At 45.8% G+C, this 144,179-nt stretch overlaps 1 protein-coding gene and 2 long non-coding RNA genes across 3 annotated transcripts; all 3 read right to left on the reverse strand.

The window, feature by feature from the left end:
- Positions 1 to 11,647: 11,647 nt before the first annotated feature.
- On the reverse strand, positions 11,648 to 111,035 carry LOC142785142 (uncharacterized). The gene is made up of 2 exons (XR_012888861.1): positions 110,753 to 111,035; positions 11,648 to 12,984 (listed from the first exon to the last, which is right to left on the reverse strand). It is a non-coding gene; the product is annotated as an uncharacterized LOC142785142 (long non-coding RNA).
- LOC142785110 (uncharacterized) lies at positions 38,316 to 41,573 on the reverse strand. Its single transcript, XM_075883544.1, has one exon. It carries the CDS (start codon positions 41,389 to 41,391, stop codon positions 38,629 to 38,631), a length of 2,763 nt encoding a protein of 920 aa, XP_075739659.1. The 5' UTR covers positions 41,392 to 41,573; the 3' UTR covers positions 38,316 to 38,628.
- LOC142785111 (uncharacterized) lies at positions 38,316 to 42,850 on the reverse strand. Its single transcript, XR_012888853.1, has 2 exons — positions 42,359 to 42,850; positions 38,316 to 38,489 (listed from the first exon to the last, which is right to left on the reverse strand). It is a non-coding gene; the product is annotated as an uncharacterized LOC142785111 (long non-coding RNA).
- Positions 111,036 to 144,179: the final 33,144 nt, after the last annotated feature.

Raw genomic sequence — 144,179 nt, forward strand, 5'->3', positions numbered from 1 at the left:
AGAACGCACTTGTCGCCCAGAGCGAGAGAAGAAGAAGAGGATCAGGGGGATCGTTACCCAGTCGGCCGCTTCTGAGCTGCCCCTCGCGACCTAATAAACGGTCCCTTTCAACGTCTACCAGTCTCTTTCAAACGTAACAGAGTGGTGGAGGTGCTGGGTAAGCGCTTCAACTACGGAACAATCACTGCCACAGCTTCGACGAAGCCGTCGACTTGCCGGTCTCCCACCATCTGCCGTGAGTGACTTCGACATGCCCGAAGAAGCAGGCGTTTCCAGGACGGCACCATCTGGCCCGCTTCCATACTACCGAGTTCCACCGCCCTTCGCAGGAAAAGCCGAAGAAGATGTGGACGCCTGGCTCACCAAGTACAAACGTGTGGGCAAGTCCAACGGTTGGGATGCAGCCGCTATGCTAGCCAACGTAGTGTTCTCCCTGACCGACACCGCACTGCTATGGTACGAGAACCACGAGGACGCACTCATGACGTGGGATCTTTTTGTTGAAGAGCTCAGGGCGTGTTTCGGCGACTCGGTTGCTAGAAAGAAGCGGGCTGAGCAAACACTGTCGCAACGGGCACAGCTACCAGGTGAGACATGCACCACTTACATAGAAGAAGTATTAAGGCTGTGCAAGGTGGTCTGTGCTACCATGTCGGAAGAGGACAAAGTTGGGCATCTGCTGAAGGGGATTGCTGAGGACGTGTATAATTTTCTAATTGGAAAAGAAAGCCTCACTTCTGTGTCCAACGTCATTCAGCATTGCCGAACGTTTGAAACGCTCAAGATGCGTCGAATTGCGCCCAAGTTTGGTCGGCTGGCTAACGTTACAACTGTTGCCAGTGTGGACACGAATCCTGGCCTCGACCTTTTCTCTACCATTCGACAGATTGTTCGTGAGGAACTGTCGCACCGAGAAATGTCGTGTTCGACAGCTGACCATCGCGAGTTGTGTCTGCCACGTGAGGCTATGGATGTGCCTCCTTTGACCCAATGGCAACCGACGATGAGCGCGGCAACTGTGGAGTACAGCCCAGCCCCACAGTCAAGAATGACAACCAGATTTCCCGCGTCGCGGTATGACCGACGCTCTCAGCGCATGCCTCCTCGACGCCCGACGTCTCGGTACGACGCACCCAACCAGTATATCCGTCACACAAGAGCAAATGATGACGCTCTATTCATCGACGAGCGACCGACGTTTCGACCTCGGCCGGTGTGCTATTCCTGCGGTGTGCCAGGCCACATATCGCGATTTTGCAGCCGTCGGGTGACTCCTCGGTATCACCAACCATGTGATTTTTCACGACCCTTCGAACAGCCTCATGGTGTCCGGCGGCCGGCCCACATACCACCTGATGACAACTATTGGCCCAGCAACTTCCGCAACTACTCCCCGGCATCTGACAGGAGTTTAACGCCCCCACCGCGACCTCGTGCTCATCGTTCTCCTTCACCGCTGCGTCGCAAAGCGCCCTCTTCGCCACCGGAAAACTAGCCAGCACGGCCAATGGGGGTGAGGTCGCTGGAAACGTGCTACTAAGAGAAATACCTCCTGTGTGTATGTTTAAAAACAAAGTGCGTGTTTTGGTGGATCATGTGCCTGTGATGGCGTTGGTGGACACAGGTGCAACGATTTCCGTGATGAGTGGTTCTTTTAAAGACGTGTTAGGGCGGAAAGTTGTTTTTACCTGGGATGAAACTTCGACGTTCTGTGGAGTGAGTGGAGAGCCATTGCGCCCTATTGGTGTGTGTAGTGCTGAGGTATTTTTGGGAGGCCTTATGATAACGACAGTGTTTGCGATTATTCCTCGGTCGACACATGATGTCATTCTCGGCATGGACTTCTTGCGAGAATGTGGTGCCACTGTAGACTGTCGCACGGGGAAAGTCTTTGTGAGTGGCCAGATGCCTTCAGAACTTCTGGAAACTCCAGCGAATGACCAAACTACGCTGTGTGTCTGTGGCGATACGTTCATACCTGCGTTGTCTACCGTACGTGTTCCTGTTGTTTGTCGCGGCGCTGATTCTGACAGCTTCGATGTGAGCGTAGAACCAATGCACATGAACTGCGTGAAGAAGAATGTGTTGGTTCCCCATTGTGTGGTGTCGATTGATGGCGGAAGAACTGGCCTATGGACTGTAAACTGTTCCTCTGAGCCCGTGACCCTACCCAATGGTTTGAAATTAGCTTCGGTCAGCAAAGAACACGCGACCTTATCAGTGGTCGAGCTCACAGACGTGCCGGAAGAACGTGACGGAACTGGTTGTCACAATTTAGACGGGACGCTTATGGCAACGATAAATAAGTCGCTTAGCTCAAGCGAGCGCCGAACTTTAATGAATGTGCTGTTGAAGCACGTTTCGGTATTTGACTTTGCGCAGAAGGGCAAAGTAATCCCTATCCCCCTGTCTCGAACGCGCCATGCCATCAACACTGGCGCGGCAAGTCCGATTCGCCAAAAACCGTATCGTGTTTCCCCGTCAGAAAGACAAATTATCAACGACCAAGTGCAGGAAATGATGCAAAAGGGAGTAGTACAAGAGTCAGCCAGTCCGTGGGCAGCACCGGTAATCCTTGTTAAGAAGAAGGATGGATCTTGGAGATTTTGCGTCGACTATCGCCGACTGAATGCCGTGACTAAAAAGGACGTATACCCGCTGCCCCGTATAGAGGACGCAATAGACTGCTTACATTCGGCCTCTTATTTTTCCTCCGTAGACTTACGATCCGGTTATTGGCAAATTCCGATGCACCCAGAGGACAAGGAAAAGACTGCCTTTGTAACCCCTGATGGGCTCTATGAATTCAACGTAATGCCATTTGGACTATGCAATGCACCGGCAACCTTCGAGAGGTTTATGGACACCATTCTGCGTGGCTTGAAGTGGAACATTTGCATGTGCTACCTCGACGACATCGTCATCTTTGGCCGCACGTCCAGTGAACACAACTCTCGTCTGGATACTGTTTTGAACTGCATCCGAAACGCTGGCCTAATTTTAAATTCGAAGAAATGCCACTTCGGAGACCGCCAGACGCTTGTGCTCGGGCATCTCGTTGACAAGGATGGCATCCGCCCTGACCCCCAGAATACAGCAGCAGTTGAGGCGTTCAATGCGCCGCGTTCCGTAAAGGAGCTTAGTAGTTTCCTGGGGCTTTGTTCGTACTTCCGCCGCTTTATTCCGAAGTTTGCCGACGTGGCGTATCCTCTCACATGCCTCTTACGAAAGGACAATTCCTTTGAGTGGACTCCGGAGTGCGATTCTTCATTCCGTCAATTGAAGTTTTTGCTGACGTCACGACCCGTCCTTCAGCACTTCAGTCCTTCTGCTCCGACAGAGCTTCATACGGATGCTAGCGGCATAGGTATTGGCGCCGTCCTAGTACAACGTTACGGCGACCGCGAACACGTCATCGCATACGCAAGTCGCTCCCTAAGCAGGCCGGAACAAAACTACACTGTTACGGAACAAGAATGCCTGGCGGTATTATTTGCAATTCAGCGGTTTAGATCTTACCTGTACGGACGCCCATTCACAGTCGTAACCGACCACCACTCGTTGTGTTGGCTTGTGAACCTTCGTGACCCTTGTGGTCGCCTTGCGCGCTGGGCACTCCGGCTACAAGAATACAGTTTTACCGTCGCTTACAAGAGTGGTCGTCGACATGCTGACGCGGACTGTCTTTCACGTATGCCACTTAGTACAACAGACTGTGAATCCGATGAACTTGACCAGCTTGTAGTGTCTGTGTCGCCTACGTTCCCGGACTATCCCAGTTTCAGAGCAGAACAGCGGAGGGATGCTAAACTGGCACCACTATTCGCCGCTGCATCCGCTTCTACTAGTGCCCGCCGTTTCTGTATGCGTGATGGACTGTTGTTCAAAAGGAACCTCTCCAGTAGTGGCGCGCGATTCCTTCTAGTGGTCCCGGAGAGCCTGCGAACAGTTATTATGAGTGTCATGCACGACGACCCTACATCTGGACATTTAGGTTTGGCGCGGACGCTTCACCGGACTAAAGAGCGCTTTTATTGGCCTGGTATGCAGAAGTCTGTTGAGAGCTATGTGGCAAGCTGCATGCAATGTCAGCGTCACAAACGTCTATCAACTGGTCCAGCTGGTCTTCTACAGCCGATGCCTACTCCAGGTGCACCTTTTGAACAAGTGGGCATTGACTTTCTGGGCCCCTTCCCAAAATCGGCTAAGGGCAACCGATGGATAATTGTTTGCGTCGACTACCACACACGCTACTGTGAGACGGCGGCCGTCCCCTCCGCAACTGCCAGTGAAGTCTCGTCGTTTTTGTTACAGTACGTCATCCTCCGACATGGCCCACCTCGCCTGATTATCAGTGATCGTGGACGACAATTCACAGCGGATGTCGTGGAGGAGCTACTCCGTTTATGTGAATCCCGCCTGCGTCACTCGACACCATACCACCCCCAAACTAATGGGCTGACGGAGCGTACCAACCGCACCATTATCAACATGTTGTCTATGTATGTTTCCTGCGACCACAAGAACTGGGATGACGTACTCCCTTTCATTACTTACGCGTTCAACACCGCGAAGCATGAGATTACAGGCTATAGCCCTTTATTTTTGCTTTATGCCCGTTCGCCCCGGTGCACAATCGACACGATATTGCCTTTCTGTGACCACGACAACGTCACTGTCGCCGAGACTCTCTGCCTCGCCGAAGAGGCGCGTCGCATAGCTCTACTGCGCACATTGGCATCGCAAGACAAGGCGAAGGCACGCTATGACATTCACCATCGACCAGTGATTTATCGCCGTGGTGATCTGGTGTGGTTGTGGACTCCGATGTGCAAGCGCGGGTTATGCCAAAAGTTTTTGGCCACTTACGATGGGCCTTTTGTGATTGTCGACAGACTTACAGAGGTCAACTATGTAATAGCTCGTCTCACGGCGAGTGGTCGACGAGCTGCCAAAACTCAAGTGGTTCATGTTGCCCGCCTGAAACTGTACACGCCACGACAACTCGACTGACTCGTCCGGCGGCCTTCGTCTGCGCGGAGAGGAATGTTGCGTATATGCACGAAGAAAAAGAAGCGTATACGGTGAACGCACTTGTCGCCCAGGGCGAGAGAAGAAGAAGAGGATCAGGAGGATCGTTACCCAGTCGGCCGCTTCTGAGCTGCCCCTCGCGACCTAATAAACGGCCCCTTTCAACGTCTACCAGTCTCTTTCAAACGTAACAATATATATATATATATATATATACATATATATATATATATATATATATATATATATATATATAGATATAGATATAGATATATATATATATATATGTATATATATTGTGGGCATTTGCTACTTACATCGTCCTCATTCCTATCCGCTTGTCTCTTTGTCCTCATTGCCACTCTGAGTCATCGTCATCGTCACCGTCTGTGTACTGGCTCTGCCCGTTCGTTTTGAAAAGTCTTTCCTCAAATAAACGCTGTCGCAACCAAGACTACCAAGACTTCATACGTGGTGGAGGGGGATTTTCGGTCCTCTTACCTCCCGCAGCCCGCTCTACCCGCTGGAGCTTCGTTCAGGCCGCCGATTGCGCCCACTCTCAGGCAGCATGTCCCAGACCGAGCCTATCGGAGCTGATGTCATCAACCACGCGTGCACCGACGCAAGCTGCCCCTCCTATTTACATACACGGACATCAGCGGGAACCCCCGCTCTTCGCTGGTATTCGTGGAGAAGACGTAGAAGACTGGCTCGACGACTACGACCGCGTTAGTGTCGCTAATCGGTGGGACCAGGCCGCCAAACTGCGTTACGTTCCTTTTTATCTGACCGGAGTAGCAAAGACGTGGTATTTTAACCACGTCATTGACCTACCCGACTGGGCTACCTTCCAGCAGCAGCTGCGACACGTTTTTGGGATCCCGGACATTCGATCCACCGTCGCGAAGAGGACACTTGATACACGCCGACAACATCCTGGTGAATCGTACACTTCATACATCGAGGATGCCCTCGCACTGTGCCGGCGTGTCAATCAATCCATGCCGAAATCGGACAAAGTGGACCACATATTGAAAGGCATTGGGCCTGTTGCCTTTAATGCACTTGCTCTCCAAAACCCAGCTACCATCGCTGATGTCGTGACGACATGCCAGCGCCTTGATACGCTGGACTCTCTTCGCCTCCAACCAGACATTGACGGCCACCACTCTACGTCTTATGGCCACCTGCCTGACCTCATCCGGGACATTATATGCGAAGAATTGCGGTCTATAGGCTTCACACCTCCTACACCGCGTCCTCTACATTTTTCTGGAGTGCCCTTGCGTGACAGCGTCAGGGAGGAACTTACATCGCTGACCGGTGTTGCGCCCATACAGCCACCTGCTTCACGCCCCATACCCACGTACCCTGAAATTGCTGCCGTGCCTCCCAGCGACGCCCACGATACATTGCTGCGTCCATCCTACGCATTAGTTGCTGCCGCTCCCCCGGTAAACTACCATTCCGTGCTCCCTGACTCTCCGGCCCACCTGACCACACTATCTTCAGGTGCCCCGAATGCCTTCTATTCTCCACAGTGGCGCTCGTCTCACCCTGTATGCTAGTGCTGTGGCTATCGCGGCCACATATCTCGTTTCTGCGGAAAGCGCCAGCAAGATGAGCGTCGGAACGACGTGCGCGAACGGGATTCGTACACTGGGGCGTCTTATCAAGGTCGGCGTAATTCGTCTCCCCCACACCGGTCTCCATCTCCTCCGGCATCGGCTGCACCACGAAACAGCCGAAACACGAGACGCCGCTCGCCTTCGCCTTTCCGCCGTTCAACTTCTCCACTTCGGCCCGCCTCATTCTCATCTGATATTCATTCGGGAAACTAAGTGATGCAGTTTGTGGAGGAAAAACTGCATTCGGACTTAGAACTGAAATTCCTCCATCAGGCCCGTGTAACACGCTTTCTGTGGAAGTGGAAGGAGTGCAAGTCGATGCTTTGGTGGACACAGGTGCGACATTGTATGTGATGTGTGCTGATTTGTGTGAACATTTAAGGAAAGTAATGACGCCTTACGATGGCCCCACGTTAGTTGCTGCCCAGGGGAATGTCATTCGCCCTTCCGCGTTTTGTACTGTGCGTGTGTTCATCGACGGCATCCGCCATGATGTCCAGTTTGCTGTCCTGTCCCGCTGCTTTCAGCAACTAATTTTAGGGTGGATTTTCTATCATCCGCTTCCGCAGCGATTTGTTGTGGACAACGTGTCGTTCACCTCGCTGACACCGACTACATGCTTGACGACGACAATCACAAGCCACTTCGTCTGGTCGCTGCGAAAGACATCGAACTGCCTCCACTACAAGAGCAAATTGTCAGCATTACGTTCAATGACATCTATCATGGTGATGTATTGGTCTCACCGTCACCACTTTGCGTTCGTAAAGGTATAGTTCTTCCGTCCGGCGCCGTTTGTTTTTGCAATGGCGCTGCACTTGTCACACGTGTCAACTCTACACCGGAGAAGATCTTACTGCCACAGGGCACTACTATGGCCCGTGTTGCCGACCTCGAGCCTGTATTTGTCACGCCACTTCAGGCCATCGCATCCAAAGAACCTTCCCTCGGTGAGCATGTTTCTTCCTCCGCCTTTACTACCGCTATCAGCAGCTAATTCACATATTCACAGAGGCAGCAGCTGCTCGCATTGTTACAGAAACATGCAAATTCTTTCGATTTTTGCTCGTCTAAGCTGGGCCGCACTAATACTACAGCACATCGAATTCAAACTGTTGGGACATCTATTGTACACCGCCGACCCTACCGCGTGTCCCTAGGTGAAAGAAAAATTATAGAAGAAAACGTTGCGGACATGCTTAAACGGGAAGTCATCCGTCCTTCATCTAGCCCTTGGTTGTCTCATATTGTTTTGGTCCGCAAAAAGGATGGCTTTGTGCGTTTTTGCGTGGACTACCGGGCGCTCAATAAGATCACACGCAAGGACGCGTACCCTATGCCACGCATTGACGACGCCCTTGATTCCCTACAAGGCGCGGAATTTTTTTCAAGCATCGACTTGCGTTCTGGGTACTTGCAGATCCCCATGCATGAAGACGATAAGGAGAAAACGGCGTTTGCAAACCCCGACGGGCTATCTGAATTCAACGTGATGCCTTTCAGGCTCTGCAACGCACCCGCGACTTTTGAGCGCATGATAGATATCGTGCTGCGCGGCCTGAAATGGAAAAGTTGCCTTTGCTACCTGGACGACATTATTATCTTTTCGTCAACGTTTCCTGAGCACCTAGAACGACTAGATCAAGTTATGACATGCCTTGCCGGCGCTGGGCTTCAAATAAACACTAAGAAATACTCTTTCGCTAGCAAATCTATCACGGTCTTAGGACATGTCGTTAGCAAAGATGGCATCCAGCCCGACCCTGACAAGATTTCTGCAGTCTTTGACTTCCGTGTCCCGAAAAACCAAAAGAGCTTCGCAGTTTCCTTGGCCTCGCCTCCTATTTTCGCCGGTTTATCCAGAACTTCGCTTCTATTGCTGCTCCGTTACACCAACTACTCGCTTCTAACGTCCCCTTTCTGTGGTCTCAAGAATGTCAAACGGCATTCGAGCTGTTGAAGCAGGCACTCACGTCTGAACCTCTGCTCTGCCACTTTGACGAAGCCGCACCGACTATACTTCATACTGACGCTAGCTGCCTTGGTATAGGAGCCGTTCTTCTACAACGCGACAAGTCTTCTTTAGAGAAAGTTGTTGCATATGCCAGTCGCGTACTCACCCCTGCTGAAAAGAACTACACTATAACTGAGCAAGAGTGTTTGGCTGTGGTTTGGTTGGTCCACAAGTTCCGTCCCTATGTCCACAGCCGTCACTTCACAATCGTTACGGACCACCATGCCTTATGCTGGCTCTCTACACTGAAGAACTTGTCCGGACGCTTGGGTCGGTGGATACTACGCTTGCAGGAATACGACTTCAACATAACTTACAAGTCAGGCAGAAAACATCAAGACGCCGATGCTTCATCTCGTTGCCCGCTTCCAACTACCCATATGAGCGTTGGTGAGAACTCAACCGCCACATCTACCAAAGTTCATACGCTCGCATCAATAATGCAACCCTTTTCCGACGACGAGCCAACATTTATCTCCCGCCAGCGGTCCGATTCATACTGCAGACGCATGATGGACCTCCTTTCAGGAGTTTCCCACCCACCCAACGTGCGACTCCGTCGTCAACTCCTGCACTTTAACCTGGAAAAGGGGGTTCTCTACCGCCACGTATACCACCCTGACGGTCAGCGCTTGGTTCCTGCACTGCCACGCTCTCTTCGACTTCAGGTGCTCGAAGCCTTCCACGACGACTTGAGGGCTGGTAATTTTGCTTTTAAAAAACCTTTTGACCGCATTCGATGTCGTTATTACTGGCCTGGCCTTTCTTCTAGTGTAGCTCGGTACGTCGGTTCCTGCTACCCATGCCAGCGTCGTAAACTCCCCACGTCTGCACCTGCTGGACCTCTACAGCCACTTCCGTGCCCTTCAATGCCTTTCGAGGTTGTAGGTGTTGACCTTTGCGGGCCTTTCCCCGTCACATCTGCTGGCAAACGATCGATAGCGACCGTCGTTGACCACCTGACACGCTACGCTGAGACTTCCTCTGTTATTACAGGCTCAGCTGTGGAAGTTGCAGACTTTATTCTTCACGCCATAATCCTGCGTCATGGGGCTCCTCGTGTACTGCTTAGTGATCGCGGCAAAGGGGTCTTGTCACAAATGCTAAATGAAGTACTGCGCGCTTCTGGAACTACTCACAAGACAGCTTCAAGCTACCACCCTCAGACAAATGGTATCACAGAAAGATTTCACCGAACCCTTGCAGACATGATAGCCGTTTACGTCCAACCCGACCACAAAAACTGGGATACTCTTTTACCATTCCTGACATTCGCTTACAACACCGCCGTTCAGCGAACAACTTGCTAATCACCGTTTTACCTCGTGTCCGGACACACCCCGACTACCTTTCTCGACGTCTCCTTCTTCAGCAGCCATGGGAATTCATGTCAGCCTTCTAGCGAAGAATACATTTCCCGCCTGGCCCAGTCTCGCCATTTGGCTCGCATCAATACTGAAGCGAAACAGCATGAGGGGAAGATCATCTATGAGGAATCCCACTGCGTTGTGTCTTTCCAACCTGGTGACGAGGTGCTGCTTTTGACACCTATTCGCACTCCTGGTCTCTGTGACAAATTCCAACAACGCTTCATTGGGTCATACATTGTTTTAGAACAGATTTCGCCGGTTAATTATTGTGTGACACCACTCGTCGCCCCAACAGACCGCCGCTACCGCAGCACAGAGATTGTCCACGCTTGTTGCACGAAACCGTTCACGTGACGTTCCCCGTCACTTTGACTTACGGCGGCCAGGGTGTCCGCTTCCAAGTGGGGGGAATTAGTGTGGGCATTTGTTACTTACATCGTCCTCATTCCTGCATGATCACAATCCCCATCATCCGCTTGTCCCTTTGTCCTCATTTCCACTCTGGGTCATCAGCATCGTCATTGTCTGTGTACTGGCTCTGCCCGTTCGTTTTGCGAGGTCTTTCCTCAATTAAACGCTGTCGCAACCAAGACTACCAAGACTTCATATTATATATATATATATATATATATATATATATATAAATATATATATATATATATATACATATACATATAAATATATATATATATATATATATATATATATATATATATATATATATATATACCGCATTGTTGTCATACTATTCAAGCATCCGTTAAAGCGGCACACTGTTTTTTGTTTTCGTCAAATGACAGACCCAGCACCCGAGAAGATAGGAAATGTACCGGTAAGCGTGAGTGCACCGTGAAGAAGTAGTTACAATATGCTTTTAGAAGCTAGTTTCAGTTCCTACTGTACTCTGAGGTCCTGATATGGTATGTGCAGCACCACCAGGTGGTACTTTGTGCACTTGCAAGTTTTCGTGACGTATCCTCGTGCGCGCATCGCTTCTTCGATCGTCTGCTTCGTCTGCTGCGCACCGTACGTGTAGCAACTGTTGCGGCACGGGGAAGCAACATTGAGATGGCATCACTTTCAAGGTGCAGTTTTTTCGTCGACAATCAGAAATTGGTTAGCCTCTGCATGTGTCGCTTGCAGTACGCTTCCGGGGTGAAGTGCATAGAACAGAGTATTCTTGGCTTGGCTTGCATCCAGTCTCCGCCTGGGCCGCGGCGCACGAAATCGACCCACGTTTGTCTAAGCGCCGGATTGGGCGGATATCGGTAAAACTTGCACCTATTGTCCTCCGCTTCACCGATGCAAGACTTCATAGGGCAAAATATTGGCAATATGACGACAAATTTAAATCAAACGATTCCTTTGCCATATAATAGCCGTATATCTTGAAATATCGTGCACGTATACCGTTGCCGGCTTTGATATCCCACTTGAGAGGTGCCCTGGATGAAAGTGACCACACGACCGTCAATCGGATGGCGCGAGCAAGCGATCTAGAAGGCGACGAGCTTGCTGAAATGTGTGTGTGTATGTTTTAGTGCTTGACGTCATCACACCTAGCCAGACTGCGGTGTGAAGTCCGTTGTGCCAATGTCGGTAGATGCGCCACGACAAAATTGCCTTTATTATCAAAATCAAAAATTTTACCAGAATTTGCTGAGCGCCAGACTTGGTCAGTGTTGTCACTCTATACAGGAGATTTATATGCGACCGTAAACTCGCCTTCAAAAAAAGGTGTGAATATCCCTTTAAATGGAACTGAGAAAAGCTTAGTTTGTTTGTAATGACAATTCAGCTGAGGCAATGCAAAGATTTTTTTATCCATGCGCTGCGCTCACGTCATAATACCTCGATGGTATATCGCAGTTAACATGTTCATAGCTCACTATCGCTTGTATTTACGCGTAAACTTTGGGTTTGGCTCTATAATGGTTTGTGACACAGTGTTCGCTCATTTTCATGGTACATTTTATTTTTCACTGAAATATATGGAAAAATTTAGTCTAAATTGAAGCACGTGAAATTTGTCGTATTACTATGGGGCGAAATAAACAAGGTTAATGCCCTTCTGTTAGCAGTGATCTCTCCATGGCAACCTTTCCTACCACCGCATGCGGTAACACCACCTCATGAGCGGAGGCACGCCGCGTTTCAGGTATACTGGTATGTTCGGACACCATGCCGCCACGTTTTATATAAGGAGCTCTAGATGCGTGTACCGCTAACCACACCTTGGACGAGTATTGTAACTCGAGACCGGAGCGTAGAGACGGTGTGCGAAAGTCACACAGCCGGGGGGCACCGTGGACCCAAGTTGGCCGACCCGCTCGCAGACAAGAGGCCATGGATGATAGACAGAACGAGTGATATAGGGTTTTTGAGTACAAGAGGCGGCATGCCCTTGGCCGATAACGCAGACATATGCTGTGTAGGGGCTATGACTGCAGGGTTACAACAAGGGTGTAACGTTGGCGTATATGTTGAAACCGGCACTTTGTTGCTGCATTGCTCCAACACCTTCCTCACCTCCGCAGTGCGCACGCCACTCTAATAAGCACTCGCTACAACGAGTGGCTGGTGGTGAGGGAGTGGTATCATACATTATTGATTCTGAACTGTCCTCGACACGAGACTTCTTTAAAGGCGCATATTTCTTTTTACAAAGCAGCTGTGTAGTTTTTGTGCTTTTTGCGTGAAGTAATAGAAACGCGCCCTACCCGAAACTTCCACTCTTGATAAACATAGACTGAAGGTATTCGCATAAACGAATGAATATTGTTCAAAGCGAGTACGGCACTTTCTTTCGTGTGAGTCAAAATAAAGAGGGGTGAGCCTTTGTTCCGTCCCAGCCTCCGTCGATGACGATGGCGGCCCCACAGATAGCAGCTCGTAGTTTTCGGACCCAGGTAGCATCTTCGGCTTCCCACATGGCCCAAAGCTGTTGGACAAAAAATATTTGAAGTCACGCCTATTCACCATATTATTATGATCATGCATACCACATGCAAAGTGATCAAAGGGCAGCCAGAGCTGTATTGCTGTTGCTCTATTTGCATCAGGTAACGCTACATTTCGCAACTTTAGATTTGACCGAAGTAACATTTAAAGCCGCACAATGTAGTCTCATTTTACATGCGATTTCGTCGTGACCGCAGGTGCTGTTGGAGCTAAATGCCACACAAAATTTGATCTACTGAGCACACGTAAACATGGCACACAACCTATTGCAAAGAACATAAAAATGCTCTTGGCAAACTTCAGTATCGCATGAATGAAGGACAATGCGGCGGCAAGTAGCGGCAGACGCTTCCCTTGACAGCATGTCAAGGCACACACCGATGCAGTGATATTGCGCGGCACTTCCATTGACATGCCTGCTCTGCGTCTTCTTCTTTTTATGTCCACCGTTCTCTTTTCCAACGCTCCGCATGCGCAGAGGACGATCCCGCGGCCAAAGTATGAGCATAATAATAGTACCGTTTAAACTATTATATCAAGAAAACTATAGGTACTGTTATGTGAGAGAAAATTGCAAATGAGTAATAATATGATAACTGTAAACCGTTTCAGTGTCCTTTTAAAGGAGCACTAGCAAAAATTTTTGAAGGCGACATAACTTCTGCAACAGATTTATGTAGACACAGATAACCTTCAACATATCAATGAATAATATAGACTAGCAAGTATATAAAATAATTTTCAAGCGCATGTTTCGGCATTAAAGGCCTTTGGTTTCCGGAGCAACGAGCTGCCACGTGAGTCAAGAGTGGGCGTTGGTAACTTGTCTTCCGCGGTCCTTTTCAACGGAAAAAGGGGGCAGGCTTTTAGGGGCGAAGCTCCTTATAGCGGCACCCGTTCGTACCTTGTAGCCGTTGTAGTATGTAACAAGTATAACATTTTGACCTCCAAGGTGGCGCCGGTGAGAGATTTCTTCTGTGCATTGTTGAACAATAAAAAATAGTGCTCAATGTACATACCAATGGCTGCTAATGGGGAATGAAAGACAGATCATTCGGCTTTTAGTTAACGCGCATGCTGCGATCCCCATTAGCAGCCATTGGCATGTACATTGAACACTATCTGACAAGAAAGGGTTTCTACGTTATACTCGCTGGGTGTAACCTCCTTCGTTTTAGAAAGGTATAGCAAGCGTAGGGCAACAGTGCCATGAATACAGTGAACTAGTATATACCATTAACTTGAGGTGGTTAAAGGTGGGAGAGAGAGAGAGAGAAAACCTTATCTGCGCATAACGCGGAGCATTCCAATTGGTCGGGCTCCAATTCCAGGGCTCCGCTGGCCCTAGCCATCATCTCAACCCTTTGGACCAGCCAGCGCTGATCAACAATGGCCGAGCTGGACAGCAGCGCCTCCCATTGTTCCTCTGTGTTGTTCATGTTGTGGTGTTCTTCAATGTGATGCGTACACTCCCACGTGATGTGAAACAGAGTTCGTGTGGCCCCACACCACGGACATATATCTTTGTATGCTGTAGTACACGTTAGAGAACACCACAGTAAGTATATGGGCTTTTAGCGTTTTTACAAGTGGTGTTATTTGAAGCGGAAACAAGTCTGCAATGCGTGCAAAGATGTATTTTTTTTACTATTGCACTTTCTTGCTGTAGCATAGAAAAGGAAAGTTCTCAGGTTTCTAAGCAGCTCGAATTCAACGACGACATGAACACAAAATCGGTGTTCACGCCCTTCACGGAGGGGAGATCATCATTGAATACTCAGGCCACGTTGGAACGCCACGTGCGACAAATCAGAAATTACTGTTTATGCAAAAGGCGAATATGTTAGTTTTATGTGTGTTTCGTCGGCATTGGCGCACGTTTCTTCCCTTCCAGATCATTACAATACAAACTTCGACTATGAAGCCGGAGCTTGCATACTTGAAAAGCCTTTACGAGATGTAGACGTCTGGGGTGGCCCACTATTTTGAGCCCTTTCTCTGCTTCCCACGCTCTACCACAGCAAAGGCTTTCTCCTGCCAGCCCATCGCACATGCTTCGTGGTTTGTTTTCCACTGACGCGCAAATCGTCGAACCAGCTCTTTCTGCGCCAAACGCAGTTGAACCATTTCCACAGCTCAGGGGCTGCGTGCACGCGTAAGCCATTGTGAACGTACCAGCTGGTCGTACATATACCTTTCAAGCAGCCGATTTGTAAAAAACAAAAAAGGTACGTTAGTCGTGAAGAGATATTACCATAATTATGAACAACTTCTTTATAACATAGACCGTGCAACACATTAACTCTTTATCCCCTATTCAGTATTTGGCATCGCTCCCATTACACGCGTGATGATTCGTACAGGGGTACTTTCAGTACGTTAATGGGAGTGCTTGCAGAAAATCTTTTGATGGTAACCATCTACAACTTGAAATAGATAAAGAAATTACAAAGAAAAAGAAAGTTTCAAATCAAAAGAAACGGCGGTAAGAAAAAGAAAGAAAACTTAGCATTGCCAAGCACAGTATAGTATAGAAAGTGGGAGAAGGTATAGGCTAAAGAGGGTGCGGGTGAATAAACAGAAAAAAAACGGAGGGGAAGGTTTCGGGATTGACAGTTTTCACAATTTTAGTACAACTATAGTCCTTTATTACCACAATATCTTTACCGTCTGGTGAAGAGCAGATAGTGAGCTTTGCATTTGCGTCATACGTGTAGAAATTGAGGCGTGAAAGACAGTTGTGTTGCCATACTTCTTATAGTTGTGCGGCTTGTCTGCCTCGGCAGATCAGCGGCTAGGGTGCTCGGATGCTCACCCAAAGGTCGTAGGTTCGACTACGGCCACAGCAGTTGCATTTAAATAGATGCAAAATGGTAGAAGCCTGCCTACTGTGCGATATCACTACAAGCTAAAGAACACCAGGCAGACGAAATTTCCTGAGCCCTCCACGACAGCGTCTCTCATAATCATATCGTGAATTCGGGACGAAAAACCCGACGTATTATTAACGTAGGTCAACTCTTATGAGCCCTTTTGAAGTCTCCAAGTTCTGCTCCGTAGGTAAGTGCCGGTGAGCAAGGTGCAGAGTATAAATCAGTTGATATATACGCTCCAGCAAAGTTTAAGAATTCATCTCAAGGCCTTCAATTTTCCGTTGTTGCATTCAGAATTATACTGACGATGTCAAGGCAGCCTGAAGTTTTGTGTCAGCAACATAAAATGCGCAAGCTAACTACCTCGAGTGACTATGCAGCAATGCACTGGTTATATTTAAGGCAAGAATCGCAGCAATCATAAGCGTGTTAAAAGGCATAGCAGCAGTACACGTCAGCGAAACAACCGCAAAGATGACTGCCGTATTGCCTACTGCGTTTCTTTCCAGAAATACTTTCATTTTTCTACTGGTTATCCTTCTTTCCTTTAGCTCCTTCTTGTTTCATTAAGCTTGCAAAAAGTAACAGACAAAACAATGCCATGACATCTTGCAGCTTCACGCCTATAGCAGCCAACCCTACTAAGTGGAGACGCAACTTCTGACTGTGGTACAGCCCATGTTCCTAGCAAAGTACGTGACTAGCCCACCGGTAAGCGCCAAGAAGCAGGCGCTCCACGTGTTCCAGTTGCTTTTGCCGCTGCCCAATTCTATGCGTGTGCCACCGAAGTTTTCCCCCACCCTTCGCAGCAAATGGACATTGTGTGCGGTGTTGTACACAAACTGCACATTTCATAAAGCTCGTGCTTTCTATCCTTGAATCTTACTCTCGAATTTAGAAGTGCTCTGTAACTTGAAGCCACGTCTAGACTTGATTGGCTGACGTCACCGCAACGCCTTACACCAGTGCGTCCAAAGAAATACCACCTTCGGTAGGTTCACATGAGGTGGTACTTGAGTTAGATTTTACGAAAAGGTAAAGCTTCTGCATTTACTTACGATGCGTTGGTATACGTGAGCATTCTCCAGAAAATACACAGAATGGTCGTGCACGCTGAATCGAGCAAAATTATCTCCGTAATGTGAGGTCTTCTAAGTGAAAGGTAGTAGATAATTTCACAATTTGTGAAATTGGATTATTGCAACATGTCAAATATTGTTTGACAAAAACGTTTGGAAAGGAAGAAGTAGACCTGCGTGGAAAACACAGGAGACAGAATGACTATTCAACGCTCTGTGGTATCAAAAAGTGAAAACAGGGGAATAGGTATGGATGCGATTCCTAACTTTTATTTAAAATATAATAAAACACACGAATAGCGCAGAAATATATGCATTTCTAGATTAAAAACCACGTTAGCCGCAGCGTGTCCAATGACTCGAACTCATCATTTAACAAGTGTGGCTCATTTTTTGAGCACGTAGGACAATAAGCTCTTGAAATTCGACATATATATATATATATATATATATATATATATATATATATATATATATATATATATATATATGTGTGTGTGTGTGTGTGTGTGTGTGTGTGTGTGTGTGTGTGTGTGTGTGTGTGTGCGCGCGCGACAGAAGGTCACAGCGAAAAAGCAAACAATATTTATTCTGAGTTTTTGGCCGGGGACCAGCCTTCATGAAAAATGACATACGTACAATGAGTTCGAGGTTAAATTCAGATTCCCGTGATGCATACGCATGTACACCTATCAGCGTGATTCGTTAGAACGGGACGAGGGGAGGGCCCACAAGTACAACAGCGAAACAGTCAAGGCGGTGAGGGAGACGTATGCGTTGATATTTGTTGAAATTTAACAAGAGGCGGGGCCAGTACAAGCAAACAAACAATCAATACGTTACAAGTAACGGAAAGGGCGAAGTAGACATGGCTACATGTGCACTTGGAGAGGGAAAAATAGAGAAAGAGAAAGAAAAAAAGCGCAACGACAAAAATTAACAGGTGCGAATGGTTAAGCTGCTAAAAGGGATATATCCTTTCGCTTCGGGATGAAAGGAGAAGTGGTCATGGACACTGCGTGTACTCAGGTTGCACTCAGTCAAAACTAAATAAATATAATTCTATGCAACAATGCCAATCTACGATTCACACAAGCTAAGCGAAAGTTATTTAGAGCCTGTGAGCAAAGAATAGATTGTTGCAGTTTTTTAACTTTAGGATAGCTCAGCCCGTGTAAACACATGCGCTAGTGAAAAAAGAAATGGCAGATCCCACGTACAGTGGGAATCGATGATACGCGAAGCACGAATGAGGAAGGTAGATATGTCACTCTAAAATCAGCAATATGTTACGAGGTGGAGGTAAATAAGGCCGTACATGACTTTCTTGTGATAATTATCAAGTTTGGATGTGTCGTTTACTATACAGTTACCTGTTCACGTCACGTGACACTAAATTTAGTATATGTGAAGCTAGCGAAACGGCCGCAAACACGCATCAGCATGCTATGTTGTCATGTTCTTACATGACACGCGTGTCAGCGTTATCATGTTTGCGCCAGTCGTATACTTTCATCATCCATTGAGGTCGCGTAACGCCAAGTTTGCTATATGTGGACTTATCAAAATGGTCGCGAGCACATCATGAAGGCCCCAATATACTCTCATGTAGCATTGGCGCGCGCGAACTCTGGACACAGCGACGCTACGTTAGCAAAACGCAAGCACTCTATAGTTTGAGCCCAGGCGCGACCAGCGTGACCACTGTGCGTCAGCGTGGCCTGAAGGCAACCAATGCGAACCACCCATACAGCCCTGCGTTTCCCTCTTTTCGTGATGGAGGGACGCCGGACGCGCTGAAACATGCATGCGTCAAAGCAACGCAGCACAGCGCTCGCCTGCAAGTATATGGCAAGAGCGGCGCCTGGCGTGGCAACGCCGGCGTGACGCGATGAAATTAAGGCCGGCGAGCACGCTCACCGCGTCACGTCGAAATGTATTGGCGCCTTGACTGTGGTATGTCGTCATGTTCTCACATGACACGCATCTCAAGATTATCATGTTCGCGCCATTCACATACCTTCGTCATCCATTGACGTCACGTAATACAAAATTTGGCATATGTGAAGCTAGCAAAACGGCCGCGAGCACATCATGAGTGTGGCATGTACTAATGTTGCTACATGACACGCATGTCATGACTATCATGTTTGGATCTGTCATTTACCAATGTCATCCGTGTTCGCGTCGCGCAATACCAAGTTTGGTACATGTGAAGCTAGCGAAACGGCCGCGACTGCATCATGAGAGTAGCATGTAGTCACGCTGTTACATGACACGCATCTCATGTTAATTACGTTTGCACCAGTATCATACCTTTGTCATCCATTCACGTTCCGTACTACCAAATTCTGTAAAGTGAAGCTAGCGAGACGGCTGCCAGCGGATCATGAACGTGGCATGTAGTCATGTTGTTACATGACCCGCACTTCATGATTATCATGTTCGAACCACTCACGTACCTTCGTCATCCATTCACTTATTGTAATGCCAAATTTGGTGTATGTGACACTAGCCAAACAGCCGCGAGCGCATAATGAGCGCGGCATGTGGTCATGTTGTTACATGCCATGCATGTCATACTTTTCATGTTGGGGTCAGTCGCTTGTGCTCGGCATGCTATCATGTCATACCATACAGGTTTTTTTTACCATGCCATGTGAACAAAACCACCGCAAGAGCTACGGGGCCATAAATTCTAAATTATGACATTCATAACATACATGTCACGATTGTCATGGTATGACCAGTCAAATATGTTCTTCATACAGTCATGGTATGTCATACCAAGTTTGGTATAGATACCATTGTCGAAACGGCCAGGAGAGCTAAAAGTCTTTGGCGGCTAGATAGATAGATAGATAGATAGATAGATAGATAGATAGATAGATAGATAGATAGATAGATAGATAGATAGATAGATAGATAGATAGATAGATAGATAGATAGATAGATAGATAGATAGATAGATAGATAGATAGATAGATAGATAGATAGATAGATAGATAGATAGATAGATAGATTCAAAGTCACCGAAGTTCGCTAAGAAACGCTTCGCATTAAAAAAACGGTACAATTATATATAATATGCACATAAACTTTCGGTTCGCGCATCGGAAGTTACCTTGAAAATGCTCAGCATGTGTACTAAAAGGCTTTTTTCTCCTTCCTTTCAGAGTGTATGTGCGCACTGTTGGAGCAGGTTTGAACAAGTCCACATTTGCGGAGCGTAGGATACACTTTTTTGCTTCTTGAAGCTTGACTAGCTTTACAAATAACTCAATATCAAGCTTCCACTTTCTATGAAAGCACTGTATTAATGCGATGGCGAAAGGCACACTATAGTGAACGAAAAACACGCAAACAGATCCGAGCCTACAAAACAATGACGGACTGGTTAAACTGTTGTGCGAACACAAACATTGACACCAACATACGCGAAGGTTTCTCTTCGACGGGAAGTCTGTAAATATGCCCGCTAGCTTTTCAGCACTTTGTACAGCTTATCACTGCATCAAAGAAACAATATCAAAAAAGCTAACACGCGTCAGTGCTGCATATTCGGGCGTGCGCAAACATAGATTAACGTGATAAAGGAGCCTTTACGAGTGTTCTTTTAACAAAAACTTTTTTTACCAATATCATCGTATCATGATGCAATGTCACGGTGAATGACATCAATGCATTAGAAAACTTTGTAACATTGTCTTTCGACCTAACTTCACAATGCTCATGTGCTAATTAGCGTGGAATTCGGTTATATAAAGTGCTAACAATCATCACCTGATTTATTAGTTAAACTTGAAAGCCGCTCTTGCCACTAGAAAGTTCCTGCATTCGGTCAGTGTAAAGAAAGCAGAAAAGCTGTAAGCAAAAATACAACAAACACAAAGGTTGGAATTCAACCGGCACAAATATTCACAGTGGCAAAAGGCAGCGTTACTGCCCCAAAAAGTCCGTGCCAGTTTAGAGGTATAAATATGAGAAAAATTCCTTATCATTTCATCAGGACATTTAGTACTCGCAAGGTCTGGTGCCAACAGAGCTTTGGCTTAAGGTTCTTTTTCATGTTACATCTCCTAACATGATCGCATTGTGATGTCAGGCTACATTACCAAATAAATAATATACACGAATTATATAATAAATGTACCCATGTACATATGACTTCGTCTATCTCGATGAAGACAAACATATAGTGTATGCAAAGAAGAGCACAGACGCTGTGAAAGAGTCTACATATCTTTGTGACAGTGTCTTCGGTCGTTTGTTGCGTGCGCTACAGTGTCGTGGTCACTAGCTGCAGGCTCGTCAAACGTTTAGTGATTGTACGTAAAACACTGCATCTTCCTAAATATTTCAATCAAAGAACATGCCAAGTACCGAAGTCGCAACAGAAACGCAAGTACGTTTGGCCAATAACCAAAAAGAAAGAACGTATCAGTGAAACAATTGAAAAGCCTGTGGGCATTACCAATATAATTTGTGTTTAGAGAAATCTATTCTCACAAACAGCGAACATTATTTACAATGCATCAGAACATCGCGACGGAACACAACATCGACCGACACAGCAAAAATTGTTACAAAAAGATATGTTTACATATGTACACGGATCGCAAGATACACAGATACATAGGAATTGTTACAACAAGATATGTTTACATATGTACAATAAATGGTAAACAAAGAACACCCAAAAGAAATGAAAAGATCTATATGTTAGGTGTTTACACAGTATTTACAAGGTATTTGTGCGAGTAATAAACAAAGATTAACCTACCAAAACCAAGCAGGCCTGATAACAAGCTTTACACGTCTCTCACAGACGAACACAAAAGGACATGACCAGTGTCGAAGGAATTTCTCCTCACAAAGAAAGCAGAGTTCCTCCGACCAGACATGGTATTTATTTGTACAGTCTGTGGTGAGTAAGGGCGTTTACTCAATTGGCCCAGGTCATTGGACGCACTCAAAACAACCTAATAACATGAAGACGTTCTTTGTATCGGACTAGGACAAGAACACACACAAAAAAATCTCACAAAGAACATCAGGATGATACGAGGTTAAAGAAAGTCTACTGGCAAGTTCCTTTTGCGCGAGGAGAAAGTCTACGTTGTTACGGTCAGTTCGCTCCCGCGGCACCAAGTCTAGAAACACCCCACTCACGCGCACCGTCGTTGCGGTGACCGTAGCACCGGGCAACGTGGCGTTGAGTCCGTCGCGGCAGCGTCCACGGTGGGAACACTTCTTCTCGTGTAGCTCGTTGGCTCGAGATTACGTCGATCTGCCGCACCCTGACATATTGCTGGCGTCCAGGTCACGCTCGACGGAAGCGAGTGCCCAGGATACGGGGTCGAAAGCCCCGACAACCATCGAAGAAGGCTGCGTACGTTCGCTCCGAGACTAGAACAGCGGGTGGCCGTGAAGAACGTTGCTTCGGACCAACCCGGGGGTGAGGTGGGACGATGCCCAGTCCAGGACGCACCCGAGGACTTCAACGACGAGACGAGGCCCGGACACCGAGGGTCAGAACGAGCAGTCGGGCCGTGGCCCGAACTTGTCCTTGCGCTCGGCTTTCTGGGGTTAGCCAAGCTGTCCCCGTGGCTCGGGAGCTTTTCACGAGGTACACGCACGAGCACGCGCATAGGCGATCTTCATCGTTTCACCGCTATCACCATCATGGTAATTTCCGCGCACCTGAAGTGCTAAATTGGCCCCGCACACCGATCACAATAAATCGGGCCCTACGGCTCGCTCGTCGCACTCGTCACACAGTCGCTCCAAAATCGGGAAGAGATCGCGACGGCGACGACCTGCTGCAACAGCCCCACATCGATTGCGCCAAAGACATAGGCACCAGGAACAGTTTCTGTGTTTAGAAAAAAAATTGCCCGCAGCTTCCCTCGGGGGAACACTGAGGAGGATGCGGAGCGTAACTCACGCTAGCCGAGGGAACTCGACCGGCAATCAACGACTGCTTGCACGTAGCACACACGACGTAGTCGGCATAGTCGGTGCCCTTTCCAAACGTATCGCAAAGAACCGACAACGCTTTGGAGTTGTTCTGAATGTTGCCGATCCGAGTTAAGTTGTTATCGAACCAAAGACGATCACACACCTTGCAGGTGTGGCCGAAGCTTCGGTCGAGGAAGTCGCGCTTGAAGCTAGCGTTGGGCGTGGCATACTGCTTGGCGCGCCACGCCGCTACCTCGGCGCGCTTGCGCTCGCGGGCAGCATCGGGATCGGCCTCTCGTCACCGACGCTTGCACTCGGCTTCCCGTTTTCGAAAGTCCCGGTCCTCTTGTCGACGCTTACGTTTCAAAGCGGCCGAATCCGGTGCTGCTGCTCGACGCTGACGTCTCTCAGCGGCTTCACGTTCTCTAAGTTGAGCATCTTCCGCTCGACGCCGACGTTTACGTTCGGCGTCGCGAGCTCTTCTCCGCGCTGCCTTGTCTTCGGACGACGACTTGGTTGCGGTTCCGCCAACACTTTGGCCGGCGCTGGTCGAAGGGACGTCGATCATTGCGACCTCGGGCGTCGACGCGCCGTACAAACCAACCGACGAGCGGCAACTGAGCGAGCGAGCACCGACCTTGAGTATATATACAGCGCGACGGCGCATGCACTGTCAGCTGTCGAATATTCGAGAAGGGGGAGAAGCGCAACGGCGCATGCGCGCGCGTCAGCTGCCGATGTTCTCGAAGCGCGACGGCGCATGCGCGCGCGTCAGCTGCCGGCACGCGGTGTGTAGAGGAGGAAGGGTGCACAGATGGTGGAGGAGTGAAGCGCGCGCGGTGTGTAGAGGAGGAAGGGATGCACAGATGGTGGAAGAAGGAGGAGGAAGCTTGCGGACGGCGCCGCACTACAAGCCTCGAGTATTAGATGCTCCGCATCTAAAATGTTTGTTGATTTCGAGTACTCGATACTCAACCATGGGAGAGCAGTCAGCCGTCCCTAAAGAATAACAAGACTACAGCCTTCTCCGCCCTCAACGGTACCCTAAAATGGCACCAAAGTAACGATGTACCTCGCCGATCTCTAACAAAAACTGTAGGTGCACTGGCTGAAAGGCGCTGCTTGCCTTTTTCGCAGCAACCTCATTTCGGACGCTTAGAAAGCAGTTGAAAAGGACTCACGCACTTCTCAAAGAAAATATTCATGCATGCGGAAACTTACTTCGAGTTATTACAATTCAACTAAATCGCATTCCCTTTATATATACGCGCAAAGTTTGGAAAATATTATTCTGTCATTGCACTAGTGTTGCCAAGATGGAAGGCTTGTTCCTTTGTTCTGGCTATTACCCAATAGGGTGATAGGCCAAGAAGCCGGTGGTTAATGCAAATCTTCCTCACTTCTATTCTCTTTAAGGGGGGAAGTTCCTTAATTAAGGCGTGGGCCGTGCGTCTGCTGTATGCAGTAGCCACCTCTCGTTTTATTTCTTGGAATGTCCGCTGGAAGGTGGTGCTATATATGATGAATATATGATAAAAAGATCCGAGGTGGTGGTACTTGGAGTGTTCACTAGATGGACGGACGGATGGATGCACAGATATACAGAGAGATAGACATGTGGACAGACGGGAGGACAGATGGACAGACCGACGACAGACAGACAGACAGACAGACAGACAGACAGACAGACAGACAGACAGACAGACAGACAGACAGACAGACAGAGAGACGGATGGACGGACAGACATACAGACAGGCAGAAAAACAGCCAGATGCACGGACGGAACGACGCATGGATGGATGATCGGAAGGACACAAATACAGACGGACGGACGTATGGACGCACGCAGCCAGCGAGTGGTTCACGGTTCCCCTATAAAACCCTTCGAAGCTTCGCCCCGCTCATCCTTCACTCTGTGGATATGCTGTGATTTTCTTTCTCTTTCTTTCTGTTTTGTATAATCAGTCGTTATTAATTTACTAATTCTGTCTGACTATCAATTTTTTTTACTTCTTGCTCTTTCAACATTGTTTTTTCTTTCTTTTCTGCTCAGTGTATTTTTCTTTTAGTTTCTGGATTTCCATTTCTTTCTAGCTCCTTTTTCCTGCGCATCTTTCTCACTGTTTCTTTCTGATTCTGCCTGGCTCTGTCTTTTTTATATATTTTGTACGTGTATCTTTGTACATCATTCTCTCTGTGGCTATTTCTTTGTTTGCCTCTCTGCCTGTCATTATTTCCTTTCTTTGTCTACGTTTCTATTTTTCTAGGTGTATCTTTTTTTGTGTCTTTCACCAGCTACTTACTGCGTGCCATGCTGGACGAATCAGGGCACGTTGTCTGGCGGTGATTTAGACGATGAGTACTAGAACTAAGTGAAAGAAGAAAATAAAGAGAGCGCGTACTGGTTCATAGAGTTAGTTTCTGTGCTATCTGCACGAACGGACGGTCGGCCTAAGAAAGCTCGGCTGTTAAAATATTCATAAAGAGCTTATCGAACGGAAAATGCAATAAAAAGCTGCTTGAATTAGCCCAAGAATATATTTACAAGGTAACATAAATAACGCATAAAATCACCTTCAAATGGTTTTTTTTATTCGCACTGCCTTTGTGAAGGTGTATGTGCCCCACAAGTTGTTCTACTTCGTGCCGAATAACATTATGGAGAGAAAGAGAGACTATGTAATCCTAATAAAATTGCAAACACAGTATAGTCACTCTTGACTCTTTCCAACTTTTGCTCAATGCAGTTTTTGCTCTGAAAGCTGAGATGTACATCTAGTTTTTTAGGCTTCATGCAAGAAAGGAGGCTGCTCATTGCTGGACCTTCACGGAGAATAGAATGGTCATTCAATAGATACGGTGATTCGAAATTTTGCCACCTTCAGTGGCCTAGATAATACCGTAGACCACCCTATCGATCCAGTATCGTACTTACTACTGCGCAATTCAGCTGGCTTCCTAGAAGACAAATGCCTCTGTTATAGATATACTTATCCCCCTCAATGAACAACAAGCGGCTGTTACTGATGTCCTGCCATGAACGTAAAGAGCTCCCGTTCGCAGAATGCGGCTGTTGGCGCTCACCGCGGAAAATAATTGTGGTGACGTGCGAGACAGCCACCAGTTTCCATTATACAGACTATTGTGCCACGCGAATGTTTTCATCTGTGGGTAATGAGCCACAAGAGAGAAAAATGAGAGTGGTGGAGTGCACGCTCGTCTTCTAAATAGATTCGCCAGCTAATGTTGCATATTTTTTCTTTTGCCGATCAGCACAAATAACCCTCCAGTCCGCTATGACCCTGTAGGGATTATGGAGAAGCATTCCACTAAAGCATATCTCCACAAATAGGCGTTTTAGGTGAGCTAGCCTTCATCCGAACCACCGTAGCCTATACGTAACTAAAATGAAAACAAGTACATGACAAACATCAACCACTAACTCCCAAACGTACACAAGTGGGGAAATGCGTTCGCATTGTTTTTTAGAGCGCCATTTGATTGCGCTTGTTTTTCTCTCAATACGCCTAGCTGAGCTCCTATTCGCTTGTAAATTTAAGGTTCGTGCTGGCATTACTAGCCCTCAAATAAACCTTATCCTCGAAATGCAAAGCACGCGGTGCAATGACACAATTGAACTTCTGGTGCTGAAAGTGATATCACGAAACGCACAAAAAATATTGCCCTTTTGCACTATAGTGGTGCGAAGGTCAAAATAAAGATGAATCTGGGTTACTTCCTTGTTTTTTTTTCTATTTTCTCCTTTTTTTTTACTTGCCTTTGTTTTTGTTTCGTCTATGTGCCTTTTCTACCTGACGCTTCCTATTTCTTTCTTTCTCGATCTTTTTATCGTTATTTTTGTCTCTTTTCATTCCCTCTTTCTTTCTCTCATTCTTTCTCTCTCTTGTTTCGTTTTCTTTTATTTCTCTCTGTCTTTTTGAGTCCAGCTCTCTATTTTTTCCGTATTCTATTTTTTGTGTTTCTTTTTTTTCATCCGAGGTGTCATCAATGTTATGACTCTATTCCCGTTATTTTGCGTTCTCATTGTTTCTATTCATTTATCTCTCTCTACCTCTCTTTATTTTTCATTCTTCTTCTCATTCTACATCTTTCTTTTTCTTTGTGTATGACGTGCTTACCGTGCTGGATTTCACCGGGTGGAATACTCGTTTAACGCTCGCATCTGCTGTATTCAGTAGCGCGGTTTGCCGAATTCTTGTGGCATATGCATACAAGGCTTGGCAGCCACCCTAAATGTTTCTACTGATAAACACAGCTTAGTGATGCCACCTCATTTGTAGAACCCTTTGTTCTCATGATCTTAGAACAAATGCCTTGAAAAATTGCCCTTGTCGCACAGTATTTGGTCGTTTTGGAGGTGGGGCATGCGCCTGTAGTGCGGCTGTCAGACCATATTGCCCTGGTAAAGAAATTCCCTCACATCTAATCCCAGCCGTGGCCCACTTTTTCGTCATTTTATGATTCCTAATGTACAGTGAAATCTCCAGTGCGATGTCATTCACGCTCATGGGCACACAGCCACTCGTGTGTTTGTATGTGTTTGTAAGAAGGGGGCTGAGGGGGTGCCGCCGCTTGAGATTGGTCCAGTTGACTTGGACGTATAGCTAAATACAATCATCCGCGCATTCATTCTTTCAGTCGGCTATGCTTCAAATTTACGCGGAAGAAGCAGAACAGCTCCGGGCTGTCCACCAACACCGCGAAGCGCTGTGGAGCTCGGCATCTCAGTCCCCACGTGGGAGCTGCCCGCAACACAGTGATCTGTGTTTTGGAGGACCAAATAAAAGTTTATCCAATCCAATCCAACCAAATCGTTGGGCATATTCAAGCACAATTTTCAATAACATCTCATTTTACAATGTCTTTGGGTTCAAAGACAGTAACCTACTACAATAGACATACACGGTACTGGGCCGCTTTTTTAAGGCCACGTAGTGGTTCATAGCAAATTCAAAAAAGGCTTCATGCACTAAAATACACACCAAAAATACATTATCGCTGTCGCGTTTAACTCCTAAAAATGGACCTTTATAGGGTCTCATACTTTTTTCATAGCTACATATGATTGTAGCTGTTGTACTAGGTACTTAGGCGCTCATGGGTACTTCTGGGATGAAATAATGCCTTGTTTTTTCTGAACACTTGTCTATTTTCAATGCTTTCTTGAAGCATCACTTGAATTTTGGTATCATTTGGCCTTAAATAACCCTAGAGACCTCGTGCATTATACAGGGTGCCCCAGCTATCTTTAGCCAGAGTTTAAAAATATGCCGACACAAGCTATTTCGACGCGACCAAATGCATGTTGCTGACCGTTGCCAGGAGTTAGTCAGACTTTAGTCAGTCAGTATTTTTGTGTTCTATAATATTGTTTATTATATCAGTTTTTATACCTAACTTTTGAAAGAACGAAGATGGATAAAAATCACAGCATATCCACGGAGTGAACGATGAACCGTGAATCATCCGCTGGCCGCGTCTGTCTCTCGTCTGTCTGTCTATCTGTTAGACGCACAGACGCATGGACAAACGCACGGACAGATACGCGGACAGACGGAAGGATGGACAGATGGACGCAAGGACGGATGCACGAGAGAACGGACAGACGCGTGGACGGACGCGTGCACGGATGCACGCATGGGTGGACGGACGGATCAGTGAATGAACACAGAGACGGACGGACGGACGAAAGGGTGAACGAAGGGATGGACGCACAGATGGATGCACAAGAGGACGGACGGACGGAAGTGTGAACGACGAATGCATGGACGGACACAAGGACGGACGCATGGACGGATGAATAGACGCACAGGTGGATGCACTGAGGGACGCATGCGCGGACGGACAGGCGCATGGACGGATGCACGAATGGATGGACGCACGGATGGACGGAAGCGCGGACAAACTGATGGATGCTTCGCCCCACTCATCATTCGCTCCAAAGGTTCACTGTGATTTTTATTATTCATCCTACTACAAGTAATGTCCTCTCTTCCCATTGCTCGCTGCGTCGTCCTCAATTTAAGCTGAACCCTCTTTGTAAGTCTCCAGGTTTCTGCTCCGTAGCTGAGTACCGGCAAGATACAGCTGTTATATACCTTTCTCTTGAGGTATAGTGGCGATCTACCTGTCCTAATTTGAGAGTGCTTGCCAAATGTGCTCCACCCCATTCTTATTCTTCTGGTAGGTGTAACCTTAAGAGACAAGAAGAGGGCAGAGTGGATTAGGGAACCAACGGAGGTTAAAAATAGCATAGTTGAAATCAAGGAGAGGAAATAAACATGGGCCGGGCATGTAGCGCGTAGACAGGATAATCGCTGGTCATGAAGGGTAACTAACTGGATTCCCAGAAAAGCAAGTGCGTTAGGGGGAGAAAGAAGGTTAGAAGGGCAGATGAGATTAAGAAGTTTGCGGGTATAAATTGGCAGCACCAAGCACAGAACCGAGTTAGCTGGCTGAACATGGGAGAAGCCTTTGTCCTGCGGTGGACATAGTCAGGTTGATGATGATGAAGTAATGTCCTTAAGTATCGTACCACTCGCATTATTAGTGTATATGCATTTCGATAGCATTATTAGCAAGATTTCGCAATGAGCGCGCATCGCCACATCGCGTGGTGGTGCCTGCTCTAAACTCCTACGCGTACTTTGCCCGGCTCAGAGAAAGGGAGCGACGCTCCCTCACAGGCCCTTATCTCGTGGCGGAGAGGAGGATCATATGTCTTCACTGGCCCCGAGTTTTACGTGGAACGATTTCACTGTAGTTACCGGGCACACAAAGGTCACTGCAATCATCACAAACTCCATTTGCGAAAAGCGCGCGCTTTTCAGACACAGCGAAGTAACAAACGAGACGCTTATTGGCGCGCATCCGTACCTGTGAGTACGTTTCGTGCGTCATTTGTGCGTGAGAAACGCGCGCCACGTCTCGATCTGCTTTTCGTTCTGCGCGTGTCCTTTCAATTTGTTGCTATCGCGTTCATTGCTTCGCGTTTGCGGCAAAGTTGTGACTGTTTTGTATTTAGCGGGCATTTTTTGTAGTGGAAAAACACTAATATTTAGCAGATATAAATTTCGAAAGTGTTTAATCGGTCGTTTTGCCAACGGATGTACAACCTTCTCATTGAAATTGTTTCTCCATCTTCGTTACTTGACAAGTTAGTTAATTAAACATATCTTAATAAACAATATTTTAGAACACAAGTATGGTTCAACTCCAGGCAATGGTCAGCAACATGCATTTGGTCGCATCGTAATTGCGTGTGGCGGCATATTTTTAAACTCTGGCTAAAGATAGCTGGGGTACCCTGTATATCTATCTGTGCCCATGTGGTAGCGGGTGTTGAAGGCGGCTTTTTCACTGTAATGGTAGCTATGCGGAGAAGTTACCTTCTCGAATGCATTATCACTGAGCAGTTTCTGTCGCTGTGCTGGTGTCGTCGTACTGTGGACTCTGTGGCTCAGAGAAAGAAGTTGGCGTCCTAACAGTGACATGGTCAGACGCGAAGCGTCTTCGTGATCTGCTCGCTCGGGGTCTCGGCGGGTCGATTGCCGGCGCATTGTTTTTCCTCTGTGCTGATTTGGTTGGTTGATTACCAGGTCGAATTCCTGTTTCCTAGTATCTGTATCGCAATATTTCACTTGAAGCTGAACCAGGTTCTTTTTCTTGTCTGGCTTAATTTGATGGCGCACTGATGTCCAGGAATTATTCTGGTCGGGAACGTTCTCCGTTGATGGCTTGTCTGTATCATGATAATCTTTTTGAGATGATTCCCCACAGTGGTGTGAGCAGTTGCCCATTGCACTGGTATCTTTGAGGGGTCAATTCATAAAATTGAATAACCCCGTAGGCCAATCAAGAGCACCTTCATGCAGTGTCCCCAAACTACCCGAGCAGAATGAACACGCGGCAGTTTGGTGATGGTGTGATAGCATGCAGACCACCAGACCAGGACTCTGTAAGAGACCTCTATCTTTGCATTAGTATCGGTGAGTGCGTTTATTCCATTTCACCTGGCTTGCACTAAAGGCATTGTACGACGTGTACATACGCAAATGAACCCCGCTGAAACTGCAAAGAAGTTGTTTGTGGCAGTCGTGGTGGCTATTTATTGATGCCTTCGAGTTCTGGACAACAACCGCGTCCAGACAGAGTCAGTTATTGTGGCTTTAGGTGGCACTTCCCTTCTGAGATAAAAGTGTGGCCTATAGTTTTAGTGCAGATCATTCAGCGTATCGTCCATTGCAATGCCTGAACTGCTGGAGATCTGCTCATACATCCGGTCATTGCAAATCAGACAGGTGATAAAGCAGAGGTAGGGAATATCACGCAAATCAAGAACGTACGGCGCAAGATGACATTCATTGTTTTTTGTTTTGGTGGGAAACATGTCCCTGGCTACTCAGAATGTCCAATTCAACAAAAAAAATGTAAGCTATTGAAGTCAATGACTAAAACATGCTCTAGGAGGGAGGTTATGGCAACTGTCAAGGAAAAAAGCGCGTGGTTATTCTGGCGTCACAGCACATGCAACGTTCACTGAGACGTCTATTGCACAAGCAGTCAAGTTATCTGTAGAAAAAGCTGTGGCTAGAATGATGGATCAACGACAGCTTTTCTGATTGTATAGCTCAAGTTTTAGGTAATCAAATGGCTAAGCTTATATCTCCAAAACAAATCAGTTCTCTGGAGTTGGATGAACTGGCAATGGTTAAGGAGGTCAATATAATAGGCGAGAATGTGCATGCCAGTAATAACTGCCAGGGCTTCTATGATTGCTCATCCGCTAATAGTCAGGAAAACGTGCTTGACGTGAATGTTTTTACGGATGTGAAAATTGATGTGCCTGTACTCAGAAACTTAGATGGTCCCCGTTAAATTATGGTAATCCTGAATCCCCGCTGGCTAAATCAAGTGTCCACCCAGTAAATTTTCGAAGAAGAGTATTTCGAGAAAAATTGCTTTTGCAAATAATATTTCACCAAAATAGCTACTCTGAGAGTGTTACTGTTGATTTGTCGTTCGATATTCGCTGCAATTACCAGTTTACTCTCTCTCAGTTCTCAGCTAAATCCCATTTAAGTTTTGTTACAAGATACTCCGCTTGATCCAGATAACAATTTTTGCGTCAAGAAGAACATTAGTTTAGGCCAACCTTTGATATGTGGTGTATTACATATTTCTCTCAGTTTTTTTTTTACACTCTGGCGCTCTAATTACCTGTGCTTGTTCTTGTTGTTCTGAGTAGTCTAACTGTAAATCACCTGTGGCACATACCCACCGACGCTATGTGCTACACGTTTGGTTGAAAGAGTTTTACGGTGTACGCAACGAGATTGTGACATTATTCATCCCATTACCAGCGAGTCGAATTCGTCACTCTCTTACCCTCCCATACTAACTTTTGTTTACCAGAAGCTAAGGGGGTATCTACAATAGCTCCCAGACGCAGCCGAACAGATGGAGACAGACAGACAGACAGACAGACAGACAGACAGACAGACAGACAGACAGACAGACAGACAGACAGACAGACAGACAGACAGACAGACAGACAGACAGACAGACAGACAGACAGACAGACAGACAGACAGACAGACAGACAGACAGACAGACAGACAGACAGACAGACAGACAGACAGACAGACAGACAGACAGACAGACAGACAGACAGACAGACAGACAGACAGACAGACAGACAGACAGACAGACAGACAGACAGATAGATAGATAGATAGATAGATAGATAGATAGATAGATAGATAGATAGATAGATAGATAGATAGATAGATAGATAGATAGATAGATAGATAGATAGATAGATAGATAGATAGATAGATAGATAGATAGATAGATAGATAGATAGATAGATAGATAGATAGATAGATAGATAGATAGATAGATAGATAGATAGATAGATAGATAGATAGATAGATAGATAGATAGATAGATAGATAGATAGATAGATAGATAGATAGATAGATAGATAGATAGATAGATAGATAGATAGATAGATAGATAGATAGATAGATAGATAGATAGATAGATAGATAGATAGATAGATAGATAGATAGATAGATAGATAGATAGATAGATAGATAGATAGATAGATAGATAGATAGATAGATAGATAGATAGATAGACAGACAGACAGACAGACAGACAGACAGACAGACAGACAGACAGACAGATAGATAGATAGATAGATAGATAGATAGATAGATAGATAGATAGATAGATAGATAGATAGATAGATAGATAGATAGATAGATCTAGGAAACAGATGTATTTATCTAGAAAAATGTGCGCAGTGCACAAAAAAGTAATTGGCATTTAAAAATTAGTCTTTGTCAATTACTGAGGCGCAGTGACCGCATTCGATGACGAAACCAAGACCGAAGTACCAATGAGAACAAGCAGACCACCAGAGTGACGTCAGTGTTCAAGACAACAACTACAGAAGTGTGTAGTTCTTCCACATTGGTTAACGTTTGTGCGCCTCGCGGTCTAAAGTTACAAGCGTGACTCACACGCAGAAACAACAAAGTCGGTTGGTGGATAATGTGGTGATGCCCATTGCTTCTCGGTACCTTAGAAATCCATGCATATTGCGCTTTTCGTGTTTTGGTATCGACTTCATCGCTGTATTTGGCTGCATGTCATTACTTTGTAGTTAATATTATAGGCTGCGTGTTCAACATTTCAACACTGCAACGATATTTCCCCATGAAGGACTTCATTTCTCTTTTTATTTACATAACATAACCTCACTAAATACAAAGATAATTATTGTAAAGAGAGATATGCAATGACGAAAGGCTGGGAGGTTAACCGGAAAGCATATAGTTTGCTACACTGCACTGGGGAAAAAGGAATGAAAGAGAGAAAAGTAACAAAAACGAAATGCCACAGAGAGAGATGCCTGCGGCTACAGCAGAAATAATCTTGAAGGCATTGAAGAGATATAGATTACCTTGAATACTAAAAATTACGAACACATTTTTCAAAATACCCGGTATGGTGCTGTGATTGTATGTTATCACAGAGTAAAATGAGCTCAAGCTGGTGAGAAAAGTACTAAACAATGCGATTGAATAACACATTTATATGGTCCGAAAAATTTGCTCATTTTAAATGATTTGGGGAATTTCATGAGAGCTTACAGACAAGAGAGAGATATGGTATGAAGAAAGTTGGGGAATTTAACCGGAAAGCAAGTATCTGGTTTGCTACTCTGCACCGGGGAAGGGGGATTGGGAGACAGAAAAGTAAGGAAAAGAGAACGAGAGAAAAGAGCGGGACGGAAGCGAAAACACACACACACACACACACACACACCCACACACACACACACACACACATACACACACACACACACTAGAATGTATAAGAAATGTTAGTAGCAGTAACTGTAATGTGAATATGAAACAAAGGAAAGTGGTCGAATCGATTACTTTGCACTGACAAGAACCAAACTTGAGGAACCAGAGACCAGACACGTTCAATGCTCTAGCAACTGGTCGTTTTAGGGAAACGAAAGCTCACTTTATATATCATTTGACGCCTCCTCTCCCAAAGCTTTCTGCGATTCATGTGGTAGCCATTGCCTCCTGGATCGGCACGCCCTAGACTGAGTGACAATGCCATCTGATGAAGTCCTCGTGTGAGGTCATGTTATGGCGATGTTCTGTGACGTCAGTGTGACGTTACCAGTATCGGCTATTCACTACTACGCTCTCGTCATCTCAAGTGACGTTTTAGGCTGTTCGCAGTGACAACGACAACGCCGACGATCATTTCTCAAGTTTATAAATTAATGTGTTTATTTTGTTCAATTTACCTCTTTTGTTTATTGATTGATTGCTTGATTGATTGATCCAATCATTCATTCATTTCAAAAGACACTACAGTCCCACTTGGGGGCTATAACATGGTGGGTATAACTATCGTTAGTAATGCAAGAAAAACTTAAATATATTCAGAAACATTCATATGAAAGCACTACAGAAGTAAACATCCTTAACGAAAAAGTTGGTAGTGGTTGCTACAATATGCTGAGAATGAGGACAGTTAATTATAAAAATACAGAAACAAAATTAATAAACGAAAAAAAGAAAAGTTTCGATGAGCTTTTGAAAGTAGTCGTCTAAATTATGAAAGTATCGAGTATACAGTGGGCAAATGTTTCGCTATGTTGTAAAGTGCCGTAGTTTATGCGCAAATAGTCGTGTATTTTCTTTGACATGGGTCATAAAATTTTTCCCGCAATTGATTCCTTCCTCGCATCCTAATTTTCGCACCACCCTTTCCTGGCTTCTGCTCCCATCATTCTGCTCCACAGCAACTCTGACTCGTTATCTCTCTGCTTTAGCACAGGACAGAAAAGCGTTTCTGACATTCCTCGTACCCACCTACAACGACGAGTCATCATCATCATCATCAGACTGACTACGTCCACGACGACTCATATTGGCACTAATTTGCTAACCAGAATTTTCCATAGCAAATTGTAAATGTAAATGCTAAGCTTACAGATACCCATCACTGCTAAGCTTCATGAGCCTCGTACCAGAACATGATTCATTGATCCCAACCGTAACGAGCCATTTGCCCTTTCTAACACAGTCACCACGCAGTGGTGCTAGTAATGCGTGACTTCGACTAAACTTGTCAGAAACAAAAAAAGAAAATCTTGAAGTTACTTGTCACCTCCCATATCGTAGATTGCCGTGGCACGCGTGGCTCGTCGCGAGCGCATCTCGTGAAAATGGCAGCGAGTTAGCGTAAGCCCTCGTAACCGTGTGAACCCATTTTTCCCAAGCTATATATACGCGGCATAGCTCGTGTCTCCACCACCGCGCCCGAGAGCGAACGCGTCTGCTCCCTGCAGAGGCAATCGAGCGAGCATGCAGTCGGGCTGCCTTAATTTCCCTAATGCTGCCGCGGAAGATGTGCCCCCTTCTTCGCAAGGTGTTTATTGCACGGCACCCAAAACTACTAGGGATCTAGCCCTGCTTCTTACGTGCGGTATACATCGATCGCCATTTGTTTTTGTTTTGCTACTCTGTTTTTTCATTCTCCTGCTAGGTGCCCAAGTACAACCCATGCTTTCGTATTTTCGTTTATTTTGTTGGAAATACAATTCTATTTCCGTCAGCAGATGGCGCAGAGGAAATGGAGTTCTTGGGTAAACGAATCAGCCGAGGCCGGCAAGACCTGAGCGTATCGAAAAGCAAGCGTGAAGCCCTTGTTTTGTGTCTACCGTCACGACGACTCACTTGCACTGCGCACTTCAGCCATGTTCTGTGCATCCGCACAGTGACATACAATGCAGCTCGGCTCTATACAAGGTAACCTTGGTTAAGACGTACTCGTGGGATAGTTCGTTAGGAATTATAAGTTACGTTAATGCAAATCACAAACAATGTGGGCGCCGAACATAAAAACTATCATATGCGTTTAAAGTGTGTATAATAAAGGGAGTGCAAAATATTGAGATGCATGCGGTGAAGATAGTAGCCATACCATTTCGCACATTCACGAAAGTATATGGGAGCTATAGATCACTTCATAGTGTTTACAGTGCGTATCCAGAATACATCAACAGAATGGCTACCGGGAAAAAAAGAGCAATATGAGAATTAACACTCAAGCAGTTGCAGTCTAGATTTTCTTTATCTGTACACCTCCTTTCGTTTGTTCAGTCTCTATCTTAATTTTGTGCCATGCTTACGATCATAATTTACCAAAACGAAGTTACTCAAGCTTGTACACTTGTACGTTCACCACGTTTGTGCAAGCCAGCGAGTTCGAAAATTTGGGGTCTTGTTTGGAACATGTTGACGTGTACTAACTGACGGAAGTCCGAAAGGACGCGGTTTCAGTCCACTGCGGCGTTCCACCGAAAGATGGATGCTTCCTTAAATTTTCAGAAATGATAGCAATCGTTAATCATATTTTTACTCGAGCGATTCAAGTAGTGGGCTTAAGGGGCCCAGTCCTCTGAGTACTGGACACAGTACTTCAAGCAGACCATTCCCCATGTCCAACAAGATCTCTTGGACGGCATCAATGAGAGAATGAAGCATATGACTTTGCCATCTTTCTTATGTGTGTCATCAGCGGTTGGTGAACACCCCTGAGTGGGCGTGATCTTCTGACGTTCTATGGTTAGCGAACGACTTGTAAGAATAAGCCATTCCTCTATAGAGATATTCCTCGCCGCAGTCTTCTTTGAATTTGTCGGTCCTGTTGCGGCTTGACTTAATGGTGCAGCAGTATATGTGGCGCTGTCGTTTAGAGCTTGCGCAGTCTTTGAGGTCGAACAATCGCCCTGACGCCGGACTGCTTCAGCAGCACCCCTGCGGGTCAAATTGTCTCTGACCATCTGCTTAAGCCCCATGCGCTGCTTCTTAATTTGAGGGCAGTCTTTCGATGAGGCAGTGTGTGAGTCATTACAGTTATCGTATTTAAGAAATGTGGATTGACAAGCATAATGCGAATGGGGTTCTGCACACCAAGGGCACCGTAGCGAGATCGGGCACCCGCCCTTGACGTGACCTAGTTTAAAGCACTGATGACATTAAAGTGGCTTTTGCACAAAAGGCCGAACCAGATGTCGAAAGTGTCTGATTTTGACATGAAATAGGGTGCGATCACTTTTGAAGACCTGTTCCACTCAGCGTGACTTCCCAAGGCGGTGTACCTGAGTGGCTACAGTACCCTCATTTGGCGTTTTTTGTGAGCCAAGAGCTTCTGCTTGCTCTTCTCTCTCTCTATTTTTGTATATCTTTCAAACTCCCTCATCCCTATCCCCGGTGTAGGGTAGCATACGGAACGTTCCAGATTAGTTAACATACCTGCCTTTCCTTTCCCTCCTGTTCCTCCCTCAGGGGCCTTGCACTACGATTACGGAAAGTCGTCACCCTCGAAAGATTGTGCATGCAGATCCACAGTTCATATAGAAAATTCAAAAAATGCTTCATGAGTCACAGTAATTCACTGTGCAAATATCTAAAACTGCATTTGGTATAATTTGATTACTGGTGTATTTTATTACATAATAATTGCAAAGTCTAAATGAAATTTTGATTGGAAGGAGAATCTCTATCTCGATAAAAATCCTCAAACTTGGTTGCATCCCTGGCTCCTGCGATACCTTCCGTTCCGTGGAAAAAATTTTCATCTTTTAAAGATTCCATATTTCTCTGAACTCCTACGTTAGTATGTAATCGCAAAATCCACTGAAATCAGTAGCTCCACAAGCCGTTTTGGGTGCGTACTCATCATTCTTTAAGTAGGACGTTTTCTTGAAGTACACGGCCATACCTACATATAATGACATGTATATTCACTCAATGTATCAAATCAAATCAAATCAAATCAAAATCTTTATTTCAGTTTGCACATACAAACATACAAACTAGGGATGGCGAGAAAAAAGCAGCGAATTTTACGCCGCTTGACGAGCCTGGCCATCCCCACATGTCAGCAGTAGGGCACTAAGCAGAAACAACCACTGTTCCAGGTCTTGTAAGTAAAACAACCAGGTCTTGTAGGTAGCGGAAAAAAAAAAAAAAAAAAAAAAAAAAAAAAAAAAGACCCATGTATCATAATTGACAACAGTAATTTCACTATAAAGCAATAACATAGAATTGGTACAACATATGAAGACATGAGTACATTTGATATTACAATGATACATATTGCCGAATAATGCTCTTGCGAATGGCAGAAAGAGACATAGTATTCAGGCAGTCATAAAATGATGTGTTCAAGAAATTTGGCACAATATAACTCAACATAGAAAAACCATAATTTGTTCTACACTTTGGTAATACATAACTACTTTGGGCTCTAGTATCATATGATGAGTGGCGAAACGTAAGTGGAGCAATTTTAGATAAAAAGGGGTCATTTTTCCTTATTATTCTTTTATAAAAACATGCAAATCTGTAGTCGAATAATTTGTTGACTGGTACAATATTATATTGTAGGAAGATATGTTTAGTGGGCGAATCGTAGGAGCCATTCACAATTGCGCGGAGCATTTTCTTTTGTAGGGCTTGTAGTTTTATTATATTTGACACCGTTGTATTGCCCCAGACTAGTAGGCAATAGCTTATATGGGAATAGAAAAATGCATAGTACAAAGTAAGTTTTGTTTTGGTTGGAAAAATATATCTGTTACGAGAAGTGATTCCAATTATTCTAGAGAGTGTTGTGGAAAGATTATTAACATGTGCGTCCCATGACATTGTATTGCTGAATGTTATTCCTAATGATTTAAAGGTGTCCACGCACTCGATCACAGTATCACCTAGGTATAAGCAGGGAGGTAGAAACACTTGTTTTCTTTTAGGTAGGAAAAGTACTGCTTTCGTTTTCTGTTTGTTTATTTTCAAAGAGTTAACTGAAGACCACATAGCAAGTGATGAGAGCGCATCGTTTGCAATTTTTTCTAAGTGTCCTATGTCATTAGAGGAAAAAAATAGGCTGGTGTCATCTGCATATATAATGTATTTCGCATGAGTGCTGATATTAGGAATATCATTTATATATACATTAAATAGCAGCGGCCCCAAAATGCTACCCTGAGGGACGCCATTTGAAATACTTAGAGTCTGTGAAGCGCAATTGTTAATGACTACGTATTGAGACCGTGAGCCCAGGTATGACTTCAATAGGTTAAGGGCGTGTCCACGTACACCGTAGTGCTCTAATTTTGCAAAAAGAATATCATGATTTAAGCAGTCGAAGGCTTTGCTGAAATCAACAAAAATACCAAGAGTTAAGAGCTGTGTCTCAAAATTTTTTAATATATATTCTTTTTGAACAAGTAGCGCATGTTCCGTAGATCTGTTTTGCGTAAAGCCATATTGACAGTCAGTTATTACGGAATGTTTAAGAAGAAAGCCGTTGAGTCGAACGCGGATTAGTTGTTCTAACCCCTTAGAGAAATACGGAAGAATAGACACTGGCCTGTAGTTTCCCAAAACGTTGGCGTCTCCTTTCTTATAAATCACGGTCACCCTGGCTAGTTGCATATCAGCAGGAAAATGAGCTGTTGTAAGCGCGGTGTTATAAATGTGTGTTAGACAAGGCGTAATTATATCAAGAACATACTTCACTGGCCGACTTTGAATATTGTGCGTATCAAGACTAGAGGTATCTTTTAACTTTCTGCATATAGAAAAAACTTCCGTTTCATCTGTTGGTGCAAAAAATAAGGATGGTCCTAGTTTGTCGCCTAGAAAACTAGAGATTCCAGCATTGAAATCACTGTGACCTACCTCAGAGAAAAATTTATTAAAAGTGTTAGCGAGATGCGAGCCGGACGTTTCGTTGCCTTCAATTACTAAACTTGTTATATTTCTGCCGATCGTGTTTCTATTTAAAAGCATGTTTAAGCATCTCCATTTTTCTTTTGGCTTTTTAGAAAGATTTTTGTCGAATAAGTTATTGTAATAAGCAGTTCTTGCTACTCTAATTTCTCTATTCAAGCGGTTGCGCAGTGATTTGTACTGTGCTAGTACGTCGGTGTCTCTCGTTTTAATGAACACCGCAAACATCTTGTGTTTCTTTTTAACTTGTCGTGTAAGCTGACTGGTCATCCAGGGTTTACGGGCATTCTTAGGTGCATTTATAGTAACAATGGGAAAACACGCGTTGTATAACAAAAGAAACATTTCTAGGAATTTGCTGTAAGCACCGTCAGCTGTATTTTCTTTGTATACTGGAGCCCAATCCACTAAAGCAATGCGGCTCCTGAATTGTTCGAGCCTCTCTTGAGACAAAAGTTGCCGCTGAGTTTTTGTATTTGCTTTTGAATCGATTTGCTTTTGCAGAAACAAGAAAATAGGCAAGTGGTCACTTATATCGACTGCTATGCGGCCGGAAAGGAACGCACTATTGCTATTAGTAATTATAAGGTCCAGCAGTGAAGAGCAAGTAGCAGTGATTCGTGTAGGACTACTAATTACACTGTGAAAACCGGCAGCTTGGATGATTGATGACAACTGTTGCTGCGCGGGGCTGGGAGTGCTCATATCTATGTTGAAGTCTCCAGCTATACAAGAAGAGAATTTTTCTGAATTGAAAAAGAATATCTCGCGTTCAAAGTAATAAAAAAATGTGGATAAATTTCCCTGAGGGCGGCGATAAAGGACTGAGAATGTTTGACAGGCCGACTTCACAGTTAGCATTTCTATGTCCTCGTTACAAAAGCAGTGTTCAGATAGCAGTTCACAGACATAGGTGTTTTTCACTAGTAGCGCAACACCTCCCCCACGCTTCGCTGTACGGTTAACATAAAAAGAATTATAGCCGGGCATGCGCAAAACATCCGTTTCATGACGGTACCACGTTTCAGTTAAACAGATGACGTCAAACGAGTTTGTTAAGCCTGCCAAAAAATGGGTCAGTTGATCAGCTTTGTTCACAGCAGATTGCATGTTGAAATGTATTATTTTCAACTTGTTTTTGTCTGTGGCAGCATGTGTATAAAGCTGTGAAGGCGTGAAAAGAGGTGTGGTACCCGGGCAATTTTCCAGAGGCGAGAAAAGAGCAAACAGGTCATGTATGAGTAGTTATGGCATCGAACTAAGTCATTCTCGACAAATCAGCTTGGCAGTTAATCCGAATGACATCGGAGGTCTCCGTTTTGCGTGCTAGTATGCTGCCGTTCTTTGTCCACACGTATTTCCAAGACATTTCCCTTTTCTTCCCGATAGCTGCGCCAAGAAGGCGTTTGTTGTGTGGTGTCAAATGTTCATTGACGTAGATCCGCTGTTTGGGCCCCGTGAAGTCAATATCAGAAGTTGACAGGTTTGCTTTCTTTGCTGCCTCAAGAAAATGGTTTCGTTTGGTTCGGGTCGTGAATCTGATAATAAGATTAGCATCGTTACTATTTTTGGTCTTGACGCTATGGGCAATGTCAATGTCTGCTAGGTCGAGAGGAATCTTGATAGTTTGCGCAATCCTCAAGGCCATCTCCGCGGCTCTGTCTTTAACCGTGAGTGGCAAGCCCTTTATTTCTACATTATTGAGCCTGCTGTATTGCTCTAGTTCTAGGATTTTGCTTTCAGCTTTATCTAGCCTTTCGGTTAGGTCCTTGTTTTCTTGCCTTAAAATGGCACAATCCTCTCTTGTCCTCTTGACCTCAGCAGTCAGAGTTTTCAGTTCCGCTAGAGCACTTTTGAAATCATCAGCTGTGCTAGAACAAAATGTTATGCTCTGATTCATCGTTCGGATTTCAGCGCGCATTTCGCGCTTGAAGTCTTCAATAGCCTTTACAACATCAATCGCGGGAGGCATGGTGAAACTAAATTGCAATACAAACACTCAGTCGGCAGTGGCAAAAAAAAAAAAAAAAAAAAAAAAAAAAAATGGTGGTGTACACCTATGTACTGGTGCACTCACCTATGCAGCACAAATCAATAGCATGGAACAGTTAGTCGCTTGCTCAGCGTGCCACCGCCGACTGGACGGCCGATCCGATGAAGGGGTCTTTTTGTAGCTTCGGTAGCAGGTGACGTCACGATGCTGCTGGTGCTGACCTCTCTCGTAGGCGTAGATGACACAGTGTGCTTGCGCACGCGTCCACGGCCACAGCTTCCTGGTGTGATGTCAGCAGCCCTATGCAGCACAAATCAATAGCATGGAACAGTTAGTCGCTTGCTCAGCGTGCCACCGCCGACTGGACGGCCGATCCGATGAAGGGGTCTTTTTGTAGCTTCGGTAGCAGGTGACGTCACGATGCTGCTGGTGCTGACCTCTCTCGTAGGCGTAGATGACACAGTGTGCTTGCGCACGCGTCCACGGCCACAGCTTCCTGGTGTGATGTCAGCAGCCCTATGCAGCACAAATCAATAGCATGGAACAGTTAGTCGCTTGCTCAGCGTGCCACCGCCGATGTATATGTATATTTAACGATGCGACATGTATATTCAGAGTTGACATGTATATTCACCCGATAAGACAAAACAAAGAAAGACAAATAATGATTCAAAAAGAAAAGATTTTCAAATGACATGTCGCAGTGCTTTTGAGTCCAGGAACTGGACGGCCTGGCGTGCATGCGGGATCCGGCTTATGAAAGACAACTGTCTCACTGAGTCTGAGAGCTATACCTCCTATTGCTCCTATGTTGAAATTTATTTGTGGTGAAGGTGTTAAGGACATCTTCATGTTGCGTGAACTAGCACCATTGTTCATATCGTCCAAAAGACATCCCTGTTGTCAGGGATAGGGCGTTTAGTTCACTCTGCTGGCTTTTGTTTTGTACTGCATTTTCAAACATGTAAATAAAGTTACAGCTGTGATTATTTACGAGATATTTTTTTCACAAGTATTTAACATATCTCTTGCTCTATTGCTGACATAGCTAAACCTTTTTGTATACTTCACCTTCTCAGACCAATTCCTTTCTTTATAGTAGTGTATGCCAGGAGCTATTCCAATTCACCTATTAACCTAATTTTTTTCTGGTGCATAATGAAGCGTGCTAATTATTATTGTTATTGTTGGCAGGGACACAGCTTTGTGATAATTCTATTTAGATAACCGGAGGGGCTCTCCCTGCGGAATTTTATCCTGAACTATTGGGCTTTGTTGCATGCATTTTTCACCATGTAACAGCAGAGCCTGTTTTGCAATCAGCACACCTAGATGTGCGAATTCCTGTCAACATAAATTCACTTCGCAGTTATATGGTGTCCATGATTCTATATTTTGTAGCGTGAGCAACACTGGCCGAGGTTAATCAATTGCACGTGTCTTACGGTGAACAGTGTTGCACATGCGCGAGGACCACTGAATGAGCGCACCTAGCTGGCCTGCTCATTCCAGAGGAGGGATGTCATAGACGCGCCGACGCATTATGATCGTACGCCATGGCTTGTGCACCTGGAGCCACGAGGCACGAGCCGCGTCTGCCAAGCCTCGAACCGGCTCTGCCGTGGTTCTACATACTTCTACCGGGGCGTTTAATCAGTGCGGTAGAGCCATAGAGAAACAGAGCGAAATGACTGCTCAGCGACGATAAAGGGTGGAGAAGCTTAACTCGTCGGATTTCGAAGTAGTTGCCTGGCAATTAAGGGTTGAGTGTAGGAAAACGAAAATAAAAAGGCTAAGCGCGCTACGGAAATACCATATTGGTGATTGATTGATATGTGGAGTATAACATCCGAAAACCACCTTAAAATTATGAGAGATGCCGTAGCGAAGGGCTTCAGAAATTTTGACCCCTTGGGGTTCTTTAGTGTGCACCCAAATCTAGCACACGAAACCACAGAATTTTCGCCTCCATCTAAAATTCAGCCGTCACCGCGGAGATTCGATCCCACAACCTGCGGGTCAGCAGCCGCGTACCTTAGCCACTAAACCACCACGGCGAGGCATGGAGACAACGGAGCAAAAGAAGAAATGTCTATCAAAGATAGGCTTGGTAAACAATTCGTTTGAATATGTGTGTGGCTTGTGTGAAAAGCTTGCAGGTTATTAGTATCATGTGAGAAATGTTGAGTGTGACGGTGCCACCTTAGCACACGCTGAGTATATCCTGGCATAGCCGAGCTGATCCACTGCTAATTTTTTTAAAGACAATGATCTTTCTTCGGATACTTCAACGCAGAAATTTCGGTCTGTCTGTCTCCTTGTCTGTTTATCTGTCTCTCAACCGATTCAGCCAGCCGAGTGAAAGTTTAACTCTTTTCTCAGCTTCCACTAATCCTTATTTTGTGGTTACATTCATACTAGGGAACTTTGCTAATCAGAAAGCAAATATTTTGCATATTTATGTGAAATAACACGTGAGGACTAGGTAGTGTGAGTCTTTATTAAGACAGCAGTGCTTATTACGCTGCGCTGATCATGCAACACTATGAATGAAAAAGCAGGTGTTTCCGACTTTTCGCTAAAACGACATGGTGTTTATACCTACCTGTACCTCTGTGGTATTAAAAAAATGGCCGCATATCCACGGAGTGAATGATGGAGAGTGGGGCGAAGCATTCATCCGTCCATTCGTTCTTGCTTCCATTCGTTCATGCATCTGTCTGTGTGACCATCTGTGCGTTTCCGCCCGTCCGTGCGTGCGTCCGTCCCTCCGTTCGTCCATGCATCCGCCCCTGCGTCCGTCCATGCGTTCATTTGTCTGTGCAGCCATCCGTGCGTCCGTCCATGCATCCGTCTGTGTGTCCGTTCGTTCATCTAATCGACACTCCAAATACCACCAGCTCGCATCTTTTCATCTTATATTCCGCATATAGAAGCTCCGCCATCCAGCGGACATTCCAAGGACTAAACTAGAGGTGGCACACGCACACTTTTTTACGGGTTGCGCTCTGTGTCTACTTCCCACCTTTAACCACCTCGAATTCATGGTATATACTAGTTCACTGTATGCATGGCACTGCGGCCCAACGCTCGCTAAACTTTTCTAAAACCAAGAATGTTACGCCCAGTGAGTATACCGTAGCAACCTTTTCCTGTCAGATAGTGCTCAATGTACATGCTAATGGCTACTAATTGGGAATGAGAGACAGGAGATATCGGTTTTTAGTAAACGCGCACGCTGCGAATTTTTTATTGTTCAGCAACGCACAGGATAAATCTCCCACAGGCACCACCTTGCAGGTCAAAGCGTAAGACTGGTTACGCACTACGACTACAACAAGGGACTAACAAGTGCCGGTTTAAGGAGCTTCGCCCCTAAAACTTTGATTTCGCTACATTACTTACATATGGCGTCTATATGTATTTATTGTCTTAAGTGGAGAATACTGGAGGAACACAGCATCTTGTCCATTCATACAAATCATGAGGCGTGACCACGCCCACCGTTAAGTGCTCACTACGAGTAATAACATAGGCTAGTAGTGCACTCAAATCCTGATTATAGCGAACAAACATGGTTTATTATCATGTATTTATCACAAAAATTGACAAATCCCAAGTTCAAAGGAAATCTATGATAAGCGAAGCACGAATGAGGAAGGTTTATATGTCACTTTAAAATTAGAACAACGTTACGAGGTGGAGGTAAATTATGCCGTACATGACATCTGTGTCATGATTATCATGTTTGAATCTGTCATTTACTGTCGTCATCTATTCACATCACGTGATACCAAATTTGGTATATGTGGAGCTAGCGAAACGACCGTGAGCACATTATGAGCGTGGTATATTGTCATGTTCTTACATGGCACGCCTGTCAGGATTATAATGCTTGCACCAGTCATATACTTTCGTCATCCATTCCCGTCACGTAACCCCAAGTTTGGAATATAAGGAGCTAGAAAAAATTGCCCGCAGCTTCCCTCGGGGGAACACTGAGGAGGATGCGGACCATATAATTGGTTAACGGGGTGTTAAAGTGCGACTTACTTGGGTCAATGGCTAAATTGGTTAACGTGGTTGTGAAATGGGGTGTTAAATTGCGACTTACTTGGGTCGATGGCTAAATTGGTTAACGTGGTTGTAGGAGGGGGTGTTAAATGAGTGAACACGTACACACGTATGCGAAAGGGCGGCGCTGGTCGAAGGGACGTCGATCATTGTGTTTGTGGATTCGTTGGAATTCATTTCACCGCGACCTTGGACGTCGACGCGCCGTACAAACCAACCGACGAGCGGCAACTGAGCGAGCGAGCGCCGACCTTGAGTATATATACAGCACGACGGTGCATGCACTGTCAGCTGTTGAATGTTCTCGAAGCGCGACGCCACATGCGCGTCCACTGGAGAATCAGGAGAATTGTAGATGTCGAACGCGGTGTGTAGAGGAGGAAGGGTGCACAGATGGTGGAGGAGTGAAGCGCGCGCGGTGTGTAGAGGAGGAATGGATGCACAGATGGTGGAAGAGTGGGCGACGGCGCGACGGCGCATGCGCGCGCGTCAGCTGTCGAATGTTCGAGAAGCGGTGCGGACGGCGCGGACGGCGCACTACAAGGCGCGAGTATAAGATGCTCCGCATCTAAAACGGCCGCGAGCGCATCATGAAAGGCCCAATATACTCCCATGTATCGTTGACGCGCGCGCACGCTGGGCATATCGACGCTACGTTAGCAAAACACGAGTACTGTACAGTTAGATGACGTGCGCGACCAGCGCGCCCAGCGTCTGTCGGCGCGGCCCGACGGTAACCAGCCCGAAATGCGACATGCTGCATTTCGCACCGATGCGTTACCCAGACAACACTACATCTCCCTCTTTTCGTGACGGAGGCATACCGGACGCGCTACAATGCGAATGCGTCAAAGCAACGCAGCGCGGCGCGCGTCTGCGAGTATGCATGGCAGGACCGGTGCCTGGCGGGGCAACGCCAGCGTGACGCGACGAAATGAACACCGGCGAGCACGGGCAGCGCGTAACGTCGAAATGTATTGGCGCCTTCACTGTGGCATGTTGTCATGTTCTTACATGACACGCATCTCATGATTCTCATGTTTGCACCAGTCACAGGCCTTCGTCATGCATTCGCGTCTCGTAATACCAAATTCGGTATAAATGAAGCTAGCGAAACGGCTGCCAGCGCATCATGAGCGTGGCATGTAATCTGGTTGGGACATGACATGCATCTCATGATTATTGTGTTTACATCAGTCACATACCTTGGTGATCCATTCACGTACCGTAATAGAAAATTTAGTATATGTGACGCTAGCAAAACGTCCACGAGCACATCATGAGCTTGACATGTATTCATGTTGTTACATGACACGCATGTCATGATTTTCATGTTAGGATCCGTCGCTTGTGTTCGCCATGCAATCATGTCATATCATACCAGTTTTGCAACATGCCATATGAACTAAACCACCGCAAGAGCTGCAGGACCATGAAATGTAAATCATGACATTCATGACACCCCTGTCACGATTTTCATGTTATGACTGGCCAGTTATGTTTATCATACAGTCATGTTATGTTCTACCAAGTTTGGTATCGCTAACATTATCCAAACGGCCAGGAGAGCTAAAAGTCGTAAGCGGCTAGATAGTTAGGAACGCTCAGCGTCACCGAAGTTCGCCGAGAATCGCTTCGCATTTGTTACTGGTGACAGAAGGGCGCACTTTGAGCACTATTTTACCAGAAAAGGTTGCCACGTTAACCCCGATGGGCGTAGCCTCCTGCTTTTAGGAAGGTGTAGCGAAGGTTAGGCCGCAGTGTCATGAACTAGCGGCGGTTAAAGGGGGGAGGGGGAACCAGGTGCGAAGCGCTGGCCGTTAGAGAGTGCGCGCTTGCCGCTACTCTTGTCTGGCCGTGTGACCTCTCGTTTAATCCTTGAAATATCCGCTGGATGGCGGTACTCATATATGATGATTATATGATGAAAAGATGCCAGAGGGCAGTACTGGGAGTGTTTACTAGATGGACGGATGGATGGACGGACGCAAGAATAGACGAATGAACAGATGCACGGATGGATGGATGGATGAATGGATGCATCAGAATCGAAAGTTGGGCTACTTGGGCGCTTGTCCTCTCTTCCTTTCTGTTTAATCGTGCGCTTGAACGACAGTTATACCATGAATGGACGCATGAATAGACGGACGCATGGACGAGCACAGGGACGGATGCACGGGTGGACGCATGGACGGACACAAGCACAAGCTGACGGACGCACAGATGGACAGACGGAAGGGCGCATGAATGGACGTATGCATGGATGGACGGATGGATGGCCAGACAGACGTACACAGACTGATGGATGCTTCTACCACTCATCATCATGCACTCTGTGGATATACTGTAATTTTTTTATTGACTTGCGCCTGGAGTGCGTCACACACGTCAAAATGTTGTACGGCAAAAAAGGGGTTTTTTCCTGATCGTGATACTGTCGCTTCCTCAACGCGTGTAGTGGAATCTCATCGGCCCCTCGTCCTAACTTATAGTTTTGAAGCCCCAATGATACGGCCTAAACAAATTCGTGTTGTAGCGGATATGACTTTTCGCGCTGCTATACATCAATAAGGAGCTTTCTCTCGAACCAGAACCAGATGCTTGTGTTTTCGAAATGACATGCATGTGTTGTCTGTCTTGCTGCATTGTTCGTAGTTCAATAAGGTTCAATGCGTTCTTCATCAGAGAGGCATCGTTTTCTGTTTTTGGTTTTTCATGTTCCTCACAATCTGATGGACTCTCCATAACTCCCGACGCAAATGAAGTGAACAGGATGCGCTTCGACGCTGAGCCTCCTGAAATCCACCATTGGCTGCGTGAATCGCGGACACTGTGAAGTGACTCTGTCTGATCGCGTTTGCCCTTGAATTAGGTTTAGTTTAGCTTCCGGTTCCAAGCAGACATGTAAGTCGGTACGCATTCTCTGCATCTTTCAGGAGCACGTGAGACACGCTCGTATGCGTCCATGTTCACGGACTGACTTCTGAAGTTAGGCCTAGCGCACGATGTAACATACAATTTTTATATCTAACACTGTGGCCTAGAGTCATAAACACTCTCCCTCTGTGTGTGTCCTTTTTTTCGCAGTACCTTTTCGTTTATACTTTGTTTAAGTGTTCTGTGGCTGGTCAAACGAGACAGTATTCGGTTAAACTCGAAGGTCAATATAGACACGAGTGCAATGACGTCATGGTTTGCAACTTTCTGGAGTAAATAATGCGCGCTCCCGAAACGAACATGTCTGCTACGTGAATAGCTATACCGTAAAAATTTGTCATAATGAACAAAAATATCCCGGCAGCTCTATTTAGAAGCTTATGACCATCAAAGTGACTGCAAGATGTCAATTAGAGATGACAAAGATTACTGTCAAATAACGCCTTTTTATCAAAAAAAGGAATAATAAAACCATCGATGTAGCGTTTCCTTTGCATGGTGACAGTAGGCTCTCAAAATAGCTAGGGCAGGTTAAAATTAATTTTTTTTTATTTGTTGGCATCGGATGTTGGCAATAAATGTTTTCATACAACATGTGCTCGTCGTCAACATATTCACCGTACACTTCCCTAACATCACATCATTTACGGCTTCTTTTTTTTAAAGGGCTCATTTCGCAGAAATTCCGGTGACGGTGTCAGCGTCGGTGTCGGTGTCATCGGTTGTGAGCGGAAAATCATCTTATGCGTTGCCGAGAACTCTAGAACAATGTAATAAAACAAAGAAATGATAAAAAACCCTGAGGCAGAGTAGGCACCGAACTAGGGTTGTTTGGAACCGAGTGAAGATCAAGCCCGGGTTGTTTGCGTTGCAAGTGGATGCTCTGCCACACGGCCACACCTCTGCTTGTGAAAACAGTGAAAATAACATCCTCTGCTTATAAATGCAGTGAAAGAAGCTTTCATGCTTGACACACACGCGTCCTGTATATATGCTCACAAGGCAACATGCAATATTGTTGTAAAGATGCGTGGTGAAACGTTCATTGCCAATGGGCGTGAGAGTATATATTTATTATATTGGCTGCTTGGATGAAAGCCAGTACCTCACTACAAAAAGCACGCACGCTATGGCGCTTATTCTCTTAAGGGCACGCAGTGGGTACATAGCTTATTCGAAAAGGTTTCTTGCACTAATTGTTTGAATTACGCACTAGGCTCAGGATATCGCTATTGCGTTCAACTCCTTGAGGCGAAGCTTTAGGGTCGCCTAATATTTTATGTTAAGGTCCACCTCAACCCCACAGATGTTTTGCCATCACGAATATCACGTTATAAAACATGTACTAAGAAATCGCAAAAAAAACTAAAAGAAAAAAATGGTAGCATATCCACGGAGTGAAGGATGGATAGTGGGGCGAAGCATCCGTCCGTTCATTCGTTCTTGCTTCCATCCATTCATGCGTGCGTCTGTGTGGCCGCCCGTGCGTCCATCCGCCCGTCCATGCGTGCGTCTGTTCGTGCGTCCGCACGTTCATCTGTGCATCCGTCCCTGCTTTTGTCCATGCATCCGCTCCTGCGTCCGTCCATGCGTCCATCTGTCCATGCAGCCATCCGTGGGTCCGTCCATGCATCTGTCTGTGTGTCCGTTCGTCCACCTATTCAACACTCCAAGTACCACCATCTCGCATCTTTTCATCGTATATTCCTCATATAGAAGCACCACCATCCAGCGGAAATTCCAAGGACTGAACGAGAGGAGGCACACGCACACTTTCGTACGGCTTGCGCTTCGTGTCTACTTCCCACCTTTAACCACCTCGAGTTCATGGTATATACTAGTTGACTGTATTCATGGCACTGCGGCCCTACGCTCGCTAAGCCTTTCTAAAACCTAGGAGGTTACGTTGAGCGAGTATAACGTAGCAACCATTTTTTTGTCTCCTGTGCGTTGTTGAACAACGAAAAATTTGCAGCATATGCGTCAACTAAAAGCCGAATTCTCCTGTCTCTTCTACCCCCTTAGCAGCCATTGGCATGTACATTGAGCACTATCTTTTACTGTTTAACTACGCACAGAAGAAATCTCTCGCCGGCACCACCTTGGCGGTCAAACTTTTATACTTGCTACACACTGCTACAACGGCTATGAGGGACAAACGGGTGCCGCAATAAGGAGCTTCACGTCGGGCTGACTCTGGTTTGCAAGTGCTAAGGACGTCCCTGATTGTTCTACGTCAGGGGCGTCCATCAGTACGAGTCATGGTGCCCGTCACGTCATGGACGCCTTCGAAGTCGCTTGTCTCCGACGTTGTTGTCCCTACGGGGACTAGCGCCGAGACCGTCGTTGATGCGACGGCCTCAATACTCGGCCTCTAAGAGGTATACTGCGTGCAGCATCAGGGAGCTTGAAACTTCCAAGTCACTGTGAAGAACATGGCCTCCATGTCTCTAATCATCAATGCTGGCTGCCTGGTGATTGGCGGCGAGCGTGTGCAAGTCGTTTCCGTTGACCCACAAGTGACCAACGTCGCCTGCCTGTTCCTGCCATCGTTCGTCTCACACGAAGCTCTCGTCCAAGCGTTATCCCCATGTGGCAAGGTGCTCACTGTCACCAGTGGTTTAGCGGGCGACGCGGCGTACTCACTGGAACGCGGTATGTTCGAATGGAGATGAACGCCACTAATCCTTTGCTGAACTACCTTTGCATCTCCGGTCACTGCGCTACGTTTGACTACCGTGGTTTCCAGCGTGTATGTCGAAGATGCGGCTCAGGGGACCATCTACTAGCCCAGTGCACAACACCGTATTGTGGTCGCTGCGGTGTGCACGTCACGTTAGCGAAGGATGTGACCGCCCATGTCGATGCTGCGGGGACGGTCACCCAACTGTGGTTTGCCCTGTCCGCCGCTCTTACTCAGACGCTGCCGCTGGTGCCTTTCCACCACTGACACCGGCAACTTAACCAACTACCGACTCGGGGGACGCAGAGGAGGTCACCGACGCTGTGCTGGCCTCACCCCTACAAGTTCCTTCAAACGAAGCGCACAACGAAAGCGCGATTGTCGATGCGACGCTTGGCGCGTCGGCCTCCCCTCTGGTGCAGGAACCGTGCGCTTAGAAAGACGCAACACACTGCCCTGAAAACGGCTTCGGCGTCTCTTCTCTGACGCCACTTGATGTTCAGTGCGCGAATGACCCCAGTTCTCAGGCTGCTGTTGTTGCAGTTGACCCTACGAACCCTGTTATTTCGTAAAACAGTGGCGAAAATACCACACACTCTTCTGTTGCGGCTGCTCCGACCATTTCGACATCGCGTCGTACACGTAAAAAAACGCCCATATATAGGGTGCCTACACCGGCCTGCCGAGACGTGGACAGTGCTGCCAGCATCAAGGTTGTGGATCCAAGCTTACCGGCGGCTCAGTCCCTACCTCCTCAGGACACGTCTTCGGAAGACGGCTTCAGCCTGGGACTGGACAGTAGCATCGGACTGTCTAGCCTTGCCGATTTTGACGTCCAAATGGGAGCTCCACGTGAAACAAAGCGAGGGCGCACTTCCAGCTCTTGCTCCGATGAACGCAGTGATGGCCGTGGTAAATCCCAACGGTCCAACGGTCCAAAAAACCTCGGCCCTCTTCTGGAGGATCGAACAGTGCGTTGTAATTTGGTTGAGCAAGTGCCCCTGGACATTTTCCAGGACACCGTCTAGAACTATGCGTCCAGGTTAGTCTTTCATTTTTATTATGGCTACTACACTGCATAGTATTTTATTGAACGTTCAGGGTTTTCGCAGTCCGGCAAGGCAGGCTGAAGTGATTAGCGTCGCCCGCGCTGCCAATTGTAATGTTTTGTGCCTCCAGGAAAAAATTTCTTCTCGCTATCTGACGTGCTTGCTATTAAACGAAAGTTCAACCTAGATTGTTATTTCTCTTTCGCTAGATCTCGTTTTACGGGAGTAGGTATTATTTTTAATCGAGCTCTATTACGGGATCATCATGCTTTTTACGATGGCATGGGCAGAGTTTTGGCTTTAGACTGTAGCTACTTTTCTTTCAGATTAAGGATATTGTGTGTGTATAGACCAGCGCAAGCTGGACAGTCTAATGACTTTTAGAGACCTGGATGTGTTTTTTCTTGATGGTCGTGATGTCATATTGATTGGCGACTTCAACTGCATTCTAAATACGCGAACCGATGTACAAGGTTCTGGCTGGGGCCGATCTGCTTGGAATTCACGCGAGCTGCGTCGCTTTGTCCACCACTTTTCATTGCTAGATGCGCACAATGTAGTGCACGGACATACCTTTGTTTGGACATGGCGACGTAGATGATCCTCCAGCAGGCTCGACCGGGCTTATATCCCACGAGCGTTAGAGGCGTTTGTCTCCGATTTATGCGTTCCGTCCTTCCCACCTCCTGTGTACGTATCTGATCATCGGCCTATTGTCTTGAAGCTCGAAGTTCCAATTTCTTCTTCGGAAAAGCCATGGCGCCTTGATGTTCGCGTCCTGCAGGACGCGCGCTCAACATCAGATTCGTCACGCGCATTGCGTGTGTCGCTCACGGCGTCTGGTCCTGAAGATTGGGATGCGCTTAAAACACAGTGGCGCCTGCGCTGCGCAGAAGGGCATTCGCTTCATCGACGCATTTCTGAAGAGCTTGCTGATACTGCGATGAAGTTACGCATTGCTTTGCGCGCCGAGACGTCTTCTCCTCTGATGCGAGCGTGGCCGCGTGAGCTGCGTGAACGCTTTCAACGCTTGACTGCTGCTTCGTCCCTGGCGGCAGCAGCATGGGGCTGTCGACACAACCCATGTGCACATCCCGGGGTGCTGCGCTACGCGAGACATTCGTTTTTTGGGCAATAGAGAGTTTTAGTACTGCGGAATGGTGCTACGTACGCATCACGCAAGCGCCTTGCGTTACCTGGCGTTGTTTGCCACTAATCGGCTTTTAGTACGCCGTAGAACCCGCGTACGTAAAGAGTGTGAAGCGTGTTGCGTCATCTGGTAGATCAAAATAGAAGTACGTGTTGTTGACAGCCAATGTGAGCCAATCCAAATGTTATAGCCAGAGTATGACCATATTTTAAGCCAAAGAGCCGGTCTGTGCTTGCCTTCGATGCCGCCATTTTGCAAAACTAAGTCTCGCGCTGTCGCGAACTTGTTCGAGAGCGGCGCGATCACCTCATACGTACGCACGCACGCATCTCATGCGTGCGTACGTAGCGGCTGCGTACGTAACGCGATACGTGCGCGTTGCGGTCTGCGCATGCGCACTACGCAGAACGTGGTGTTCTTACGTACGCAACGCCGCCACGTACGCAGCGTACGCAGTACTAAAACTCTCTAATAAGAGCCATCTGTCTCTATGACAGCACAAATGCCACCTGTGCAGCGGCTTCCTACGCGTGATCGATCTGTTTTCTTGGCACATTTTGAAGCAATGTCGTGTTCGGCCATGCGTACTAACTGTGATGAAACACCGCCAATGCTTAGAAGTTTGCCCCGTATTCCTCAAGAAGCTGCGGATTGCCTGCACATCCCTCCGTCGGATGAAGAGGTAAAGGCGGCACTGAAATCTATGAAACGTGGAATGGCCCCAGGGCCAGACGGTTTTCCTGTTGAGTTTTACTTGACATTTTGGGATGAGATTGGTGCTACCTTTACCGGGGTAATCCGGCGATGCTACACGGATGGTGTCTTTCCATCAAGTTTTCGAGATGGACGCATTGTGCTTATTTCAAAGGGTGATGCTTCCTTTGTTAATCCTGAAGATTGGAGACCTATCGCGCTCCTCAACGTTGACTATAAGATATTCGCGGTGGTAGCCGTTCAGCGTTTGAGGGGTCTGTTGAACAGCCTGGTAGGTCATCCCCAGACTTCATCAGTGCTTGGACGAGAAATACACAGTTTGTTCTTTACCACCCGGGATACCATAGCCTATACTCTGTCGCGATCTGCGCGTGGTACCCTTGTGTCTTTGGACCAGGAAAAAGCGTTTGACCGACTAGAGCACGCGTATATCCTTAATGTCTTCACAGCCTTTGGCTTTTCTCATTCGTTTGTGGAAATTAATAAAAATACGTACACTGGTCTGAAAAGCATACTAGTTCTGGATGGCTGGGAAAGTGCCGCCTTTTCCATAACACGTGGCGTCCGTCAGGGATGTCCATTGTTTCCTGTGCTATTTGTCCTCCGAGTTGATTCATACTTGCGTGCTCTTGACGCGGATTCACGTGTCCGGGGTCTTGCGCTTCCTGGTAGTGGTGTCGTGAAAGTGAGAGCTTTCGCTGATGATATAACCTTGTACTTTTCAGATGAAGATAGCCTTTCGCGCAGCCTGCGTGTATTTTCCCAGTATGGCGACATTTCAGGTGCAGCGTTGAACCTCTCCAAATCCCGGTATTTCTTCATTGGCTCTCCAAACTCCAGGCTTAGCTCCGGTTTTCCCATTTAGCCGGCCACGTCCCTTCATATTTTAGGTATTTCATACAACCACTACGGCATTTGCGAATCTGTTTGGTTAAACGCTCTCGAAGAAGTAAGACTGAAAATTCAGGATGCACGGGATTTTGACTTCCCGCTTCTTGAGCGGAGGTACCTAGCGCAGACTGTATTTTGCGGTCGCATTTGGTACCTTTCTCACGTCGTGCAACCATCTTTACGTATCATGCGATCACTGCAGTCTGCTTTGTGTTCCTTTTTTTGGTCAGACGGCACTGAGTTGGCCTCTCGCGCGGCACTGACAGCAGCGTTCTCAGGGAGGATTTGCTTTCCCTTCAGTGTCCTTACGCTGTCGGCTGCTAGCACTGCGCTTCCTTTTGCGCCTAGTGCAAGGGGAGGAATCTCCCGCACGAACGCTTGCATATTACTTTCTGGGTACTCACCTTCAGCATTTGAGGCCTAACGTGCCACTTAACAGGAGGCCGCAGTCAATAACACTTCCTGCGTTTTATGCAACAACTGTTGCATTTTTTGGCCATGTCAAGTCGAGCTGTCCAGGCATAGATGTTTTGAACAACCACATAGTTGAGACAACTGCTGCTTTGTTGCTTCCGTTGGTCCCGCCAGCACGCCGTGTTCGCTCTAGACGGGTGTCTTGGAGCACGTTAACAGCTTCTTTTCTGCCTGGACACCTCCGGGACTTCATGTGGTGCCTGGGATGGGGTGTGCTTCCCACTCTCGACCGCCTCGAAAGGTGGAAAATAGTCCAGTCAGCAACATTTCCGAACTGCTCCCTCCGGGAAACAAATCAGCATTTTCTGAGGCATTGTGTCATTGCTTGCGTTTTTGGAGAGTCATATATGCCGGATTTCACTGCCCCAGAGTAAATCGTTTTGTTTTTTCTAGGCGTTGTACGCGAGGCCGCTTCGCTTGTCTTCTCATTGTTGCCGGCTCTTTCTGCCTCTGGCGCAACCGCTGCAAGGCGGTTGCAGCGGGCCGCCGCCGCCGCGCGCTTTACCCGATCCTAAAACGATTGTACTCGGAGCTGCTGTCTGTTTTGTCGGAGGAGCTCTTCTTCCTCGGTGAAGAGGAATTTCTTCGGCACTGGTCTTGCCCTTTTGTGTCAGTATATGACGGACGAGTGAAACTTGTCTTTCGGCCGGCCTGGTATTGGTAGGCTGATCTGTCGATGCGCCGGCAGAAATGGCATGCCAACATGTAAATATGCAAAATGTACATATTTATGTTTTATTTGTGTCTCTTGTTTACCTTGTTTACCTTGAAGTATTTTTTGTGGTTGTGTTTGTGTGAACCATCGAATGTACATGTTCTTTCAACGTCATCTCATATCCATGTTCATGTAAATGACGTCTGTTTTGTCATCATCGTTAGAATATGTCTAAGAAGAAAATGTTCTGTTGAGTGTTATTGACGTTTGTGGCAATAAATTTTTTTCTAAACAAAAGTTTGGCAGATCTCACGTACCTGGTAATCGACGCTATGCGTTGCATGCGGAGGGAACACGGCCGTCAAGCTGGACGGACGCACTGATGGTTGCACGGACGGATGGACGCATGGACGGACGCAGGAGCGGATGCATGGACGAACGCAGGGACGGACTCACAAATTAACGTGAGGGAGCACGAACAGACGCACGCACGGACGGGCGGATGGACGCATGGGCGGCCACACAGACGCATGCATGGATGCAAGAACGCACGGAAGCAAGAACGAATGGACGGACAGATGCTTCGCCCCACTATTCATCATTCACTCCGTTGATATGCTACCATTTATTTTGCTATAGCATTCAGTAGTTCGACCTCGTGGTAAAACAATGTACAATAAACACTGAACTACTTTTCTGACGACATGTTTCACTTTTGTGCTATTGCGATTCCTTTGACTGAGAGGCCAGTCATTTTTTTTTTACTTTTCCCTCAATGTTCATAGCGGCAAGCTTTCAAGGGTAGCCACGCTTCATTTTTATGGTTAAAAATTCAAGGTAATTAACGGTGAATGGCTTTTTTTTATTTCAAATGGTCACACCGTTTCTTCGCAAGCCCGCTCAGCAGACGCTGCATTCAATGTCGTATCATATTACCCTCTAATTTAGGTAGACAAAACTCCTTAAAAGCCACCATTCACCTTCAATGGTCTTCTTTATAGAGTAGTTGCGGTAGCATTTCCGCACTCGGAGCAACTTTCATAAAGCTGTCGTCATACGCTAATAGTGACGAAAAAACAACGTTTTGTAAAATGTGTAAACAACAGCGTACGCGTCTTTATAGACCCCTATAGGCGTTCATATCAACCGAAACTGAGCAACGATATCACTCACCTTATAATATTTTACTACGCAAGGAAAGAGCGACCTTCCAGTTAGCTATAACAAAGAAAAGCATATACTTTCTACTCTCGTCACCTTTCAATCACCGATCGTTTCAGGAAGTTACACTACGTGCATGCAATATGATATTATGCCACCTGAACGCACCCTCTCCGAAACGAGTCAGCCCGCTTATCCCAAACACATCGCACACATCAGTTCTCCTCAACAGAACGTGGCAGCAAATGACCGCCTCGTTGATTGGAACAATCATTGACTGTGTTGATAGAGAAGTCAGAGGAATCTGCATATATATACATATATATACACCCGTCGTTTATATTGCGCCACTCGAATGATCACAGAACAATGACATGCGGTACCTTGTAAGGGTTCCACTGGGGCGTGTGTGCTTTCTATAGATGTCGTTCCGTAAACACGTGGATATGTGTACAAGTGCGCGTATAGTACATTTTACATAATAATTGAAACAGGAAAGAAAAGCAGACCGGGACAATTAGAGCAAATCAGGGAAAAGGCACAACACAGAATAATCAACTAGGATCTATCGTGTATTCTCTAGGCACTCGACTGACAAGTAAAAACAATTTGTTTCTGCATTTCCTCAAGCAACCAATTTTCCTGTGTACTTTTTTACCGTTTCTATAAAGTGCCTTAGAATATGCAACGACTCCATTCTTCGCTAATTCACCACAGTGATTGAGAACAACAGTTAATAGACCAACACCATCAAGAACAACAGAATACTGGCGTCGTGAATGTCTGAGTGCAACATAAATAGTGTCGCGAATGTGAGTCCCTTTACCAATGTTTGCATTGTTATCTTTAACGTGAAAAATAAGTCGGTATCAGCGCCGCTGACCGCACTTTCTGCGAGAGAAGAAGGGATGTTTAGACCAGTGAATGATGATGTTTAGTTTCCCTAAAAACCAACCCGAGGTCGAGGAATAGGCATGCTTTTAAATTGCCATAGTTTGGCTGGTTTAGCATTCCAAAGTAATTCTTTCCATGAGATACCCCGTAGTGGAGGGCTCCGAAACTATTGGTTCTGGATTCACTAAAACACCATGCACTATGCTTGGTTCTAATTATCGAAAAGTCCTAACTTAACACTACACAGAAACATCGCCATGAAGTTGTGAGATCCACTTTGGCAGTGATCACGCAAGAAGGAGCCTTTTTTTAATGATTTCATGAAATGAACTTTTACACTCAATCACAATATACCTCAATACACGAACAGCTATTGAACGTAACCAAGTGTTCATCGCTCGGCATTTCAGAGAGTGAAATCGTCAGTGTGTGAGAAAGTATCCAGCGTTCTTGAAATTACCGGGTCAGCTTATACTTGAAAGTCAACTGCTGTTAAGTTTTCTGCAGACGTGCCAAAACTGCTTTCCCACAAGAACGCTACCCATAGCTTCATTCTCTTAAATGTGCATGCAGTCTGAATTATTGTATAAAAACAAACGATGCACTTCGCAATATACATGTGCATTCTGTACAAATACCTAAAAACACACGACCCGAAACCCGAGAATCGCACAGAATATCTTCATACGAGAGAGCTAAAGTGTCCCAAGCAGTGTCAAGCACTGCAAACAGTGGTCGTTAACCTTCATCTAAGAGATAATTGGCTGGGAGAAAAAGTAACATAGAGTGTAATTATGAGTCTACTTTTCATCATTAAAAAGGGCAGGGAAGTGCAGTGGGCCTAAGTGCTTAAGCTCCAGGGAACATCTAAGTTATCATTCGGTTCTCTGCCTTTCCGAGTAAAACAGTCTTTGAAAGCAGTGCGAAAGAAATTACAACGACGAGTGCTGGGAGAGCTAACATCAAAAAAATGTTCAATTAGAAAATGTATTGAAGTACTAGAGAACCTGACACTTCTTTCAATCAAACATCGCTCAAGGAGCTTTCCAAGTTTAATAAGTGACTGTCGTTGACCTAGCGCTTCACCAATGTACCTTTTTTTCACAAGTCCCTTGCCCAAAGCTAACTCGATTCCCTGGCCCTCACGTTAGGCTGAGTGAAAATGACAAACGGAAAAGACTATCTATTGAAAGTTTTTCCATAGCTATCGAGGTGTGTGTCTGAAGTCTACACAAAAACAAATCAAAGCCAACTACAAAAAAATACAAGTTTTGTAAGCTTATTTCTTACAACACTTTGTGAGACTGAAACTGCAAGAAGGTTCCATAAATACTTGGAGGAATACTATGGCTTCTAGTGTTCATACACCGAGTTGCAAATTTAGAAAATGTAGCTGCGCTTGGCTACGCAAAAGCCAACCCATCGGACACACTACAGATAGACATCCAGTTTGCCAACAAGCTTCGATTGCTTGTTACCTAAATTGAACGAAGCAATGAAATGAACCTATATACGTACATGAGTGGTGAGCGCCCTATATATTGTTCAACGTCATGTTTTATCCTGTTGTTCTTGCTTCATTCTTTGTCTACGCTAAATAATTTTATATCGTGTTAGGCTAGTCCGAGCAATGAGGTCAAAAAAAATTCCACTACTGACGTATTGATAGGACATCGAAGGACAGTTGCCTAAACAGGCTTCCGTAATAATGAAAAAAGGAAACGCTTCAGGCCATCCGACTTTATACCTCGTGAACGTAACTTTCAAGAAAATAAAATATGGAGCCAACAAAGTAGTGTACGACTCGGGCCGCTAGCAAAAGGAGCGTGGGCTGCGTGTTTGAGATTCCTGTTATATGTCAACAAGGGCGTGTTCACCAAAAATGACAATCTATGAGATTTATTGCAATTCTTTTCTGTTTTTTTGTGTTGTTCCGCCAACCGTCCAAAGACAGCTTATTGCGATCCCATAGTGAAGGGCGTTTAGTTCTCTGAAGCGTTCGAAATTTGTTATGAACACACATTTTGGGATTGCTGGCAATAAAATTAAAATTTTTCAGAGGACGTACCGTAGTGCCAACAGACCGATCCCACAGGCCAGTTTCGCGACGCCACCGCTGCCGCGGCAGCCGCGGTGCATGCCGGTACTTGTAGTCGTCCGGGCGCACCAGCCAGCCGAAGTGCCTGAGCGTTCCCTTTTCGATAGATTTTTCGGTCGTGTGGAGCCGTCTAACGATGGGAGGATTTACGTGCTGTGTTCCTGGATGCTACAACAACAGCACAAGGGATAAAGGCTTGGGTTTCTACGTCTTTCTTAAAGAGCAAAAGCTTCGGGAGACGTGGATTCAGCGTATCAACAGGGCTGGACGGGGCGGCAGGTAAGACATCTTATTAAATGTATAGTGCCGCTTTGAAACTAAATAAGCGTATTGCGGTGGTTTTTTTTTATGTGAATAATGTTTAATCATGAAGCTTAGCATACCAAAGAATATGATCTTTGCTCACTCTGCCTGCGTATACTCTTACCGGATAGCTCAGCCGCGGTTCGCGGTTGTGCATGCCGGTCATTTTTTAGCGCATCTTCCTTATTCTAGCGTTTTTTGTTACCGCTGCGTACTAATATTATTATTATTACGAGTTGTAGTGCTGAGGTCTTTTAGTTTTCCATGTTGCGCAAGTGCAGCGCCGCGTACGCGGCTTGCGTTTTTTTTTTTTTTACAACGCAAGTGGCAAGCATGCAGGCATAAGGGGAAGGCAAGCTCATTGACGAGGCTCTCCTAATAGCTCTACCGTACATCGAGACCTTACTTTTTAGAAACGACGTAACGTACTTCACGGCACGCTTGCAACAACTTACCCAGAACTCGTTGTGCCAAACGGCGATTAGCTTTCGCGGATCACCCTCGATGCAAACGGTGCCTCTGTAATCTCGTTCTTTCCGTAAAATAGTTATCTGGTGCATGCACGCGGCCGATTTCGCTGCACCTATGCAAAATCAGAACGCCAACCAAATTAAGAATTTCAAATATTATTACTACCAAATGCTGTATGCTGAACGCGACACTCGTGCACCTAAGTGCCGTAAGACACGAAAGGTTCGGCGCCGCATATAAAGCCTGTCCCCAACACCACGTCACTGTGCAAACAAACGTTGCAATCCCCGAGATGCACATGCGAAAAAAACAGTCGCGCAGAACAACCGCTTACATACATCACTCAAATGAAAACGGTACTCAACAGGCAATGAACGGGTGGCTGTCCTAAGTCCCGCCGAAACGAAGGAGTAGCAGGCACTTATGACCGAAATTCGCGCCGCCTGCTCCCATTAACAGACAATGTAGGTATTGAAAATACTCACATGACGACTTTTTCTTGCTGGTGAAATCGGAGAGACGTCCGCGAAGCTCCGGCGCAGTACTGAAAAAGCGGCGGCCACTGCGTAGTCGCTGTAGTCTGGTTGACCGATTGACTACAACTAAGATGGCGGCGGACCAACTCCGGAAAACCGGCGCATGCGCTGATCGGCTGGTGGGATCGGTCTACTGAATCGCGAATATTTCACTCAACTGAAAGAGCTTCAATACAGATAGCAATGTTAGATTTTTCAAGCACCTCTATTTGTTGGAGTAACTGCATAGCACATATACACTACAATAACTGAATATGAGCCGTTGCACCACCAAGCAAAACATCGGAAAATATATGCTAGATATGATAATGCTCTGAAGCTGGCCCTAACTGTACAATGTATGGACAGATATACGTCTTTGTGGTAAAAAACGCTGCCCTGGAAAGTGTGCGTCATGCTTTGACGTAGAAAATCGGTGTGCGGGGCCGATTTGGTATTTCAAGATGCGCGGGAATCATTATGATGGTGATAGTGGTAAAACTATGAGCGCGCCTATGCGCGTGCTCGTGCGCGCACCACGTGAAAAGCTCCCGAGCCACGGGGACAGCTCGACTAACCCCAGAGCGCAAGGACAAGTTCGGGCCACGCCCCGGCTGCTCGTTCTGACCCTCCGTGTCCGGGCCTCGTCCCGGCGTTGAAGTCCTCGGGTGCCTCCTGGACTGGGCATCGCCCCACCTCACCCCAGAGAGCAGAGAGCAAGGACAAGTTCGGGCCACGCCCCGGCTGCTCGTTCTGACCCTCCGTGCCCGGGCCTCGTCTCGGCGTTGAAGTCTTCAGGTGCGTCCTGGACTGGGCATCGCCCCACCTCACCCCCACGTTGGTCTGAAGCGGCGTTCGTCACGACGAGCTGCTGTTCTGGTCTCGGAGCGAGACGCTGTCCCAGGTCTGTTCGCGGCAGTCGGCGACACGCTGTTCTCGGTCGTGTACAGGCAAGCCCAGGCGTTGACCACCATACTGGGATGCCCCTGGCAGTTATCTTCTAGACTGGGCCCCGCCTCGGTACGAACTCCGCAAGCACAAGGCACACCGCCTCCTGACGACCAGAGAGCTCAAGGTCAAGCGCAACGTTCACGCCCGAAGAGTAGAACGTGAGTGGACGAACAAGAACATTAACTCCCTTCCGCGTAGGACTGTGAACGCGTGTATATATGTGTGAGTTTATGTTGTGTGTATCCCTTTGTCCATCTTCGTGTATATAAAAGTCTCTCGTTGTCATCGAACGTCCTCTGTCCTCATCTGGCTAACCTGCGCCCACAGTTGCCCACAAATTTTGGCGAGCCTGCCAGGATCAGAAGATGCCAGGATCAGAAGATGCCAGGATAGATCGGCCTTACCTTCTTGCCGAGAGCCAGACGGGCGGGACGAACCGATGGATTTAGAGAAACTGCACGCGATCAGAACGGACATGGGCCTTGCCAGGATCGGCACTCAACATCTTTCAGGCGAGAATTGGTCGCACACAGGATGCCTGTAAACGTGCAAAGACTGCTTTGTATTGGAGAGGAGGTCGGGTGGTCTTGCGCCGACTTAGAGCGAATGTTGCAAGAAGACCTTGATGAGGAACAAAAGAGAATTGATTTCGAACTGCGGTACATGTGCAAAAATGACAATGAGCGTGTGCGTTTGCGACAGGAAGGAGAGAAGCTGTTGTCTGAGATCAGCACAGCTCTTTTGGAAATCCGAGAGATGGCAAATAGGGTAGCGCTTAAGGAGGTTAATGAAGAGGACCAAGTCGATACTCTCAAGGATGAGATAGTTATCCATGATGTGGACACAAATCTGTCAGGTACACCCAAAAAAGTGTGTGTTGGAGAACGTGGTGATGTAGCTCTGGGTACACGGTCTGCTAATGAATGTGTTAAGCAGACATGTGATGTCATTGAAGGTGACGGAAGTATAGAGCAGCATGGCCTCTGCAGTGGTCAGCTGAAACCTCTCGGCCATACAAAGAGCACGTCAGGCGCATCTGAGACTCTTGCTTCGGAGGCCAACGAAAAGCGAGTGGCATTGAAAAATCCTAAAACAGAGCCAGAAGATGACCATAATTCGAGCAAGAGGGGCCGGAACTCCAAACGTAGTAGTGGAGGTAGGAACGCTGTTAGCCCAAAACATGGTACTCTGTACCGTGCGGAGGCACACCAACTTCAAGACAACCGAAAGATGTGGCGTCCTTTGGACTGCGTAGCTTGGCGCTCGCACCCAAATGTTTGGATTGAATACTGCTCCATCTATATGAACATCGAGAAGCCACCGCGGTACACAGAATCACATAGGAAGAAAGAGCTCTGGTTCTGCGCTAGTACATGGAAGAAAAGAAGAAAGAATACAAACCTGGTTGACCGATTCTGAACTGAACAGCGACACGACAATGGACTTCGAACTGCATGCGGAACCAATTCCCCGCGCTGACATAATGTTTGCCCGACTTACTGGGCGCCGATGCTTCCAAGCTTGACTCGACGAATTCATCGTGCTGCCCGGTGCCTGTGTTCGCCGCAACGGAATGAGTGAGTGGTCGTTAGCCTAGGCATCGGGCCACGAGCGTGCGGTGCCATGCATTCCGTGTGTGGACGTCCTTGGTACATCGTCACAGAAAAACATTATCATCGTTGAATGTGTTCAGTTTGTGCGTATTGTGTCAGTTGTCTATGTCTTTCAGTTGTGCTCCGTCTTACTTGATAATGTATTTTCTGTGTTCACGGTCACGGCTCTGCGCGTCCGAGTTCTTGGGTCCACGAACAACCACAGTCACCGAGAATAATCGTCAACTAAGTGAAACCAGCTGTACGCTTTTAATATGGCAACCTAAGAGCTGAAATGTTATTTCAAGGCACATGAAGTCGAGTTACACTTGAAATGTGTACAGATTCTTTTAGGTGTGGCACAATCTTGTCACATATATTTGCCTTTTTTATTATTATTTTTTTTCACTGTCATCCGTCGATGTGGATGGGCGATGATAAAGAATACCGCTGCCAAAGTGCGCTTTTATGCCGGTAAATCTTTGAGTGTATATTACAGTGCTGTATGGTGCCGGCGAGACACTTGGACATTCCAGTCTACTCTATGAACATGCCTACCCTTTTGACCCCACCGTTTCGCGGTTCTTGAACTGGGGGAAAGATGTGGTAAAAAAACGCTGCCCTGGAAAGTGTGCGTCATGCTTTGACGTAGAAAATCGGTGTGCGGGGCCGATTTAGTATTTCAAGATGCGCGGGAATCATTATGATGGGGATGGTGGTAAAACTATGAGCGCGCCTATGCGCGTGCTCGTGCGCGCACCACGTGAAAAGCTCCCGAGCCACGGGGACAGCTCGGCTAACCCCAGAGCGCAAGGACAAGTTCGGGCCACGCCCCGGCTGCTCGTTCTGACCCTCCGTGTCCGGGCCTCGTCCCGGCGTTGAAGTCCTCGGGTGCCTCCTGGACTGGGCATCGCCCCACCTCACCCCCACGTTGGTCTGAAGCGGCGTTCGTCACGACGAGCTGCTGTTCTGGTCTCGGAGCGAGACGCTGTCCCAGGTCTGTTCGCAGCAGTCGGCGACACGCTGTTCTCGGTCGTGTACAGGCAAGCCCAGGCGTCGACCACCATACTGGGATGCCCCTGGCGGTTATCTTCTAGACCGGGCCCCGCCTCGGTACGAACTCCGCAAGCACAAGGCACACCGCCTCCTGACGACCAGAGAGCTCAAGGTCAAGCGCAACGTTCACGCCCCAAGAGTAGAACGTGAGTGGACGAACAAGAACGTTAACTTCCTTCCGCGTAGGACTGTGAACGCGTGTATATATGTGTGAGTTTATGTTGTGTGTATCCCTTTGTCCATCTTCGTGTATATAAAAGTCTCTCGTTGTCATCGAACGTCCTCTGTCCTCATCTGGCTAACCTGCACCCACAGTTGCCCACAGTCTTCCTATTTCAAGAAGATGTTGTTGATCGCGAGCTGCTCTTTTTCATTGTATACAGCACGGTGAATGAATACGCACGCATTTTATTGTGCACGCATTAGCGTGGAAATATCTGATCAATTGTGGCTAGACATCATTGAAACACACTAAAAACACAGCGTCCTAAGTTTCACCGGTGAACACTTTTGTTGACTGAAGTTCATTAAACAAAACGTAGAATGAAAGAAGCAACAAGTGTTAAATCAAAACCACAGAATCATATGGACAGCACAGAATTGATGCTAGAATGAATTGATTGATTTGTGGGGTTCAGCATCACAAAACCAACATATGAGAGACGCCGTAGTGGAGGGCTCCGGAAATTTTGGCCACCTGGGGTTCTTTAACGTGCCCCCAAATCTGAGCACATGCACATGGGCCTACAACATTTCCGCCTCCATCGGAAATGCAGCCGCCACTGCCGGGATTCAATCCCGTGACCTGCAGGTCAGGAGCCAAGTACCTTAGCCACTAGACCACCGCGGTGGGGCTCGATGTTCGCAAGAACATCGCCAGAGCGAATAGCGAATGTTCGTTCAACCTACAAACTGTGCGAAGTGGTCTCAAAAAGCAACGTGTAGGAGGGCCACGAAAGAGCATTGAAGCAATGGACCAATAGCAGCAGATGGAAAGTTAAGAGACCAGATACAATGAAAAAAAGAAATGGCATCCAACGACCCTTCGAGATGGCCGTCTGTACCCACTTATGGAGATAGCTTCCAATCTCCTCTACAAGTCAGAGCATTCAAAAGTTGGTTACGCCTACATTAATAGTTGACATCTTAGCGAATCTGCTGCTTCGCTTCCAAGTCGTCAGATTGACGTCTAGAAGCACATTGACGTACCGGCGGTTTGTGCAGAGCGCTGCTACGTGAAAGTGGAAATTGACACAATTTGGGTAATACCGCAGTTTCTTTTAAAGAAAGAACAACAAATGAATGTACTGTACCTATGCAGGGTACGCCACACGTGTGTAACTCTGTTCAGATGTGGCTTGTGCAAGCAAGGTTAATAAATGCTATACCTTAATTGGTAGTGCGTGCCCATTGTGTTTGGAATACTAGAGAAATATTTTATACTGGTAAAATAAACGTTACTACGCCATTTCTTAATCTGCGGCTATTGAAACATTACAGCGTCTCAGTATAAACAGTTCGCACCATTAGCCAATATTGGAGCCCTGACACATTTTCTGTGACACAGCTGTCACTGATGGCGCAAAAACGACACTTGAAAAACTGTACCAATTAGGTATAAAAAAAGATTTATAATGGTGAAGCAAGGCAAACAGCACCACAACTGTATCTATAAGTGTAACGCTTGACACTCTTAATTGAAGAAAACGGGGACGGCAAATGTTCTAGTTGAAAATGTAATCATTCATGAATGACTCTTAACGCAGTGTCATTAGTATTTTCTACGTCGCGCTGTTGGGCTCCTTGTTCAGCTTTCTTGCGCCGCAACTAGCTATGCCACAACACTTCCTTCCACTTGCTAAAATGGAACGTCAATCGATTTAGGTATTTTTTCCCACAATACTATGCTATGGCAGAGAAAACTCTTTGCCCGCTTGTTTGTAGCAGAAAGCTATAAGAAGGGCACGCCTGCGGCTTTTTTATAAGGAAAGCTTCCCACAGCTAAAGAATGCTTCCTCTTCAGGAAAATTGGTTCGAGTCCGGGTTTATACGCATGTACCTCCACACGGGCGTAAACAAATGTCGTCGGGGTGAACGTCAACAGTACTCATGAAAGAAACAGGAAGACACGCGAGTCGAACGTGTGGGCAACAGGCTGGTTGTGTCACCGCTTCCACTCCTCCGAGGCTCACGCCGAAAGCGTCGAAACGGTGAATGGAAGCTCCCTCCGTCTGTCCCATTGACGTATTTTTATTCGCTTAACGCGGTCACAAGGCGTTTAGTAGCACGGGCTGTCGCCACAAGCCAACGCGGCTCGGCAGCGATTCGACGCGTCACCCTCTCGTTTCACTCTTTGCATGACAGCCACAAAACCCACGGCTCACGAAAGAAGGAACGTGGTGTTGTTTTTGCGAGTAGATAGGAAGGCGGGTGAGAGAGCGAGTCAAAACAGGAAGAATAGTACTCTTCAGCAGCCTGCCTTAACGTAGCCTGTGAGAGGGGGTCACACTCATTCCTGATTATATGCCAAGAGTGGCAGCTGGGGCTTTCTGGTGGACTGAATATGTGGTATATTTACGTCTCTCATAACAATCTGAACAAACAAATTAATATCAGAAGTCAGTAAACTAACGCTATAGCTACGCAACAGCACACACAGGCTGGGATGACTGGCACATATCGAAAACTGGGCCCCATTTTCGTTTGGCAACATTGGAGGAAACACAGCGCAGTCAAAGAAGGGAACAAGCTAAGGGGACGTAGACACAGCGATGGCCTACAAAACCTTGGGCGTCACTCCACCCTATTCTCATTCTCGACTGCGCTGCGTTCATCCCAATGTTTCCCACAAGCGTTCAGTGTTGTACATTAAGTCACTGTACATGTTTCCATGGCCCTGTTGATTATTTTTCACGTTCCAAGCTGGGACAAGGAAACGAGAAAGAAGAAAAGCGCTAGCGAGAGACGCGGGGATGCTCAAGTGACAGCAAAGCGCTTCCGAGCGCAGTTAAATAAACAAATATTTTTTGCCTTAGACCTTAAAGACGGAGTTGAGTCTGATCGCAGTGTCTGGAACGCCGTCGTCTAATATTTGGTGCCGAAGAACCTGGATTGAAAACCAGGACCCTACGAATGGCCACCAGTCAACTGCAGTGGCATGGACCGACTGAAGTCGAAGCGAACGCCGCGGCGAGCCCAGAACACGAGGATTATAAACGAGGCAAGTGCTTTCCTTGCTAATGACTCTGCCTCCTATGACCAGCTCTAATCCATTTATGAGAGGCTGAAGGCTAATAACGAAGAGCTTAAAAACTTGAACAACGAGATTGAGTAGCATGTACATGACGAGTAGTTCGAAGACGAGTATAACAATACGAGGACAGTGCTACGCGCATTCTCGCAGAGATTCTCAGCAAAAAAGATCGCATGCTAAGGACATCGACCGCAATCCAAGAAACAGTTGCCCAGACAGTTGCAGCACCATCAGACGGAACTGGAGTGAAATTGTCTAAACTGACAATAGCTCCTTTCTCTGGGAACCTATGCAAATGGACTGAATTTTGGGAACAATTTGACCAAATTGTTCATAGTAACAATTGCATCACTGCCACAGAAAAGTTTCAATACCTGCGACTGTATCCGAACGGAGACGGTGCATCAGTAATTGCGGGCCTTCCGACGACAGAAAGTTGCTACAGTGACGCCATAAACATGCTACAGAAGCGAATTTCGGACAAGACGCGCCTGGAGCAAGAATATTTTGCCAAGCTACGGATGTTAAGCCCTGTCCGTTCATCGACTGACACCAAAGCGCTACGCAGCTTGTACGTCCAAGTTCTCGTTACTATCTGAGGCTTAGAGACTTTGGGTGTGCACAAGTCGTCATTTTTGTCAATGCTCTGCGACATCCTACTGCGTGCTCTTCCACGGGATGTAGTCGTGCAGCATAATCGATCGTGTGCCGTCCAGTTGGCACATGACACGAGAGCTGAAGCTACACCTTTGGGACTGGACCGTGTGCTCAACTTCCTGTGTATCGAGCTGGAAAGCCTGGAGAAGAGGGACTTTAAGGATGCCAGAGGACGAGAACATGGAACACTCCTGTGGCCAGCCAGTCGACGTACTCTCGGCGTGAAAAACCGACGTCATCTGTGCTTCACAGCGACTCGGTATGAGTAAAAAGGACCACTGCGTATTCTGCTCGTCCGGTCATCATGGATCGGAAGCCTGCACAGCTGACTTGTCACTGACGTAAAAGAAGGAACTCCTTTCCAATGACAAAAGGTGTTTGCGCTGCACCACCAAAGGACATCGGGCCCGGGACTGCAAAAAGAAGATTTCCTGCTCCAGATGCCAAACTCGACACGCTACAAGCTTGTGCGATCCCGATAGGTGTTTGCGGAACTCAGACTATGCTAACAAGAACAACGAAAAAAGTACGACAGTCTGCGCATCACTTGGAAGAAGATCCGTCAAGGAAGGCTCTACCACTTGCGTTTTCCTTCAGACTTTCAGAGCATGGGTTATGAATGATGACACCTGCCGCTACATACGAGGTGTTTTTGATGGTGGCCGTCAGAGGAATTTTATAACTGAAGATCTGTCCAAGCACCTCCAGCTGAAAAGCGCGGGAACAGCTCGAATAGCCTTCAATACTTTCGCAAGTACATCGGACCAACAGGCTAAGAGTCGTCGCATTGTATAACTACGATTGCGGAGCCAGTTTTCCGACGCGGAAATAGTCTTAACTGAAATAGAGATTTCAAGCATCTGCCAAGACATCGCAGAGACTGCAATGGACGTAGCCTTCGTCACGTCTTTCAAGAAGCTGGGAAAAGATGTCGCCGATGAGCTCAAACATCCATCTATCATCACTAAGAGTGGCATCAGCGTACTTATTGGGTCTGATCAGATTTGGAAAGTGTTGACCAGCGAAGGTTCATAGTGCGAAGGCAACGAATCACTGAATTTCAAGCTTGGATGGACCTTCCAGGGAAGCACATCGCACGTGGTGTCCCGACCAACTACTTCACAAATGATGGTGTGCGTGCTAAAAGCCCAAGCTACCGATTCCGACGAGATTTGGCACTCCTTTCGGAAACTTGAAAACATGGGAATTACGGACACGATAAACAAGCCACCTGAAATGAGCAACACCATGAGGCATTTTGAACAAACGATTAGCTTTATAAAAGGGACATATAAAGTGGCCCTCCCTTGGAAGGATAATTTCGAGCTTGCAAGCAACAAGCAAGTGACCGTTACTCGACTGGACAAGCTTGTCAACTGTCTCGACTCCAGGAAAGGACAGCTCGAAACGTGTGACCGTACCATTAGAGAGTACTTGAGGGCAGGACATGCCGAAGTAGTCAGTGATGTACCTGCAGAGGTGACGAAATTATATTACATGCCACACAAAGAAGCCATGCTTGAACAATCACTGACGACGAAAATGAGAGTGGTGTTTGACGCTTCATCAAATGCCACAGGATGCAAGTCCCTTAATGACTGCCTTGAAAAAGGTGACAGCTTATACCCAGACCTCGTGCAAATTCTGCTACGCTTCAGAACGCACCCGGTGGCAGTTATCGCGGACATAGACAAGGCATTCCTTCATATTGCGGTTCGGGAGGATGACCGAGACGCTTTCTGCTTTCTCTGGTTTGCAGAAGGAGATTTATCCAAGGGCAAGCTGCAAGAGTGGAGAATGGCACGAGTGCCTTTTGGAGCTACACGTACCCCATTTTTGCTCACAGCTACTATACTCTACCTCGTGAAAAGAGCACCGGCTGCCATGGCGCAAACAGCGCAAACTCTTGCCGAGTCGTTTTACGTGGATGACTTAGTCACTGGTGCTGACACAGAAAAGGAAGCTGCTAAACTTCGCCGAGAAGCGCCCAAAATAATGAAATCGGCCGGCATGACATTGCGGAAACGGACAACAAATTCTGGAAATTTGATGCGGACGCTTGAAGATAATGTAGAATCTACTAGTAATGAGATGGTCGTTCTTCACAAAACCACAGTTAAGGTCCTGTGTTTGGTTTGGAATCCGGCAAAGGATGAATTCAACTTTTCGGTTGAAAATCTACTCTGGTTTTGGACAGCACAGATGGACACAAAACGATTTCTCTTGCAGTCAGCATCAAGAATATTTGACCCGTTGGGATTTGTAGGATTATATACTATTGTCATACGAATATTATTTCAGAAGCTGTGGATACGAGGGATCGGCTGGGATAAAGTACTACCCAATGACCCGCAAGAAAAATGGAATGATTGGGTCATCCAGCTGCCTCAACTACAAGGCGTCGTCGTTCCTCGCTGTCTGGGCGGCGGAGCAAGGAAGCCCAATGTGCTTCCTTGCTAGTACAAAGTACAGGTTTTCTGCAATTCCAGTCCATCGGCTTGCGGAACAGCGATATACGTCGTGTCAAGTCCTGAGGAGCCGAAACTGTTGATTGCGAAGTCCCATGTAGCACCCATTAAGAAGACAACGCTGCCGCTATTAGAGCTGCTAGCTGCCTTAATCGGCTCAATAATGTTGGCATACGTGAAAAGCGCTTTGAGGAATGTTCAAGTTGACTACACGGTGTGTACAGATTCCGCCTATGTGTTGTCATGGATAAAAAATGACGTCGAAAAGTGGAAACAGTTCGTAGCCAACAGAGTCAATCAACTTAGGTGCACTACAGATCCATCAAAGTGCAGATACTGTCCTAGAACGGACAACCCGGCTAGCCTACTCACGCGTGGCGCGACGCTTGAAAGACTGCTGTGCAGCTCAAAATGGTGGCATGGTCCCGAGTGGCTCACTAAACCGATGTCTGAATGGCCCCTACAGTTCAGTGAACTAGACAAAGCGGAAGCCACCCAAGGTGAAGATACAACAGTCCACGTCGCACTAATGACACGCTTCTCAGTTCTGATAATCAATATACAATGGTACAGCAGGCTTCAGCACCTACTCAGAGTCACTGCGTGGGTTTTCAGATTTACTGACAGATGCAGAAAAAGAATGGATCATGCAGGACATCTCGTAGCAACAGAAATCCTGAACGCAGAACAGTAGTAGATAAGATGTACACAAGAGCAAGACTTTTTTTGAAGAACTCAGAGCTTTGAGCAACGGCCAACCAGTCGAGTCTACATCTCGAATCGCTGAACTACGCCCTTACATAGACAAAGACTGAATTATTCGGGTTGGAGGCCATTTATACCTCATGTATTCCACTCAAGATGTCAAGCACCCAATCATAATACCGTCAAGTCACCACTTTTTGGCACTTTTGCCAAACGGAGCGCATCTGCAAGTCTTACATAGAGGAGTGAGAGATACACTTACGCAGCTTCGGGAATGCCGCTGGATTTGTCGAGCTCGCTCTTTGGTAAAAAGAGTGCTGCATAGCTGCAATATATGCAAGCGTTTCCGTGTGGGCCCAGGAAGTGCTGAGACTGCTCCGTTAACAAGCCATCGAGTGTCACCATTGAACCCGTTCGAAGTTGTAGGAGTCGACTTCGCGGGCCCTCTGTATGCACGCACGGAGAAAGGGGACACGAAGTGCTACCTTGCACTTTTTACGTGTGCCGTGTTGAGAGCCGTGCATCTAGAGCTTGTCTCGGAAATGACATCCGAGGCTTTCCTGCTGTGCCTAAGACGATTTGCACCTCGGAGAGGATTACCTAGGGTGATCTATTCTGACAACGAACGAAGTTTTCACAAGACATCGGCAGACATAAAGAGACTACACCGAATGTTCTCTGAAGAGGGCGTCGCTGGTCACCTCAGCACCAATGGCATTTCGTGGAAGTTTATTACCAAATGTTCCTTGGTGGAGTGGATGGTGGGAGCACCTCGTACGATCAGTGAAGCTTCCGCTGCAAAAAATTATCGGCAAAGGTCGTCTGAACTAAGAAGAAATATCGACAGTGCTGGCAGAGGTCGAAGCAGTCGTAAACTCTAGGCCTCTCACTTTCATCGAGACAGATGCAGGAGAACCTTGCACTTTGACACCAGCCTAACTTCTCGTTGGACCAAGATTGACTTTCATTGGAAGCGGAAATATTGTAGGCCCGTGTACTCAGATTTGGGTGCACGTTAAAGAACCCCAGGTGGTCGAAATTTCTGTAGCCCTTTACTACGGCGTCTCTCATAATCATATGGTAGTTTTGGGACGTTAAACCCCACAAATCAATCGAAGATTGACTTCCATACTATATGCGACCGCTGACGAAGTCAACAGTAACTCCAAGCGAGCAGACGCCATACGCAGACACAACTGCAGGAAGCTCCTTGTTAAAAGTTTTTGGAAGCGTTGGCAAAAAGAATATATGTTGCAATTACGATGTGCACACTTCGCAGACACGAAATAAACTACAGCATTGAAGCAAGGAAACATCGTTCTTGTGCATGCGTACAACACGCCACGCCAGCTATGGAAGCTAGCAAGAGTCTACCGCAGTGCCGACGGTCTCATTCGTTCCTGCAAGATCAAGTTGCAAGGCAGTCACCTTGCGATAAGGCCGATACAAAGATTGTACCCACTTGAACTGTGTTGAACTTTGCGCGGCCGGGGATTTTGATTATTTTTCACGTTCCAGGCTGGGACAAGGAAACGAGAAAGAAGAAGAGCGAGAGCGAGAGACACGGGGACGCTCAAGTGACAGCAGAGCGCTTCCGAGCGCAGTTAAATAAACAAGTATTTTTTGTTTGCCTTATACCTTGAAAACAGAGTTGAGTCTGATCGTAGTGTTTGGAACACCATTGTCTTAATAGCCCCATACACATCGAAAAACCCTCATGGTACCCCAGACTTCCCTAATGATTTAGGTCACGGGAAATAGACCAGCTTGGCTCACACCCAGGTATGCAAGATAACGGTGGAAACAAATGCGAAGCCACTGGTGGTACCTAATTCCCGTCTTTCTGTCAATAAATTAAATCGCACTAAAAGATAACTTGTCACTGGCTTGCACCAAACCTGAAACCTTTGAATGACACGTTAAATCCTTTCACAATTAAGTTGAGGCGGTGGTCGTCTCCACGTCTATGTCAGTGGGTTTTTCTTTGCATATTTTAACCTCAGTGTTTCAGCCAGTGTCAACTGCAGCCGAGTCTAGGAAAAAACTTCTCCTGCCTGCTGACGTCACAAAGAACTTGAGTTAGTCCAGACTAATAGGTATTTGGAATTCGATTCTTCTTTCTACCTACATTGTTTTCGTACTAGTATTAGAACCCCTTTGGTGACAACACATGCTAACATTTTTATGGGACACTTAGAATCAGAACTGTTGAAATCATCTCCAGTAAAGCTTTATTTTCATCTCCGATGCGTAAATTACATGTTTATTAAGCGGGAACATGGCTTAAGCGCACTAAACGCATTCATTGATCACTGTACCAAGTTGCACTCTTGTATTAAATTTGCCACGCACCATTCTTCCAGTGGAAATAACTATCTGAACATAAACGTAAATATTGAAACAGGAAAATAACAAGTGACTTTTTAAAAAAATTGACAGGCAGCCAACGATACCTAGATTACACTAATGATCACCCACGACCCTGCAAACAAAGAATTTTTGTCGGGCAAGCAAGACGTATGAGAAGGATCTGTATCGACGATGGTGAGTACGTGTTCATTTAAATACCTTACAGATAACGGGAAATAAGTTGCTTGCAAAGTACTGTAAACAAGGTCTACAATGAAGAATAAAATTGGATAGTAAAACAACACTAGCTAGAAAAAAAACATTGAACAACCCAACCAGCCACCAGCATTTATAACCAATTACTCAAATGCGCTCCCAAACATAAATAATGTCCTTCCTCATTATTTTGTACTACTGGCAAGCAACGAGCGTACTAGAAAAGCGTCGATCGTGTATCGCCGCAACAGTAATTTGAACGACAAGTTAGTGAATGCAAAAGTTAGCTTTCATCCTACGGCACAAGCAACACCTTGCTCCCGTCCAAGATGCAAGAATAATAGCGACAAAGACGCATGACTTGCAAACACCTTCAGGATGACATGATAGAGGCAACGGGAGCTATAATGTTTTTCCGGAACTAGTGAAAACGTTAATACATGATCGAATGTTCATACTTTCATAAACAATACGTTGGCAAAACAGGACAGCCTGTTAATGTTTTAATAAACAGACATCACGCCCACGCAGTAAAGAAATTACTCAAAGCAGTAGAACAATATGTAGCAGGTCACAACTGCAACAATCTCAACCTTTGCATACTTCAATCAAACTTGCAATTCACAAGTGAACAGAAAATATGCAGAGTCGTACCTTATCGACAAGTTCAATACACTCCAGCCAGTTGGTAACAACGTTTCTAAAGAAACTTTTGAATTCATTCGGTATGGTACACGCATAAACAAGACCACTGAAAGTTAGGCCCTCGTTTGAGGAATTTCAAAGCTGTCATTGTTAACTTGTGACAATTGGTTCAATGACCGAGACTGAACGACACGTGTACGTCCTCACCTCCCCACTGCTTCCTTATTTTTTTATTCACAAAATACCTGTTGTTTCTTCACTCATACAGTTTGTCACAGTACCCGCCTTTGCCCCGCTCTCTCACTCCCACGTATTCTTTGTTGCCCCTACCCCTTCTTTGTTAAAAAGGAGGAGAAGGTATGAAGCGTAGAAGCGCTAGCGCTGAAGAAGTCAGTTCTGTTCTAGACTTCAGAAAGACAAGCCCGATTGTCAAAACGTCGGCTCAACATATGTTCTTTTCACAGATTTTTTCATCTAAGAACAGCATCGCGAGACCCAATTATGCAAGTAATCATTTACATCAGCCCATAGAAGTCTGTGGGCTAAAACCCCTGCTGCACTACCAGTAGAAAACTTAAGCAGACTAATTTCTTTTGACCAGATATTTTGTAGTTTGATGGTTCATACGCAAATTAAAAAAAAAATAAAGTTGTAAAACAATTATGCCCGTAGGAAGTAGTAGAAAAACTGCTACATGATGTCTTTTCTACTACTAACTACAGGCCAATAAGGTTTCTTGCTCAAAGACAACAACACTCAGAAACCAAGGAGGTGTGCCATACACCAATTTTCTTGAGAGAGACAGAGGGAGAAGAAGTTTGCATTAGCCGGGAAAGTCATAACAAAGAGCGAATCTGGTCAATCTTAGAAATCTAAAGCTGCCTCCTTGGCTGCTGTTAGGTTTTTTTTGTTTGTGTTTGTATGTGTTTGTGTGTGTAAACAAAGCACCCGAAGCTATCTTCCTGTGATGTGTAATAGGCCACCTTCGTGTTGTTTTCAATCCTGCTGTCCCTTGTCTTTCGAGCTCTCCCAACGTTGTTGAGCACTGTCGCCAGAGCAAGTTCTGGTAAACCGAAACCTGTCTTGTGAAACATGACGAGAATGGCATAAGGACTTGCTTGATTTTAGCACGATCTAACGAATCCCTATTCGAACGCAACAGATTCCCAGCAAACACTATGCAACGTTTGACAACGCGCGCAGGCTTTTTTCCGTGTCCGAGAGTACACGGAAGGCCGTCCCAGGGTTGGGACAATTTAACAGAATTATAGCTGTGTGGGGTGAATTGGAACTTTTTAAAGTCGGCAGGTTTGCATTCTTGAATTTCATAATTGCAAACGTGCAAAGCTGAAAAATAAAAAAAATCTTTATTTTCGTGAGAAATAAATTAGAGGATATATATATATATATATATATATATACTACGACCTCGAGCGTATCTATCTATCCATCTCCCCATCTAGCCGCCTACGACTTTTAGCTCTCCTTGCTGTTTGGATAATGGTATCGATACCGAACTTGGTATGGAATAACATGAATGTATGACAACCATATTTGACTGCAAATCATGACATATATGTCATGAATGGCATTTACGTTTCATTATCTTGCTGCTCTTGCGATGGTTGTGTTCACATGAAATGTCCCAACCTGGTATAGTATGAAATGATTGCATGGCAAACACAATCGACAGACACTAACATGTAAATCATGGCATGCGTGTGATATAACAGCATGACCACGTGCCACGCTCATAATGCGCTCTCGGGCATTTCGCTAGCGTCATATATACCAAATTTGGTATTTCGGTACGTGAATGAATGACCAAGGTATCATCCTGATGCAAACATGATAATCATGAGATGCGTGTCATGACAACATGAATACTTGCCACGCTCATGATGCGCTCACGGCTGTATCGCTATACCCCGCGACAACTTTCTGTGGCAGCACAGCCAAGGCTTCGGAGCCGAAGCACGCTTGTCTTACTGCGCCACAGCATGTAGTCCCTCAACGAAAACGTTTGTATACTGTTCTGGGTAACTAAGATTTTACCATTCGTCACTTACATTTTTCGCGGATTTACTTTTTGATTAGTGAATAAAAACGTTGCGCAGTAGAAAAAATTTCGTTTCACGCTCTCTCAGGTTTTTTGGAGGTTTTTTGGCTTCCGTCACCTTTTTACCTCCCCGCATTTCTCACTGTCAAAGATGGCGTCCGCCGGTTACAGCTCGTCAACGTCGCTTACGGAGGAAACACCGCCGCGTGCCGCGAGTCCACCAGCTGCGCAGCCATACCAGGCGTTGTCAAATCAAAAGCTGTCCGTACAGGCCAAGAAGGTGGCGTACAACGTTTACGCGCAAGTGAGGAAAAGCAGCGAAACGCGAGCAAACGCAGCGAAACGCGAGCAGCGAAACCTGCAGCGAAACGCGAGCAAACGCGAGCCGAAACGCGAGCTATTTTTAATAATTGTGACACGAGCCGAGTTAGCTGCATTTGCCGCGCTTCGCTGCAGATGACATGCTTCATTTTTGTTGTTTATTCTTCCAGACCCATATACTACCTTGACGAAACCTGGGTAAACGCCGGACACACAAAGGAAAAAGTATGCGCTGGTGAAATCGAAACCGAAACACCCGTCGAAGCGGTCGGACTACTTGGCGCAGTAGCACATGTGCATAGGCTCCGCTCACGTAGCCTTGGTCGTGCTGCCACAGAAAGTTGTCGCCGGGTATAGCTTCACATATGCCAAATTTGGTACTACGGGACGTCAATAAATGACGGAGGTATCTGACTGGTGCAAGCATGATAATCATGAGATGCGTGTCATGTGAGAACATGACTACATGCAACAGTCAAGGTGCCAATACACTTCGCCGTGACCCGGCGCGCGTTCGCACCGGCGTTCGTTTCGTCGTGTAACGCCGGCGCTGCCATGCCAGGCGCCGGTCCTGCCTTATACTCGCAGGCATGTGTTGCGTTGCTTTGACGCATGCGCATTTCAGCGCGTCCGGCGTCCCTCTGTCTCGAAAAGGCGCAGACGCAGTGCTGTCTAGGTAACGCATTGGCGCCAAATGCAGCATGTCGCATTTCGTGCCGTTTGCTGTCGGGCCGCGCAGACAGACGCTGGTCGCGCCGGGCGTCGGACTATAGAGTGCTCGCCTTTTGCTAACGTAGCGTCGCTTGTGCCCAGCATGCGCGTGCGTCAACGTTACGTTGGAGTATATTGGGCCCTTTATGGTGTACTCGAGGCCGTTTCGCCAGCTCCACATATACCAAATTTATTGTCACGTGACCTCAATGGATGACGAAGGGTATATGACCGGTGCAAACATGATAATCATGACACGCGTGCCATGTAAGAACATGACAACATATCATGCTCATAGCGTGCTCTCGGCTGTTTCGCTAGCTCCACATATTTGGCATCACGTGACGCGAAAAGATGACGAAGGTAAACGACAAACTTAAACATGATAGTCATGACATGGCAGTCGCTTACGGCATAATTTACCTCCACCTGGTAACGTTGTGGTGATTTGAAAATGGTATATCAACCTTCCTCATTTGTGCTTCGCATATCATTGATTCCCACTATACGGGGGATCTGCCATTTTTTTTACATTAATCACTCAAACAATGTGATCGGAACTACAGCAGGTGAGATGGTGCAAACAGAAGGTGACCTGACCTCCTCTTCTTCGACCTCAATAATGATTCATATGTCAGATTTAACGTCCCAAAACCACCATATTAATATAAAAGATGGAGTAGTAAAGGGCTCCGGAAACTTCGACCACCTGTGGTTCTTTAACCTGCACCCAAATATGAGGACACAGGCCTACAGCGTTTTCGCCTCCATCAAAAATTCAGTCGTTGCAGCCGGGATTCGATCCCCCGACCTGCGGGTCAGCAGCCGAGTGCCTTAGCGACAACACCACTGGGGCGGGGCTCTTCGACCTCAAGGTGAGCAGCATACAACAATACCATCCGGCGGCGAAAGCACCAACTAGGGGCATTCAAAGAATGGCTGTAGTGGGAATGGGCATCACACTCATGCATCGGTGAAGTCCAGTGTGCGATAAGGCTTCAGGCGTACAATAGAAACGATGTCGCTGCGGGGATGGGTCGACGGGGAGGAAGACAACTGTTCGATCTCATACGTCACGTGCATCGCTCGACGGCATACACGGTGATGATGGTGATGAGTAGTTTTTAGTGGCGCAAGGACCATTTGATGGCCAAAGAGCGCCATTTCAATTGCCTACAGATATGAACAATGATATGGTGCGTGGCTGTAAAGGGGCCTTAAAATTCCTCGCTCTAATGCGGGTTAAAACTTGAAAGTAATAAAATCATGACAGTGGTGTGACATATGTGTGGTGATAGCTGATGGCAAAATGTCATGATAATAAAACCATGATGAAGATGTAGTCATCGCAGCCACGACCACTCTATAGAGGTCGTGCTACGAATGACCTCGAAATATTGAGTGAAAGCTTTGCACATCTTTTAAAAACGTAAAAAGTGTTTGCAGTTTAAAAAGCGGATCCCTACCGATGAGCATTCCAGGGTAGAGGGAGCTGCTGTCGGTAGGGCAGTAAAAATTGCTTTTTTCTTAGAGCATCTAGCTCATTGCATTGGACGAGAATGTGGAGAACCCTAAGGGGCTCTCCACATCTTTCACAATATGGTGGATCACCAGTAGACAGAAGAAATGAATGTGTAGAATGTGTGTCTCGCTTGCTGGATTTCGGGCTGACCGGTCGCGCGCTCCGCGCGCATGCGACCTCCGGCGTCATCGTGGCTCTGGCCGACTGGGCTCGCCCTACGTCACCTCCTGCCGCCGACGACCTTCCACCTCCGACGACAGTGCAGCTCTGACCTACTGGACTTACTCTACGCCATCCACCGACGCCGAAAGGAGCTCTCGCAGGTGCGCCCCGTCCTCGGACTCCAGTGACCGTGCTTCATCTTTCCTATCTCTTCTATCCCCTCATCTTGTCGTCGCTCGCTCTGGCTCACCACCTCACGTCTCTTCTTCTCTTCTCCTTCTTCGGCTTTCCTACATCTTTACTCCTATCCTTTTTATCCCTCCTCACCCCCATCCCTCGTGAGCTACTGTGGCGGTGTCGCTCACTGAAGCAGACAATAACGGGGCTCACTTTTATCTTCTTTTCCCTTTTCAAGAGTCACTTCGTCTGTCCTGTTCTAAGCCTTGTTAGTATTACTTCTGTGTGTCGTGATTTTGCTAGTGGCGGCCAATAACCTAGTTGCGGCTTAATAGCATGAAGTTTATTATCTGTGCGTTTATTCCACATGCTCTGCCAATACTGCCTGAGCTTTCGTTTTATAAAAGGTTTTAGGTCAAGTGCAAGGACTGGTGTTGATGCATTGGCAGTAGTATTACATTGGCGCAAGCAGCCAGCTTGTCGGCCAAAACGTTCCCTTGTATTTCACGGTGCCCTGGAACCCAGCAGACAACGACATGCTGTTTTGATGTGTAGAGTGTGCACAGAAGTCAGTAGAGTCACACCAGCACGGGGTTCTTGTGTTTTCTAGGAGTTTTCAGGGCTTTGACCACGCTTAGGGAATCTGTGTATATTACCGCCTTTTGTAACTTTATCTGTTTAATGTGTTTTATGACCGCCAGTATTGCGTAAGCTTCTCCTGCGAAAATGCTTGCATTAGGATGAAGAACGCCGGCCTTGGAAAAGGATTGGCCTACCGCTGCATATGACACAAAAGTGTTTGACTTTGACGCATCAGTAAAGAACTCAGGGCATGTGTATTTATGTTGTAGTTCTAGGAAGTATGTATGTATGTGTGCAAGTGGTGCGTGCCTTGTGACATCAACAATAGAGATATCACAGTCTATAAGCCGCCATTGCCACGGTGGCAGATATGTTGCAGGAGCCATCAAAATGGGTTCAAGAAGAGGCACACCTGTTTCTTCGGCCAGGCTCCTTACACGCAGCGCGTAGGGCTGCCTAAACGAAGGACGGTTCTCGAACAAGCCAGAACAAGACAAATCAATAATTGTGAAATGGGAAGGATGTTTCTTGTCTGCCTTCACCTTGTGGTGAGTGAAGTGGCCGTGCGTGATCGGGAAGATAGAATTGTGTGTGAAGTGCGCGCCACAGAGACAGTCAAAGAAGACGACGCAGGAAAATCAGGGTAGGGGGGTGGTGCGAAGAAGAAGGAGTGAGGCAGACGTGGCTGGAAGGAAGAAGCAATGTTGAAGAACCAGGGCGTGGGAGCAGTGTCCCGTCGGGTTGCGGACTCGAGGTCTCAGCGGGCTCCCACCTGGGGCCATACCAGCCGTCCTTGCAGTTCGGGCATGGCGTGGGCGAAACGTCGCCAGGACGTTTCCGTCAGGCGAGTCCGGCACCTACGGCAGCGAGCGCCAGCCAGCGTTCGAGATAGGCATGGCAAACGCCATGCGTGCTCCAGGCCAACGACCTCCGCAGTGAGCCGCGTTCTTGGCCGCAGCTGTCATTGGACTTATCAGGCTACCCAAGCGTCGGCCGTCCCTTCCCAGCGTTGAGTTTGCCGCCGGGACTTGACCACCGCCTTCCTCTCCGGTGAACTCTTTCTGTTTTTATGACCTTGTGACTCTCGCACCAGTACTCCAAGCATGTTATATTTTTTCCCTTACTTCAGTTATTATTAGACATTTCATGTCTTTTGAAAATACATTTTTTTGTGTGATTGCATAAATGGCCTCGTTACTGCCCGATGACGATTGAGTCATCGCAGGTTTCCGTACAGAAACACGAGCGTCTCGTCTAGAGCTTTGTCTCTCTATACAGCTCGTTACACACCTTCAAAAAGTACAAAAAGGACAAGGAACATCTTTGTAGGTGGAGCGACCATTCATTCGAATTTACGTACAGGCTCTCCACAGGGCTGTTGCGAAAGCACCCGTAGAGAGGCGAATGCCTAGATGGTGGACAGGGTCGAGAATTTTCAAGGCTGATGATGTTGCCGACTGATAGATTATAGCACCGTAATCTAGGCGTGTGCGTACGAGGCTTTTATGTAAGTTAATTAAACATTTCCTGTCACTACCCCATGTAGTGTGTGACAACACTTTCAAAATGTTCATTGTTTTTAAGCACCTGTCCCTTAAATACTTGATGTGTGGGATGAAGGTTAGCTTAGTGTCTAATATGAGACCAAGAAACTTGTGCTTGGTCTTCACTGACAGAGGTTGACCATGCAGGTCGACGTTGGGATCAGGATGGAGGCCCCTCTTTCGGCTGAACAAGACACAAGTGCTCTTTTGCGCATTGAGTATAAAACCATTCTCGTTTGCCCATTGAGATACCTTGTTCAACCCTAGTTGAACTTGACGTTGGCACATTGAGATGTTGCACGATTTGTAACCAATCTGCACATCATCGACATATATGCAGTAAAAAATATTTCGTGGGCTTATTCAAAAGAACTGCTCGAACAGCCACCGCCTCAAGGGATGTTTGTAGTGGTAGGTGTGTGCATGCAATCCCTTGATTGACTATAATGGCAACACCACCGGATGGCACAATGGCATCATTCCGGTCTTTCCGAAAGATAACGTAAAGACGTAAAAAGTTGGTGTGTTTGGGTTTCAGGTGTGTCTCTTGTACGCACAGCACTTTAGGTGTATGTTTGTGTAAAATTTCATGGATATCGTCCAGGTTTCTCAACAGCCGTCTGACGTTCCACTGTAGTATTTGTGTCATTTTAATGTAGTGTGGTGCTGTGTGTACAGAGGTGTTGCGTTAGTTTACAGGGCCTTTTGAGGGCCCTGTGATTCGAGGTTTTTCTTTTTGGCGCGCTCCAAGGAGTTGCGCCTATTCTTCGGCGTCTGAGACGCCGGAGGAGCGGGACTTGTATCCATCACCTCTTGTGAAGTGGTGGATGGTGCCTGCTGGGCAGGCACATTCACTGAACTTTCCGACCTAACTGCGCCTGCAGTGGTCCGAGGTTCAGCAAACACTGGGGTCTGCCGGCCCTGTTTGTCAGGTGGCGGAGCAGTACAGGCTGCTCCAGCCGGGGGCTCTGGCGGCACGACCGCGGCCACACACTGTGAGACATTCGCGGGTGCCGAGGCATGTGGCGCGGCGCCCCGGCGCGTCACATCTGCAAAGGAGGAATAAAATGGGTTGTGTATTGCGAAACGCTGGCGTGCTTCTTGGAATGTGAGATTGAATTTAACCTTAAGTTCTACTATTTGTTTCTCTTTTTTCCATGCGGGGCATGATCGTGAGTATGCAGCGTGATCTCCTTCACAGTTCGAACAATGGGTTGTTTCTGAGGTGCAGTTGTCCGATATGTGTTGAATGGATGCGCACTTTGCGCAAGTGGCACGCCCTCTGCAACTCTGCGATCCATGACCGAAACGTTGGCACTTGAAACATCGACGAGGGTTGGGAATGTATGGTCTTACACGAAGCTTACAATAGCCGGTTTCCATTGATTCTGGTAGGTCACTTGTTCCGAAGGTAATTATTACGTGCTTTGTAGGGGTCAGTTTGTTGTTGCGCCTTATTGTTATTCGTTGGACTTTGACCACGTTCTGGTCCTGCCAACCTTCGAGCAGCTCACTTTCAGAAAGCTCAGTAAGATCATCATCAGAAATGACACCATGGACAGTGTACATGGACCTGTGTGGCCCCACCGAAACAGGGGTTTCCCCAAAGGCTACAAGCTTAGACAGCTTTTCATACTGAGCTTTGTCACGAACCTCCAGAAGAAGATCGCCACTTCCCATCTTTGTCACTTTATAACCTGGGCCCATTGCTTCTGTGAGAGTTTTGGAAACGAGGAAAGGTGAAATGGCTCGGACTGTGTTGTTTTCGTTTTGACTGTGGATTACATGGTACTTTGGGAATGTCGGCTTTGGTGTGTTAGCAAGGAAAGTATCTTCGGTGCGCCACCTTTTTAGGGAGCGATCAGGAAGGGAGGGAAAAGCTTTTGCTATAAAAATACTGTAAAGTTCGGCGGCGATGGTGGCCACCCACCACCGGGCCCAACAAGGGGACGCTACAAGGTTGACTAGTGAACACTTGCAGACGCCAGCCATGCATCGCCGCTATAACCGAATATAACTACCCAAGGTTGGGTAACTACACAGGGTTAACCCTTGCCGCCAGGAAATTTGGAAGTAATCGGGAAAGAGAAGATGACAGGACAGAAAAAAAGTGAGAGATAAAGACAAAGATGTAGGAAGAGAGAGATAGGAAAAGGCGACTGCCGGTTTCCCCTGGGTGGGTCAGCCCAGGGGTGCCGTCTACGTGAGGCCAGGGCCAAAGGGGTGTGTTGCCTCTGCCGGGGAGGCCTTAAAGGTCCAATCACCCAGCGTCAGCTCCACCCCCAGGCTCCCCTTTTCCCCGGACACGGCAAAGCCACGCACGGCTAGGCGTGGGAGGGAGCCGAAACTCCCCCGTTAGCTCGGGTCCGTGGTGTCGCTACACACCAAACGCCTACTTGCGCAGGCGCTCCTGCGGGGGGCATACACGGTGGGATCAAGTGTACAAGAACAGGAGCTTTTTAGGAAGTGCAACACGACGTGCTTCAAACCAAAGAGGTACAAGATATTCAGGATTAAATTGGGCATTTTTGGCGGCTACCATAACAAGATTGCTGGGCCATTTGTGTGTCCGTCAATTGAATGCGTGTGAAATGAAGTGCATGATCAGCGCAGGCAATCAGCGCAGCAGATGAAGTGCATGATCAGGCAGGCAGCTTCTTGAGCGTACTCAGTAGGCGGGTGCGTGGAAGGAGGCAGCATTGTGTCTATAGAAAACGGTGGATTTCGGCCGAATAAGAGAAAGAAAGGTGAATTATCGGCTGTCTCGTGCCGAGACGTGTTATACGCAAACGCGCCAAAAGGCACTGGGTAATCACAATCTTGGTGGTCGACTTACACGTACATTGGAAGCATGTCGGTAATTATTTGATTCATTCACTCGGTCAAGTAATTTGTCTGATGATGGTTCGCTGTTGTTACCTTATGTTTGGTCGAGCAAGAGGTCAGGATATCAAAGACGACCCTGGAAATTGACTGTCTGCCCCGGTGGGTAAGAGCTGGTGCGGGGCTCCGCTGAAGTATGACGTTGTGGAGCAAGAATTCCACTACGTCGGTCGCGCAGCTGGTTAGAAGTGCGCGAGTAATTGCAAACCACGTGGCATAGTCGGTGGCAACAGCGGTTCAACGATTTTCCGAGCCACACGTAGGGAGTAAACGAAGCAAGTCGAGGCTATCACGATGAAATGGCTTAAAGGAGACATTAAGTGATTGAAGGCAGCCAGCAGGCGGAGGTGTTGACTTCTTCCGGTGCTGATAAAGGTCACACGAGGTTGCGTAATGGCGGACCGATCTATACATTCCTAGCCTGTGGAACCAACGCCGTGCACGATCATAGATGCGGGAAACACTGAGGTGGCCCACTGTTGGCACATCGTGAAGCTAGGCCAGAACAGTCGAACGAAAGTGTGCTGAAATGGCAAGCAATAGGTGAGGATCATCACGTAGCAAACTGCGGTTAAGCAAGGTGCCATCACGTACTACGAATAGACGAAGGAATGAATCGGGAGGAGGTGGTCGATGATCTCGCGGAGAGCCAGGTCACGGTGTTGCTGAGCAGAAATGTTGAACAGGTCAGTTATTGTGAGCACAGATATAAAGGTATCCATCGCTGAAGGTTCTGGCGGATATCGGAATAACGGGATAGGCAGTCGGCATCCTGGTGCAAGCGGCTACACTTGTAGACCACAGTGAACGTGCACTCTGGAATTCGTAATGCCCAACGACGAAGGCGACCAGTAGGATCCCTAAAAGAAAACAGCCAGCAGAGGGCGTGGTGATCACTTACAACGTTGAAGGGTCTGCCGTACAGATGTGGGCGAAATTTTTTAATGACACAAACGAGAGTTAAACACTCTCTATCCCCCTGTGTAATCGAATTATTCCGCGCTTCCGCGGAAAAAATGGCTGGTGTATGAAATAACACAATTCTGACCACATTGGTATAGGCCGAAAACAGTACCAATGCCACGACAACTGGCATCGGTTCATACTTTCGTGGGTGCTGAGTTGTATAAATGGGCCAGCACAGGAGCGATATCAGCAAGTTGACGAGGCGAGAAAACGTCGACGCTTGGTGAGGGCCCCAAGAGAAGGGCACATCCTTTTTAAGAATACATGTGAGGGGATGCGCAATTGCAGCAAAATCATTCACAAAGCGGCAAAAATATGAGCATAAACCAAAGAAAGAGCAAACGTCCTTGGAAGACCTTGAAGTGGGAAGTTCATAACGGCGCACAATTTTTTTAGCTGCGGTCCTACACCCGTAGCATCAAAAGATGGCCAAGTACACTGATCTCTTGGCGGCTAAAGCGGAATATTGAAGTGTTCAGCTGAAGACCTGCGGTGAGAAAGACCTGCATTATAACCGAAAAGCGTTGTAGGTGACTCGTGAAGGTAAGTGAAAAGACGAAGACATCGTCGAGGTAGTAGAGGCATGTGAACCACATCAAAGCACATAGTAAAGAGTCCATCGTACGCTAAAACGTTGCTGGCGTGTTGCATAGCCCATGGGGCATGACCTTAAACTGTTAGATTTTATCCACTGTAATAAAAATGGCCTTCTCCCAATCATTTTCATCGACAGCTATTCGTCAATAGCTTGAGCGAAGGTGTATGGAAGAAAAGAATTGCGCACCATGAAACGAGTTCATTATGTCAATTCGTGGCAAAGGGTAGGCGTCTTTCTTGGTGATCTTGTTGAGGTGTGATAGCCAAGGCAGAACCGCCCGGTATTGTTTTTTTTACAAGAACGGGAGGTTATCCACGAGGACACTAAGATGGTTGGATGATGTATTCAGCTAGCATCTCGTCGACTTCTGTTTGTACATATGATCTGACTGCAGCATCACTGCAGATCACTGACTGCAGATCTGACTGCCTATCTGACTGCAGCATCAAAACACAGCGTGGCGGATGAAAAAAGCAACATTAAGGCGGGTTCAGTGAAAATTGAACGCGATGCGCACGTCTCACGCCCTGCATAAGTGGGTGGATTGTGGCTGCGCTACACGGGGGAAGGGGACCGCTAGGTGGCGGCGAGCAGTGCGGACGCGTACCCCACGGCTCCCCACACTGATGCAAATTCCATCGCTCGATGCCCGTTTCGGGCTCTCTGCACTACCGGATCATCACCGGAAATTCACTGGGAATATTTGGATACCAAATTTGCCCGGTAGGCTTCATCCTTACCTTTTTAGAAGTTCAGTTCTGAACTCGCAACCTAAGCGTTCCATAAACCCTGCACGACTACGCTCTCGGCGCCGCGCCGCCCAGCGCTCACCACCGCAGCTGCAACATGCCACTAGATGCAATAGTCGATATTGAAGAAATCTCTCCCGAAGACGCCGCTGGATGTGGCTGGCTCCCAGTGTATCGTCGTCGTAACGCAAGCAAAGCACAGGCCACCGCCACGACGCCGCAACATGTCGGGCAACATGGGCCAGCAGTTGGCGCCAAACCGCCCAGTCCACTTAAAAGGCTCATACTGCTATCAAGCTGCCGAATCTATCCAAGGATCAATTCAGGGTTGTCGTTCGCCCGGCTGGTGGCCTCGACGTACGTCTCTGCAGTCAACACAAGCTTTTCAACGCATTCACGATGGCCACACGCCTGCCGCCGTCGGCTATCGAAGAAGATATCGTCTGCTCGAACTTGGTGCAGAACATTTTTGTGGTGAGCGCACCGCAAGAGACGAATGCTCTTGCTTATTGCACCGTTCAAGAAATTATGCTCACCGAACAGCGACACCCAGTCGCTACCTATCTTACGCCACCTGGTCACTCGTGCGGCGGGGTGATACGCAGCGTCGACATCGACTTCACGGACGCCGACTTGCAACGCATGCTGCGAACGCCACGCAACCCAAGCGTGCTCGGCGCACGTCGAATCAAGAACACTGCTACGGTCGTGATCCTATTCAACGGCCTCAAAGTACCGAACTATGTTTACTGCGGACAGATCATGTATATCTGCACTCTCTACAAACGCCAGATACACACTTGCCGCAACTGCGGCCGAGTGGGTCACCGCCAGGACGTCTGCCCGCACCTCGCCGACAAGGTGTGTGATCAGTGCGGTCACGGCCCTCCCGGACCGGACCACGTATGTTCTGCACCCAAGTGTGCGCTGTGTGGAGGCACGCACGTAACGGGCGACCGGACCTGCTGGAGCCGCTATCAAGTACCCTACCTCCTGCGGCGCCGTCGGCAACGTCGTCGACGTCGCAACACGAGCCGTTCGTCATCAGTGCCCGCTGCAAGCTTCCTGCCTTCAGCATACACCCAGTTTACACCTTCAAGGGCAGTTCAACCACAACACCAGGTCACACCGGGCAGCTCACGAGCCCCAGACACCTATATGACGAATATCTTATGAAAAGATGCGAGAATGCGGTACTTGGAGTGTTCCCTAGATGGACGGATACACGGACGGACGGACGAATGGACAGACAGACAATCAGACGGACAAACGGACAGACAGACTGATGCTCAGGCAAACGAACGCATGAACAGATGGACGCATGGAGGGACGCGTTGACGGACGGAAGCATGGATGGTTGCATGGGCGAATGAAAGGACGAAGGCAGAGGCGGACGCACAGACCGATGCATGAACCGACGCGCGGACGAACTGATCGACGCTTCGCTCCACTCAACATCATTCAGTCCATGGATGTGCTGCAATTTTTTGCGAACGTAGATGAGTGCCATCGTCCGATGTCTTATGTCGAACTATTACCCCCGTATTCACCAACGCTCCTTCACTCAAGCGCTCTCCTCGACTTGAAAAAGTCGATGAGAGCGCCGCCTCTTGGCCGAACATGTCACTGCATATTGGCAATATTCTGCAGCGATTCTCAAGAAGCGCAGCATCAATTTCAGTCGAGCAGCGGCGTAGTGCTTAACTCACTCAAGTGAAGGATTGAATTCGAGTTGAGGAGCGTTTCTGAATGCGGGGGTTAGAGTGGTTCAGAGTTACCCACCTCAAGCCTTTGCGGTGTGGTTTCTGGTACTGCGCAAGCATCATAACGCGAGCCGCCATCAGCGCTTGCGGTGCGTCGGCAAAATATCTGAAATAGCGTGTGGCCGGTGCAGCCCGCAAGACCCGCAAAGCGCTGGTGTCGAGGCTATGATGTAGTATCTGTGCATTTGGGTTTGCGAGGGAGCTAAAGTCCCTGGATTTTTCCTTATAAATCTATCTATATCTAGCCGCCTACGACTTTTACCTCTACTGGTCGTTTGGATAATGGTATTTATACCAAAATTTGCATAGCATAGTATGTCTCTATGACGAGCAGAACTGACTAGTAATAACGTAAAAATATGATATATACGTCATGAATGTGATGATTTACATGTCGTGGTCTTGCTCTTCCTGCGGTGGTTTCGTTCACAAGACATATCAATAAACTGGTATAGTATCACATGACTGCATGGCGAACATAAGTGACAGGCCGTCACGTGTATATCATGACATGCGTGTCATGTAATAACGTGACTGCATGACACGGTCACGATGCGTTCATGGTCGTTTCACAAGCTTGACATACACCAAACTTGTTGTTACGTATAAATGGAATGTTTATTTATATGCAGTACCCCAAGGGTACAAATACATGGCAGGGGGAGGGTGTTCATTGTAAAAAAGCAAAACAATAACAGTAAAAAGTAAAATGGAACCGTTATATAGAACTAAAAAAATTTTGTACAGCACGTTAGAAAGCATTATTTGAAGTAGTTACAACCAATGTAGAAGAAACAAACGTGTAACATAGTAGGCTTGAGAAGACATTCTAAAAGTGCAGTTGTATTAGTTATATTTGTTATTAAGGCTATATGTTATGAAGGTTATATGTTATGTAGGTGGTTCTAATCTCTTTCTGCCATGGGAACAAATGAGTTAGAGCCTGAATTAGTTGAAAAATATGGTATGGTAACCTCATGATGAGAATAAAGTTGGTGTGAGCGAAGTGAAGCTGGGTCTACGAACAAAAACAAAGTGCGGGGTGATAGTAGTACACTTTGTGAAAAAGAAGAATGAAAAATTGCTTTCAACGAAATTACTCCGTTCGAAATTACTGCAATTTCAATTCAAAATATATATTATTCTGTCTGGTCGAAATGGCAAAAAGGAATCATTGCACTTTTTCTGTACTTACATGTGCTTTATCCCCCTTCTGTTAGGATTACGAATCATTTGAAAGGCCTTCATTTTTATATCCTCAATTTTCGGTCAATCCCCCTGAGTGGGCAAGAGCCATAGTGGCGGCATCATCATTATCATCACTTTTCTATGGTTCGCTAGAGAAGAATGATGAACAGCAATTTTTAAGTGTGAATACATTTTATAAGCGACCCCAAACCATCTACCGCCGTCGGCGGCGTCCGCAGTCTTCTCTCTATCTTTAAAAGAAAGAGGACTTGGCGGGCCGCAGCGCGACGCTCTACCGAATAAGCCACAGACGCGACGCTGATATCGGTGTCAGTTAACGCGCCTTATACCCCCTCCCCCTTCGCTCGCTCCTCCGCTCTCCTCGCTCGCTGCAGCTGCGCGCGCACCCCTCTCTCTCGCGCGCCCGCCTTCTCTCTCAGTCTCCCGTCGAGAGCGGGTCGTGAGGGGGAGCGAAGTTAAAATTCGTTAGCATTCGCCAGTGAGTTAATGTAAACTCCCCCTTGTGATCAAATTGCGATTCCCAGGAACCATTACACCATAAAGGCACCATAGGGTGATTAATAAATATAATAGTGCGAATTAATGTATACCCCTCATAGCATCACCCCGTGTATTCGCACTTAACCATGTTCACCCTCGGGGAAATTCTTGGGAGTTATTATGTTTTTGACATGGCATTGCGGCTAAAATTACATACATTAAAGCGAGAACAGTGATTGTCCACTGCCTCGATGCTTTGTAATAATGCAGGGCTATGTAGGTCCCAGACATATGAGGCGTATCCTAGCTGAAGATAGACGACGGTAGTATAAAGCAAAAGTTTTAGTGACAGTGGGGCGAAATAGACGTTTTTTAGCAACCTAAAATTTGGCCGTCGCCGAAGACCTCGGAAGATGTTCCTCGACCGATGTGTCCCTGGCAGCCTAGCCCCGCGCACAGCAAGAACCGTTAGACAAATAAAGTTCAATCAACTCAACTGAATTCGCTCTAGCTATTATGAAGTGAACGTGAGGTTTCCATAAATAATTACTACAAATGTGGACAACAGGGTAACGATAAAAAAGCGCGAGATTCCAATGGACTATTGTTAAGAGAGTAAGACGGAGGAGTAACAATGGGCCGGGTTTTGCGCATGTTTTTTTGCAGCTGGAAACATTTAGCTCCATTTGCCACATTTGGCTCACTGTGTTACGATATCTGAATTGTTTTTGGTAATGATGTCACATCTGGATCAATGGTTATTTGCCGGTAAATGAGACAGTCATCTGCAAGAAAACAAGCTTGGGGAGGAATTTTCGCAAGTAAGTCGTTCATATAATGAAAAAAATATTAGAGGGTCAAGAACAGCCCTTTGAGGTATGCCGGAACTAACTGGGGCCAACGAAGAGTCAATACCGTTGGCTGTAACGAAATGCACACGGAAAGAAATTTTTGAATCCAAGCGAGTAATTGAGGGTCGATATAAAAACTATTTAGTTTATGTAACAGTAACGAGTGATTAACCTTGTCGAAAGCTTTGGGAAATTCGAAGAAAATGCAAACTACAGATGAGACCAGTGAAACCAGTGAAACCAGTGTCAGCATATGCATGCCTGTTGTTTGTGAAAGTGAGTAGTTGGGTCTCACAAAGGAAGGATTTTCGGAAGCCATGTTGTGAGGTCGAGAAAAAGCTGTTATCTTCTACGTAGTTGACAAGATGCGTGAAGATGATGGGCTAAAAAATTTTACATGAAACTGACGTAAGTAAAATAGGTCGAATGTTGAAAGGTATCTGAGTAGATAAAAGTATATAGCTGGTGCAAACTTGATAATCATGACATGCCTGCCACGTGAGAACATGACTACATGCCACGCTCATATTGCACTAACAGTCGTTCCACTAGCTTCACATATACAAAATTTCGATATCACGTGATGTGCATAAACGAGCAAGATAAATGATACGTGCAAATATGATAATCATGACATTTGTTTAACGTAAAGCGTGGCTACACGTTACGCTCATTGTGCGCCCGCGGCCGTTTCGCCAGCGTCACATATACACAATTTCGTATTACGTGACGTGAATGGACGACGAGCACGATTTCTAAGCGCAAACATGATAATCATGACATGAAAGTCATGTACGGTACACTTTACAACTGCCTCACAACGTTGTGTTGATTTCAGCTAGTGTAACAATTCAACCTTCCTGAATCGTGCTTCGCATATCATCGATTCCCACTATACATGGCATATACCACTTTTTTTTCATTCCCATTTCATGTAGATTCTTGTTTTATAGTTCTTTTCATTTGCCATAGATCTTTCTCTGCGTGTGGGTATTCGTTATTATGTAATTTCTTTTTCTGAAGACTGTCTGTACTGTACTGTACTGTACGTCTTTATTGCTTTAGTTTTGCGTATGTTTTTATTGCCACGGTGAATATTGTAATATGGATATTACTATTATATTATTATTATTATTAATTATGCGTTATAATACTTTCATAAAAAGTGTCTTTGTTAGCGCTTCCCGGTAGTTTGCTTAGAAAATGAGTTGCCTTTCAGCAATGCGCTCTCCTTGAAAGCTAGTGAAACACAGGGATTGATTTTACCTCCTCTATCATTTAATTTATCTGTAAATGATTTAACTACTGCTGTTCCAAACTGTCTTGTATTCAAGTATGCAGATGATATTGTTCTTTTAACCGAACATTTCTGTTACCATAGAGTGTTGTCACCAGTACAAGACAGTGTTCATGAGACAGCGCCATGGTTTGCTAATAATTGCTCGGTGATTATTCAGAAAAAAAGGAAACTAATTAGCTTTAAAAAACCATTGAAAGCATTAGTTACAATCGCATTTTGGTTTCTTGATGCCCGGGATTGCGCTTTTAGTTAGTGTATTTCCATGAATATGTTATTTGTATAATACAACTTGGTGCGCCCTGTCTTGGAATGATCACTTGGACTACATTTCTCGTAGACTACGTAAAATCTCAATGTTACTTTTCAATAATAAGTCAAGTGCACGAATATAAAGTTGCCATTATACTTACTCTTGCCTACAGTATCCTGCGCTAAGGCATCAAATTATTTGCTTTCTATTGTTCGCGATGGCAGTGTCACATTTACAGTATTTTGAAAAACGTGTTGAAATAATTGTTCACAATAGTATTTTAACGGAGAATGCAAATTTATTTTCTTTACTTTGCCTGGTATCTTTCAAAGCGCCATTCTTTCAAACTAACGTATTACAGCTCTTCTGTAAGTCTGAGTTCAATAAAGAATGAATTGCCCTACGCTATATAAAGAACATCTTCCCGCTTTTTTGTACCATTCGTAAAAACATGATCTTGTTAAGCTATTAGAAAGATCTATGTTGCTTCTATTTTTAATGACCTCCCCGACAGTTTTTTCTCCCTGTAATGACCAAACGCAGTCTACAAACTGTCCTAAAATCACTTTAATGTGGGACAATTTAGAGTAGTACTTGTTTATTTGTTCTTTCACGCCGGGTATAATCTGTTGAAAGATTGCTCAATCCCTACCTTAACATTCTGCTCATTCGGTAGTACTGCTTCCGCTAGCTTGATTCCTGTATTTTGTTATGTTTAAATCTAGTGTAAAGAGTTACATGTATTTTCCCTGATCATTTTGCTTTAGATGCTCACCAATATGCATGTCATCTCTCCTTTGCCGATATACCGGGCCTAATCAACCAAGCCTCCGTCTGGCTTCGACATGCCTGTTATCTGTGTGGTACTCAAGATGGCGTTAAACGTTAATATTATTATAATACTGGTATTATTACCGATAGCATTAAGGAGAGAAGTAGAACTGTTGAGAGTTCACAGTCGAAAACCATGATAGGATTACTACAGACGCCGTAGTGCAGGGCTCCGGAAATTTCAAACACCTTGCGTTTTTTAACGTGTACCTAATTATACGTGCATGGTCCCCTATAGCTTTTCGCCACCAACTCCAAAATGCGGCTGCCGACACTGAGCGCAGATTCTATCGCCTTTCGGGCAGCACAACACAGTAACCACTAGACGACTGGGGTGGGCTGGGAATGGAAACTACTTGAGTGAATGTTACTAACAAACCTATGAACCATATGATACTGCCTCGTTTAATTGCATTTTAAACAGTCTTTAAACGGCGTTTTAAACGGCGTTTTAAACCGGACGCAAGCTTTTTGCCTTCCCGGATCATTTACTTCGTTCAGTCTGCTTATTTGAAATTTACGTGCCCCGGTGGTATAGTGGTTAAGGAACTCGGTCGGTGACCCACAGGTCGCGGGATCGAATCCCGGCCCCGGCGGCCGCATTTCGACGGAGACAAAAGTGCTTGAGGCCCGTATGCATAGATTTAAGTGCATTTTACAGAACCCCAGGTGGCCGACATTTCCAGAGCCCTTCACTACGGCATCTCTCATTATCATATGGTGACCTTGAGATACTAACCCTCAAAACTATTGGCATTTGAATTTGTGTACCACAGAGTGTTTTCTAGCAGCTCCAGTAGCCTGTAAAAAGAATAAGAAAATGAAAACAATGAACTGCTTGTTACATACTTTTTATTGTTGTTATTTAGGGACCCCTTAGAAGGATGAGGAGGAGAAAAGATTAGGTGGAAGGACAGGGAGGTTAGCAAGTTCTGGCCTTGCCACAGTATCGCAGGACTACAACCAACGCCTCGTTTAATATCAAGGAGGACGAACCACTGTAGACTTTTTATATCTAGCTCTGCTGCCACTGCCCGTTTTTTCCGCTTCTGTTCTTATGCTGCTTTTCAGATCTATATATGTGGCCAGAAAGGTCGTAATATGCCTTGAACACATATCACTGTTACGACTCTCGTCATGTTCCGGCAGAGAAGTAAGCCCCAGGCATTTTACGACATCATACGCTGCTGAAATTCAATCAAGAAAGTGCGTCTCTCACACAGCTGTACTTGCGCCTGTTCTCTCTAGTGCTCGCTTTGCGATTCTTCTGGGCGTCTGGCGGTGTTTTCAGTGGGAATGGTTGCGTTACGGGAAGCATGTTTTTTTCCCTACTTTCTTTGTTTCTTTTTTTGAACGAATTAGTTATTGTGGTGCTGGCACGTAGAACAGAACGACACGATGTCGGTAGCACGAAATTTGCAATTTTGCAAAAGTTTACACTTTCCAATTCGTACTTGCTTCGCTCAGTTTATAGCCGCAAACGTCAACGGTATTCGCACAAACGCATGCGCCTCAGTCCATTTATTGCTCGTTTTACTTAATTTCTCTCATACTAACTTTTATACTTTTTTCCCAGTGCCCGTTTACGTAGTGTATCCAACGCCCCATTATCTTGTTAGCATCCCCACGATCGTCCACTTTGTTTCATTCCTTGTGCTCGTGGCGCCTGCATGACTATGTCTGTGAATATGATTGTCTGTGTGTCACTGCATTTTTTTCACAGCATTAAAGTTTTGGGCGCGCCTAGTGTGCTAGCTCGGTAACACTACAAAATTCGCCTATCGGCCCAGTTTCGTGGAGTTCAGCCAGTACACGTGTGAAATGAAGCAGAGACAGCAGCAATATAATAGGAATTGGGGTACGAGAGAGGGGTACTTGATGAATAGGGGCCCCGTGTTGGGGACAACGGGGCATTCTGGCCTCCTGCTGTTCTCGTACGTGCGCATAAATTCAAGTACATGAACCTCTAGACCTGTGCCTCCTTTACCATTTCGCCTCCATAGAAATGTGGCTGCCAGAGCTGGGATTCCAACCTGCGACTTTCAAGCTAGTAGTTTAATATGATGACTCCTAGTTCACCGGGGTGGGTGGGCGCAACATTGAGGAGGAGGAAAACGGCCTTCAAATGTGACCGTTGGCCACACGCAGCACATACGCAATAGGACGTTTTATAATTATGCACACCCATGCATTGCGATTATTTTGATCGGTGCACTGACTAGGCTGCCAGTTCTGGCACTGCTGTCGCAAGGGAGAGCTCCAGCGCACGGTGCACTTATACGCCGAAAACGGGTGAACGACTTCCTCAAGACAACAGCTCGCTTCCAGGGGAAACTATGCGTGCAGTGTGGTCAGCCTCGCACGTGAACGGCGTCAAAGTATCGGTACTAATTGAGCAAGGACAGGCAGTAAATGTGAATTTTCGCTGCGTAAACTTATACGTATTTTCCGAGATCTCCCCATATTGCTTGACTGCGCTATAACGAGCATGAAATATGCAGGTCCTCTTTTTACAACCTCGTAATGCATCGTAGCTCTGTGTGCATACAGGACATTCATAGAAAAAGAATAAAGAGATAGCCAAAAAAGTGCGCGTTGCAGTGAACGCCATTTTTGAATAGTATAGCTGGTAACATTGAGACACACGTTAGTCTTATTTTTTTTGCATGCATCAATTGATACACATACCCACTGTGCCATTCAATACCGCATGATTTAGGCTTTGGTTTTTGTATAAACAAAAATAAACGCAGAACTTGTTCCTATTTATGGCTCCTCCTGCCATTCCTGCTGCTCTGTTTCACTTGACAATTAACAGAATTTTTTCATGAGTCCAGCGTTCGCTCAACTTAAACGCTCTATAATAGCGCGCGAATGTATGACTCGCGCAAATATGAGGCAAACTGACGATGTAGTTCAATTACAGTAATCGCATTTGCAAGATTCCTCCAACAAGCACTTAACCACTTGAGAAGAACCAAACCAACTTAATTTTGTCTCCGTCAACACCTGCTTGCCAGCAGTGTCATCTGCTTCATGAATGACACGATTGATTGATATGTGAGGTTTACCGTCCCAAAACCACCATATGATTATGAGAGACGCCGTAGTGGAGGGCTCCGGAAATTCCGACCACCTGGGGTTCTTTAACGTGCACCCAAATCTGAGCACACGGGCCTACGACATTTCCGCCTCCATCAGAAATGCAGCCGCTGCAGCCTCGATTTGATCCCGCGACCTTCATGAATGACATAAGTGCGTGCAATGGTAAAATGCATATGTAGTATTCTCAGCTTTGTATACTGGCATAATATTCAGCTATAAGCCCATCGCCAACGTAAAATTTTTTCGTTCACTGATCAACACGCTGCATAGAATCCACGTGTTTTAAATTGAGTGATTTTAATTCGACGCGCAGTTTTGCTTACGTGACAACCCAATTCGCGTATTTTTTTCATATGCCGCGCATCGGTAAGTTTCCAAAAAAAATACCCTTTTAATCTCTTGTTGTTATTGTATCAGTTGTTATTGTTGTTATTGTATCATACGCGGACATACTTCAAAACACGTGACCTTCTAGAGAGCTGTTCCTGAAACTGCTTACCTCCCAAGTGAACACCTTCTACTTGAGAACTCAACATCAATGCAAGTGGAACCTATTGCACTCCTGTATATGCGTGCTGTCATGGCATCCTTAAGCACATCGAATGAACGATAGCAGCAGCTAAAGCTACTTTTATCTAATATTTATTTACAATTACAAACAGACTGAAACCTACAACAATATGTAGATGAAATGGGTGTAGTTATGCGGAAGAATGCGCAACATCTCCTTGTGACTTCGCTGATCAGATTGTAAAGAGCGTAAATATTTCAAAGCATTACGCTGCTTATGAAACAAAACAACGGCTTATGCAGAATTCAACCCATGAGCGCCACTTTCCGAATCTATGTAGTCCGTTAACATTTTAATTGTTTGCTTGTGTATTGCAAGAAATGTTCAGAAGCGAAAGTTGCTTCTTTTACGGCGTTAAAAGTTATAAGCAAAAAAAAAAGCGGATTTGTGCTGTTTCGTCGTACCCTGTGTAGCCCATAACCTTTACAGCTTTTATTCGCAACTTTCACCGAACTAGAGAGGACGCTAGTGCAAGCCCAACATGGCTGTCATTTGGGGGATCACGGAGCAAGCGCCGGCAGCCGCCGCCAATGTGCCCGTCACTTCGAACTGCGTAGTATTTTCGGCTGCAGCCCTCGTGTTGTCAAAGCTTTGCTGAGAAGATGATTGACTCTGGCATGTAATATATCCCACAATGCGTGTTAAGAAACGCATGTGCGGCGTATATTGAAGGAAAGGAAGTTTTGAACGGCCGGCACACCGTCTGCTGCAGTGTGAAGGAATGCACGTGCAGCTTTGTGAACGCTGCTCATGCCACGGCCGGGCAAGATCGAGAAACCGTGCTCGTGCAAAGCAGGAGAGAAAGAGAGAGAAGAACTTTATTGGTTTGATCCGGCAAAACAAGGGAGGGGATAAAGATGGAGACTTGCGTGCCCGCTTGCCCTACGGAGGCGGGGGCCGTACTACAAGCCCAGAGGCGAGCCCTGGCCGCCTCGCGCTCCAAGGGGAACGTGGCAAGTGCTGGATCTTGTGGGTAATCTCTCTGTGGGTAATCTTGCCTTTGTTGTGGTGCTCCGTATCTTTCTCCTAGATTTTGCGTCCACCATTATCTGTTGCCCCACGAGCAAGACGACGTTTCGGGTTTCTGCAGGGAACCTTGCCTTTGACTGAACGTCGTCTGCACAGCGGCATCCGAGATATTTCGTGATTCTTCTAGCTCAGCAAGCAAACAATAAAGAGTAAACAATTGCTACTACGACTCACAGTACCTGTCCAACTTGAGAATAACCATAGTAAAAGTTGCCAGGACAAAATATAAAGCACCAGCAAACCGCCAATGTGAAGCCGACTAAATGATGGCATGGGCTGGCTGCGTGGGCATTCCCCAAACGACAGTTACGACAGATGAGGCATGGCGACGCCACCATCTGCAAAAGTTGCGAATACACTCGAATACAAAACCCGCTCCTATTCCGAAATCCATGTGTGAAAAACCAAAAAAAGGCACCATCAATTTTTATATTGAATCTGTTGCACAGGCTGTCATTTTCCATTCCAACAATCTAATGTGCTATCAATCTGGTCCTCAAAAGATCGACCGAAAATGCGCGTTCTCTTTTCCGCGTCATATACCGGCGACGAAATAGAATAAGCGCAAAACGGTGTACTTCCATTCGATGATGTGCGTTTGCGCAACTTAAGCGAACAAAATAGAGAGGGGTACTATTTTAATGACACAGCGCCGAATTCACTCGTCTTCTGAAGCAACTGATAACTTTCGCAAGTGGCGTGTAACTCCAGTACCGGCGAAATTCTACGAACCTTTCGAAAAATAATAGTTTCCTCACCAACCTACCCGTCCATAAGCACTGTAGGAGTGAGCACACAAGTCGAAGATGTGCAAACTTGCACTTTATCATGTAATCTCTTGTTGAATAGCTCATTTTGTCAATGACAACCAGCCATTGTGAAAGTGCAGTCGGGAGTGTACGGGATGCACAATATTGATCGGAAGGAACGTCGTAAATTGCAGCCTCTCGATACATGGCACTGCGCTCCTTTTTCCGGCTCTCATGCTATGAGAAAATATTATATTTTTTTCTCGGAAATCTTCCTTGCTTTCGTAAAAGCTGTATACGAATTTCGATTAACTTTTGTGTTGACATGTGCGCTCAAGCGTGGCATTCGTGCCAACAAAATAGGAACTAGGCTGTTTCTATTTGATTGGCTCTTGAAATAGAAATTCTAGGCAAGTCATTTTTCAAATGCAGTCAGACAGCACGGAGAGAAAACGTTCCTCACGTGCTCGTCAGCACACGCGATGAACGTAATCATAATCTGGAAGACCGAGTTCAAGAAAATTAGAACTAGATTACGCTTCAAGGAAAGCTTCAATTTCTTAAACAAAAAGCAACATCGTTCGAGAAAGGCATTTTTCAAATTGCGTTTTATTGAAAAACATTCCTTTGGTTGATTGATAGATATGTGGGGTTTAACGTCTCAAAACCACAATATGATTATAAGAGACGCCGTAATGGAGGGCACTGGAAATTTCAACCACTTGGGGTTCTTTAACGTGCACCCGAATCTGAGCATACGGGCCTACAGCATTTCCACCTCCATCAGAAATACAGCCGCCATGGCCGCGATTCGATCCCGCGACCTGCGGGTTAGCAGCCGAGTACCTTAATGACTAGACCGTCGCGGCGGGGCAAGCTGCGGTGGTCTAGTGGCATTTGGGCAAGCTACGAGTGAAGGGAGGGCATTATGGTGCAACTTGCCTGCTTCGCCCCTTTTTTATGGAGAATTATGCACAAGGCTATGCACACATTTGTGCGGACAACGACTGCTAATGCTCTCTCTCCTCTCTTCGCTCATCCCTCAGTACCCTTTGAATCGTGTTGATAAATGACGGAGGCAAAAGCAGGGTGCACAACAAGAATGACTCGTTTTATTGCATGCGCCGTGTTTATACCTTGGTACATGTACACTGCGCATGTGCGGTGCCCTATCGGTTGTAGGGGAATAACACGTGCCCGATACATCCTTCTGCCGGCACAAAAGTTTTACAAAAGGGTATACTAGCTGCTGAAGGAGGAGGAGGAGGAATAAATGAGGAAGGACAGGGAGCTTAGCTGCTGAAAGTTTGCATTGTACGCAAGGCGCTGAGGTGGCTTGACTGAGCGTTTTGACCTTTTCGGAGCTGAATTTGATGCGCAGGCATGCGCTGCTGCAGTTGGCGCAGTTGGGACTTCAGCCTGGATGACTGGAGACTGCTCATGACGAGGTAGCATGCAGGCTTGCTGTGCCAAATCTGTAGAGCCACTGGAGGCTGCCTTATCACTGGAGGCTGGCAACTTCGCAGGTCCACTGGAGGCCGTCGCAGCTGGACAAGATGGCGTAGAAGGCGCGCTACATTCTCCGTCACTTGACTGAGGACTATAGTCCTCACTTGTGCGAAGTAGGTGACGTCGGTTGCGTCTGAGCGCGTTGTGAGGTCCTGTTTGCACGATGTAAGACCTCGGACCAGCTGTGTTGACAATCCTGCCCATACGCGACCAAGCATTGTCCCGTATTCGAACTACAGTGTCTTGCGTCAAAGGTGGAATTGGTCGTCCTTCCTTTAGTTGCGGGTGCTTTCTCACTTCCGTTTTGGCGACTTCGTTAAAATCAAGAATGTTACTTCTGAGGCGCCTGCCTTGCAGTAACTCTGCTGGTGATCGTCCATCTTTTAAAGGTGATGATCGATAGGCCAACAGACCTAACCAGAAGTCCCTCTTTGAGTCGGCGCATTTTTTCAGGATACGCTTGACTACTTGGACACCTTTCTCCGCCCGTCCGTTGGATTGGGGGTAGCCCGGGCTTGATGTGACGTGTACGAAGTCGTACTGTTTCGCGAAGAGCGCGAACTCATAACTGGCGAATGGTGGGCTGTTGTCCGTGCATACTTCAACCGGAACTCCTTGGCGGGAAAAGATAGCACTGAGAGCCTCTACTGCGGTCCTTGCCGTTGTGTTACATAGTTGCTCAACTTGTGGGAAATTAGAAAGAGCATCAAACACAACGACATATGATCGCCCGGCATACTGAAATATGTCTGCAGTAACCCCATACCATGGGCATGCTGGAGTTTCGTGCAACAGCAGAGGCTCTTGCGGTTGCTAGTAGGCGTATTTCTTGCAAGTGGGACAGCTCTGAATAAGCTGAGTTATGTCACTGTTAAGTCCCGGCCAAAAATTACTTCTGGCTCTTGCTTTGCACTTGCGCAATCTGAGATGGCCGGCGTGAACTCTGTCTAGGATTTCGCACCGCATGCTTCTCGGTACCACGACTTTCCTGCCCTTCAACAGAACTCTATTCACGACTGTCAAGTCCGCGAAAAATGGCTTTAATTCACCACCCCTTCACCAGCGGTTACCTTTCCGGTGACCGCATTTGGGTAGTCGTCCTGGGCAGATGCTTTGGCTAGTTTGCGGTGCGTATTTTTGGTGACCATTGCACCCATGAGTTGTACGGCATGAACGTTGACGTCCTCCGTTGCCCCAGTGTTGACCTTTCCAATCAATGAATCAATGGGGATGCTCGTTACAGCATATCTGCTAGTACAAGATCCTTTCCTGGGACGAACTGCAAAGAATAATAGTATTTCATAAGCCTCAGAAAAAATCGGCAAGCGCGGGGGCATGTCAGAAATTTTCTTGGTTGCTATTAAAATTAATGGTTTGTGATCGGTTTCGATGATGAATTTCTGGCCGTACACAAATTGATAGAACTTTTCGCACCCAAAAACAATGCCTAGTGCCTCTTTCTCAATTTGTGCATACCGTTGTTCGGCTTCCGTCAGGACACGGGAAGCGTAGGCAACTGGTCGCCAGCTGTTGTCCGCTTGACACTGCAGAAGCGCTGCACCTACACCACCTTTCGAAGCATCGCATGTTATCTTAATAGCCTTTCTGGGATCAAAGATGGCTAGCACTGGCATTGAAGTTGAGATGTGAGCGACTGCTTTCCATTCTTTTGCGTGGTTTTCAGTCTACTAAAAAATGTGTTTGGACTTGATAAGATCACGCAGTAGCGTAGTTCTTTCCGAAAGGCGTAGGTCGTACTTGCCAAAGTAGTTTAGTACCCCGAGCATGCGCTGAACATCGTCCTTCGATTCTCGCGACGGCACATTCCTCAAACTTTGAATGAGCTTCGGGCTGGGCGATATGCCTTTCCGACTGATCACGTCACCTAAAAACTGTATTTCTGTCAACCAAAATTCACATTTTTGTGCATGTAGCGTCAAGCCAGCTTTCTCAGCCACCTGCAAAACTGCCGCCAGTCTATCATTATGCTCAGTTTTCGTTTTGCCCCACACTAGGATGTCATCGATGTAGATATGAACGCCTGGCAAACCGTCAAAAACCTGGCTCATTGTCTGCTGAAAAACTTCCGGTGCAGATAAAATGCCGAAAGGCAACCGAAGATACCTGTATCTGCCGAATGGGGTTGCAAAATTGCATATCTGGGATGTTCGCTCGTCTAAAAGAATCTGGTAAAACCCGGAGTTCGCGTCCAATCTGCTAAAGTACGCAGCACCAGCAAGTTCTCCTTCGATATCTTCCCGTTTGGGAAGCTGATAATGCTGCCTCTTGATATGTTCATTGATGCGCCTCGGATCCATGCATACTCTCAGACTACGGTCTTTCTTCTGCACCAAAACGAAAGGACTCACCCAGTCTGTTGGGGCGGTTTGATTCTTGATAATCCCAGCACGCTCCATTCTTTCAAGCTCCTCACAAAGCGGCTGACGTAATGCGAGCGGCACGCGGCGTACTGGCTGGACGACAGACACTGTGCCTGGTTGCAGCACCATGCTGTACGGCTGCTTGAGACATCTGAGACCCTGAAAGACGTGCTTGAAGTCGTGTAGTACTTAATGCTCGTGGCAAGCGTCAACTATGCCTATAGTACGTTGAAAAAGACCTAAACTTTCACTAGCGTCCAAGCCAAGTATGACCTGACCACGCTTTACAACGAAGAAAGTGATATTTTTAGTTGTCTCTCCTATAGTGACACTTTGTGACGTCCTTCCGAAATTCTTGATCGCTCCTCCGTTGTATACTCGAGGTACTGAATTTGAGGGCTTCAACTGACATTTTATTGCCATCTTTCGGTAAACAGCAAAAGGTAGGAGGTCAGCCTGGGAGCCGGTGTCAACCTTAAACAGTACATCTTGATTGGCAACATGTGCCGTAACTTTCCAATCCTTGCCTCTTCTGCTCTCATTACCTACTTGAAGGATTTCGAAGGTATCGTTGACACCTTGCTTGGTAACTTCCCTTACTTCGTCCTTGCCTATATGTGTCGGGCAGCACACTGCGAAATGAGGAAGCCTATTGCAAAAGTTACATCGCTTTCCATAAGCGAAACACAGGCGTGGTTTGTGCTGGCGGTTACACTTCGTGCACCGATAATCGCTGCCTTGACGCCGATTGTCTATGTTATACTTCGTTGCTGTCCTTTTTGCGATAGCGTCTATCCCATTGTTGCCTTCGCGCCAGACTACCTTCCTTTGCGTCAACGCTTCTGCAACTTTGCACATTTCTTCCGCTTTCTGCAGTGTTAGGTTCTTTTCCTGAAACAATTTCTTCCGAAGTTTTGCATCGTTAGTGCCAAACACTAGCTGGTCTCTGATCATTGAATCTTTTGAAACACCAAAGTTGCACTGCTCTGCCTGCTTCTTAAGGTCGCGAAGAATTTTTTCAAACTGCTCTCCCTCAGCTTGGTTCCTCAAGCGAAACAAGTATAGTTCATGAACTTCATTTCCCACCTCAGAGCAGTAGGCTTCAAACTTTCACACGACGGCTCCGTAGTCTTCCCGGTTTTCTTCATCAACGAACTGGAAGGTGTTGAACGCGTCAAAGGCGTCGTCTCCGACAACGCTGAGCAGGAGGACTGCTTTCGACGATTCGGTCTTGGGATGTTCTTTCGACGCTGTCGCCTGGAGAAACAAGTGAAGTTTTTGCTTAAAGCGTTTCCAGTTCGAAGCCAGGTTACCCGTCAGCTGCAAGGGTTCCGGGGGCCGTAGTTTCATCACCGCTTCTTCGATGGCCGCACAGCTACCCCTTCTGACACCATGTATCGTGTTGATAAATGACGGAGGCAACAGCAGGGTGCAGAACAAGAATGACTCGTTTTATTGCATGCGCCGTATTTATACCTTGGCAGATGTACACTGCGCATGTGCAGTGCCGTATCGGTTGTAGGGGAATAACACGTGCCCGATACACCCTTAACGAATTCTAAACAACCAACCGGGCCCATGTCTCGGCAACCTGCCTGGATTTTTTATATCTTTGTACACTATTTCTTCGTAAGGCGATGCACGTTACTGTTATTATTACAATTATTAATATTATTATTATTATTATCTGCATATTTTTCTGGCGATTATGAGGAGCACTGTATACCTGCTGTTCTTAAAGTGCATTAGGCCCGCATAGTGCACAGGTCCCTTTCGTTTCTCCTGGATCAGAATGTGACGTCCACAGCCAGAATTGCACCAGTGGCTATGAGACCATGTGTTCGATTCAGAACCATTGCACCGACTAGCTTGAGAACGTAAACGTTGATGTGTTCTCTCAGAGATTGGTATTATGGGAAGGCATTCTAGCACTGTGGCTGAAATGCTTCGGGTGTCGGTGCCTCCTTCGTTGACACGCGTATTGTTGCGTTGTTTTAACCTAGCCTGTTCTAGGACAAGGCTTTCTGTGCCCTTGCTACCACTCACTGTCACTCCATCGGAAGCGTTTGAAACAGCGTGCCTGCATGCTGAGAGTGACCCGATTTTCTGCGGCCGTTTACGACAAGGCACTTCGGGAACATCGCGAGGCAAAGAGGAAAGTTTCGCACATTTGCACTTTAATGAAAATGCAGCCGTGCACAAGAAATTAGCCTTCGTTTGAGACCCGCGAGGCAATGTGCGGATTTGGGATTGTTATCCAAGTCTTGTTACTGAAACCACAAGAGTGCAAAACTTTGTATCCCGGTCCATCTGCCGCGCTGAATACTTGAATGAGCAGTTCGGGTGCATTTTAGTCATTTCATTCTCATCAGTTTTAAATAAAAATTCATAAAACATTAGCAATCATCATCATCATTACGAGCTTGCTTAGGCCCACTGAATGACGAAGGCCTCTCGCATGTTCCGCTAATCAACTCGGTTCTGTGCTTGTTGTATACCGAGAACACTGACAATCAGACACGTCCGGTGACTGATGTTTCTCTTCGCTATAGCTCTGGCACGTTAGAAAAAAATTCATGAACAGTTACTACATACGTTTTTACTCACATCTTGTTTCCGTGAAAAGCATTTAACGTTAATTAATGCCTTGGGAACCGCTAATCCTATAAGTATAAGCGAATGGAGCGAGAATGCATTTGGTACTTATGCACTGCTTTTGTGAATTTTTACACACGTTATTTTTGGCGCCACAGTTGCCTAAACTAAACCCTGCGAGTGGTTTATTGGTTATACGGTGTATGATGGCTAGCCACAAGGTCGTGGAATCGAGTCCAGGTCGTGGCGACCGCATTTCGCTGAAAGTGAAAAGCTAGAGACGAGTGCAGTTTGCTTAAACGGCGCCTTAAAAAACACCAGACTGCTAAAGTTTACCGAAACTTTCCAGCGCCTCTCATAAACATATCTGGGTTTTGAAATGTAAAACCTTCATAATTATTTCAATTAGAAAATAAACGGCGCCTAACAAGAATGGTAGCAAGTGTAGCGATAAAGGCTAATCATACGTCAAAGGGCAGCCAGCGGCGCTTACACCTGCCAGGTAACACTTTTCGGTCCTACGTGTCTCGTGACATAACACCGTCCATGCCATGACCCACCGACTGACCAATTTCGTCCGTATACGTGCGGGAGGTCTCCTTCAAATTGTTCATGATCAGGAAGCATTCCGAACTCGCCACGCCATGTTTTTACCTCTATGGGGGCACAATGTGTTACAGTAATTTTAATAGAATATATATTACGTTGTGGGATATGGTGCTTTTTGTTAATACCCATAAGAGTCCCATACTGGCCACTAAGAACTGCTTAAAGTTTGCGTTAATCCTCTTCTACACACTTAATCGCCATAGGCTAACTGAAATTTCAACTAGGGTGTTTTTCATGCCAAAGTTCATGTTAATTGTTGCCATGATTTAATAAAGGCCTCCGAAATACGTTTGATCCATTTTTGTTTCTTAAACGTATATAGTTTGAGTGTCACTTGTCTCGAGCGTCTATCCATTTTTGAAAATAATTCGGCAGATCCCGCGTACAAGGGGGAAAGGTTGTCAAAAGTTCCCAGGCCACTGTCTCATGTATTCATATGGGAGCGTGGCCTGGGAACTTTTGACCCCCCTGTACCTTGGGAATCGACGTTATGCGAGGCATTCAAAGGGAAGGTGACTGTGACTAACTTGACAGCGAAACTTCAAGAAAGAACGCAAAATAAATCTACAAATGTTGCACGCACAGACGTGGTTAGTTGCAGAAGTTTATATAACTAGTTGTTTGCACTTGCGCAACGATGTCAAGTGGAACATGAGTATTAACAACACCAGAAGCGACAGGCTGATATTACCACTTGTTCTCGCGAGGATGGTATTAACCGCTTGTGCTAGCACACTGCTACATAAATCAACTTCAGCGCAAGGCACCCAACTACAACTGACGTTAAACTGACGTGCCGGTTGGATCATTGAAGCACGTGTGTATTCTTAATAAAAATTGATAACCATCATTGCACCTCTAATTGACGTGTCACGAACATTAGGGTCTCCTTGAAAAATAGTTCCGAGACCAGGCGTGGCTCTGCGGTAGAGCACTTGATTGCCACGAAGAATGCTTGTGTTCGGTTCCTGCTTGGACCTTGACATTTAGTGTGTGCATTCATCGGCTCAACGCTGTCGATGTTACGTTTTAGTCTCGAAGCTTGTTAAGGGGTAGGCTTGTCTGCCGTAGTTGTCAGTCGTAGCCACCCCTAGTACGCGAAGAGCTCACTAAATGACGCTCAGATCACTCAAGATGCTTTAATAAACGGACAGATGGACAAACAGACAGACAGACAGACAAAAAGACAGACAGGCAGACAGACAGACAGACAGACGCGTCTCTCAATGCCCGCGCATTTGACAAAAAAAGCTTGCGTCACGTCTTTGATTATGTACTAGGAAAGATTCACGGTTTTACCGATGAAACACTGGAGCTTCGCCCACTCAAAGTCATTCACTCCGGGTTTAAGCTGTGATTTTTTTAAAGGCTCCCTCATTTTACTTGTCTATGTGTGTTCTCGTTGAACCTGGGTATACTAAGTGTGTCACATGTGGCTAATGCCAGCATACCAGTGGCACGTACCAGCCCACAGATATGTGTGACTGTCAGGTGGAAAGTGTTTGACGACGTGCGTGACGGGATGGTGAAATTATGTTGTGAGCAGCGAATTGTATTCGTCAAACTATGTTACCCTCTCATGCTGAGTTTCGTTCAATACTAGTTAATCCATCGGGGTGATTGCGAGAGCACCCAGATGTAAGCGGCTATATATATATATATATATATATATATATATATATATATATATATAGGCAGGCATGGTGCTTTAGTGGCCGTAGCGTTGCATATAGTCCAGTAGATCCTCCGTGAGTGGTCACAACGTGGTTTATTTCGACGTTTCGGCCTAAAGTCTGGCCTTCATCAGGATCCTGATGTGGCCAGACTCTAGGCTGAAACGTCGAAATAAACCACGTTGTGACCGCTCACGGAGGATCTACTGGACTATACATACACACACACATATATATATATATATATATATATGTATGTATATATATATATATATATATAGCCAGACAGACAGACAGATAGATAGATAGATTCTAAAAGGGTTTGCAGTAAGCAATGAATTGTTTCGCACTTAGGATATGCCGAGACACGCGATGCAATGGTTGCGAAAGCACACAGAGCACACAGAGCCTTCGCGTTATCATTCAAGGATACACGGAAGCTTTTAGCTGAAACAGTGTGACAGCAGCGCACAGGCGTGAGCGCCCGCAGCGACGCGCCAGGGGCGTAACCAGGCAGCGGCACATCAAGCCCGTGCTCCCACCCCCGAAATATTTTGACCATGGCACAGAGAGCTGCCCACTTCCACTTGCCCACTTCAACGGGGTGCCCCCACTCCGAAATCAACGAGGTTCTCGCCTACCCTACCAAAAAATTCTGGGTATGCCCCCGCCCGCGCACTGCCACTTATACAAATGTGATTCAGATTGCACACTACAAAGCAGAAGGACACGGTGCCCCTTCCCTTCACCGAAATGCTGCCGTCCTTGATTACCGAAGTCTCATGCTCACCAGAATTCCTAATCGAGTCCGTAATCGGCGTACCATCAACAGCTCTTTCCAGATAGGCTTCGTCTCAGGTAGAATCAGGCAGCAGGAATTGCCCTGAGTTGCGACGATGGGGAGGAACTTCGGCGTTAGCTGTGTGATTTAGTTACAGCCCTCTGAACTCGCAAACACGTGCGAGGGAGAGCGGCAGTTAAAGGAGCAGACGAGGTTAAGAAGGGCATAGGCGTAACGTGCCAGCAGAAACCACAGGTCCGGATGCCATTGGCGGCTGATGGCAGAAGCGTTTGCTCTGTAGTGGGTGTAGTCAGGCAACCGATGATGATGACGATGACGTTAATGATAATTATCTGAGCACCTGGAAGTTTCTGGCAGATATGCACACAGACATCAAACTTGTCGAGGTCATATTCATGCCAATCTATTCGCTAACATTTCGTATTAGAACAATTTCTTTTCTTGCATAGTATAGAGTGAAAATCTCCAGAAACAACCCGTAAGTAGGGATAACCTAAAACGGAATAATGAGAACTTGTGAAGCATGGCCGTCTTACCTTCGCACAAGAAGTAGGCACGCAAATATTTCGAGGAACGGCGCCTCCTGGGGCTCTCTTGCAAAAGTAAATGGTGTCCAATTTGTCTCCGGTAAAACGGGTGCCATCACACAACCTCACATACTAGACTTCTTCGGCATAGCCACTTCAATTGTTTAAACCACACATCATTAATTTTTAAAGATAGCTGCGTTGCTCGAGGCTTTTGAAAGCAAACACACGTTTTCACTGTAAAAAAATCAATTCACTGTTGTGCAGGCAGGGAAGCCTGTGATGTGATGCACGTTGGCTGGACGCAGCAGCTTTATGTGCACGCCTACACTTGATATCAGTTATAACCTGCCGGTGTGGCGAACATTGGGCGTGCGCACGTGACGAATGAATGAAGTTTAAAAGTGTTTCCGTGCAGTTCTGTAATGCTTGCCAGATTTACTCAACCCCATGTCGCAACAAGTGTTCTGAAGTGGGTATCTCCCGTATCGATGTGTAGTTCGTGTGAGCTATCTTTATGGCGAGGCTTTAAATATCTGTGCTTTTCTGCTCAGCGCTAAGTATTTGATTGCCTTCTTGTACATCATCTTCTGTGGTTGCTTCTTCAAGCTTAAGCGAATGCGAGACCTTACTGTTCTATCATCACTGCATCGTACCTCTCCAAAGCGCTTCCACATCCTGCACGATCTGTATGTGCACTCAGTATAAAGTCTATTTTGTTCTTGCTTTCGCCGCAAGGGCTCCTCCATGTCTACTTACGGTTCACTTGTCTTCGGTATAAGGTATTCAAGATCTGTAAATTGTTGCATGCTCTTATGCTATCAATAACTCCGCTCGGGCGTTTCTACTACAGATGCCATGATCCCCTACTTCCTGCTATCCAACTTGCTTCTTGCCTACCTTGTCCTTGAAGTCACCCCATTGGTATAGTATATTGTGATTTTTAAAGCCAATAGTCTTTCTTGGGGACCTTCGATGCAAAAATTTTCTGTCTGTCTGTCTGTCTGTCTGTCTGTCTGTCTGTACTTTTGTCTGTTTGTTCACTCTTACCGGCATTGGGTGCTTGAAACGGCCGTCCCCATCCGCAGCGACCACCAATGTTTTTACCTTACTCACTGTCAATTCCATGTCTTCATAGAAGCTTTTAACTAATGCGTTATCATGGCTGGATGTAGGCGCATACGCCTGCACCACCGTAATCTTGTATCTCTTATTCAATGCAATTACAATACCTACCACCCTTTCATTATTGCTGAAGTATTTTTCGGTTACCAACTATAATTCTTTGGATGGGGAACTCCACCTCGAGTTATCTTCTGTGAGCCAAGCCACAATAGCAAATGACGTGTCCGTTCTGTAACATATTATAAGCCTCAATTGTCTTCTTAACTTCACTGAGCCCTATTAAATCCCATTTGTTAGGTTCTAGTTCCTTGAACAGTACAGCTACACTTGCCTCACTACCTAAAGTTCTTGCATTAAACGTTGCGAATTTGAGGTCCCAATGGCGGGCTGTACGGACCCAGACTTTTTTAGCTCCCTTTGCTGCGTCGCAGATCTGACTGCCACCGTAATCAGTTGCTTCGCAGCCACGGGGTACTAAGGGCTGATCATTAAATAGCGTATCCATGTGGAAGAGGTAGTGGCTAAATACTGCCTCAGGGTGGCCGATGCTTATGTGGTGAGGGAGTGTGTCACCGGCGGTGCCCTTACGGTAACGCCATACATGGCCCATATATAAGTTATATCTGGCCATACATAAGCATATATGGCAGCATATGTGGCCATATATAGGCATATATGGCAGCATATGTGGCCACATATAAGCATATATGGTTGTATATCTGGCGGAGTCCGTTCATGTATGGGGTTTTATACGGCCATATATGACGCGGTTGGCCCATATAAGGAGTCAAATCCGGCCAAATAAGGCACGGCCACACCATATATAACATATCAAGTGGATCCTTATATGTGGAAGTGCTCTCTTATTTGGGATGAACCACGTATATATTTAGCACCGTGATCACACTTTTATGCGAATTGTAATATATAACAATGTCTACACAAAGCTGACCTGCTTATTTTTCATAACAATAGGAGTATTAAATATATATGTTGTTTCTGCCGTGCAAAAAAACCGAAATTTCAGGTCAGCTTTGTGTACGTGATAGTTGCAACTCAGTGTAATGCATATATGCATGCATTCGTGTAATTTAACTCGTACATTTTTCATGGCATTTAGGTTTGAAACAATAGCTTGCAATTAATACGACGTAAATAATGTATACAAGAGCAGACATGTTTTACGAGGAAGGAATCGTGTCAGGTCACAAAACGTATTGAAGCTTCCGAACCTCGCTATTATTATAGAGCAATCCTATATAGTATTATGTAAAGACAAAATGCATGCAACTTATATTGTTCACATTAATGCATTGTTTAAAGTGGCAGCAAGAAATAGTGATTTCAATGCGCTTTTACCTTCCACATCGGTGGACAAAATTCCTGATTATTTGAAAGTTTTGATGGCTATATGCTCCCTTCATATAACAAGATTTCTATTAATCCTGTTGACCCCTCATCTGCGATTGCTTTCAGCAGCCATTTACAATAATTGCATGTGCAGTGCAATGTTTAAGGGAGTATTTTCAAAAACAAAAAGAACTTACGTGAATGAAACTTCCAGGCACCATTATGATTACATTCAAGATGGAAGTTGTACTAATTTATTGCAAAAATACATCTTGCGTTTCCTTTGGCTACGTATAATGTTCCTGGCTGTGCACATAATAAATGTATCGAAAATTTTATGATTGCAAGGGTGAACAATTAATTTAGTGTAATGTTTTCAGGCGTCAAATAAATCTCACGTCATAGACATGTACGTTAAAAAAGGTGCAACTGACTCACATGTGATACATATTTAATGGGCAATGTAATGAAATGCTGAAGCTTTATAGCAACATTTAACGTAGGCTGCCGAATTCACAAAACTTCTATTTTGTGTCGGTGTGTCATTACTTGGTCGAGGTCGCTAAAGCGCACGTGCCATCATCAGGATTAGCCTAAACATTGCCTTGTGAATACAATTAGTATGACACATTTTTTGCGGGCTGGCGTGATACCTAAGCCAAACTCTACATTATGTAAACAGCCCCTTGCTGTGCAGGCGCCTAACGATTCAAACTGCTTGTGAACATATCCTTTCAACACCAACACGGTAGTGCACTTATAAGATATTTATGCCGGTACATACCCACCAAACTGACAAGTGTACACTCGCGTATAGAGATTCATGGGCACCCGGACACTGGCATTTCATTCAATGTGGCTAGATACTTTCGGACATGTCAGAATGATATGACTGTATTATTATTATTATTATTATTATTATTATTATTATTATTATTAGTATTAGTATTAGTATTATTATTATTAATAATAATAATAATGTTGTTGTTGTTGTTGTATTTCGAAAAACGTCCAACAGCGAATTCATATGCTGTCATACTGTGTCGTTATGTAAGTTTTATGAGATCAGTTATCTTGGTGTTCTTTTTGATAGCATGCTGAATTTTTTCTACTTGCATTAAATGTGCTGCCATGCGAGGCCTTCATTCTCTTCCTGTTGGCTCAACATCTCGCGAGAATTCTGCTCTCCTACAGCCTTCTACAAATTGTACACCGCGATATGTCGTCGTCAACTTGAGTACATATGCATATTTGATTTGGAATGGCCCTGCTAAATCCAGCAGTAGCGTCACTGAGTGAGTCCAGAAAAATTTCATAAGCATTTACCCTCATCGTTTCACTAGAATCCTTTCAACACTGCTAGAATATTATATTTGCCATCAGTTAACGGCCGGCAAAATCGCGCTGAGCTGTTATTTCTTTACAAGCTAGTTCAGGGTGAGATATTCTGCCCTTCTCGGTTGTAATAATTTTGAAACTCCGCGTAAGTTATCGAGAGAGAATCGACCGTTGCATGTACCTGCCAGCTTCTTTCAACACTCTATCCTTTACAGAATACTGAGTCTATCTAACGTCAACTTTCTTAATTCGTTATGTTTTTCATAGTCTACAGTCATTTTCTTTTTGTCAGTGAGGGCTGCCCTGTCCTAACGTAGCTTTGCACATGCACAGATTCTTCCCTTTTCCGTCTTTCAGTAAGCCTTCGGCACGGTTATGTATATTCTACATTATTTTTCAGTCCAATTCCATGAATATCTACTCTTTTATTTGTTGTTTTCATTGTGCGTTGATTTCTTTTCAACTGCTCGTCTTTGCTCTTTTTATTGATTTGCATTTCTGTGGACAGTCTGTAATGTATTGTTTGTTTTTGTTTTCTTTTTGCGCGCGCCAGCATGAAAGACCCTATGGTTGTTCTTGGGTAGGTTAAAAAATGATTGATTGATTATTGGTTGATTGAATATTATTATTATCATTATAAATGCTTGCGAAATAAGATGATAATTCGGCTGAAACGCGTCTTCGTAGCCAGCGTACACGAAGCAGCGATTTAAGCTCCGCGGAATGCCTGTCTCAAAGGACTTGCACGTGCAGCTTTCTGGGCCCGCGGAAGGAAGTTGAAGTCCATTGTACGAAAAAACTCGCCTGACTGCTAGGTTGCAAGGGGTGCGCACAGTAAAAAAAATACAAAAAAGGGCGCCCATCGGATGGGTGGACAATTCGGAGAAAGTTGTTCGAAGGAGCGCACGTAGGCACCGTGAAGCCCTGCCGTGGCTTACACCAGTCTGTGGACAGAGCAGGAAAGAGAGTGCCGCGACCCATTTCAAGTAACGACGAAGAAAATAGTTTGCACAAACATTCAGTCGTATGGTAATAACATTGCGTCAATAATAGTTAAAACTGAAACGTCGTTCGCCAATAAGCTCAGGAAAATTTAGTTCTAGTGAAAAGTGCGTAAATCATTGATCTCAAGGAGTAATGTAGTGTCCATTGCAATATTCATTGTCAAGCCTGCGTGCACTGTATCCGTCCACGTCATTGTTGTTTTTTTTTTGCTCGCCGGAGTCATGGGTGCCGTGCTGATCGAGTTTGTTAATTTTCATTCCTTTTGCTCTTATTTCGTGTTCAACTACTGCTCCAATTTACACAAGATAATCGCGCAGCTCTCAGAATCTACTTCGCTGTACGTGGCGAAATTGCGGACGGACGTGGAAGTGTTTTTGTGTGCGTGTGCGTCTGTACGCTGCTGGATTGGCGATCGTCAACTTTTCGTGTGAAAAGAAAATGGATACCCACGCTTGCGGGCAAGCGTTCCTTCAAAACTTCTTCCTAAAGCAGTACGAATGGACGTGGTGGCTTTAAGGTGTGAATAGGTTATCAGGATTAACAGGCTCCTTTAAAGACAAGTCTCGGTTAAATGTTAAGTTAAGTTCATCAGTTTCATTACCTTCGCACGTTGTTCATAAATATTATGATAACTTGAAAACATACCACATTGCATGTTTGTTGAGTAAATAACTTTATGCTAATCGTGGTTACGTCATTAGGCTGTTTTGTTTAAGCGATAGGACAACGCTTTCTTTTTTTTTCACTAGATCCAGACAGTGCTCTATTTAATAAAAAAATCTACGTCAGGAAAATGTTGGTTTTGTGCCATTGTACTTTTCATAAGTATATTGATGTAAATATACTTGTGTTGTATTTTTCTCATTTTAACGCTTGAAGAAAAACCAAGGATAAATTACAACTTGCGCAATTACAAATGAAAAAGAGTTGCATATCTCCAACTCCAAGGGTGTCATGAGATTTATGAGCCCACGTTTGAATTTGTCTTGCGTTTGAATTTATCTTTCTTCGTCTACGTTCCACTTGTTTTTATATTTACGTGTGTTTTGATAAGGACACGCAGTTAAAATTTTGTTGCTAGTTTGATTCTTCAAAACAGGGTGCAATGTCACGGATCCAAATGGAAAAACTTAAGAATAGCCCGTAATTTCGTTTCCGCCATCTACAATCGGGGTGATATAAGTGTAAATTTGACTGGAATGCGTACATCACAGGTGACATTATCGTTACTGATGTCGCAACATCGCGTGGTTATCTTGAGGAACTGCGCATACCCGCATACATAGTTACACAAAATAATGTGATGTCACGTTTTAATCCGTGAGCACTGTAGATATTTTTACGCAAGCCGACAAATAAAATGGTATGATGCATTAGAACTTGCTACTGTGTGAAAAAACTGGGGGACCGTTAAGCTCCGTTTTTCACAGTTGAACGTGATAGCAGTATCGATCATGTTTCTTGTGTGTAATTCAATCACTTAGTGTGTACTCTTTATTGCTTGATTGATATGTAGGGTTTAACGTCCCAAAACCACTCTATGATTATGAGAGACGCCGTAGTGGAGGGCTCCGGAAATTTAGACCACCTGGGGTTCTTTAACGTGCACCCAAATCTGAGTACACGGGCCTACAACATTTCCGCCTCCATCGGAAATGCAGCCGCCGCAGCCGGGATTCGAACCCGCGCCCTGCGGGTCAGCAGCCGAGTACCTTAGCCACTAGACCACCGCGGCGGGGCACTCTTTATTGCATGATGCTACTTGAACAAATTTAATTGTGGAATAGTACTGCGTAATTGAGAAGGTTGAAAGTGTCTCAATGAAGGTTTCGCACATGACTGCATTTTGTGTAAAAAACGGGTAACACAGTTTAAAGAACAAGAAATATTATATAATTACTGAGTTGCGCGAAAAAATTAAAATACAAAAGGAACACACCTAGATGCAGCACACACTGACAAACTGAAACACTGTTGGAGAAAACAGACATACGTATATATGCGGTTACAAGAACACGTGCGGTGAAAGAAAAGGATTAGATGAGCAGACAGATTGTATAAATGATGCGCTTCCAGGAAAGCTACCTCAGTAGCAAGCAACATAAGTGAGAGTTACGTGACACATGAATCCCCAGCTTTGTTTATAAAATACGCCTCTCCGATTTCCCGCGTTATACCGTGTCACTAAATCTAGCTTTAACTACCGTATTCCAAACAAGGGCGCGCAGCCACACTCTCAACAATATGATGATTGGTTAGAGAATGGTTGTTAATTCCTTTAGAGAAGCTTTGTGATCTACAATCATATAAATAAATTCTAAATAATACTTCCCACATGACAGCGCAGTGCCGTCCATCACACGATGTCCACACTGTGAAAGAAAATGATCAGATGTCTGCTCATCTAATCATTTTTTTCCACCTCACGTGTTGTCGTAACCGCATACATATGTCTGTTTTCTCCAATGAAGTTTCAGTTGTTAGTGTGCGCTGTGTCCAGGTGTCTTCCTTTCACACTTCAAATTTTTTCGCGCAACTAAGTTAAGATGAAGTACCAACTCGCCCAGCAGAACGTGCTTCTCAATATAATGTTTGTAAAAGGTTTTAGAACTTTATGCACCCACTACGCAGTCGTGAGGGAATACGTGCAGTAACCAGTGTGCCTTTTGTAATGATTGGCTGTCTTTAGACCGCGAAGTCACGTTGGTAATAACGTGTTGTGATGCTTGATGACAATGCACGCTTGTATCATGCAATATAGCTGCGATATTAAATGTTGTGTTGTGAAACCTGTATGCAGGATACATGTATTTGTTAAGCATGACAGTTATTTTCCTTGCATTTACAACAAGAGGAAGTTATTAATGCTTTATTTTCAAGCAGAAGCATAGCTGTGTGGTAGAGAACTTGCATGCCATGCAAATTGCCTGCATGATTTTGATCATCACTCAATCCGAAAATTTATAATATTTGTTTTATTTGCATTCTCTCAATTTTCGATCATCGACAAGACGATTTTTCACGGTGAGCCACCGATGCCTACACCGGAATTTTTGCAGAGTGAGCTCTTTACCACTGTTACAATAATGATGCATTATTGGCAAAATGAAAAGTGGATTACGTTTACAAAGTACATTTTTAGTGTCCCGTTGGCAAGAAATATTGTTAAATGCCTCCGTTCCCACGCACACAGAGACCTATAGACACCAGTTTTAGCAGTCGTTATATAGGTCATTAGTCACAATACTTGTACATAACAAGCTTGCATACCAATCACTTTCGACCGAACTCCTTAAAAGTTGATTATCAACTCATTTAGGTTATTCAATGCACACGCAGTTCATACGGTCAATAGCAAGTCAATATTTCGTTTTGACTGACTATGGACGCTCCACTGACACACGAGAAAAGTTTTAAACATAACACACTGTAAAAGATATCTTTACGAAACTCAAATTGGATTCTTTTATGCTATTTATTTTTGTCAAGTCGGAATCGATAAAGCGGAATATTTACTTGCACCGTACTATGTCTCAGACCGTGTTGACCATAGGTTCAAGATAAGAATAATCGCATGCAAGACTGACGTGTTTCAAAATGATTTTTACCAAAAAAAAATTGCCCGCAGCTTCCCTCGGGGGAACACTGAGGAGGATGTGGACCATATAATTGGTTAACGGGGTGTTAAAGTGCGACTTACTTGGGTCGATGGCTAAATTGGTTAACGTGGTTGTGAAATGGGGTGTTAAATTGCGACTTACTTGGGTCGATGGCTAAATTGGTTAACGTGGTTGTAGGAGGGGGTGTTAAATGAGTGAACACGTACACACGTATGCGAAAGGGCGGCGCTGGTCGAAGGGACGTCGATCATTGTGTTTGTGGATTCGTTGGAATTCATTTCACCGTGACCTTGGACGTCGACGCGCCGTACAAACCAACCGACGAGCGGCAACTGAGCGAGCGAGCGCCGACCTTGAGTATATATACAGCACGACGGCGCATGCACTGTCAGCTGTTGAATGTTCTCGAAGCGCGACGCCACATGCGCGTCCACTGGAGAATCAGGAGAATTGTAGATGTCGAACGCGGTGTGTAGAGGAGGAAGGGTGCACAGATGGTGGAGGAGTGAAGCGCGCGCGGTGTGTAGAGGAGGAAGGGATGCACAGATGGTGGAAGAGTGGGTGACGGCGCGACGGCGCATGCGCGCGCGTCAGCTGTCGAATGTTCGAGAAGCGGTGTGGACGGCGCGGACGACGCGGACGGCGCACTACAAGGCGCGAGTATAAGATGCTCCGCATCTAAAAAATTACAAGATGGAACCAGCTGCCTTCTAGCAAATCCTCTACTCTACACTCCCAAATATTTGTTTTATTTCATGTTAGAATTGTTCCGATTTATATGTTAGAACATGTTCCGATTTATATATTAATTTCGCTTGCAGATTGTGATTCAGGTGACTTTGATTATTTGTTTGGCTATGTATTTTTTGTATTCTACTTTTCGTAAATGCTCCCTCAATGTAATGCCAATTGCTGCTGTGGGTAATGAAATAAATAGATAAATAAAAAAGTGTCGATAAGTAAGCAATATATTTAAGCACAAAGAATGTATCTCTTCAGAAAAAGTGGACTAACAGTGACATGTGCCCACCACAAGCTTTAGATATGATGCCAAGTTGCATTCTAGCAAATAGTTGTTGAGAATAACTTGAGATATATTGAGGAAAACTTAATTGAACAAGAATGTTCAGGGCGTATGTACTGCCTTTGTTTTGGAGATGATAGTGACTGCATGCAGACCTTTCAACAAACAGGTATATTTCTAGCTGAAAATTGATTTGAGCAGCTATATTTTTTGCCGGTGACGCAGGCTGAACTAATATAGATGAATCATTTGAATGGCTTTATATAAAGGTATCCATATAAGGCCATATATGAAAGCATCCATATAAGACCTTATATGGATGCTTCTATATATAGCCATATATGGCCATATACAGCAACACCCATATATGGGGATATAAGGCCCATATATGGCTATATCAGGATTTGGACATATCAGGTTATATACGACCCATATATGGGGATTCCATATATGGGCCAGATATGCCCAATTCGTGATGCAGCCATATATGGGGATTTTTAAATAAGTCCATATATAGAATTTTTGGAAGGGTGGTCACCGGTGAGGCCACACTGCAGACCTCTTAATGCAATCCCATCATCATACGGATAATTTTTTCAAATGCCATGGTAAATGTCCAGCACTGGGATTTATAAACAACAGACCTTTTGCGCGAGCCGAGTATCTTCAGAACAGATACTTTGCTCTTATCGAATAAACCAGCCTTAGTGTTGGCGAAATGAATGATAACCTCACGGGTTTCATTACAGACTGTGCAGTTGAAGTTGGAGGTACGGTAGTTAGACCGGACACTAGCAAGCTGTCCCAAGAGATGAAGAACGATTAAATAATGAGTGTGACTTATCGCATGAGGGTATAGCATGGGGATCTTAACATGCCGTAAAAGATGGAGGAAACGCAAAAGCAGTGAAGAGGACACTTCGGATAGGTAAAAACGATATTTATGCACAAAAGAAAAAAGGCAAAGTAACAACAAATATGAATAGCATAATGAAAGTAGTGGAGCAGCTTTCACAGTGATCTGCACAATACCCGGAACACCCACGAGCACAATGTAGGAACTATCAGTAACCTATACGACAGCCGGGCTCACTGCAGTAATGACAGAAGAAGTAAGGAAAGCGTTGAAGAGAATGGGAAGCGACAAATGCGCTGGTTGGGATCAGGTAACTTCAGGTTTGCTGAAAGACGAAGGACAAAGTTTGTGAGAAAAAACTAGCCACCCTGTTCAGGAAATCTCTTATGACTGGTAGGGTACCAGAATCTTGAAAGAACAGCTTGACGCGAAGATCTTACTCCTACTTCTCCAATCTCAAGCAGTACGTTTAGCTTAATACAAAAAAATCTACACTGTTGAGGTATTTTATGGGGTTCCCTAAAGTAGCATAATGAGACTACTGTTATTTTTGATTTTTAGTATTGATTTACCCAAAAATTTTATGGTTCCCATAAAGCTTTTCGCAGAGGAGTGTGTAATGAATAAAGCAGTCAAATATCCTTCAGGTCAATCAGATTGAAATGGAACCCTAAAAAAATAACAAAACTTGTGCATGATTTGGCAGATGAATCTAAACACCGCAAAATTGGTAGCTACTCTTGTAACCAGAAAAAAACGCATCTTCCACAATTTGTACTTTATTTACACAGGATGTACGCGGAACACCACAAATTCTTGGGTTTATTGATGACCTGTGATCTACGGTGGAATGTGCACATCGACTCCATCTGTGCTAAGGCCAATAAAGCGTTGTGGAGACTTCAAAGAAATCCGTATCATGCCAGTCTAGGAATAGAGTGCTTGACTTTCAAGACTGGTGTGGTCAAATATGGAGCACGCATAGGTGGTATGGGATCCGTATACAAAAAGTAAATGCAGTAAGTTTGATAAAATACAAAGATTGACATCACGATTCATATTTATTAAGTACCAGCGTTGTGTCTCCCCAACAAAACTCTGTAAGGAAGCACACCTTCGACCACTAGAACAAAGGACAGAGTACGAAAGGCATAAATTACTCTTTTCAAATAATAAAGAACGAGTAAATAGTGAGAACTCAATGTATATAAACATAAAAACTGGGGCAACATCAACGCATCGCCATTACACGAAAATTCCCCCTGCCAGGTCACACAACGATTTTTTTGAGTTCACTTTCATCCCACAGGTGATGAGTGAGTGGCATAAGATCCCAAATTTCATTGTTCTCAAAAAACCCAAGTGACGTATTATTTCAAGATGTGTAGTTTTTCTTTATGCTTGTTTTCTGTGCTCTAGTGTAAAGATGTATGACCATTTTTTGCGAAGTGTCATGACTAATATATGTTCTAGTTGTTTGTATAGGCAGTGCCTAATTTCGGCATATGCATGTATTTGCAACCCCTGTTGTAGACCAAATGATTGATTGATATGTTGGGTTTAACGTCCCAAAACCACCATTTGATTATGAGAGACGCCGTAATAGAGGGCCGCGGTGTTGTAGACCAAATGGGGCTGACAGTATAAGAAAATTAATAATAAATAGACTGCTAACATCATACCAATTCATAAGAAAGTGGAGGACAAGGACTTGAAGAGTACCATGCAGATCAGCTTGCTCTCTGTCGTATACAAGCTATTTACAAAAGCAATTGCTATTAAAATTAAGACATTAGATTTCAGTAAACCAACCGATCAAGGAGGATTTAGTACAAGCTACTCAATAGTCGACCTCATTCACATACTATCAATTAGGTAACAAAAAATGCTCAGAATGCATCCTAGCACTATACACAGCTTTGATAGATTACGACAAGGTATTTGATTCAGTTGAAATACAAGCTTTCTTCCAGACGCTGCGGAATCAGGGCCTCGATGAAGTATATATGTATGAACATTCAAGAAGAAATCTACAGGTGATCAGCTTCCACCATAGTGCTCCATAAAAAAGCGACAGAATACCGATAAATATGGTGTAAAACAACGGTATACGGTCTTCCCATTCCTACTTACCGCGTGCTTACAGGAGGTTTTCATAGGCCTAGAAAAAGAATAGTTAGGGATACGAGTTAAATTATACTTTATATTCTGCGCTTTGCCGATGACATTGCTTTTGCTGAGTAACTCAGGGAACAAAGTGCAATTCATGATTAGTCAATTAGACAAGGAGAGCAGAAAGGTATGTCTTAAAATGAGTCGGCCGCAAACGTAAGTAATGTGCAACAACCTCGGAAGAGAACCACGCTTCGAGATAGGGAGAAGTCAATTTGAAGTTGTAAAAGAGTATGCGTACTTAGGACATGTAGTAACCGCGGAGTCGAAGCACGAGATCGAAGTAACGTGAACAATAACAATGAGGAGGGGGGGAGCGCATTCGGCAAGAATTACTAGATTGCCACCATCCACCAAGAAGGATGTATATAACAGTTTCACCTTGCCAGAACTTACCTACGGACCAAAAACCTGGAGGCTTGCAAAGAGGGTTCCGCTTAAATTGAGGATGACGCAGCGAGCGATGTAATGGAAAATGGCAGGTGTGACCTTAAGAGACAAGAAGAGAGCAGAGTGGCTCCGGGAACAAATTGAGAGTAAAGATATTAAGTTGAAGTCAAGAAGAAGAAATGGACATTGGCCTGGTACATAGCACGTGGACAGGATAACCACTGTTTATTAGGGGAACTAACTAGATTCCCAAGGAAGGCAAGTGGGTGAGAGGGACACAGAAAGTCAAGTTGGAAAATGAGATTAGGAAGTTTGTGGGTATAAAGGCACCGGCAAGAGGTGACTTCAGAGCAACAACTTCGTACGTCGAATCCCACACGACACTGAACTGACGAGCTACCAGTATTACCAACGCTAGAAGCAGCAGCAACAGATGCAGACTTAATGAAGCGTGGAACGCTGATACCTGGAAGCTGGACCTGGTCGACTAGCTCCCATTCATCTCCTTTCGTAAAGGGTACCTGGAGGGAGGGAGTCTCTCTCCTTTCTCAACTTTCTCCTTGTCAATAAATGTTTATTCTCCTTGGCAAATATAAGTGTTGCTATTACAAAGAATAAGCTGTTTTCAGTTTGAGTTATTCGCCACCAGCGAGCCAGAAACCACCTGCGAAGCAGAAAATTCGCCACCGTTAACTTACATTTCTCCACGTCTAGCATTGAGCGTTTTCTCTTTATTTTTCTGTTTTGCTTTCATGGAATTAGCCGCAACTTATAGCTCACACGTGCATGCTGCCAAGCAGCTGCCTACATACCACCGACTTCCGAAAGGCCTGCAATATGAAACACTACCCTTCTCTTACTTCTTTCTTCTGTATAATTCCCATTCCTCCATGCAATATGAAACACTACCCTTCTGTTACCCCTTTCTTGTTTATAATTCCCATTCCCCCATTCCCTGCGCAGAACTGTGAAGGTGCCCTCCATTCATAGAGGCAGTAGCGGAACTGCGCTTATTTCTTCCTTTTCCTCTTTTCAAGGTCACTTCGAGGCACGTGCCCTGCGGGACTGCAAACCGGCCCTCCGCTTTCGTCGTTGTTTTAGGAGCGAAGCTTCTTAAGGCGTGGGCTGTGCGTCCCCTGTGTGTAGCCACCTCTCGTTCAGTTCTAAGTATTACGCTAGCCACCGCCCGATCTAAAGGGTACAGCCATATCCATCCGTCCATCCGTCCATCCGTCCGTCCATCCATCCATCCATCCATCCATCCATCCATCCATCCATCCATCCATCCGTCCGTCCGTCCGTCCGTCCGTCCGTCCGTCCGTCCAACCATCCGTCCATCCATCCATCCGTCCATCCGTCCGTCCGTCCGTCCGTCCATCCATCCATCCATCCATCCATCCGTCCGTCCGTCCGTCCGTCCGTCCATCCATCCATCCGTCCATCTGTCCGTCCGTCCGTCCGTTCGTCCGTCCAAAAGATGCAAGATGTTATAAACTAGACGGCGGTACGTGTAGTTGATTATGAAAGATGCGAGGTGTTATAAAATAGGAATGATGCCACATATGGCGCGTGTCATCGTTCGATATAGTGCGGCGACGTACGCTAGGGGGAGCGTTGCAATAAAATCGAGTGGGCAAAATGTACGGAGGATTCATGGTTTACCAGGTTTACCTCCGGAGCTTCGCCCACTCATCATCATTCACTTCGTGGATATGGCGGCATTTTTTAGGGGCGAAGCTCCTTAGGGCACGGGCTGTGCGTCCCCTGTAGCCTGTATGTAGCCACCTCTAGCTTAGGTCTTGCAGTGTTCACTAGATGGCGGTACCGTCTCCTGTATGTAGCCACCTCTCGTTTAGTTCTTGTAGTGTTTACTAGATGGTGGTACTTGTAGCTGATGATGAAAAGATGCAAGATGTTAAAAAATAGAAAGCGGTACTTGTAGTTGATGAAAGACGCGAGATCTTATAAAATAGGAATGATGTCACATATGGCGCGTGTCATTGGTTGAAGGCAATCGTTCAATTTAGTGCGGCGACGTACGCTAGAGGGAGCGTTGTAATAAAATCGAGTGGGTAAAACGTACGGAGGACTCATAGTTTACCAGGTTTACCTCCGGAGCTTCGCCCACTCATCATCATTCACTTCGTGGATATGGAGTCATTTTTTTTGGAAAGATAGGACGAGCAGTGTTTGGTTGGTTTCGAACGCTAAAATTTTGCTACTCTTTCCACGTCGATCATATTTCACTCACATGTTCACACATGTCGCTACTTGCGAATTTGCAATGTTTTCTGGCTATGTCCCAAACTTTTCGTGGCTTGTTTGAGGCTCGCTTCTCAAATAAGGTTCCAGTTATTTGTATCAGTCTAACTTTAACGTAAATGGTTAATGACTGACCTAAATATCGCCAAGATACTAAGTTTCAGGGGCAGAAATACATTCTGTGCTTTGTATAATTGTCTTCATGAACGAAGAAGCAATTTTCTTCTGATATCAGGGTCACGTATTGCAAACAATGGCTTCAAATATGCTGAGGAGAACAATCTTGCTGAGAAATATAAATATATTGGCAAGTATAATTGTAAATTTCAACGGCAATTGTGCAGATGCGGGCACTTTTTCTAGTAATAAATATATTGGTGCAATAATAATACAATTCATTCCTTAACAGTCAATAAAGAAGTGATGAATTCTCACCACAATCTAAATGGCTTCACAAACATATCCATTTGTAATAAACATATTTTCATTCAGCGGATTGTGTGATAATTGCAAAATGAAGCAGCGAATGAAAACTCGTGCGCTTAGAATATTGTCAAAATGTCAGAAACACTTTAGTTCCTGTTCGATGTTTATGATTCCACATCAACAGCACGTTAAAGTATGCACATTATTTGTCGGGTGAAATGTCAGAAATATATTAAGGAATTTACAAGGCTATCTGTGTACCACGTATCGAGTTGTTTCAATATTAGTGTATTATTTTCTAAGAATTCCGTGGAAGTTTTGAGATGAAATTCCATTGCCTTGCTCTAAACGTCTTTCATAGTTTCGCCATTAATGATAATTTGTATTGGTCAAGCACAAAGTGTTTTACAGTGAAAGCTGTTATGAGGTCACAGCTCGGGTCACGTACAGTTGTCCGCCACCACCGCCGCTGCCGCCTGTGTCGGTAACCACATCGCACGAAATTAGAAAAAAATAAACTAGCAGTAATGACACAGTGGCGCTCGAACGTAGGTCCGCTGGGTGTCAGGTCAGTATTCTACTACTGAGATACGCCGGTGTTTGTGACTTGTTGGCAAACTTGCCTTAGGCAGGCTTGATGCCGGGAAAACAATCGCGGTAATACAACTCATAAAGAGTTTTGAAACAGCGAAAAAGCAACCAGTCCTCGCACAATGCGAATAACGTAACGAGTGTGCCGTTAAATGCGACAACTCATTACAACAGCTGGTTCTTGTTCCCCTATTAACAGTGGGACATACCCACTTCAGTCATAATTCTTCATCGTCGTCAGCCACAGCATGAACAACTCACACGAAATTCCTTGAAATTGTATAGCAAATCCTGAGCTTCTCAGAAGAATGACGAAAGATAGAATAGCGAGTTCCGGCCTATTGCCCCCTAAAATATTTCTTCATAATGTGCTAGTGGGTATCAAGCAAGTGTGCTTGCAGCGATTACCCAATGAGTGTTTCGAAAAGGCTCTAAAAGGCCACTCTTCTAGCTTTGGTTGTGACTGCGCTGCGCCTTCCGCGTAGACCTGGCGTTTTTTGAGGTACCCTGCCATTGGATACAGGAAAGTAAATGCTGTTCTACAAAATCGCACCGCCGTATACTTGAGAACAGTTCGTACAGGCCATTTCTCCACCACTCGTCAGGTCTCGTCAGGTATCAGCGTGCACCGTTGCCTTACACCTGCTATGTAGTTCTCTATATTAGGTTCAAGACAAGCCTATGTGTCCCTCCTCGGTTCACAATTCTTCACTTGAAACATATCTCAAGCAAATCGTCGTGCCTACTTTGACCATTTCCAGTATTGTCACAAGTTACATGATGCCCACACGCAGTAGTAACTTTAAAAAGTATCTTTTAAATAATGACTTTTTCTGCAGTCCCAACTTGTCAACATGTGGCACTATGCAGTAGAGGGTAACGAATAATTTCGCCCAGATGAGGTTCCTTAACGTACCCCTAAAACTAAGAGCGCGAGTCTCTATCATTTCTCGTACTGGGAAATTCGACTGCTACTGGCGCGATCGAATCCGCAACATTTTAGTCAGCAGCTCAGCGCCGCCACAAGTGCTTCTCCACGGAGTCTTATCCGTCAATTTAGAAATGTAATAATACTTCTATTTTTCGTAGACTGCAAAAAAGAGGCGCTGCTAAACTCCATGGGCGCGCGCAATATTAATAGTAATAATAATAAATTAAGAATAAGAATAATGTCTGGGGTTTAACGTCCCGAAACCACCATGTTTTTATGAGAGATGCCGGAGCGGAGAGCTCCGCTAATTTCGAACATGTGGTGTCCTTTAATGTGCACCTCAATCTAAATACACAGGCCTGCAGTATTTTCGGCTTCATAGAAAACACGGCCACCGCAGCTAAGACTCAATCCCGCGACCTGGTGGTCAGCAGTCAACCACAGTACTCCAGGGCACGTGTTCCATTCAGAGCCAAGGCTGCCATATTTCGATGGGGACGGATTGCGAATAGCACCCGTGTAAATAGATATACTTGCACGTTGAAGATCAAGATAGGTAAAAATTTACGGAGCCCCCACTAAGGCGTCTCTCAAAATGATATTGTATTTTTTTACGTAGAACACCAGAAAAAAATATTATTACTGTAAAAAAGCACATTTCTCATTACATGCAGCCCGTAATAAGCAGCTTATTGCCCACGTGTTCGACAATCGATCCGAAGTAATCTGATTCAACTCGCTTTCAACAAACGGCTGTTCTAGATCTTGTGCGAAAAAAGCTTGGTTAAGCTGGCGAAAACAACTGCCTTTTTCATTCACGGGAATGATATGGTCTCATTGCTATGACGTCTCTTATATTTCATCGAACGGCGATTGCTCATCCGTCATCCTGTCTGTGTGACGGCCCTGTCCTATGGCGAGGCAACCAGTTGTTTCTGGCTTAATAAAGAGCAGATGTCAGAGTGGTGAGCTGCCATAAAGATGCAGCATATGCTATAGAGTGGGCTGGATATTGTTACAGATACGCGCAACTCGACTCGCAGGCAATAAGTGCTGCGAGAAAAGCTTGTCTTTGCCGAAGCATTAGGCAAATAGGATTGCATCAACTCAGGCCGCTTTACTTCCGCGCCGCTGAGCGCAAACAAGACCTCAGAAACGAAAACAACTGCAGCGTTTCTTTGTTTCTGTAAGCTTGAGTGCGTCCTACACCGAAGCCACACGTCAGCTGACCCGTTAGAACCACTATAACGTTCGTATTATGCCAAGTGCATATATAAATTGTTGTAAGCTCGATGGTCAAATTAAGCGCGTCGCCCCCATTCACAACGTCAGGTGGAGTTCTGTGAAAGCCATCTCCTTCCCGCTTTCCTCCGAACAAGTTTATAATTTTATTATAGTTGACTTACTTACAGGTATACCTGTAAAATTGAAAAAAAAATATATGTCAAGTTAATTGACAGTTCTTCACAAGTTAAGCCATAGACACTAAAGGTCAATATTCTTGAACAGGTGTTAGAGCGAACGTTTTAAAAAGTGTCTCCTCTTCTTCGAGGCAGTTGCTCACTGGCTCCAGTGAACATTGGCTCCAATGAAACCCCACGTTCGAGAACGATTAGCACTTCTAGCCTCTATCTATTTCACAGCTTGTGCGTTGCTTGGATATCGCAAAAATCGTTATAGGACGGTACTCGTAATCAAGCTTGTACGCTACGACTATCACAACCAAGCAGATTTTCGGAGGAAGGTGAGCGCTTAAATAGATTAAAAAGCCTTGAATACAGATCGTCACTGGAGCCAACGTTTCTACAAGTGGAATGGCCACCGTCAAGGGAGTGACATTTGTTTCACGAAGGCAATGTCTTAGTTGACCACGTGGTCTTGACAATGAAACTAGTATTATCCCGAAGATACGTCCACTTGTCCAATCGTTGGCTCCAGCTACATTCCTTGTTGAAGAGTTTTTTAATGTAGATGGACCCTGCCATTTTATCTGCAATGCTTAACCTTCAATACAATTTGTTGACTAGATGGCCAAAAACAAATGGAATATAGATGTAACTCAGATACTTTAACTCTGTAACGCGAAAATTTTATGAAGAGAATTCATAGTTTATTGCTGTGCAATTTACGGCAATATGTGAGGACTACAGGCCTACGTGGCAGCCTTTAACTTTTGTGTAGTGCCACCGCTGCATACGCGCCAGCCAATTTACTGACAATCCTGTTTTTTTCTCTCTCTTTTTCTCTTCTCTTTCGCCTGTCCCTCATCTTTATGCCCCTTCCCATTCCCCCAGCGTAAGGTAGCAAACCGGGCATGTGCCTGGCTAACATCCCTGCCTTTTCTCTTGTTGTTGATCTCCCCCCTACGACAATATGTCTGAGTGGTCCTGTGCAGGGCGTAATTTGATCCCATGTACATGTTTAGCGGTAACGAACAACAGACGCACCATATATGCAAGTTGAATTTATTTGTGGCAAGGTGTTCTTCTGTGTCTTGTACCTCAAAGCGACGATGACCATTAACATCATCTTCAAAATGTTTTGGTCATCCCTAGGCCGTCTCTTACTGTCGAAGGAGCGAATTGGTTATTTGGCAAGCTAAGAAACAAAGCTCTTCCAAATCATTACCCACAGAGTTAAGTAGTAATGATGCCGCACCGATTCTTGTAAATAAATGCACAATAACAACTGCATTCAGGAGAAATGTAAATTAAAAAGAGTACGCGAAGCCAAAACAAGAACTAGCTAAGAATAGTCTAGCACACGATTGGATTAACTATAAGATCTAGATGCTGCTTCACGGAGCCGTACACGTCTTTTACAAGGCAGACAAAAGAGAGAGTGATATGCAAGGCAAGGCGGGGAAGTTAACCAAACGCTCATTAGGTTCACTACCCTGCACTGGGGAAAAGGATAAAGGAGGAAAAAGACTGAAGAAGAAAGACGAGATACACACAATCACGAGCAAACTTGGTAGAGAACATCCATTCTGCTGGCGCTCAGATCTGTTGAGTTCAGGTAGTTCAGTAGAGCGTTACTTGCTTTGTGCGCAATAGTTGCACACGTTTAGGCTCTGTAGTTAAGATTTACGAAAAAAAAGTTTCGAGCCCGTTTGAAGCGCTTAACATCCCACAATCATTCTATTTTAGAATTTCTCTATCTGCTGAAGAGCTCCAGCTCCCGCTTAGAGCCGCTGGAACGAGTTCGCTAATCTAGTGGGCTCTTGGAGCCAATGGGGTCCTTGATTGATGGCGTCATCTTACGAGGCGCACTACTATTGCTTCTTAAGCAAATATATTCCTCGTTCTTTGTATCCCTCATTTTATATCACAGAGCCTACGCAACCGTGGCCACAGAGACATCCGAATATAAATGATGTTTTGAATGTGGGGCGAATTGTGTGTTTCTCAGGGCGCTCTAGTTAGCGGAGCGCTTTCCATAGCGATAGAAAATCCCAAAAGCCACAACAATGCTCCAGCGTCTGCTTTCAAGTTTGCGTGCTACAACTTTCTCTGGTTAATATAGAAGCTGTCCTGCCAGCTATGTAGCCCACCTCACGTTTCCCTTGAGACTTGGTTTGTTCCCACGAAAGTGGCGCTTAGGCTCATGACGCCAGAACAGTAGGCAGTACAGAGTTCGCATCATATGTAGTGCGCAAATGCACGCTGTGTGGAATAATTCTTTCTGGTCATAGGGTTGCGGGGTTAAGCAAGCTCAAATTTAGCCGCACGAAAATGGTACCCCTCCCACGTTTTGATTTTTTGGGGCGAAGCTCCTCAGGGCGCGGGTTGTGCGTGTCCTGTGTGTAGTAGCCATTTCTCTTTTAGGGGCGAAGCTCCTTATAGCGGCACCTGTTCTACCCTCGTAGTCGTAGTGGTAGTCGTAGTGTGTAACCAGTCTTACGTTTTGACCTGTAAGGTGGTGCCGGTGGGAGATTTCTCCTGTGCGTTGTTGAACAATAAAAGTTCGTAGCGTGCGCGTTAACTAAAAGCTGCATTCTCCTGTCTCTCACTCCCTATTAGCAGCCATTGGCATGTATAGTCGAGTGCATAATTTTAGAGACCACGGGAGCGCTTGCCGAGGCGTGTCGCTGCGCCTTCTGGCGGCTGCACGGCTCTGTCCGGGAGCGCGTACTGCGCACGTTCGTCCCATATCACCCGGCAGCCTGCCCTTTCGCTCGTTTCAACGGCGCGCATCTCGAAACGATGCGGATGGTGCAAGGTGTCACTTCTGTAGTCACTGGGAAGACAATGAAAAAAGCCGAGCGCTAATGTGACGACAGCACATCATTTGATGGTTTCGGCGTGCTGCACGTAGTGCACGTTACTCCTACGCGATTCGCGGCGTGATCACATTTTGAATGTCGAGTCAGGCAATCAATAAGCTCCTGAGCCAGCAGTGTTGCCTTTTGCGCTCCCATTCGCCAAACTAACGTACGTAGTAATACTCGGTCCAAACATCATGTGTCTATGAACATGCATAAAACCACGAAACGTGCAACAGCTGCAGAAAAGAACCGAGGAAGAAAGATGAAAACAAACTCGGTTTATTAAAGATAAATCCTTTATTAAGGCTGCTGCGGTGGTGCAGTGGCTTCGATGCTTGGCTGCTGACCCGAAAGACGCATCTTCAAGTTTAGTCGCGCATGCCGTATTTTGATAGAGGAGAGATACTTGAAACGAGTTTACTGAGTGGACGTTAAAGCACCCCGAATGAGCAAACATTCCCGAGACGTTACATTGGCGGAGCTCTATGTCATATCTGTATAATAAAATTTATTTCTCTCTCTGTATTCTGGTTTTGTCACGTCGAGAGCCCGCACTTATTATTGGTAGGAGTCAAGCCTCGACACAAGAGTTTCTAGGATTCGAATTTCAAATATTAATGTGTCATCTTCTACTACTCGAACTATAAACCCCGGTTAAAGTCAACCCATTAATTGGGTGCATTATAGTAGAATAAGACAAGTAAGCGTAAATTAATGCGGATTGAGACGTGCAAGAGATGTCATAGGCTTTCACTTTCTAGTCTTTACATATTTGGGGGTATCTGGGAATGTTTTTTCCGGAAACCAAAGAAAATCACGAAGGTTCAAAGGGGCGTCACCGCTTTCAGTATTTCAATAGAACTCTACCCATGACATATGCACGGAACATTCTCGAACGCAAAGTAGTCGGGAATTGATACTGCCTTCATTACCATCCGTCGCTCGAGCATCAGCGTGTATTCTGGTATTCTGGTCACGTTGTTTTGTGAAATACTGCAGTGAATTACAAGCGAGCACATTTCAGTTCGAAGTGCTCAAATGTTGGAGACTCCACAAGGAAACAAAAGTTAATTCCTGTTCGACCAAATACCTTACACGGCGGCACACCGCTCCTTTTGTACACATTACCTACTGCGTGGAAATGCGATTCTTTATTAGAACTCTTTCAGAAAAATTGTACACTCAGAAGGTTCACGCGTGCTTGCGACGCAGGCACAGTACCATTTTATCATTTTTGTCAATTCTTTGCCTTGTTTCGTGGTCTTTTGGGCTTGGTGACGATAAGAAATTATCTCGTACAGCAAATGATGAATGGCAGCATACCACGGCACAGCCCAGCTATTAGACAGCTACTGTACAGTGTCATTTTCGAAACAGTATAAGATCGGGGGTTTCAAGGCCCCCACATTCGTCTTCAAAAATGTCGCCATGAGTACCAGCTGATGAAAGGTGACGCATGGTATATTTAAGCATCCAAGGCTTTTCTCAGCAGGTCATCTGCCGGGTCCTTCAAAGGTCAAGAAATGCGGTGAGTCGTGCCATCCAAGCGTACTGACAAACAGAGTGGATCAGTGGCAGAGAGCGTGCTGGAAGGTCAAGATGCACAGATGACGAAGTAGACATGCTAAATATCGCCGCCGTAGTAGCTGATCCCCATATAACAGCGAAAGGCATAAAAGATGCATTGCATCTCAACGCGTCCGTCTGGACTATTCTAGGAGGTTGGCAGAAGCAGCGTGGCGGCCCAGCAGCCCCACATCACGGACAGGCAAAGTTCCATGAGATTGCGGTTTGCGCGTTCTGTGCTGACATGCGGATCAGAAGAGTGGGGAGAAGCGGTGTTCAGCGATGAATCAACGTTTTCAAGTCGCTGGGATCAGGAACGGCGAGTATGGCGTCCAATGAACTCGAGGTAACATTTGAGATTTGTCTTCTACATTAATGTCATCCTTGTACTATTTACCATTGAATGTGTAGAAAGAGTAGTGCACAGGGTAAGTAAGCGCAGCTGGTAAAAATTAATGACAGGTCACCCACTACAGTGCGCCTAAATTACGTTGCGATTAAGGCAAGTAAAGCCCAGCACTTTACTGTCTTCGAACTTGCTGTAAAACGTTGCTTAGCTTTGATACTCTTTAAGCTGTGTTACTTCTTATCGTGAGCAGCTCGCCAAACTTAAGCACCTTAGCCAATGTTTGTACATTGTACCTCATTACCTTAGAAAAATACAGTTGAGTTTGTGAGGCCTTCTGGAACGCACTGAGGGTGCCTTACCAACATGTCGAATATTTCGCACCATCTTGGCGATTTCGCATAATTAAAATTTCATTATATGGATCTTCAAGTAAGACGAACTTGTTCGGGGATAAAGTGACTATGTCCCATTGTCGTTCTTATAAATCCGTGTAACCAATCCAGCATTTACTTCATCGCCAGGTATTCACCACAGTACACGCAGTCGGTCTTTGCCAGTGGCCGATGCTCTGTGAGTGTCTGGGCCGCTATGACCAGGGAAGGACTTGGACCACTGGTTCTTATCGAAGGGAACCTTTCAGCCTCCACGTGCTCCCTTATAATAGAGAGAGAATGCCTTCCTTATCTCTTTTACGGCCATTCAAGGATGATTGTTTCGTGTACCAGCATGACAGGAGCCCGATTCACACTGCTCGCAGTGTGAAATCTTTCTTGGGGGCCTTGCTGTTCGTACATTGAAATGGCCACCCGTAGGAGCGGACCTTAACCCCTTTGAAAACGTCTGGGGTCTCGTGAAATGCCGACTTGCGGCGCAGAATCTTGAGAGTTCAACGAAGGCGACCCTATTCGCGGCCATACAGCAAGAGTGGGAAGCACTTCGTTCGCGCCCCAAGACCGTGGCCGCGCTTTACAATTCGATACCATCTCGTGTGGCGCAATCGATTGCCGCCGATGGGCGTTTGATTAAATACTGAAAGTAGTGATCTTTCCTGGATAGCAGTTATAGCTATCGTTTTTTTTTCTGGCTTATAATAATAAACTGTTTATTTATCGCGTTTCCTGGCTATTCATTCTGAACGCGCGATATTCAGTGGTTTACTGCATACCACTGCACGCGCGATATTCCCACCAAGAAATGAAGCTGGCATAACGTCTCCGAGACAGAGCACAAAATTCATCACTGCAAGACGAGCGTATCGCACAACTACGTTTGAGAAAAGCTGAGAAAGTGCATGTTTTCCGCGCTGCATCAAGGAAAAAAGCGAAGCGTAGCGCATGGTGCGCTCGAGCCATGCTATTACATTAGAGGCATTTTCGCTGCTATAATATTGCTAGGTAGTACTGGTGCTTGCACAGCGACGGAAGAAGTGGCACCTTGCGCCGTCCGCATCGTTTCGAGATGCGCGCCGTTGAAACGAGCGAAAGGGCAGGCTGCCGGGTGATATGGGACGAGCGTGCGCAGTACGCGCTCCCGGACAGAGCCGTGCAGCCGCCAGAAGGCGCAGCGACGCGCCTCGGCACGCGCTCCCGTGGTCTCTAAAATCATGCACTCGGCTATACACTGAGCACTATCTGACAAGAAAAAATGGCAGCATATCCACGGAGTGAATGATGGAGAGTGGGGCGAAGCATTCGTCCATCCATTCGTTCTTGGTTCCGTCCGTCCATGCGTCCGTCTGTGTGACCGCCCATGCGTCCATCCGCCCGTCCGTGCGTGCGTCTGTTCATGCGTCCGTCCCTGCGTTCGTCCATGCATCCGCCCCTGCGTTCGTTCATGCGTCCATCCATGCATCTGTCTGTGTGTCCGTTCGTCCATCTATTCAGCACTCCAAGTACCACCATCTCGCATCTTTTCATCATATATTCCCCATATAGAAGCACCGCCATTCAGCGGACATTCCAAGGACTGAACGAGAGGTGGCAAAGGCACACTTTCTTACGGCTTGCGCTTTGGGTCTGCTTCCCACCTTTAACGACCTTGAGTTAACGGTATATACTAGTTCACTGTATTCATTGCACTGTGGCCCGACGCTCGCCAAACCTTTCTAAAACCAAGGAGGTTACACCCAGGGAGTATAACGTAGCAAGCTTTTCCTGTCAGATAGTGCTCAATGTACATGCCAATTGCTGCTAACGGGAAATGAGAGACAGGAGAATTCGGCTTTTACTTTCTTAGGGCTTGCGCTTCGTATCTACTTCCCACCTTTAACCACCTCGAGTTCATTCATGGTATATACTAGTTCATTGTATTTCTGGCACTGCGGCTCAACGCTCGCAAAACCTTTCTAAAACTAAGGAGCTTACACCCAGTGAGTATAACATAGCAACCCTTTCTTATCAAATAGCGCTCAATGTCTACATGCGAATGGCTGCTAATGGGGATCGCAGCGTGTGCGTTAACTAAAAGCTCAGTGCTCCTGTCTCTCATTCCACATTAGCAGTCCTTGGCATGTACATTGAGCCCTATTTTTTTATTTTTCAACAATGCACAGAAAAAATCTCTCACCGGCACCACCTTGCAGGTCAAAATGTTATACTTGTTACATACTACAACGGCTACGAGGGACGAACAGGTGTTGCTATAAGGAGATTCGCCCCTAAAAGGGTTGCTACATTATACTCGCAGGGCGTAACCTTCTTGGTTTTAGAAAGGTTTAGCAAGCGTTGAGCCGCAGTGCCATGAATACAGCGAAGTAGTATATACCATGAAGTCGCGGTGGTTAAAGGTGGTAAGTAGACACGAAGTGCAAGCTGTAATAAAGTGTGCGTGTGCCACCTCTTGATTAGTCCTTGGAATGTCCGCCGGATGGCGGTGCTTGTATATCAGGAAGATATAATGAAAAGATGCGAGATGGTGGTACTTGGAGTGTTGAATAGAGGGACGAACGGACACTCAGACAGATGCATGGACGGACTCACGGATGGCTGCATGACGGATGGACGCATGGACGGAAGCAGGGTTGGATGCATGGATGAACGCAGGGACGGACACACAGATGGACGTGTGGATGCACGAACGGACGCACGCACGGACGGACGAATGGACGCACGGACGGCCACGCAGACGGACGCATGGACGGATGGAAGCACGAACGAATGAACGGACGCATGCTTCGCCCCACTCTTCATCATTCACTCCGTGGATATGCTGCCATTTTTTGTCCTTAAAATGTTCGCTTGAGGACGGTACTTGTATATGACGGATATACGATGCTGTGTCGCTTTAAAATTTTTGTAGTCCTAATAAATATTTTAGCTAGAAAGCACATGCCATACCCGAAATAATATTGGTTCCCATTCGTTTCTTGCCGTAATTTTGTAATAAGAAATAAGTATCGCTAATTGAGTTTTCTTTTTGCTAGAGTTACTGCAAGGACTTTATGCCAGCTCATTTGTAGAACTGCAACTGTTTCTGAGAATAAAGAAAGTTAGGGGTTGGTTATATTTTGAGAATTACTACGGTTTCATCGTGTGTGAGGCCCACGAGACTGCTTTATAAAGTCCCATAGTAGAGCACCTTGTTCTCTAAATGATTAACTATTTGTGAACAAACACCAAGTGCTATAACTTGTAGCCAACTTAGGAATCTAAGCTATTCAAGCTGTCGATCGTGTGTCGCTGATGTAGGTGGTAGTAGTAGTAAAAAGCTACATCTCGTTTAGTCTTTGGAATGTTCACTGGATGGCGGTGCTTGTATATGATGAAAAGATGCGAGATGGCGGTACTTGTAGTTTTCACTAGATGGACGAACGGATGGACGGAATGACTGACAGATAAATGGACTGACAGAGGGACAAATGGATGGACGGACGGGGCCAGTGGTTGTTTCGTGGTTTGCCGACAAAGCTCTTCGAAGCTTCGCCCCACTCATCATCATTTACTCTCTGGATATGCTGCAATTTTTTTAAAGACCATAGTCTTTTTTGTGGAGAATTTTAATCTTGTGCAAGAATTTTAATCTGTCTGTCTGTCTGTCTGTCTGTCTGTATAAATGTCTGTTTGTCCGCACTTAGTGGTACCCTAAACGGCATCAAATGATACCCCTAATGGCCGACCCAATCCGCAGCGCCCTTCCCCCCCCCCCCCCATTATTGCCCAAGCTTAAGCATTCATACTTGTGCGATTGTCAAATAAAGAGCAATTGTTGTGCATATCTGAGGCACCATAACAACACGTCAATATTCTGTATGTGTGTTTTTACTAGAAAAGGCATACATAAGTGATTCTAAGAACCGTAGCGTTTCTCACGCTGCGCTGACCATGCTACGCTTGCACGAAAAGGCAAGTGTTTCCAACGCTCTGCTAAGATGACGCGGTGATGGCTCCTACCCGTCGCCTTGCGTTCTACACCTCATCACCTCCGAGACGGGTGCGCACAGAGAGCGCGCTTCGTTTTCCAAGATAACTGCCAGATAGCGCTCATGCCTCACGTGCGACGTGACTAGATACGCTCGTTCACCTCCACTGCACGCTCGAGGCGCTCTAACGGAACGCCTCCAGAATATTATTCACCCATTTTCTTGCGCAGAACATCAAATAAACGTTTTGTTCACTCTCTTCAGACGTAAGATCATCGTCCTTCGACGACATTTGCAGTGTAACATGTAGATGCGAGTCCATTTTTTTATGTTGCCAATGTTCTTTCATACGTAAATACATCTATCACTTGTACTTCTGATCATTTTCTTTTGCTGCAGGGTACGTTTTGTGTAAGGTGCACCTCACAAAAAGAGAAATTTTTTTGGCAGATCTTCACTTGTTCCTGAACTCTCAAGGCTGATATCCTGTTATATTGCTTAAGATGACGTAGAAAACACATACAGATGTATTCACTGGCACATAACGTTGCCACAGCAATGAGAATATATATTCGACTCGGCACCTAAGACCTCCGAGAAGGTAAACATGAAGGCATAATAACAACATCGGCCCACTGCCGAAAAGGCTTCTGAAAGGAGCTTTCATGAACAATATGCTGCGGATATTCGTTTTTCATGTTAAAATAATATTCGTAATAAATCCATGTTGAGTTTTCGACTATATGATAGTGACGAAGCCAGATACTTCCGCAAGATAGATAAAAAAAACAGGTTTGTCGTGATATTAGCTATCGTTCGACGCAGATGAAAGAGTGGGTCTGAGATACCTGCGAATTATAGGGGACGCATTATTGCTGCAAATCATTCTAATACATTACGTTCGCAGCCACGCAAACAATAACATTAAACTCTTTCGATAAACGACTCAGTCCAGCAGCAGGCAGAGCCATTGAACTTCAGTGAAACCAGCCGACCGATTGAATCTTTACCGGTTCGTAGCGGTTGGGAATACTTCGAGAGAGTGAATGAGTCGTTCAGTCTGTTGCCGCACTCACGGTAATCCCGTATGACGCACTGCGTTACAAGCTGGTTTTCAGTGCTAAAGTAGAAAGCAGCTGATGTCTGGTGCTCCGCTTACATTGCCAGCGTGTGCCTGGGGCATATAGGAAAATGTCGAATATTTTTGGCTATATATTTATGCGCGTATATACAAAATACGCGTGAAAAAGGCACATCATTTTTTTATAGAGCTATCACCGCGGTCTTGCAGCTATTACCTTTCTCCACCGTCTAAGAGGTAGCTCTGAAGAACATTTTGTGTATTCATTTAAACCAAATAAAAAGAGCAAGAACATATAGCATAGCAGCCATTTAGGGCATATGCTGAAAGACTACGCCTATTTCTAGCTTGATTTGTTAGGGAGGAGACCTTGTTTTTTTGCTCCGAAACCATACTTAAGAACTGAAGAAAATAGGCTTAAGGCAATCAGTAGTATGATCATTACTACTTTGCATCGACTTGCCATTATTTAGAAGGAAGACTGTATTATTGTTTCTCATTACATTTGTCACTTTTCATTTTAAGGAAGGAGTCTGCTGTACATATGAAGTGACTAATATATATTTCTCTAGAACAATAGCTGTCTTTGTCTCCTTCTTTTTGTAAAACCCCATCTCTACAGAGCATAATCTTGTCGTGTTGACGTTGACTTTTTCTTCTCTTTCTCTAATTCTCTGGTTCGGCATTTAGCTTCCCTGTATACATAATACAACACTGTGGAACTGTAAGACCATATAAGGTGATGCATATGCCATAGCTGGGCTATGCTAGTTATTTTCATTGCAGCAAATGTTTGGGTGCAAGTCATTTTAAGTGACGCTTTTCCCACAAGACTATACAGATTATTTTTGTTCCCACATATGAATAGTTTTTCATTGAAGAAGCGAGTGCCATAGCTGAAAGGGCGTTTGCTAACGTTGGAACTTCTAGCAACACACCTTGGATGTTTTTTCCTGTTTGCCTGGAAATCACTTTGAGGTCACAGTGGCGCCTTGTGCTTTATCACGGGCGACACACCACAAGAACAGACTATGAGAAATTCAGTGAAGATTTTTACACTGGTGCCGACAGTTGTTCTTCACAGTCATAAAGGGAAAATACGCAGAAGGGCATCTGAATTCTAAATCTACGTGGCAGTCTCTCAATGCCAACTACATATGAACATGATACAAAACATATGCATTTATTTTCTTTCGAGGATATGACCACATGTAGGACAGCGACAGAAATTGTGTAAAGACGCCCACCACACAACAAATAATAAAAAACAGTCAAACAGTCACGATGAACCAATTTACCGTGGCGCCGTTCGCGACGAGGGGTGACGTGCCACTGCCCCGAGACTGGCAGGCACCCATTCAGTTTTCCAGTGGTGTTTTCTTTGTCCGGAAGAAGCTATATATCATCCACTCGCACTCAGCATAGTCCTCGCCGGCCGTAATTCGATGCTGACGTTTCTGCTTTTGCAGCGTTTGAAGTGCATCGAAGCGGCAAAGAGTTATCGCGTTCCGTTGTTTCGACAGGGTGACGCAGCAACAAGGCGCCTGTTTCTGCGTCGCTCGGATGCACTAAGCTTATCGCCTGACGGTGAGCACTCTCAACGATTGTCGTCGCGGTCATTCGCTCCTTTAGGAGAGGAGGCAAATCAATAGTTTAAATTGCAAATGAGGGACGGTTCCAGTCCTGCAGTTCACTACAGAACACTGAGCATTGCGAAAACACCATGGGTCAGCCTAAGAAACATGCTTGACCCAGGAAAATCAAAATCGGCCACGATCAGAACACTAAAACGAATAATGCATGAATTTCCGGGTACGGGGGGACAGTTAATACAAGCACTTAAGGACTGGCACGTAGGAGAGAATACTGATAGTTGCAGTATTCGATTGCTGGTGGGAAAACGCGATACTCGGTACCCCAATCACGAAAAAAAAGTCTTTGCAGGTGCCCATTATGCCCAGAAAAATTCTGCCCTTGGTTCAGATCAAAGCACAAATGCAATGATAAGGAACCTCAGTGACAAGGTCTTGAGGCACTGAAAAATCATTTTATTGACAACTATTGGCTCAAAGGGGAGGTACTAGATTAATGGAAAGTAGCCAAAATTATTATGATACGGAAACCCAGGAAGATGCCATCCCTGCAGGCACTCAGACCCTTATATTTGACGTCATGCGTGGGAAAGCTTTTCGAAAGGGGTATTCACAATCGGCTCCAAAACTTTGTAGAGGAGAACGGGCTTTTTCAGTTACTATGCTGGGTTTCCGCAATTGCCTCTCCACTCAAGACGTGTCCCTCCCATTACAGGAGAAAGTAATGAGCTTTATACCCTACGGGAGGTGAACATCTGATACTAGCCCTCGATTTAAAAGGAGCATTCGACAATATCATGCATAAGATCATCCTAACGGAAATAAACAACATTGGATGTGGGGCACACAAAATTACATAATGGCTTTCATCACAGAGAGGCATGCTTCAAGAGGCGTAGAGCAAGTAATGTCAGACGCTTTTGAGAGGCCAAACAAAGGTACCCCTTAAGGACCCGTCCTCTCTCCCCCAATATTTAATATCGCCATGTTAGGACTCAAACGAGCTCTGTTTAAAGTGCCGCAGTTAGGATACACCTTTTATGCGGATGATATCACCCTATGGGTAACGAGTGGATCTCTGGCAAGCAAAGAGCAGACACTTCAAGAGGCTGCAAAAGCAGCTGAAAACTTTGCCAAGGCGAGCGGGCTCAGCTGTGCCGCAGACAAATTTTTAATATTAGGGTACATGGAAAAAGATACAAAAGTATTGGAAACATTGGTATAAACATTGAAGGTGAAAAAATACGTGAGGTAACCGTCGCACATATTCTGGGTTACTGGGTTCAGAGTAATGGACGAGCGAACCATACAATAAACATATTAAAATCAGCCACGAAAGAAGTTGCACGAATGATCCAGAAAATAACATGCCACAGAAAGGAAATGAAGGCGGGAGACACAATTACATTATTACAGGCACTGATATTGTGTAAGGTTATGTATCGTCTACCTTTCCACGCGTTAAACGAATCAGAAGATGAAACCATTGAGTCTATAATCAGGGTAGTTGTGGGGCCTACAAAGTGGCCCCACAACTACCGGTAAGCCCACCTTCCTAAAAGCTATTGGACCTCGGTATATATAACACACACCCTGCATCAAAGACAGCGGTACTGACTGCGCAGAAGAATCGTCTAAGTCATGCGAAAGCAGGGAGAGAGATACTCGCTAGAACGGGCTTCCCGCCACACCCCCAGAACCTAGATGAGGCCCTTGTAGAAATCCCAGAACCCATCAGCAGCAATGTCTCGATCTCACCGCTTCCCTAGAACATGGATGTAAAAAGAAACAAAAAGCGCAGTGAGGAAAGAGTGTGATGGCCTTGAAAGACATTAAAAAGAAGTCATGTTTTTGTATGTGGACGCTTCAAGTTATAATTTTAAACGATCAGTCGCATCAGTACTTAGCAACGATAACAGCATGGTAACATGTGCATCACTGTATACGTCCTCGATCACCAAGGCGGAATTCTTCGCCATTGCCCTTGCAACCAAGCCACAGGAGCAGAGAGATGAACCGCACAGAATTATTGTCTCCGACTCTCAGGAAGCATGCTGGTTCTTTTTAAGAGGCCACCTTCCAATAAAATAAGCAAATTCTTAGGCGGGAGAACAAACAATTACAGGGTGATCTGTTGTCCAGGACACGAAGGCCTGGAGGGAGACGAAAGTGCTGACGCTTTTGCTCGAGGGCTCACTAACGGAGCAGAGCCTCCACAGAACTTTCAATCCATTGAAACACTCCATGAGGGAGCTATCGAAGAGGATACCGACCCATCTAGAATAGCCCCTCGCGACATTCTCGCTAACCAACAAGGCATGCGACAAAACTACAGCTCCCCCAGAAATCCTTAGACGCGGAGGACGTGATTGACCTCCGCATAATTCAAAGGGGGGTCTTTCCCAAACTTCATAGATTACAAAACATTTTTCCAACGCTGTATGGCCATGGCTGTCCCTGGTGTGGCGGATTGCCTTCGCTCTATCTACCACATTTCGTGGGGACGCCTAAACCAACCACCAAATTACGATACCTTTTTAGGTCAGTACAAGCTTTCCAATACTTTCGAGAAATGGGAGGCACAGCTCGCCAGCTCCGACCCGGAGGTGCAGCTTGAACTTCTGCGACATGTCAGGCAGGCGGCAGTAGCAGGTGGAGCCCTGGACTTGGGGCCCCACCCATTAAGCTCATGACCCCTGTCCGAAACCCTTGCGAATAAAGGTTTTGATTTTTTTTCCTTCCGTTCGTGGGCAGTAAGGTGAAGGTGAAGTCTGAATGTGCGCGTCTGTAACCTTCCCCCCGCGAACACAAGGAATCAGTGTTTCCACATGTGCATTTGTGTGTTACTTGGGTGTATTGGTAATCTTTTGCGAGATTTCACGGAGAAATATGAGTGATGTACGTGCAGACGAGGCGTGAGAAAAAATTGACGGCAGATCCACGAGGTGAATGATGATGAGATTGGGCGAAGCTTCTGGAAGTAACACCATGAAATTTTGTTCTGTTATTCGCCTGGTGATATGCGCGCTTCCTCGCCGCTTCCCATTGCCGAACGTTTTCAAGATCTGCTTCGCGACGTTGACGTGCTGTCTCGGCCTCTAGTTCCCGTACGGAAGGATCTTGCCGACGATGAC

The sequence above is a fragment of the Rhipicephalus microplus genome, unplaced genomic scaffold (assembly GCF_043290135.1).
Source record: "Rhipicephalus microplus isolate Deutch F79 unplaced genomic scaffold, USDA_Rmic scaffold_18, whole genome shotgun sequence".
Lineage (NCBI taxonomy): Eukaryota > Metazoa > Arthropoda > Arachnida > Ixodida > Ixodidae > Rhipicephalus > Rhipicephalus microplus.

What these genes read in the sequence shown, in the direction of transcription:
- LOC142785110 (XM_075883544.1), bottom strand. Translation starts at nt 41,391, where the DNA reads ATGCAATCTGCTGTGAACAAAGCTGATCAACTGACCCATTTTTTGGCA.